Source organism: Trifolium pratense, linkage group LG5 (genome assembly GCF_020283565.1).
Source record: "Trifolium pratense cultivar HEN17-A07 linkage group LG5, ARS_RC_1.1, whole genome shotgun sequence".
NCBI lineage: Eukaryota > Viridiplantae > Streptophyta > Magnoliopsida > Fabales > Fabaceae > Trifolium > Trifolium pratense.
In genome coordinates this window covers 28,482,042-28,626,220 of record NC_060063.1, presented here as the reverse complement: position 1 = coordinate 28,626,220, position 144,179 = coordinate 28,482,042, and the positions used below count along the sequence as shown (strand labels likewise).

At 32.6% G+C, this 144,179-nt stretch overlaps 3 protein-coding genes and 5 long non-coding RNA genes across 22 annotated transcripts in view; 3 read left to right on the top strand and 5 right to left on the bottom strand.

Annotated features, from left to right (window-relative positions):
* The window catches only part of LOC123883480 (rho GTPase-activating protein 5-like), a 3,611-nt gene extending 1,164 nt beyond the window's left edge, over window positions 1-2,447 (bottom strand). The window contains exons 1-4 of the mRNA XM_045932295.1: window positions 1,657-2,447; window positions 635-755; window positions 424-543; window positions 113-343 (exon numbers count right to left, since the gene is read on the bottom strand). Of these exons, the coding sequence (XP_045788251.1) occupies window positions 113-343; window positions 424-543; window positions 635-755; window positions 1,657-2,084 (900 nt within the window). The 5' untranslated portion in view covers window positions 2,085-2,447. The remainder of the gene's footprint in view (window positions 1-112; window positions 344-423; window positions 544-634; window positions 756-1,656) is intronic.
* A 41,905-nt stretch (window positions 2,448-44,352) lies between these two features.
* Window positions 44,353-47,437, top strand: LOC123883479. Of its 4 annotated transcripts, XR_006800218.1 has the most exons (8): window positions 44,370-44,514; window positions 44,610-44,895; window positions 45,004-45,101; window positions 45,297-45,361; window positions 45,507-45,809; window positions 46,238-46,281; window positions 46,370-46,428; window positions 46,602-47,432. XR_006800218.1 is itself a non-coding variant. In XM_045932293.1 (7 exons), the coding sequence occupies exons 4-7, from the start codon at window positions 45,581-45,583 to the stop codon at window positions 46,636-46,638; spliced, it is 369 nt and encodes a 122-aa protein (XP_045788249.1). In that variant the 5' UTR covers window positions 44,353-44,514; window positions 44,610-44,895; window positions 45,004-45,101; window positions 45,297-45,580; the 3' UTR covers window positions 46,639-46,872. The 4 variants fall into 4 exon arrangements, 2 of the variants coding, with proteins under 2 accessions (XP_045788249.1, XP_045788248.1); XM_045932293.1 differs by having other exon boundaries at window positions 44,353-44,514; window positions 45,297-45,809; window positions 46,602-46,872; XR_006800219.1 differs by having other exon boundaries at window positions 44,370-44,895; window positions 45,204-45,361; window positions 46,602-47,437.
* Window positions 47,438-59,546: 12,109 nt separating this feature from the next.
* LOC123883478 lies at window positions 59,547-62,626 on the bottom strand. 11 transcript variants are annotated; one of them, XR_006800213.1, is made up of 6 exons: window positions 61,841-62,436; window positions 60,890-60,935; window positions 60,675-60,781; window positions 60,105-60,251; window positions 59,900-60,027; window positions 59,547-59,801 (listed from the first exon to the last, which is right to left on the bottom strand). It is a non-coding gene; the product is annotated as an uncharacterized LOC123883478 (long non-coding RNA). The 11 variants fall into 11 exon arrangements; XR_006800217.1 differs by having other exon boundaries at window positions 60,105-60,781; window positions 61,841-61,932; window positions 61,973-62,436; XR_006800207.1 differs by having other exon boundaries at window positions 60,105-60,781.
* A 2,108-nt stretch (window positions 62,627-64,734) lies between these two features.
* On the bottom strand, window positions 64,735-65,542 carry LOC123883477 (auxin-responsive protein SAUR32-like). Its single transcript, XM_045932291.1, has one exon. The coding sequence runs from the start codon at window positions 65,347-65,349 to the stop codon at window positions 64,999-65,001; it is 351 nt and encodes a 116-aa protein (XP_045788247.1). The 5' UTR covers window positions 65,350-65,542; the 3' UTR covers window positions 64,735-64,998.
* A 17,030-nt stretch (window positions 65,543-82,572) lies between these two features.
* On the bottom strand, window positions 82,573-84,614 carry LOC123883476. Of its 2 annotated transcripts, none has more exons than XR_006800205.1 (2): window positions 84,300-84,614; window positions 82,573-84,212 (listed from the first exon to the last, which is right to left on the bottom strand). It is a non-coding gene; the product is annotated as an uncharacterized LOC123883476 (long non-coding RNA). The 2 variants fall into 2 exon arrangements; XR_006800206.1 differs by having other exon boundaries at window positions 82,573-84,152.
* Window positions 84,615-88,758: 4,144 nt separating this feature from the next.
* LOC123883475 lies at window positions 88,759-89,695 on the top strand. Its single transcript, XR_006800204.1, has 2 exons — window positions 88,759-89,204; window positions 89,335-89,695. It is a non-coding gene; the product is annotated as an uncharacterized LOC123883475 (long non-coding RNA).
* An 11,233-nt stretch (window positions 89,696-100,928) lies between these two features.
* LOC123883474 lies at window positions 100,929-101,600 on the top strand. Its single transcript, XR_006800203.1, has 3 exons — window positions 100,929-100,965; window positions 101,061-101,153; window positions 101,542-101,600. It is a non-coding gene; the product is annotated as an uncharacterized LOC123883474 (long non-coding RNA).
* Window positions 101,601-132,354: 30,754 nt separating this feature from the next.
* Window positions 132,355-133,273, bottom strand: LOC123883473. The gene is made up of 2 exons (XR_006800202.1): window positions 132,754-133,273; window positions 132,355-132,651 (listed from the first exon to the last, which is right to left on the bottom strand). It is a non-coding gene; the product is annotated as an uncharacterized LOC123883473 (long non-coding RNA).
* Between the last annotated feature and the right edge of the window lie 10,906 nt (window positions 133,274-144,179).

The following is a 144,179-nucleotide window of genomic DNA, read 5'->3' as shown; positions in this document are numbered from 1 at the left end:
ATCCGAGATTTAGAAACCGCTTATTATTGTTCACTGTTATGCCATGCTAATTGTACAAAAAAATCAGATGTCAAAAAACAACTTGAATTTTCTTATGATATTGTCAACAAACCTGTGTCATGTTGGGCGCGAAAACCATAGCTACATTGCGCGCGTTCATTTTGTTAAATTGTTCATTTTCAACAACATCAGCCATCAAATTGATTGCCCAATCAAGAAGCGCAGCTTCTGTTGCAGGAAGTAATTTCACAAGGTTAGTGCAATCTTCTTCTGTGTTGCATTTCATCACTTGGTCTGGTGTGAGCGAATCAAGTACTCCAGTCGGAAGCTCTCTAAACCAAGCCTGCAAGAAAAGCACTTATACGATAAACACTTTTGCTATAAGTGCTTCATTAAGCTATTTATCTAAACAGTTTCAAATACCTTCATCAAGCCGGATAAACAATGAACATCGATTCCATTTGGCACAACACCTTTGTTTAACTGATCTCTAACAAACGTTTCTTGGCTATTCTCACCGGTAATACGGAATATTCCTTCTGCCTTCATCGATGGAATACATGAAATTAGACCTTAAAATTCACAAGTAATTAACATGAAATTTGACAAATAATTCAACATAAACTAAACATACTTTAAGGCCTCCCTCAGAATACAATTGCTTTTGCATCCTCAGCAGAATTGTCGGAACACTGTTCCCTCTATCATCATAAGAACACTGCATAGATTTTGCAGAAACGCCAAATACCTTCACACTGCACGATTTAAAGACGACATTAGAACAAAATCAAAGAAATACCGGAACATAGAAGAGTATAAATTAGTGAAGAGATTCACAACCAAAACAACATGATCAATCAAAGACTATCTGTTATTGCAGCCACAATTCGGACACATGAGTTTTTTTTTTTTCTTCTTTAATTGCAAACTTGAAAGTAACACAACTTTACAATGTCTTTTGGTAACCAGGTTACAGGTACGAAGTATCTACCACTGTTTAATAGTATCTGATTCCCATTTAATCGTGTTTTTCATACACAAGAGTCAGAATTCAAACCACTGACCACTTACTTAAGATGTCCGAGTTTCTTACGACTATTAATTGCACAAATATAACCCTGTTACTCTCCACATCAGTTTAACCACTCTAGCATTTCAAGTACAATAAAGTGTGGTAGATTCACAAGTTAATTAAAGTAACCTACTAGAACAAATCAGCATTTTGATAGTATCAATCAACTACAAATTGAGTTAACTTTTAACTCAAATCAACCTAATTCATAAAAAGCCAAAATTTTCTTAAGGGGAAAGTTTACATAATTTCAAGAGAATCTTTCAAGTTTCAATCACATCCTCATAAATTTTTTTGCTTTAACAACTACAACACTCAGAAAAGATAAATCATCCAAAATTTCTCTATAAAGCATAGACACAAACAAACACTAAACATATATGATTACTTTTTTTTCTCTATTTTAAAATCTTTTAAATTAAAAAAAAAAATTACAGAAAAATTTCTCTTGACAGGTAGAGAGATCTGCATTGCATCTAATTATACTAAAAAAATTGACACAAAACATAAATTAAAAAATCAACACAAAATTGAAACAAAACATAAATCCAAAAATCTAAACAAAATTGAACCAAATTACATACCTGGCACTAGGTACCCTTGTAGGAACTTCTGGCTGAAACTCAGAAGGCAAACCAAGAAAACCATTGAATCTATCAAAAGTAACATGTGACACGTGTCTCACTTCTGTTGGCCAGCTAATATCCAAAGAAGAAACATCTTCCCTTTCAACACTGCAAGTTACAATTGATTTCTTAAGAGCAGCAACAACAATATCCAATATTGCAAACTGGTTTTGAATCTTTTGATTATTATTGTTAGACCCTTTTGTGAATTCCCTGGAATATTTGTCATCATCATCATAATCTTCATCATCATTGTCATTGTCATCACTAACACTTTGAAATTCTTCTTCTTTGTCTTTGTTGTTGGTTTCTTGTGTAACAGTGTTGAATTCAGAGACATTGAAACCTGTTACACCACATGATTTTGATCGAAAAAGGCGAGTCATTTGAGTTAAGTAACTAAAAATCAATGATGGGTTGGTGCTAAATAAAGATGAAAGGTTCTGAATAATATTTTAAGGTGAAGTATAACACAAAAAGAGGTTGTTTTTTTATGGTTTGGTTTGGTTTGGTTTGTTACTTGAATGTGATGTGTGGTTTATGGTTAAGTAAAGATTGTGGTGAGAAATGGAAGGAGAGATGAGAAGAGGAATTGGAGAGAAAAAGATGAGTTTGGTTGAGAGGGAAATTATTATGAACAACAATTGGATTGGGATGGTAAGATTGATTGAGACATAAGACATGATGTTGGTTTTCTTTTTGTTTGTGTTAGGATCATTGTTGGTGGGAATGAATAAGAAAAGTAAAGTAAAGTAAAAGGTACTCCCTCCGTCCCAAAAAGAATGACCCATTTTGAATATATGCACTATTCATATATATTGTTTTGACCATATTTTTCTACTAATAAATAAAAATAAATATTAACATATAAGATGTTGTTAGATTCGTCTCGATGAGTATTTTCAAAATATCAATTTTTTATAATTTTTACTATTATACAATTAAAGATATTAGTCGCCAAAATTATGCATTGGCATGCGTGTTTCGGTCAACTGAGTCATTCTTTTTGGGACGGAGGGAGTAATTAAATAAATGACTAAGAAAAACAAAATCTAAGTAGTCCTAAAGAATTACAATTAAGACTCATAAATATTTTATAAATATGTGTGTATAATTCTAGTAGTCCTAAAGAATTATAATTTAATAGTCTTAATTTAAGACTCGTAAATATTTCATAAAAATGTGTGTATAATTCTAAATTAAAGTGAAGAAAGAAAAAAAAGAAATATTGATTTTTTTTTGGTTGATAGACGAATGATAAAGCCTTTGAAAACTCACATACACAAAGTGGAGTGATCAGGATTCGGACTCCGGTCCTGACATTCGACACTAGCAATTTTGACATTTCTGCCAATTGAGCTAGGATTTTACAGACAATTTTTTTTTTTTTTAAAACTTGGTATCCGGCCTTAGGACCGACTAATCCAAGGGGACCAATCCCACCGCCCACTTGCGGGGGCCCCATTTAAAGCCAGAGTTTTTTTTGCTCTGTATGGACTTAGCCTACCGAAATTGGCACCAGTGGGAATCGAACCTGAGACCTTGAGAGGAGCATACTCCAAGGGCCCAAACCAACACCACTCGACCAACCCCAAGTGAGGTATTTTACGGACAATATTGATTTTTTTTTTTGTCAAGGATATATATATTGATCTAATTAATAAGAATTTATACTCTTTTTAGTAAGTTTCATTTGCTCTAATTAGATATGAAGTTCATTTGATCTAATTCTAGTAAGTTTCGAGATCCATTTGACTAAAATTTTAATACAAGGAAAATTTTTGAAGTAAAATTATGCGGAAAGTTTTATTTTGCAATTTAATACGAGAAAAAAAATATTAAAATTGTAGTTGAAGAAACTATATGTTGATCTATTTGTTTATATAATTTGTAAAAACTTGAGCTTTAATAAATCTCATTTTCAATGTGATGATTTTGTTAGTAATTAACTAATTAGCCAATTAAAATAACAGGCCAAGTGCACTGTACACATGTGTAAGGTCTATATACTAGATCCAACTTTCATAAACATATTTTTTTCATATAAAAAACATTGGCAGGTAAGTGATAGAGTTTGCTGGCTCGTGACGAGAGAAATAGAGAAATGGACAAAAGAAACAATGAAGAAGACGTGAGAGTGCGTGTATTTTTGTGAGGTTTATTTATTTATAGTGACATGTTTTTTAAGGCTATTTAGATACGTGTACCCATCACACATGACACATACTTACATATTTAGGACTTAGAGTCAGATTTCTGTGTGTGCAGTATTATTGGGACTCTCTTGTTTGATTGTATCTTCTATTCCTATTTTTGTTGATCATGCAGTGAAAAAACAAAGGCCTAAAAGTATGATACTTTACTTTCCAAAGTGAAATGTTTGGAAATTGGAATCTTGAGTACTATAAGTTCTTATTTTCTAAAACTACCAAATGCTAGTATATTCATTTCACCCTTTACAATGTAATTATCGTGTTGTTGTATATGCCTTAAAATCTCTCATTTTTTTATTTTTTTATTATATTTGGTGTGATTATGTTAAAAATGCGAGCTAGGCGCCACGCAAGGCAACTAATGGGTCCTAGGATTTACTCAGCATTTTGCCAAAAGTGTGAGGCGCCGCGGTGTATCACTTAGATTTTTTATGCTTGGTGTGATTATGAGTGATAACAAACCGGAACCTCTTTTATGAGTGTTCCGGTGAAAGATTGGAAACTTTTGTATACCGAAAAAGATAAATTAAGTGTTTCAAAAATATTTTATCAGGTGTTTCAAAAAAATTATTTTTATTCGTAGGAGTGAAAGTATAAAAATTGTGAGGCGCCGCGGTTTGGTATCACTTATCACTCATAAAAGAGGAACTATATTAAATGCTAAGCAAAGGAATAAAGGTTGGCCTCACTTAAAAATCTTTACTAAGCCGATCAAATTTCTTTTATCACAATTTTTACTATACATTGAAATTTTTACTATCCATTGGAAGTGTTATTAAAGAAATGATGAATAACCAACGATAACTTGGTTAAAAAAAAAAAAGTGGTAATGGGTTCAATTTTCGGCTCTTAAATTTGAAATGAATTCGATTTGAAAGAAAGAATTTATCTTATGTATCTTACAAATTTTTCGACAGAGATTAGTAATCGCTAACAGAGATGAAAACTTCGTATTTATATCGAGATATAAAAATGTAATGTATACTAAGGACAGTATATAACCCTATATGGAATCATGGACCTTTTTTGTCTTGTAAATAATGGAAGTGTTGGAGTTGAAGGCACCTCATTTATCCTGTTTCGTAACGTTTTCATAAATTAATGATAAGAAAATCGTGTCATCTTATAATGCCACGAAATGATGAACAGTAATACACACAAATATAGTTTTGACATGATTAATCAAACACATGACCTGTTTGTCTTTCAATTGATACTATTATTATTGGTTTTGGATTTATTAAAGGAACCAATTGTACCTTTCGTAGCACTTCACATGCCAAAGAATGAAAGATACCCAACCTTCAAACAAAGGAAGAACAGGTTGTCAAAGAACAAAAGTTGAAGAGAACAAATTTCAAAAGTAGTATGATCAATTCATGTCAATTTTGTTATGCTTTATATCAATTTAGATTTCAATTTTCAATTATTGAACATCGGAGAAAAGGATAGCTTTTCAACATTATTATTGATTATGACTCATGATATTAGCTAATAAGTGGACACATTTCTAATAAGTGACAACATTTCTAATGTTGTAGTATGATGCATTCATCATAGTATTTAAACTATAAATATATTGATCCTTATTTATAGGGAGCTTTTTCAAATAGGTTCTTGATTTTGTAAATATTTTAAAAACGTCTCTCACTTTACTAAATTTTATGTATATTAGTCATTTTACAAATATATAGAGACTAAATTAATAACAATAATTAAAAAATAAGGACTAACTTGATATATTAATAAAATCAGAGATATTATTTTGAGATATTTACAAAATTAGAGACTTATTTGAAATTATCTTACAAAGAAGTTCTCGTGACTCTCTTATTTCACTCTGTTGTTCTCGTGACCCTCTATAAAAAAAGAAGTTCTCTTCTCAGAATTTTTATTCTAGAATTCCGCCATTTGAATTATTTTTGTTCTCTCTCTAGTCTCTTCATTTCAAAGATTTCTTTTCTTTGTTTCAGAAATTCAGGTGGTCTCAGTGCCATTATTGATTGATCGCAGTATCAATATGAGTGGTATTTATACTACTATCAAAAGTATATTCCTTGTCTGATTAATTTATAGAGTCCAGTAATCAATTGATATACAGTTGAACTGAACTATTTTATCCTGAGACTTCGTGGTTGATCGTCTGTCTTGCACAATTTTGGGTAGGCCCACCAAACTTCTTAAATAAAATGTACCGACCCGCGACTCAACCTAATAATTTCTTCAGTGGCATAATTTTCGAAAATTGTTTTTAAATATCAAAAACAAAGGTACGATGTGCCTTAATATGAATACGGTAGCCATCGTGGAGCATTGGATGTATTGGGCTTGTTTAGCACTGCGAACTTTAGTCCAGTCCAAAACACAGTGTCATAATGTCCCTACCAATTGAGTTGCGATTACATGTACTTGATTTTTTTAATTTTTTTTTTGGTACAAGATTTTTTTCTTTCTATAAGCAGCAATTATGATTAGGGTCATGTTAACTTGTGCCTAAGGACACATGTTAAGCTACCTAAAAATAGAAATATAGCATTTAATGATACAAATAATTTAATGTTTAGAGGGCACATGTATAGCTCGTAATGGAATGAAAGTGGAGCTTTACATTTATATTTACACACAAAAATAAAACCTTTGTTTTGGGGATTTTGCTTTGCTTGCAAGAGTCACATGAATACATGTTATTTTGTACCTTCCTTGGTCTGCGGTGATTGAGAAACTTTATATAATTTTTGACAGAAAAACTTTATGTCATGGTGATTAAAAAATTCAACAAAGTTTACCTAAGTCAGATGAATTACATAATGTCGTTTTCCTAACAGTAGGGCATGGGAATGGACCATATAAATATGTTTTACATTAATTAAAAATAAAATGTTTGAATGATTCAATGATATAGTGAGGGCACATGAACATGTCCTTGGACATCATATGCAAATACAACTACCTAATGTATTGTCATTGCCATGCCATCACCGCGTGATATTGATCTTAGTTGTGTGTTTCTACTTCTATATGGTCCCTTGCTTCATTTGGATGTATTATTCATCTACTTTTATAGCCATTAAAAAAAAAACGAAAAAAGAATTCATCTACTTTTATAGCTTATAATAACACCATGTATTGCAATTTCAATATTTATGCATAGACACCCCACATATTTTTTATGTATATGGGACACCATTTGACACCTACTATTGGTAGTGGTTGATGGTGGTCAGATGGAGATGGAGGTAGATCTCTGCCGGACCATGGTGGTTGGGGTAGAGCTCTGGTGGATCCATGACGGTTGATATTGAACTCCAACAATCGATCATTTTTCACTACCACCATAATTACTAATAAATAATAAAATAAATATATCTCTATTATATACATAGCGAGATTTCCACGGAGCTCTCTTGTGCATTCTCATAGAAATGCTTGGTTGTCATTTAATTAGAGAACTTGCTTAGGTGGGCAAAAGTTAATATGCATAAGCCTTTTCTTATGTATGGTGCATAAGTCATTCACAGCCATCAGATGATTTTACACATGTAATAATCATAATCGAAGAACTTTCTATTTTTGCTTGCTCAATTTCGGCCACATTTTACATGCGATTCGATCACCGATTTCGAAAACTAATACCGGAAACATTCATAAAATCGAACGACGATCAAAACGGTATAAAGAACGTCGAGTTTCGTTGATTATTAAGGGAGAACAAACCGGGTCGACGAACCGGGTCGTCGTGACCCGTTTCTGCAGAAAATGGGTAAGGAAGATGATGAACAGTGACGCACGTCCACACCCACTCTCACTGGCGGCGCGTGGGGGCGCGTGCGGTGCCAAGGAGACTCCAAATGTTTTTATTATTTTTACATAAAAATAGTAAATAATTTTCTGAGAATTTTGGGACCAGTTTGGTATTTTTCTGAGACCTGGAACTATTTTTAGTTAATTAAATGAGGTAAATATGCTTTTATAAATATAAGATATTAATAAAATTTTCCCAAAATTTTATTTAGGGTATTTTGAATTATTTGGAACGGTTGGGGATACCTCACTCTCTTCGGTTTTATATCGTCTTAAAAATTTAAATTTATTTCACAAATTTTATTAAGGGTTAAATATGTTTTTGGAGAACAACTCTTTGAAACCATTCCACAGCAAAAATGGTTTCATACAGTTATACACTGAAACCATTAGTTTAGTTAAATGGTTTCATGGCGTTATACACCGAAACCATTATTATAGTTAAATGGTTTTATATTAGCATTAGTGTCAAGATGTTATACACTGAAACAATTAGTCTTGTTAATTGGTTTCAAGATGTTATACACTGAAACCATTTGTCTAGTTAAATGGTTTGATATTGTTATACACCGAAACCATTATTATAGTTAAATGGTTTTATATGAGCATTAGTGTCAAGATGTTATACTTTGAAACCATTAGTCATTTTAATTGGTTTCAAGATGTTATACACTAAAACCATTTGTCTAGTTAAATGGTTTCATACTATTATACACTGAAACCATTATTCTAGTTAAATGGTTTCATAGCGTTATACACTGAAACCATTAGTCTTGTTATTTGGTTTCAAGATGTTATACACTGAAACCATTAGTCTAGTTAAATGGTTTCATAGCGTTATACTCTGAAACCATTATTTTAGTTAAATGGTTTCATATGGGCATTAGTGCCAAGATGTTATATATTGAAACCATTGTTATTAAGTAAAACATCACATAACCATTTTACAAAACCATGCTACATAAAGCAAAAAATCATATAAAGCAATTAGGGTTAGTTTAGTTGAAAAAAATTTGGATAGTATGCATGAGATATTGGATTCGATCATTTTTTTATTGTAAAGAAAAATCGATATATATATATATATATATATGTAATTAATGTATGAAATTTTATTTATATTGTGATTATGATTGATAAAACTTAAAATTAAATTGTATGTTTGACAAATATGCTTTATATATACATGAACCATTCGTTATTATGTTGGGCTTCGAGGGAGTGTATGACGAAAATTAATTAAAAATGGATTTTTATAATATATACTTCAAAAGAACAAAAATTATTATTTAATTGGAAACGGGGGGCGCGCTAGAAATTTGGGGGAGGGGTGCGCTAGAAGTTTGGAGGAGAGAAAAAAATTGGGGGCGCGCTAGAAATCTAGGGGAGGAAAAAAAAATTGGGGGCTCACAAGAAATCTAGGAGAAAAAGGAAAAAAAAACTGGGGGGTGCGCTAAGCAAAAGGGGGGGGCGCGCAAAAAGAAAAAAAACTGGGGGGTGCGCTAAGCAAAAGGGGGGTGCGCAAGTAATGGGGTAGTATATGGGGGGCGCGCGAGTAATGGATTGCCTAATTTTGGGCTTGGGCTGAACTTTGGTTGACTTTTGGTATAGGAAGCAAATATGGTGGGCGTAGGAAGCAAGTTTATGCATGGTGCATAAGTTTAGGCTTATGCACCATAACCACACCCGCTTTGGTGACATTCAATTGAAAATTCTGTAACTCATTATTTTATAAAAAAAAAAAATCTCAAAAAAGGATGTAAAACATAAAAAAAAAAAAATCTTCTCAAAAAAAGATTTTAAAAAAACAATTACAAAAAAATTTAAAGGTTTTTTTTTAAAACAATTGAATCTTCTCTAACGCATTATTAAAAAAAAAACTTCTCTGGCCCACTTTGTTGGCATTCAATTGGAGAGCTTGCTTACATAGGCATTCAATTGAATCTTCTTTAACACATTATTAAAAAAAAAAATTAAAAAAAATCTTCTCCAACCCACTTCGTTGGCATTCAATTAGAGGGCTTACTTACGTTGCATTCAATTTAATCTTATCAAACCCATTATTAAAAAAAAAAATATTCTCTAACCCACTTGGTTTCCCACTTACTTATTTGTTGGATGGTTGGATATATACAACTAAATTAATTGGATATATAAGTTATGTTCTATGTTTTATTAACAACTAAGCTTATACAAAGTTATAAGTTCTACGTAAATACATTTTATTTTAAAGAAAAAATTATGTTCATTAGGAACAAAAAATTGAAGATTTTGAGAGGATGAAAACTTCTCATTTTTATTATGCGAAAATAAATTCAAAATTCGCAATATTTTTAAGGACAACAAACTTATTTAATCCGTAATTAAATACATATATTTTCTATATAAAAATTAGGTGAACACTTCGGCTAAAATTTATTTAGACATGTATCCATTATCCAATAATTCAATTACATGACATATTTTCATTGCTGATTTATTGTAAAATAAATTCAAATAAAATTAAAATTATATTTAATATTTCATCACGGGAATTCAATTATTCAAAATTTTATCTAACACGAAGAAAATTGATCTCCATGATGAAAAGTGTCTGTAGATGATAATGAGAACTAAGCATGAGAATTTTATTGATATTCATTAAAAAAATAAAATAAAGAACTAACAACTATTTTTTGTTCATGGGTCGGAGCAGCTATAGAGTCCTATAACGAAGACGAAAAGGGAAGGAAATAGAGAGAGAGTCTCAGAGGTGTAAAATGAAAAACGGGGAGCACTTCCTCCCACCCACCTATTAAAAATACACACTAACTAAAGTGTACATGAATAACTTAAGTTTTTTTTATTAGGACTTCAATTTTAAAATTAGTGCAGGGCCTTCAAATTGTTTCGAACCCCCTGATTGTGACCGCAAAATTGTAGCATCATTTACATAGACTTAGGGGTGTATTCAATTAGGATTTCAATGGATTTTAAAAGACTTTTTTATGATGACAAAATCATGTGGTATTCAATTAGAATTTTAAAAGACTTTAAAAAAGTCTAGTGGTATTCAATCAAGACTCTTTACGACTTACAAAAAGTCTTGTGGTATTCAAAAGTTTTCTAATTTCAATGAATTGTTTAAAAAATAGGATTTTAATGGATTTTGATGGACTTTTTAGTGAATTTTGAGCTGCAAAAAGTTTTTCCTCATATCATGAGATTTCGATGGATTCTCATTTTTTTTTTATTTCTTTCACCTTCCCTCGTGTTTCTATTTCATGTTTTCTGATTATCTCATGTTTTTTATAATCGCTTATTTTCTCCCTACCTCTCTATCATGTTTCCTCCTCATGGTTGGCCCGCTACCATAGATAGTGTCACATTTATATTAGTATTCCCATCATCGATAAAAAAATCTATTAAATACCCATTGTGAATCATGTTTATGCCTTCTTCCACCGTCAAAACAGGGAGTACCGATAGTGAACCTCCATGACTTCATCTTTGATAAAAAAAAAATCATTACTGATAACAAAAAAGAGAAAAATTTGGGATTTTTTTAAACAAAATTGCTACATTTAATTTAAAATTCAATGTGTTTTAAAATCCAATAAATCCATAAAGTCTTCCAAATCCTATAAAATCTTACCATATAAATCCATTGAAAAATCTTAATAGTCTTTTAAAATCCTAAAAGTCATTAAAATCATGCACAATCTTTTAAAATCCACAAGACTTTTGTATGCAAAAATTGGATTAAGATTTGAATTCTAATAATCTTGATTTTTATTTTTTATTAAATAGGTCCACAATTCTAGCTCCAAAATTCCTATAATTGTGCATCCAATCACAGGATCTAACTTCATTGATAACTTATTGAATAATACTTTTTTCTTTGGTAGATAAAAATTTGGAAAAAACATTGATAACTTATTGAATAATACTTATTGAATAATACTAATAAATAGATAAAGATGTCATATTCCTCTCGTGCTTAATAAGAGTAAACTAGTTCCATTCTTTCATAATTAAATTTTAGAATCTTGCAACAATGTCATTATGATGACAAAGTAGTAATTCCTTTCTTTGTCCTTTCCCTTTGACCCAAATCTATTTTTGGTAAAGGAGTTTAGGGAATAGCCTAACATTGAATAACTCCAAAATGACATTATGATTTTTTTTACATGTATCAATAGAAATGACAAAATACAAGATATACGAAATAACTATACTTGTGTACACAGGGCCTGCATTGAACTTACATTTATATGCACCATTCCATCTTAGATGGAGGATCTAGAGAAAGCATTTTGTCAGTTTTATTGCATCTACTTTTTATAGCTTGGTTTTGTTAATTATGGTCCACATCAAAATCAAAACAAGAAAACAAATTAAGGTTCACAAGATGCAGAACAAATAATTAGCATTTTAAAAGTTAATTACTTAAAATAAAAGTACACTTACCAATATAATGTAACGCAAGTAATAAACACTTTAACTTCTAAATTATTTGGTTATAGGTTCGAATATCAGCTGTACATATATGGAAAAATATTTATTGGGAGAGATCAATTTTTTAAATGGATCACAGTTATTTTGAGAAAATCAATCTCTGCAATTGCACGTCAAGAAACATTTGTCCACCCAATTTAAATATTTGGTGTAGAGTTTTCTTTTACCGTGATATTGTGCATTATTTCCTTTAGCATAATTTTTTATATGCATATAAAAGAATCACTAATCAAATTTTGTGGTCACTTATTTATGAAGTTCAAGTCTTTCCTAAAGTGTACATGGTTCGAATTTCGACTCTTTTATATGTAATATGATATTCCTACCAATTGAGTTAAGTTTACGGAGATAAAATTTAAGTCTTTTATCACTTAAGCCACTAAGTTTGGTCTAGTAGTGAGGGGTTTGAGTAGTACGCTATAGGTCCTGGGTTCGATCCCCATACATTATAAATCGAAAAAGTCCTTTATCACTTGAATTAATACATTGTGCAGAATAAATATTATGAAAATGATTATTTAAATGTTACATATATCTTTATCGGGATTATAGTGGAGTTAATAATTCCAATTCATTAACCAGATTTCATTTTCTAATATTTTTCAATATACTTATATGATTGATACAATTTGTTTTTTCTTTTTTATATAGAAATTGATGGATGTAATCAGGGATTTGGATCGCAGGCAGTTAGAAAACATTTGGTTGTTTGATCTTAATCAAACAACACATATATGAAGCAGTTGTGCAGTTTGATTAAATTTTTTTTTTATATTTGGAATCATCTGATTTTAATCGGACAGAGAAATCTTCCTTAACTGCATGATTGCATGCAATTTTGATTGGATGCAATTTCGCCCGAAAATTAAGGATGCTAAGAAAAACCGGATAACCAAGTTATCGATCTATATCCACTATCCGACTAGAAATAAGAAGATGGAACATGAGAAAAAAAAAAGTTAAATAAAATTGAATTAATCAAAACTGTTGTTTGATTTGTCTATTGCATTTTTTGAGTGAAAGCAGTATAACAGATAATCGCGGTCATAGAAATTACTTGCACAACTTGATTAGTAAATATGCTTTCACAAATGATTACTTTTCCTGTAGTTAATTGAATTATTAGTCTATAAATTGTTTAATAATACAAAGAACATAATTAATATACTTTACGTGCCAATCTTTAATTTTTGTGGGGGCAATTTGCTGTCAAAGAAAAATTGTGGGACAATTATGTTATGTTTGTTAGTTTGGGGCTACAAAACGGGTCTACATCAATTTTCCCTATAAAGGTTTGCTGAGAGCCACCATCAATTTTCCTTATATAATTTGGTTTGATAATGTGATTTCAATATAAGCTATAATTAGTTATTGCTATGAACTATGAAGTTAGTTTTGGAGACATTCCATCATAAGTGCTATTAATAAATTATGATCATGAAGTCGCTTGGATTGGTCTTGTCATGTTGGCTTGGGTTCTTAGAGTATGATTATCTCAATGTCTTAGGTTCGATTTCTTTTGATGCAAATTTTAGTGGATTAGTCTATACAGAGTAAAAAAATAATCTGACTTTAAATGTGACCTCTGCAAGTGAACGGTAGAATTGATCCACTTGAATTAATCGGTCATAACTAAAGTCGGATAACTAGTTTAAAACAAATGATCATCCTAGCCTAACTACACCCACCATCATTTATTCTACACATTATCATATGGTTTGCCTTTGAAGCATTGAAGTGTATACATTACCAATTTTAACAAATAAAACTATATTGTCTTTGATGGATATGAATGAGTTACTTTCAAGATACTTATTAAGTCTACAAAGTACCCTTCAAAAATATGGGGGGCCGTTTACCTTGGAGGGTGTGGAAATGAATTAAATTGTAAGGTGAAAGTGATGACCTTCGTGTGCAAGTGCATATGTACAATAATAAATCAATTCTAACTGCCTAGAATAAAACTTGCTACTAACAAAGATATGAGCTGTAAGGCATTCATTGTAACCAGAATCAAGCGTGTAATATTGGGAATTTCTTTAAATGAAGATATATCTAACTTTTACAAGGGTCATAAATTATATATTTGATGTTATATATTTAGGTTCTAAAGGTATCAATACAGTTTTGAAAGAGTATGTAACATGACTCTCATTAAAGAGTATGTAACTTTGCATTGATTTGAGGAATAGTCTCACAGCAAATTTAAAGGATCTAAGTTATAGAAATACCATGAGCCTCAACTGAAAACAGACCCTAGATAAAATTTATTTGATATAAAAGTTTATTTTAAATTTTAAAATAAATTAATATAAAAATATGATATGACATTAAATTTTGCCAACAAATATATGTATGCAACTAAACTCTAAGTACTAGAGTGTTCTCCATATTTAATTTAAGACGTAATTAGAAATATTGCGGTTTAGGAGTGGAAAATTGGATTAAAATTGATTAATGAGAGAGTGGTGAAGGCGGTTGGTAATGGTGAAAGTACTTTTTTTTTTGTTTGATGGTGGTCCTCAGTGTCATAGGTTCAGAGGACTTCTTAACCATTTTGTTAACAAAAAATGTAGTGGTGGCTGAGATTTGTAGGTTAGGGTGGGGGATTGAGGGGGAGAGGTGGAGGTGGGCGGAGATTATTTGCTTGGAAGGAAGATCAAGTGGGGGTGTGTAGTGTTATTATGTCCTAACTTTCTTTTGCAGATTAATGCTTCTGACCAAATGTTGAAGAAGGCTTCACTGTCAAAGGAGCCTACAAGGCTACAATATTTTGGTTCAGAATGAATAGGTGGTTTCAGTAGAGATTAAGAAAATTATTTGGAACAAATTTGCTCCATTGAAAGTGTCTTTTATTTGTTTGGAGATTATTATCCAATAGAATTCCTACAAAAAATAATCTGGTTAAACATGAAGTTATAGATCCTGGTTCTTTGATGTCTTTGGTGCTTGTGGGAAAGACGAGAATGCTACTCATTTGATTTTTGAATGTAATTTTTTTGGTAAGCTTTGCATTGAAGTGTTAGGTATTTGTTCTGCTTTACCTATTAATTCTAAAGAACATGTTGTTTAGTTTTGGGTGTTCATATGTTCCGAAAGGATGTTAAACAGTGCATTCAATTGATTTGGCTGGCTTGCTATTGTATTATTTGGAAGAAAAAAATTCTCTTATTTTCCATAATCATATATATGCTATCTCTAGCCCAATTGCTTGATAAAGTTAAACTTTTACGGTTTGGTCGTAGCTCAAGACTAAGAAGCCGTGTTTTAATTATGATGGTAATATGTGGTGATCTCATATGATATTTTGTATTTGGTTTTGGACCTTGAAGCTTTAGTTGCCTGTTTTATTTGAAATCTTGTATCCTTGTCATTCTAGGCACACGATTGAATGTTTTAATTCAATTTTTTAGCATCATAAAAAAAAAAAAAATCATTTTTAGCTTCTTTATATAAGTTATTTTTATTTGGAATAAAAACACACATGATTAAAATTGAAACTGATTCAAATCTTGGGATAGCAAAGATACTATCTCGGGGGTGTATTAAGCCACACATAATTGGGCTTTGCCATTGCTAGTTTGGCAAGGAAAATGTGAATTTCTTTTCGTGATCCGGTCTTTGTCACGCACTCCTGCATTTTCATATTTACCCCTTATGCTATTTAATGAGCGGACATTATAAAAATGCAAAATTTAGAAGAAATAAACATTTTTTTGACGTAGAAGAAACAAACATTGTTTTCTATTTATCATGTGAATTATATATTCTTTACCTAACATGCGAACACCCTCTTTCAATTGAAATTTTATGTATAAATAGAGAATACAGTTCACATGTTAAGTAGAGAATATTGTAAAATCCTGAATTTTCATTTATACGGACAGAGTATTCGTATGTTAGGTAGAGAACACCATTCACAAGTAACGTAGTGGAGAGATACTTTAGTAATTTTAGGGGCGGACGAAAAAACTTAGCGGACAAGAAAATAAATAGTCAAGGAAAAGAGCTAATCTCAGCGCAGCCCATTGGATTTTTGTCATGTGTACAAAGGTTCGGTCCATACTTTCGTGTGTTGGCTCAAAATGGATAGGGATGACAATTTGACCCATACCCAGCGGGCACCCGCAAAAAATACTCATAATGGGTAGGGTAAAAACCCGCATTTTGGGTACGGGCACGGGTATGGGTAATTACCCGCAAAAATGAACGGGTATGGGTGCGGGTATGGGTACCTTAGTTCCCACCCCGCCCCATACCCGCATAATATATATTTATTTATTTTATATATATTATTGTATAAATTACATATGTATATCAATTTTAAAAAATACAATACTATTAAACTATTACACATTTTTAATAAAAAAGTTTATTTATAACATAATACAAACATCATGTGAATATGTCAACAAAGAAATTAACTTTAACATGAGGTTAGTAATTTTTTTTTTATAATTTTGATGAGTCAACATTAAAATCTTTTAAAAAAAATTAATTATATTAAAACGATATGATATTTTATAATTGATCAATTTATTTTTAGTAAAATTGCGGGTAACGGGTACGGGTATGGGTACCTAGGTACCCATAGGGTATGGGGACGGGTACAAAGGTTGTTACCCACGCGGGTATGGGGATGGGTACGAGTATTTTTTCAAACTGCGGGTATGGGGATGGGTACTATAGTACCCTACCCATACCCTACCCATTGTCATCCCTAAAAATGGATTCAAGAGGTTCGTCCACCAATAAAATATAATGAAAAATAGAAAATTTCTCATCCCACCCACTCACTTTCTAACCTACCCCCTGTTTTTCCATTTTTGCCCTTGGTCATAAAATTTGTAACGCGTTTTCCGAATTTTTTTTGCCTTTAAAAACAACTTCGGAATGTGTTTTCCGATTTTTTTCCAAATTTGAACTAAAAAAATTCAGAAAACGCGTTCCGAATTTTTCGACCAAGGGCAAATATGATAAAACAGGGGGTAGGTGAGAAAGTGAGTAGGTGGGATGAGAAATTTTCTGAAAAATACACTTCAACAGCCTTGAAAGTGATTCTTTTACTATTTTTGAGAAAATGCAATAATTTTTCGTTCATTAAAGTTTGTTCTGTTCTAACTTCATTAAAATATATAGCCTGATGTAACCAAAAAATATATATATAGCCTGTTCTGTTTTTTTTTTTTTTTTTTTGAAAAATGATTCTCAATTACTCCATAGAACAATTGTAAAAATTGTGTTTACTGCATGCATTTTCCGATTGCATGGACTGAACATTGTACTTCATTAAAATATATAGCATGTTCTGTTCTTTTTATCACACACAATGCACATAAGTATTCTATATGGAATCTATTTTTCAATTTCACTGCATTATATTTAATTTATGTGCAGGTATCTTGCATGGCATAAAATTTTGTTTATATCCTTAATTGTTGCTGCCATCTGATAGCACTATTTATGACTTGTTAAATTTTTTTTTTGAAGCTCACATGTAGTTTCAGATCAAATCAATTGAACTTCCCTGTCTTTGTCAGCAACCATGAAGTTGAATATGGTTCCTTTCCAAGCATTGACGGTTACAAATAATTAATGTATATCAATAGATTCATGCCAAATGTATCATTAGATGAGATCCATATGATATTTACTGTTAACAAAGGTTTTGAAAATGTTTGAAGTCTGTGAATGTGATGGATATTAGTAGTAATATTCAGGAGGCAGGCTAGATCAATGATCATAGTAACTTCTTTTTACAATATATATAAAATCCACCATTTTTAGATCAGAGGGCTCATATCAGTTACAGCAGGATACAGTAACCGTATAAAATCTTATGGTTTGAGAGTATTGGTTGGAGCCTATGTTGCCCGGGTGCGGGTATGGTACCGGTATCCGGTACGAGGTACGTCATTTTTTGAAAAACTAAGGTACGGGTATGTCCTTATAATTTTTTTAAAATATAATTATATATATTAAATAATAGAATTATATCGTTAAAACAAATAATTAAACATAAAAATATCACATCACACTTTAAAAGTAATTTAAATTGTTCGAAACATCAAAATATGAAATTAAAAAGCAATTAGCTCAAAAAAAGTTAATGATTTCCCTCTTCATCATCACTAAAAAGAGCGACCTCAAGTTAGGTTCACCGCGAGAAAGACTAGCAATTTCAAGAATATGAACTATATATTAAATAAATTTCATTCATCTCTACGAATATCCCACATTTTTGTTGCACTTTCATTATAGTATTACTATTTCTATTTCTCGAGAGAAGACGAAGATTGCTATGAATAAAAACTAGATAGTTGATACTTTGTTATTGTTTTTTAGTAGTAGTTACTACTTTTATATTATAAACAAATAAAAAACTTAAATCTTCCTATAAAAAATACTAATAAAAGAAAAAAAGGAGAAGAAAAAAAAATTGTGTTTTTTTTGGATTGGTGTACCACACGCGTACCACACGTGTACCCATTGGAGAAAAAAAAAACTAGGTACAGCGTCGGTGCGTACCAGGGGAGTACCATACGCGTACCGGTACCCGGTACCGGTACTCTGTCCAAAATGGAGTAACCATGCAACATAGGTTGGAGGATACTTTGAGATGAATAAATGAATGAGGATTTCAGTGTTACAAACATATTTTTAATAATAATAATTTATACTATATATAAAAAGAATACATAAGTTTTGGTGTGAACTTTTCATAATACCAACAATACCCTTGATTTTTTTAGTAGAAACAAAAAACTTTTATTAACAAATTAACTCACCATAATATAAGATACACCTTTTTTTTAGCGGCAAAAATATTTTATTAAGAAATTGAGCATAGCATAAAACACTTTTTTTTTTTTTACATAAGTTAGACTTAGGCTGGCGCGGGAACGCGCCTGCCTGGCCCGCTAGTAGTAATAATAATAATTTGGTTCAGATAACAACAAATACCCTCAGGACAAATAATTTGGTTCAGATAACACCAACAAATTCGCTCTGCTAGCTCTCAGCTCCTCGGCCACCTTGCCTCTTCCTGTATACATATCAGCCACACTTGTTGAGAAAGATGAATGTAACTGAATTCATAACTGAATTCTAGAGAGAAAAGGAGTAAAAGAAAGGGAAAAAATATTATTGAATGAATGAATCGTGAATATAGTGCTTTATGTCACTATATATACACTGTGTAGTACAATGTGTAGTACACATTCAGTTAGGAAGTACAAAAGTAAAGTACAAGTGAGGCCTAAGAGTAGGAGTTCTATTGTTTTAATTCTTCTTTTCTTAACAGCTTCCCACAAGCTTGAGCTTGGTATATATCCAACAAGCCAAGCTTGGATATGAAGGCATTGAACTTAGCAACTGGCAGTGCTTTTGTCAAACAATCAGCTAGTTGTTCTTGTGTTGAAATGGGCAAGAGTCTAAGTAGGCCTTGTTGAACTTTTTCACGCACCAAATGACAATCTATTTCTAGATGTTTAGTTCGTTCATGGAAGACATGATTGGAGGCTATATGCAGTGCACTTTGATTATCACAGTACAGGACAGGTGGTCTGGTGCAGGAAATATTGAGATCTTTGAGTAAAAATAGAATCCAAATGAGTTCACAAGTGGCAGTAGAGAGTGCTCTGTATTCAGCTTCAGAGGATGACCTAGACACAGTGATTTGTTTCTTAGCTTTCCAAGAGATAAGAGAATTGCCGAGAAAAAAACAATAACCTGAAATGGATCTTCTGCTATCAATACACCCAGCTCAGTCAGCATCTGAATAGCCCAAAATTTGAATTTCTGAAGTTCTAGGGAACATCAAACCTCTTCCAGGACTATGCTTAAGATACCTCACAATCCTACAAGCTGCATGATAATGAGTAACTGTAGGTTTTTGCAGAAACTGGCTGAGTTGTTGAACTGCAAAACTAATGTCAGGTCTCGTATGTGTAAGGTATAGAAGTCTTCCAACAAGCCTTCTGTAAGAAGATACATCTTCATACAGCTTCCCAGCATCTTGATGTAGCTTAATAGAAGGATCAAGAGGTGTAGCTGCAGGTTTAGAACCTAATAAACCAGAATCCTTTAGTAAATCCAAACAGTATTTTCTCTGTGATACACTGATTCCTTGCTTGGAATGGGCAACTTCTAAACCAAGAAAATATTTAAGCACACCAAGATCTTTGATTTTAAAATTGTCATCTAAAATGGTTTTAATTCTCTGAAACTCTGTAAGTGAAGTACCAGCTAGGATAATGTCATCAACATAGATAAGTAAAGCAATAAAATCATTATCCTTATGATAAGTAAAGAGAGAATAGTCTGCAGTAGATTGTGTGTACCCTTGTTGAAGCAATAAAGATGTTAATATTTCATACCACTTTCTGCTTGCCTGCTTAAGCCCATAGAGACTCTTGAGCAACTTGCATACTTGGTTGGGTTTTGGAGAATTAACACCTTCTGGAACAGTCATGTAAACATCCTCCTTTAATTCTCCATGTAGAAAAGCATTATTTACATCTAATTGATGTAAATGCCAATGCTTGATGGATGCTAAAGCAAGTAGGATTCTGACAGTAGACATCTTGGCCACCGGTGAAAAAGTATCAAAAAAATCCAAACCTTCTATTTGATTGTACCCTTTTGCTACTAATCTTGCCTTATATCTCTCAATGGATCCATCAGATTTATGCTTTACTTTGTAAATCCATTTACTGCCTATTGGCTTCACATGAGAGGGTAAATCCACAAATTTCCAAGTTCCATTCTTAGCTAATGCTTCTAGTTCAGCCCTCATAGCACTTTGCCAATGTTCAGACATGCAAGCCTCAGCATAAGTATTTGGTTCAGTGCAGTGTGTGATGGAATTTGTGTAAGAAGCATGTAAAGATGACAAATGTGTATAAGAATGAAAAGCTGAGATAGGATAGAGATTACCAGAAGAGAGAGGAGCTGATGAACTTGTAGATGTATTGCATACATAATCAGATAAGTAAGCAGGTTTTTGTTTCTGCCTGGAAGGTCTGATTTGGGTGGAAACTGTGTTGTCAGGATTAACAGTTGAAGAAGTTGTGTCTGAATCAGTAGGGTTAGCATGATCAACAGGTGATGGGGGGTCAACGACATTGTCAGTGTAAGGATTATTATATGGTAGTACATCATGAAGAACATTAGGAACAATTGGGGCATCATTATGGGAGATATTTGTGTGGTAATGCCAATTTTGTGGATTGGTAGATGTGTGATAAGGCAGTATGTGGTCATGATATGTAACATGTCTAGACAAAAAAATTTCTTTGGAATGTAGATCATAGAGTATAGTGCCTTTCACACCTTGCTTGTACCCCAAGAAAATACATTTTCTACCCCTATGTTCAAGTTTTGTTCTGTTTGCTTGTAAAGTAGAAGCATAAGCAAGAGAACCAAAGACTTTTAAAGTGTTCATATCAGGTGAATGATTATGCAAAAGTTCATAAGGTGATTTGTTTTGTAAAAGAGGAGAAGGTATTCTATTTATGATGTAAGTGGCATGAATGACAGCATAGGACCAAAAAATTTTAGGCAAATTGGAATGGTAGAGTAAGGCTCTACCAACATTGAGGATATGCTGGTGTTTCCTTTCTACCCTTCCATTTTGCTGAGGTGTCTCTACACAACTAGTTTGATGCATTATACCTTTTGATTGATAAAAATTTGGTATTAAAAATTCAGGACCATTATCAGTTCGAACAATCTTAACTTTGCATTCATTTTGAGTTTCAATCAAGTTTATGAAATTTATAACACTTTGTCTTGCTTCAGCTTTAGTTTTCATTAAAGTAACCCATGTAAATCTACTAAAATCATCTACTGCAGTTAAGAAATAAGCATAACCATGAACAGATTTAATAGAGAGAGGACCCCAAATGTCAAAATGAATCAATTCATAAGGTTTGGAAGCTTTATTAATACTTGAACTAAAAGGTAGTTTCTTGTGTCTAGCAAAGTGACACACATCACATATAGCTCCATGATCAACAACAATAAAGGGGAATTGGGAAACTAACAGATTCATCCTAGATTGGGACAAGTGGCCTAATCTAAAATGCCATAGGGCTTTATTAGGAATGTGGAAAATAGCAGGTTCATTGTTGGATATAGCAGAAACATAAACTGGCTTGAACTTGTGATTGAGGTAATACAATCCATCTACAACTTTAGCAGAACCAATCGTCTTCCAAGTTCCCTGCTCCTGAATTACACATTGCATACCATTGAAAATAACTGAGTAATTTGAAAATTGACTCAAACTAGAAACAGACAGCAAATTGACTGAAAATTCTGGTATGCATAACACATTGTGTAACACAAAATTATTAGTGAATTTCACTAGACCACTATGTTTAGCATAAACAGAAGTACCATTAGGTAACCTAACACTAATAGGATTGATTTCATTATATGAATGAAACCAAGTGAGTGATGTGCAAATATGGTGACTAGCACCTGAATCAATGATCCACGTACTTGGAGTAGTATGGTTAACGAAAGAAGTTGAGATTATACCATGATTCACTGATGTATGACCAGTGACATTGGATGAACCAACCTGATTTGAGGAAGCAGGAATGGAACCTTGACTCAGTGAAGAGTTTTGAATTAGAGCAATTAACCTCTCCCATTGATCCTGTGTCATAGGAGCAGAACTAGAACTAGCAGCTTGGGGCTCAGATGCAGCAATAGAATCACTATCACAATCGTTTCCCTCAGCTGCAGCATTATGAGCCTGATATTTCTTCTGAAGATGTGGCGGTAAGCCGTGCTTCTTATAGCAGTTGTCAATGATGTGGTTGTCCTTACCACAGAAGGTACAAACACGCTTACCAGTAGAAGAATTTGACCTAGAATTCTTAGAACTTGAAGTAGAACCAGGAGGCCTAAAATTCGCAGCATTAATCAAAGCCTTAGAATGTTCAGAAGGAGTGAAATTACCTTGGCGTTCATGCTGAATCACCATAGAGAAGATCTTATTCAAGGGAGGAAGAGGATCCATGAGAAGGATCTGAGACTTAACCATATATATCGAAGTGATCATTGAGACCAGTATGGAAGCGAATCACATACATCAATTGATGGTTAGTACGAGCACTGCGCATCGCATCGCAATTGCATTTCACGCGGCATGTGCACGTCGGAATTGGAAGATAAAGCTCAAGCTCTTCCCAGAGGATCTTCAAAGCAGAAAAGAATTCGGTAACAGAACGCGAATCTTGACGGAGGGAATAGATTTCTTGCTGCAATTCAGCAATTCGAACAAGATCACCTTGCGAAAAACGTTCCTTCAAGTCGTTCCACACATCGATCGCGTTTTCCATGAACACAATTGATTGAGCGATCGATTCGGATACAGAGTTGAGGATCCAAGAATGAACGAGCATATTGCATCGATTCCAAGCACGCAGAGACGGATCAAACGGATCAATCGGAACCGGAATGGAACCGTCGACAAAATCAAATTTCATCTTACCGCCGAGAGCTCGACGCATAGCACGCGCCCAAGAGTGATAGTTGGAACCGTTCAGAACTGGCGTGACGGTGACGGAGGAGGGACCGTCACTAGGATGAACATAGAAAGGGCTCGTCTGATCCAAAACAGGATCAACCGGAGCAGCCGGAGCAACGCGGGGAGGCATGACGGAGCAACCGGAGAAGAAAGATTAGAGTGCAGCGGAAATGGATCGAGAAGCGAATGATACCATGTTGAGAAAGATGAATGTAACTGAATTCATAACTGAATTCTAGAGAGAAAAGGAGTAAAAGAAAGGGAAAAAATATTATTGAATGAATGAATCGTGAATATAGTGCTTTATGTCACTATATATACACTGTGTAGTACAATGTGTAGTACACATTCAGTTAGGAAGTACAAAAGTAAAGTACAAGTGAGGCCTAAGAGTAGGAGTTCTATTGTTTCAATTCTTCTTTTCTTAACAACACTCAACAATTTTAGTTTTTGAAAACAAATCAATGGATATGGAGACAAATTCTCTTAACTCTTCATACCCCTAATACACACAATTTTTCCATTGCTACTGTCTTACAATCAATATCACCAAAAAACATTAGGAATATTGATGAACCAAAGTTGAAAATGAAAATAAGTGAAAATTACAGCTGCTCAAGAAATTCATGCATTCCTCCAGGCTCCACCATTGAACCAGACGCAATTTTTATGCTGGTCCCGTTGGTGAATAGCCCCACATTTGACTCTAAATCTCCTAAGCGATTCGAGATTACTGCAAGTGGTATGCTTAGTTTGAAATTGTGATCGGTAAATGCAATTATCGTTGAGATATATCAAGTATGAGTTAAGTCTCTCACTAGTTAAAAATGTTAATGTTGAACAACATATAAGTGAACGAATTCATAAACCTAATGTTAAAGATTTGAAGTTAAAATTTGATGTCAAAGTCATTTGTGTGGTTACTCTTAGTCGAATGTGTCGACCTAATCCAATGATACTCCCCCCACAGCACAACAATTATGGTTCACAACTATGATTGCAATGATCAAATTGCAGTTGTTTGAGCTACATTTTACAACAATATATCAGAGTTCCAACATAACCAACCGATCACAATTTAAAAACTTGGTGGCATTATGGCATGTATAAATATTTCGTGCTAAAATAAGTTAATATATTGTTGGTGTCTGTTATGACTATGAGTTAAGTGTATGAGAAGAGTCGCATGGCTTAATTACAACAGTAAACTTTCCTTTCTACTTAGGATTGTTTAGATTAATTTATTTGAATTTATCTATTGACATAAGTTTTGAGAGGCTGTTCTGTTGGCCCTACTTATTTTCTACTTTTTTTTCTTCTCTTAAATGTAGTAAACAAGTAAAAAATCGTGTTTGACACAACTTCTCCTTATTTTCTATTTCTTTACTTTATTTTACTAATTCTTTTAAGGAGAAATAAGATCAAATACAATTTTCTACTTCTCTATTTCTTTTAAAGAGAAGTAGAAAAATAGAAAATAAGTAGGGCCAAACATATGAAAGCAATTTTCTTAAGACAATTTTTATAATATGTTTTAAGCTAATTTGTATAAGTTCTCCGATATAACTTATGAAAACAACCGATAGCATTTATAAAATAAATAAAAAATGGTAGCATATATAAAATTTTAAAAAAAAGAAGATTATTTTGTTTTTATTTTTTCTCATAAAAATAGCTTATACAAGCTTATACATAAGTGTCCATTATGATCAACACTTGTGCTATAAGCTGCAAATAAGTTGTTTATTCAAAGATCTTTAGTGTGAGACTCATAATTATCTACGCGCAGGATAATATCTTTCTTTTTTTTTTTAATTTAGAAGTGAAGTCTCAGAATTGTAAAACCTAATAATATTGGACTTGGTGCGTGTATATAAATGGTAAATGAGCTGATAGTGGAAACCTGATAGCAGGTGATCCTACGGATCTTGAAGAAGGCTTTGATATCATTTTAAAATTGAGAAATTTGATGTAACTCAACTCTACAAAACCAATTTGTAAAATGAGAAATACTTTTACTTATATATGATATGAGATGAGAATTTGGCCTTGTTAAGAAGTAAATACAATCATCACTTTACAAGTCAGTTTTATAAAGTTGAGTTAAACCTAGCTATCAATTCTATCAAACCTACATTAAGATTTATAATTTGTCTTGTTCTGAATATTATCTAATTTGACTTAATTACATAACTATATATATCACAAAGAATATAAAATAATTTTCAGTCAATCTGAGAATCATTTTTCCGGATAATGTTAGTTTCTTTGTGACAATAGACGTACCAGTGCAGCACTTAAAATTTCAACACCGCACTAATGATAATTGCATCCAAAGTGATTGACTCTATATTTCATTTCAAACTTAAATACAAGGTACTTTCTGGTTTATGATATCATGTGATTGCATCATATGCATCATAGTTATCCATTTGATTTCATCATATAGTTATCCATATTCCTTGAATTCTAGAAAGAAATGTGATCTCATATTAATTCAATGAAGAGACATGTATTATAAGAACGTCCAAATTTCTTAATTTAGCAATTAAGTTGAAATATGGGTTCAATTTCATCTAAATTTACATGTCATATAATCAAGACATTATAGACTCAAATAATTCATGAGCAAACTTCTTTTAGGATGAGTTATTTAGAAGAATCTAAGTTCGATTTTTAGTAAAAATAATTTTTTTTATAAAATTTTACATATTTTGTGGCTGAATTTGAATTATTCCGTCCCTTTCTTCAAGAACTAGAGAATTAATAAAAGAAATTATCATGCAAGATAGGCCAGTAACTTAAAATAACAGGAAGAAATTATTTAGTAAAATTAGTTATCGAATTAACTACTAACAAATAACAAATAACAAATAACTTAAAGTAAATTTAATTAAGATTTAAAGTTATGCAATTAAAATATAGAGAGTAAATAAATGTAGTAAAAACAAAATATTGAAAGTAAAATGAAGACAAAATAAATAATATGTTGCAAGTTATTGTGAATTCAAAGAACTGAACAGGACAAAGTAGAATAAATAATAACTAGTATGTTAACCAGTGCTATGCAGGGGATAATTTTGTTTTTTAATATTACTTATCTATATATATAAATCCTAGATAGTTGTGGAATTGTCTATCTAAACCCTAATCCACAAACCAATGAAAATCTTTCATTTAGCCACATCATCCACTTACATTCATTTAATGTGGGGTACTAATTGTAATTATTATTATTATTATTATTTTGGGTTATTATTCATTTTAAATTTTTTTGTTCATTTTATTATTTTGTGTATTTTATTGTTTTTTTTTTCAAAAAAGTTAATGTTTTTGCTAATAATCTTTTGTCCAATCTTTGTAAATATAAGGAGTTGGTCGATTATCATGACTACTTTCTAATGTTAGTAAAAAAAATATATAAAATAAAATTTACTAATGGTTGTTATGCCCTGTATGATTTTTATCATATTCGATATTTGAGTATGAGTTAAGTTGATTTATTTTTGCTCCAATAAGTTTCAAATTAATATAAATGTCAAATTCGATAATACAGTAATTTTTTGGTAAGAGATAATGAAGTAGTTTATCCAACTCAGAATCCTCCAATGAGATTTATAATATAAATAAAAACTTATGTTTCAACATCGATTGTTTTCCATGGTCAATTATATGTTGTCATTTCCATAGTTATTTTGAAGAATGAGTTAAAGATATTGCTAATCAATGTTAATGAAGAAGATACCAAAGTAACTTCAAATCTGATGTATAAATAAGTTTTTTAAATGTATAAGCATCTATATATATAATTCTTAGATAGTTGTGCAACCACTAATCTAACCACAGTGTATGAGTATGACCAACCGTTTTCATAGTGACATGACAATTTATGGATTACCAACTTATTTTGGTAGATGCAATAGGATCCATCGTAATCTTTTCGAAATGTATAAACACATCTTTAATATCTATCTTATATTTACATCACTTTATTTTTTTTTTTTTAAAGGAACATCACTTTATTATTATTATTATTATTATTATTATTATTATTATTATTATTATTATTATTATTATTATTATTATTTTGTTTTTGTTGATGTTATCATTATAATTTTCATAATACTTATTGTTTCAATTTATACGAATGATTTTTTAACATTATAATATAAAATACCGCATAACACCCGTGCATCGCACGGGTGTGGGACTAGTTTATTGTTTGTTTTGAAATATTATTTGAGTAACTTGATTTAATATTTTATGATAAAATTGACATAGTTTCTGCATTATATAGGTTTAAGGATGTTATAAGATAGAGCGAGATGAAAAATATTTATTCGCTTCGCGTTTTACACTATTAGGAGATTTTTTCTCCCATCTTCATCTCGGGGACTATATAGGGGCTCTATAAATATAAAATATTTATAAACTTCATGGCCTTAAGATTTTTTAGGAGCATAGTTTTCTATAAAATTAAAATATACGAAGATTCTATGGTTGCGATAAATTCCCCAAGGATGATTATCTACTAACTCATCTTCAACCGACTCTTTTTTTTTTTGAAGGTTGTCTATTTCCTTTTACATTTTATATTATTTAGAATGTTGTCTATATTTTTTTGCAATTGTCTATGAGATTAATTTTATTTAGTTTATTTGAGTATAAAAATCCAATACATGTTTAAGATGTTAGATGAGCATAATTCTCTCTCTCTCTCTCTCTCTCTCCATCTTCCAAGACTCCGTAGGGACTCCATAAACAAAAAATAATTGTAAATTCTATATTAATTTTTAGATGAATATTAAGATACTTTGACCCTGATCTTATTCTTAGACTTTTCTTGTCACCGTAACACAAAGAAGTAATCTTCACACGTGAGCGTAAAATTGGAAAAAATCTATGTATAATTCTCCACTCACCCTGATAAATAAACATCACTGAAAAGGCTTAAACGTATGTTTATGGAAAGTTTAACATTAGAATTATATTTGTCAAAAAAAATAAAAATTAGAATTATAAATTATTTTAGGTTTTCCATAGATTCATCAGCCAAAGGTCATTCTAATGAAAGTGTGACAATATGGATAATTCCCGTAGTCGGGATTCAAATTTAATTATTCAAGATGCATTTTTAATAGTGGGATGAAAAGTGCTATGCATTTTTCATTCTATACCGGTGATAGACTCTATCTCTCCTCTATTTCTATATGGATCCCACATGATACTTTTTATTTTTTTAATAATATTTATTTACTTATGTTTCTTTTTCTTTTGAAGGTTGTATATTTCATTTTATACTATTTTGAATGTTTTTCTTTCAATTGTTCATGAAATTGATTTTATTTAATTTATTACTTGAGTATTAAAATACGATATATGTTTAAAGATGTTATAGGGGTTTTCTCTAGGGGTGATCGTATCCGAACCAATACAAAAGTAAAATCGCAAACCGAACCAATTCAAACCGAAACCGCAAAAAACCGCATTTAGTTTAAACCGCACGGATGATTTTTCTTCTAAACTGCACGGTTTGGTTTGGTTTGCGGTTTTCATTTAAGAAAACCGAACCAAACCGCAATACTTAACTTAACTCTATCAACTAGTATCAATCAACTTATTACATAGTCCAACTTAGCAAGCTAAACCCAAATTAAGTCCATAAAACAATAGGCTGTCAAAACATATCATTTAACGCGATCCAGAACTATACTGTTAGTATTAAAAATAAGTTCTTATGTATATGCAATTTCTGTATATGCATATAATATCATGTAAACAATAAAATAAATTAAAATTTTCTAAGATTATTTTGTGACAAGTTGATAATATCGTCATATTTTTTATATTGCGATAAACCGCACAAACCGAACCAAACCTAACCGCATTGGTTTGGTTTGGATTACTTTTTAAAAACCAACCGAACCAAACTGAACCGCACGCAATTTTATCTCGTGATTAGGATGACTTTTATGCTCAAAACACCGAACCAAACTGCACTGCAAACACCCCTAGTTTTCTCTCTTGTAATAAAAAAAAGGATGTTACAGGGACATAGCGGGGTGGGAAATATTCCTCTATTCCTCATTCCTCATTTAACAACATTAAGAAATCTCTCTCTCTCTCTCTCTCCCCGTCTCCCAAGACTCTGTAGCGACTTCATCAACAAATACTAATTGTAAATTCTTTTTTATTTTTCAAATGAATATTAATATACTTTGATCATGTTCCTCTTCTCAAACTCTTTTTTGTCATTATGCCACAAAGAAGCAATTTTCACGCGTGAGCGTCAAATGAGAAAATCTATGCGTGAATTTCTACTCACATTAATAAATTAACTTCCCTAAAACGGTTTGAATGAAGGTTTATAGAATGTTTAAAGTTGAAATTATAAAAATATTCCATAGATTATATAAAATAACAAAAATTATATTAATTTATTTATTTTAGGGTTTCTACAGTTTTCATCAATTAGAGGTAATTATAATAATGAAAGCATGATGAACAAAAAAATTACGATAACTCTTGCAGTCGGAATTCAAATTTTAATTAATCGAGGTGTATTTTTAATAGTGGGTGGTGGAAAATATTTTCCATTTTTCATTCTACACCAGTGATAGACGCCCCCTCTCTCTATTTATATATCTCTCCTATATGATAATTTTCATTTTTATAATAATATTTATTTGCTTGTGTTTCTTTTTCTTTTGAAGGTTGTTGATGACAGTCAATTATATGATGTTTTTAGTAGTAATTTAGGGTAGTTTTAATAGCAATTGAAGCCCAAAAGCAAGTAAATACCTGGAAAAGTGAAATTACTTGCCCAGAAGCAAGAAAAGTGGGAAAAGCAGCAAAAAAGGACAAAAACGTAATAAACCGCACGCACCATACCCACGATGAGATCCGGCGTGGAGCGATGAGAAGGCGGTTTAAATTGAAGAAAATCTGCAACAAATCTTTCTTATCGTACCACGATGACTTGTCATCGTGGCCACGATGGGTGCGATGGACGCGTAGAAAAGCCCAAAACCCAGCTGAAAAACTATAAATAGAGCCTTCCTTCTCCACTATTATTCATTCAGAAATCACTCAACAATAGTGATATTCACTCTAGAGTTAGGAGAACTCTAAGGAGGAGGCAAGGAGGGTCAAGGAACTCCAAGGCCAACAAGGTTCTTTTCTTTCTGTCTTTGATACCAACATTTGTAACAAAAAAAGTGGAACCTTGGGCAAGGATACTTAAACAAAGTAAGGGTAACCTAAACTAGGGTCTGAACAATTTGTAATAGAAATAGGGAACGAGTGCTTCCGAACCTATTTTAGAAAACTAATCCTAATAGAGGGAAACAAGGGAATTAACCACCAAGCAGGAGTAAGAGAGGGATTCGACCACACTTAACCACCTCGTGTGGTCACACACACAACATTTATTTTTCTTTCATTTACTTTCTGTTCTTTAATTTCCCGTCATTTACTATTACCCGCAAAGATACATTTCAAACAAACAAAGCAAAGGCAACTATCTATATTCTTAAGCGAGACTAGTAATTTTGGCACAATCCCCGTGGAGCACTAGAAAAAAGACTTTTGGATAAGAGATTCCACTACTGATATGTGAATACCAGCAGTGAAACACATTTGACCAAAGGATTCCACTACGGATATTTAAATACCAGTAGTGAAAAGTTCATAGACAAGAGATTTCACTACTGGTTTTCTTAAATCAGTAGTGAAAAGTTGACACGGTGGCAATGTTGTAATTACATTGAAATTTGTTTTAATTGGATTTCACTACTGTTTTTGTTTACACGGTAGTTAAATCCCTTACCTTGAAAATTTAGAAAGGTTTTCTTTAATTCAATATTGCTGAAACGCGTACCCTTTCCTTCTCATTCTCTCGTACGCGAAATCTTTCTCACTCAAAACCCTAAAACGATTTCCCTTCCTCTTTCTCACTCAAAAATCCTTCAAATCCGCTGCACGTCATAAATCTTCTATGCTGAACAGAGGCATCACTGAATCTAGGTCCAATCAACCTCTTAGCATCGAAGACGGTGTTGATAGGGTTTCATTATTTTAATTATTTGCATTTAAAAAATAACCCTTTTACCATGCCACGTGGCATGAAATGATTTGGCCACATGACACTCCGTTACTGTTCATATTTTTTTAACAGTTGACTAACGACAGAGACCTAAAGCAAATCTTTTATAAAGTGTAAGGACCAAAACCAAACAAAAAAAAGTGCAGGGACCAATATCAAAATATGATACAAGTGCAGGGACTAATGACATATTTAAGCCTTTTTTTTTCTTCTCGTTCCACAAAGAAACAATCTCCACGCGTGAGCGTCAAATGAGAAAATTTGGGGATTTTGCAATTTATATTATATAGACTAGCGTGTCAGGCAGTGTCTAACTTATGTCCAAAAGATATATATATATATATGTCTTATGTTACAGTGAGTTTGATAATAAAATATTTTTGCTGCAAAACTCAAGTATTATCTTTATTTATAGTATAGAAGAAAGGAAATAAAACCACTAAATATTTTGTGCACCGAAATTAGTTTTAATTATGATATTTGAGAGCAGTTTTTTTTTGGACTATTGATCAATGAATGTTTTTGAAGCGTAAAATTGGCAATAAAAAAAGTCCAGCCCAAACTCATATATCATTTTTATATATTAGTATAGATATCCTCTTTATATTATGAATTTAAACCAATAGAAATGAAATTAAGGGTAAAATGGTAATAAAAAAAAGTCCATACCAAAATGAGGTATCCTCTTTATATTATGTATAGATATAGATATAGAGATAAAGAAGAGATATAGATAGAGATGTTTGTCCTTTTGTCGTTTATTTTATAGAAATAAAAAAGATATATAGATAGAGATTTTTGTCACTGATAATAAGGTAGTTTTTTTTAGGTAGAGATATATTAATAATAAAGTAGTTTTTTATTATAAAAAAAAAAGGTTGTTTATTCTAAACTAGCGGGCCAACGCGCCTGCCTGTGTCTAACTTATGTCCAAAAGAAATATATATATATATATATATATATATATATATATATATATATATATATATATATATATATATATATATATATATATATATATATATATATATATATATATGTGTGTCTTATGTTACGGTGGGTTTGATAATAAAATATTTTTGCTGCAAAACTCATGTATTATCTTTATTTATAGTATAGAAGGAAGGAAATAAAACCACTAAATACTTTGTGCACCAAAATTAGTTTTAATTATGATATTTGAGAGCAGTTTTTTTTTTACTATTGATCAATGAAAGTTTTTGAAGCGTAAAATTGGCAATAAAAAAAAGTCCAGCCCAAACTCATATATCATTTTTATATATTAGTATAGATATCCTCTTTATATTATGAATTTAAACCAATAGAAATAAAATTGCTTGGGGTAAAATGGTAATAAAAAAAGTCCATACCAAAATGAGGTATCCTCTTTATATTATGTGTATAGAGAGCAGTTTTTTTTGGACTATTGATCAATGAAAGTTTTTGAAGCGTAAAATTGGCAATAAAAAAAGTCCAGCCCAAACTCATATATCATTTTTATATATAGATATCCTCTTTATATTATGAATTTAAACCAATAGAAATGAAATTAGGGGTAAAATGGTAATAAAAAAAAGTCCATACCAAAATGAGGTATCCTCTTTATATTATGTATAGATATAGAGATAAAGAAGAGATATAGATAGAGATGTTTGTCCTTTTCTCGTGTATTTTATAGAAATAAAAAAGATATATAGAGATTTTTGTCACTGATAATAAGGTAGTTTTTGTAAGGTAGAGATATATTAATAATAAAGTAGTTTTTTATTATAAGAAAAAATAAGGTTGTTTATTCTAAACTAGCGGGCCAACGCGCCTGCCTGTGTCTAACTTATGTCCAAAAGAAATATATATATATATATATATATATATATATATATATATATATATATATATATGTCTTATGTTACGGTGAGTTTTCTTCAAAAAAAAAAATGTTATGGTGGGTTTGATAATAAAATATTTATGCTGCAAAACTCATGTATTATCTTTATTTATAGTATAGAAGAAAGGAAATAAAACCACTAAATACTTTGTGCACCGAAATTAGTTTTAATTATGATATTTGAGAGCAGTTTTTTTTTTGGACTATTGATCAATGAAAGTTTTTGAAGCGTAAAATTGGCAATAAAAAAAAAGTCCAGCCCAAACTCATATATCATTTTTATATATTAGTATAGATATCCTCTTTATATTATGAATTTAAACCAATAGAAATGAAATTGCTAGGGGTAAAATGGTAATAAAAAAGTCCATACCAAAATGAGGTATCCTCTTTATATTATGTATAGAGAGCAGGTTTTTTTTGGACTATTGATCAATGAAAGTTTTTGAAGCGTAAAATTGGCAATAAAAAAAGTCCAGTCCAAACTCATATATCATTTTTATATATTAGTATAGATATCCTCTTTATATTATGAATTTAAACCAATAGAAATGAAATTAGGGGTAAAATGGTAATAAAAAAAAGTCCATACCAAAATGAGGTATCCTCTTTATATTATGTATAGAAGTATAGATATCCTCTTTATATTATGAATTTAAACCAATAGAAATGAAATTGCTAGGGGTAAAATGGTAATAAAAAAAGTTCATACCAAAATGAGGTATCCTCTTCATATTATGTATAGAGAGCAGGTTTTTTTTGGACTATTGATCAATGAAAGTTTTTGAAGCGTAAAATTGGCAAAAAAAAAAGTCCTGCCCAAACTCATATATCATTTTTATATATTAGTATAGATATCCTCGTTATATTATGAATTTAAACCAATAGAAATGAAATTGCTAGGGGTAAAATGGTAATAAAAAAAAAGTCCATACCAAAATTAGGTATCCTCTTTATATTATGTATAGATATAGAAGAGAGCAGGTTTTTTTTGGACTATTGATCAATGAAAGTTTTTGAAGCGTAAAATTGGCAAAAAAAAAAGTCCATCCCAAACTCATATATCATTTTTATATATTAGTATAGATATCCTCGTTATATTATGAATTTAAACCAATAGAAATGAAATTAGGGGTAAAATGGTAATAAAAAAAAGTCCATACCAAAATGAGGTATCCTCTTTATATTATGTATAGATATAGATGTATAGATATAGATAAAATAGAGTAGCTTTCCATAAATTAAAATATTATAAAAATTAGATTTTTTTTTTTTTGATAAGCAAAAAATGAATTATAAGGAGTACAAGGGGTACTCAACCCTTACAATTCAGAATAGATCACTTTAGATGCGTTGAAAACAATCTAAAGGATTATTACGCCATTCAGAAAAAACTAAATAACATTGTTCCCTGTTCGGCCTATAAACCAAAACCAAGAAAAATAAACAATTTGCTCCACTAAAGATGATATGTTGACACAATCTCCTCTAAAAATAATGTTATTACGCGTACGCCAAATACTCCATGTCGTCGCCAGCCAAATTACATGACGAATTCGCTTGCTATGATTGCCTTTTGCTAATTCACCAAACAAAGTGAAATGGCTTGTGACGTCCTCAAAAGGGATCACATTAGTGCCCAACCAAACAAATATTTTCTGTCAAATTTGTGAAGTAATGCAGCAAGTGAAAAAGATGTGTTGTATGTCCTCTACCTCTTTGAAGCAAAATACGCAACTTCTCTCATGATTATTCGTGATAATACCTTTGCAAAATAAAGCCTCCCGGGTTGGTAATTTTTCAAGTAACAACCGCCAACCGAAAACGCTAACTTTTGATGGAACATTGTTCTTCCATAATCTTTTCAATGCTGCCACTGTATTTGTATCAAGTGTAGTACCTACACGTTTGTCCTGCAAAACCATGTATGTTGATCGAACCGAAAAAGAACCATCAGAATTTGATGACCATCTTCGCCTGTCGCTAGAAGCTCTGTTAGGCCGAACTTGTTCAAGCAATTGATGCAATTCATTGAGGGATTCAATATCTGCATCATCAAGTGCTTCCATCCAATTAAGTTTCCAAGACCACATGTTGTTATTCCATATCCCCATATTTGAAATGCAAGCATCTTTATGAGTTGATTTTTGGAACAAAGATGGATACAGTTCACATAACGGTTCCATTCCTAACCATTTTTCCTTCCAAAAAGCTATATTGTTACCGTCGCCGAGAATGCTACTAATATTATTAACAAACCAACCCCCTTCCTCCGCTCCTCCTGTTTTCCACATATCCCGCCACCAAATTGAAGCATGTTTGAGACTCTCCCTCCCTTCCCCATATAAGAAATTAGCGGCAAAAGAACCATAACGAAAATGCAAAAGATTGAACCAAGAAGCAGACAAATCAATCAGACACCGCCACTTCCATTTACATAAGAGTGAATCATTAAATGACTCCAAATTTTTTATGCCTAACCCTCCTTTATCCTTTGGTTGGCAAATATTATCCCAACTAACCCAACATATTTTTGATCTATCCATTCCTCCACCCCATAAAAAATTCCTTTGAATGCTCACCATTTCCTTCAACACACAAACCGGTGCTTTAAAAAAAGAGAAGAAATAGAGAGGTAAACTAGAAAGAACTGAATTTATGAGAGTGACTCTCCCTCCAATAGATAAAAGACGACTATTCCAAACACCAAGTCTCTTTTTCATGGAATCAATAATAGGTAGCCAAGTAGCCTTTCTTCTCGGATTAGCACCTACCGGTATGCCAAGAAAGCGAAAAGGGATAGAATCCATACCACAATGCAAAAAAGACGAAGATGCGCGCAAAAAACTATCATCCAAATTAATACCATAAAGCTTATTTTTGAAAAAATTTACCTTTAATCCAGATACTAATTCGAAGCTTCTCAACACCGTTTTAATAGTCCAAAGGTTGTCCCAATTGCCTTCGCCTACTATAATGGTATCATCCGCGAATTGCAGACTATGAAACATTAAATTATTGTTTACCTTGTAACCATGAAAAGAGCCGCTTCCAACCGCTTTATTCATAAGTCCCGAAAGACCTTCAGCAACAATCAAGAAGAGGAACGGTGACATTGGGTCACCCTGCCTCAATCCTTTACCAACACTGAACTCCTCCGTAGGACTGCCATTGACCAGTACGGACATAGAATTCTGACAAACACAAGCACGTATCCATCGCCTCCAACCTTCTGCAAAACCCATTCTAACCATCATATAATCCAAAAAATGTCAGTTCACCGTATCATAGGCTCTTTCAAAGTCTACTTTAAACATCAAGCATTTATCTTTCTTTCTTTTTGCCAAATCTATCAATTCATTCACAACCAACACACCATCTAATATCTGCCTATTGGGCAGAAAAGCCGATTGGACGGTCGAGATTACCTTTCCCAAAACTTTCTTCAATCTGGCTGCTAAGACCTTTGACAAAATCTTGTACAAACTAGAAACCAAACAAATAGGTCGATAATCCGATAAAGTTTGCGGATGATCCTTCTTGGGAATGAGAGACAGAAAAGATGCAGTAATGGCTTTAGGAAGTATTGCACTATTATAAAATTCATGAAGAAAGTCTATAATATCACCTTTAATAATATCCCAACAAGCCTTCAAGAAAGTGAAATTGAAACCGTCTGGTCCTGGACATTTGTTACCGTCACTACTCCAAATCGCCTCTTTAACTTCTTCGCTTGAAAAAAGTGGCATTAGAAGAAGATTGTCTTCATCGGAAAGAGTTTGAAACTGTAAACCATTAAGATTCGGTCGGTTTAGCCATTTCTCTTGAAAATAATCCGCATAAAAATTCTTTACACAACCCTTCACCTCATCCACTCCCTCAACCCATTGATCACCATCTTTTAAGGCCACCAATTGGTTCTTCCTTCGTCTACTTTTGATAGATTCATGAAAAAATCTAGAATTTGAGTCACCCTCTCTTACCCACCGTAATCTAGATTTTTGTTTTAAAAGACTCTCTTTTAGATGAAGTTGTTTCCAAAAATCTTTATTTAACCCTTCTCTTCTTGTTAACTCTACATCCCTAACATCTCCATCCATCATGTTTTCGATATCCCTAAAAATTAGATTATTGTTGTCAATGAGATTCGAACAACAAACCTTATGCTAATAATAAGGTAGTTTTCTCTGCAAACAAAAAAAATAAGTTAGAATTATTATCAAAAAAATAAATAAAATAAGGTACAATTCTATATAATATTATAAAAATTGAATTATTGTTATCAATGGGATTCGAACAACAGACCTCGCACTAAAAGCTCCGCATAATTAGAAGCTCTATAAATGACACGTAGGATTTTTTCAATTTTTTTCTTGAGAATGCACGAGTGAGCTCGGTGAGAATCTCACTATGTATATAATAGAGATGATAATTAAACCTAAACGGTTCAAGAAAGATTCAATCTATATAAATCTAAATCCGGCCGATGGGTATGGAACAACATTTGATGGGAAATGCCAAATGTCAACCTCTTAAATGAATTTCAGTTATTTCGAGAAAATTAGTCTCTGCAGTTGTGTGTGAAGGATAATTTTACTTTACAAAAAAAAAAAAAATCTAAATTCTGTGTGCATAGATAATCCAAACAATCAATATAAAGACAACTATACTTTAGTCACAAACTTATACTACCTCCGTCCCTAATTATAAGACCCTGTTTGATAAAAATGTACTATTTATTTAACTTGTTTTGACCGTATTTTTTTAATAATATATAATTGTAAATATTAGCATATAAGATTTTGTTTCATTTGTTTTGATATGAGTATTTTCAAAATATTAAGTTTTTATAAGTTTTACTAATAGACAATTAAAGATATTAGTGATCAAAATTGTGCATTACCGTACGTGCTGTAACACCCAAACCCATTATTTAATAAAATTCTACCATGATAAATCTTTTTCAAAATACGCGGCGGAAAATCAAAGTTTATTATTATAAAAGTCATGGTTCGAGCATTACACTCTTCAATCAAAATAACACTAATGTAGTTAATTAGTAAAATGCTTGTTTATACAAATCTTTGAATCAAATAATATATTTATTGATTATACAAAACAACCTAGATAAGGAGACTCTATATACAATATAAAACCCTTTTTCCCGAGAGCAGAGCTTCACCGACGACTCGACATCGATAACCACAAAACCTGTGAATCTGGACCCCCAACGGTCCAGCACATAACACATAAAAGAGAGTTAGACAACATACTCAAAATATAAGTGTAAGTAAATGGTACTTAAACACTTCTCAATATTCATGCATATATCATACATCTATACATATTCACCAACATCTATCATTCCATTATAATCTACCAGACAAATTATAATTCAAACATCACTTATACGTCAACAATTATCACATAATCAATCATCCACAAAATACACCAAACATATAGTTTCACGTCGTCTCGGACAATACCAAAACATCAACAAATATCACATAACTCAATTACAAATAGGGATATACATAAAGTTCCTAATGTAATCTAACACCACAAATACATTGTTCAGATTATGGTCATGACGGACCCTGCGTTGTTCATTTTATAGTCATGACGGACTCTGCTCCTCACATACGGATTAACAATCAACATTTACCAAGTATGTGTCACACATCATTTATCATAAAATGCACACATAATCCCTAATGCAATCTAATGCTTCACATTCATGTTATGTCCTCTAGACACCTCTAATGCATGTGGTACCATCGTCTTTATCAGAGTATCTCACCTCCGATATCCGTCTTTATCAAACAAATATAGTTCGATATCCGTCTTTATTGGACAAGCCAATATCCCTAAATATTCATGATGCATGCACTCAAAACTCATGAATATATCCATCAACAATTTTGGCATATAGTCCATCAACAATAACGTGGAACACTATCCAACGTCCGTCTTTATTAAGATAATCAATACCTTAATATTCGTCTTTATCGAATAACATAATTCGATATACTTCTTTATTAGAATAACATAATCCTAATATCCATCTTTATTAAGTTGATTAACACCTTAATATACTTCTTTGACATTTAAATAAACATCATCAACACAATCATATTCCACAAATATAATCAACAACTATCATCACAATACAATTAATCATGGTTATAAACACCTAATTGCATGTTAGGATACCTTAAATCCATGTTACAAGTGCCTAATTGCACTTAAGACAATTATCAAAAAGTTGCTGTCACAGAGGCCTTCGCTGAGCGAAGGCTCAGCGAGACATGGCGAACCTCACCAGGAAGTCACCTGCTCATGGCGAGCATTGGCGAGCTTCAGCGAACTATTCGCTGAGCGAAGGCTTAGCGAGCCTAAGCGAACCTCACCAGGGGATCACCTGCTCATGGCGAGCTGCAGCGAGCTGTGGCGAGCTGTTCGCCACACGTTCGCTGAGCGAAGGCCTAGCGAGTGTCTCCTGTCAAGACAGTTCAAAACTTGCGTTTTCTACACCAAATCACCCAAAAATCCTATTTTTCATGTTATAAATCCCAAAAGAGTTTGTATTCCCACATAACAAACATAGATAAACACAAAAGGACAGTCCATTTCTCAGATCTACACCATAAACATCGAAAAAGTAAAGATTGACACTTTTTCATCAAAACTCTCAAGAACACAAAGTTCTTGAGTTTAATCTGTTATAAAACTCATTTTTAACCATTATTTTCGTTCATTAATCATGTTAAAAGCATGTTAAACATATTAAGAACCTTAGGAACGATTTCCATCAAGAAAATCCATTCCAAGCTAAAACGAAAATGGGGTGGAGGAAGTTCGGGTGAGGAGAAATCGACATTCTCCCCTTCCTCGAGTCACCCACGAATATGAAATCTACTCTCTTACCTTGGATCGACGAAAGCTCAACGATTGCTCCTCGAATCCCTCTTCCAAGCTTTTGCCCTAGCTCTCCTCTTGCTCTCCCTTCTCTCTTCCTCCTTCACAAATGTTGAGAAAATGAGTTTCTCTCTCTCTCAAGGCCATAAGTAGCGCCCCCCACACATGAGACAAGGCCCATTGGGCCTCAAGCCCAATTGCTTGGCCCAACTCGCGTTAACTCTCACTAACTCGCGCGTTAACTAAAGCTCTCGATAAATAACTTAAAGTTACTATCTTACTTAAAAACCACGTCACCAAATAATTAAACACTTAAATAGTGAATAATAAATTTGGGTCGTTACACGTGCAGTGGTTAAACAATGTCTTATAATTAGGGACGGAGGTAATATATGTTAACTATAAACTATCTAGTTTTTTTTTAAAGCCTAATTATATCAAAATAAAGAAAGCACAAGGAGTGCCTTCAAAGCAAACGTATCATACAAAAGTAAAAAAAATAAAAAATCCTAAACCAAAACCAGCGCATAAACATATCAAAGGCGAAAACCACAAAATAATAAATAGAATAACAAAAATTCTTTTACTTAGCCTTTAGCCACCATTAAGATGTTACTTTTTTTTTTTATTGAATGAATTAAGATGTTACTTTGTTTTTTTTATAAATACCATTAAGATGTTACTTTGACTATATCAAAATGTTACACTATATACCGCTCCACATTATTGTACAAATGATCATTTCTTTCCTTCCAAATAAGCTGAAAGCTATGTCAAGTATTCTAATTGCGAAATAAAAAAAAGATCAGCATGAGAGTTTATAACATTAGGAAGAACACCATATAAACTCCCAACCAGTTCGTCGTCACCCTATACCAAATAGCCCCAAATATTATGTTACAATGTAAAATCAAATGAGCCACATCCTCCTGGACATGATGAAAGATCAATAGTAATAACCCCAAGCCTGAGTAAGTTCTCCTTTGTTGGCAACCTGTTGTTGAGGAGATGCCAAATAAATACTGAAACCATCAAAGGTAGAAAACAAAGAGAGATCACATCTCTGCCATCGTATAAATATCTTTAACTAAAGAGAGATCATATAACTTTCTAAATCTATCCTTCAATGCCCCTCCCTCCCTCCAACCAATTATCTTTCCAAAACAAAGAATTTTGCCCATTCCCCACCTCTTCACTAGTTATTATCAAACCAACCACCAGTAGCTCCTCCATCCCTGTCTCTAATATACTCCACAAATCCTCCCAGCTCCTCCATCCCTGTCTCTAATATATTCCATAAATCCTTCCACCACGTCGAAGCATGGCCACAACCCCCTTAACTACACCGGTACACCCTCCTCTACCCCACACTTACTGTACAGCTAGTAGGCAGAAAAATTTACTCGTGAAAAAAAAGAGAGAGCGTAATATCGAGGGAATGACCAGTCCAGGGACGGATCCAGAAATTTTAGTAAGTGGGGTCAAAATTATTACTTAAAAAATATAAATTGTTATTTATATAATTTTAACATTTTCTTATACAAAATTACTTATTTTGGTTTATTAGTCAATACTCTTAAGATACTCATTAGTATTATAAATTAGTCTTATTAATTTTATATTTGTTATAATGTAATAAATTGACTATATAAAAACGATAATACCAGATATATGGAGTCGCATTGCATAAATAATACTAGTATTAACTAAAAATATAATAGGCAAGTGGGGTCGGCTAACCCCACTACCCCCACACTAAATCCGTCCTTGGACCAGTCCCCGACTAACTAATAGGGATTGAGGCAAGGGAAGTGTAGCTGTTACGAACCCTTTAGTCTATACCAGCACCTTATACCAAAATCTCATCCTAAGTATAAACATCCTCCAACACCATTTTTCAATAAAGATATATTAAATTCCTTCACTCTCCGGATTTCCAAAGCACATTTATCACGATCTAAACACACTTTATCCCAATGAACCCAATAAATCTTTCTACTCTTCCAACATGAAAGTTTCCTCCAAAAAAATTCAATTAGAGGGTTCCAAAAAGAAAGGCGACGGTGGATTACCCCCAATGAGCAACCCCAGATATAAGAAAGGATCTTTCCCTATTTTACAATTCAGAGTAAAAACAATATCTCTCGACCAAGACTCTGCCACATTAATCCCAACCAACATACTTTTATGAAAATTCACCCTCAATCCTGAAATGAATCTATTTTTAAGTTATTCTTATCATTAAATTTTATTTGTAAATTAATTTATTAAACCTAGTTTTTAAATTTTATTTGGTTGAAATAAAATCAAATTATCAACAATGAATTAGTTTAAGTGGTAAAATATTTTAACCTCTTAAGCAAGTAGACACAAATATATATTCGATCTCTATTTCTTTCATATATGAAATGAACTTGGTTGAAAAAGGAAAATTAATTTTATGTGGTTCCTAGATTTTCAACGAACATTCATCTTCATTAAACCGTGGTAAAAATTTTGTATCTATAATATTGTAAAAATAAAATTAGACCAAATTATTTGATCGTTATTGCTTTCAAAAGGACAAAAAGTATACTTTGTTTTTGTAATTGAGTTTATCGATCCCTCTATGTATCTAAATCAACGAGAAGAATATTTGCGGTTCAAAACTTGCAATAAGTCTACATTATAACCTAAAACAAAAGAGAGAGTGTCCATAAACATCAGCTCAATTGTCAATATTGAAATTCTTAAGCTATATTGTGGTTACTCAAATTCAAATCTAAAATATTATTTCATTTGTGTTTGAATCTGTCTATAGATAATAACAAAAAAAAAATTAGAGATTGAGAATTATAGTGAAAACAAGAAAGAATCAATTCAAGAGTGTAGACAAGGCAAGCTTCCCTAGTATAGTATGATAAGTTGGACCGATAAAGTTTTAGATAAAAAATCATTACTGGACTGTGATGTTTCTGCGGCATTTTTTTCCCACTTGTATCCTTATGCTCATTAATATTTTATAGAGTATGATTTTTTTGGATTCTTTATCTAGTCAACCTAATAGACTTTTTCTTTTTTAAAACTCTAGTGTTTGTCTATGATGTGTCGATTCAAGCTTGAATTTATGAGAGACATCTCCTTATTCTATTATTGTAAAATGAATATCAATGTCACTTTTAGAACGAAGAATTGAGTCCTATTAATTTTTTTAGCAGCAAACATAATCAATTCATTTCATTAATAATAAAATGTTCAATACAACGAGGGATATTGTTAAAGTAAGTGTGACTATACCATGAAATGACCACCCTATAGCTAAAGTGTGAGCCGTCATATTCGCTTGTCGTTTAGTGAATATTATCTCACAGTTCATATTACATTGTAACAGTAATTTAATCGAAGAAATAATATAACTCAATTGTAACAGCCACTACAACAAATATGGTCTCTGGCAACACTTTTTTATGCAACACGTAAGAATTGTTGCCTAAAAAACATTTAGGCAACAATTTCCGCAAGTTGCCAACGATGTTTTCGCAACACCTGATAAGTGTCCCCTAAAATATCTCTAGGGACGATTTTATAGCGTCACGTCTTATGGTTTTGGCAATATGCGATAAGCGTCCCTTTAAACACTCCTGGGTACACTTTTGAAGTGTTGCTATATTTCTAGCGAAATATTATATTTTTAAATAAACCAGAAAAAGGACAAAAAACGGAATCTTACATACTATCGTGAAAACACGAAATTTCCCTTTTCCTCCTTACATCTTCTCACCCATTCACCACCTCTTTCAATCGCAAATCACCAATTCTATTCTATAGGTTTCTCTGCTTCAACATGTGAATCACGATTCAGCTTCATCTTCATCGGGTGAGTCACTACTTTCTTTTTATGAGTTTAGTCTTTGAACAGTCAAACCCTACTCCCAAATATCTAATCTGACATTCGGCTTCCAATTGCAATAGAACCAGACCATGACGAACCCTAATCTCACGATTCAACTTCCAAATAGCAGTAGAACCAACCCATGACGAACCCTAATTTCATGATTCAACTTCCAAAATAACAGTAGATCGAGACCACGACGGACACTATTCTCACGATTCAGCTTCCAATCGTAGAAAAACGTGACTATGACGAACCCTAATATAGTGTTTCAGCTTCATATTTCGCAGATGCATTAAAAAAAAAAAACCTTCATATCGCAGACTCATGTTATTCTCTCAATTCCGGCTCTCTCAGCTTTCTTCTGTGAGTGAAGTTACTAAAACTCAAATCTAAATTGTTCATCATAGTTTTTTGTGTTTTCTTGTTATTGTTGTTTTATGGGTTGAACTTCATGTTTTGCTATTTTTTTAGGATTATGAATATTTGTCATGATTATTATCATCGAAGTTGGATAAGGCTAATTCACCAACACTGTTGCTTTCACTGTTTCTACTACCATTAGGCTACAGGTTCTTCCTTCTTTTTCATTTTTTTTTAAGATTGTTTGTTTTAGTTTTAATTTATGATTTTGTTCTTTGCCATGTTTTTTTATAATGACATTGAATGGTTAGTTGAGGCGATTGAGTTGGCACACATAGATTGGGACAACCTCAAGTTTGATTTTCAACCTACTGATTATATTTATTTCATGAAATGTGATCAAGGTGGAACCTTGTCTAAGGGTGAACTAAAGTATTTTGGGAACATTGAATGGAATCCTTATAAAATTGTGAGTAGATATTATATTCTAATTGCAATAGAATTAGTTTTCATTTTAATTTGAGTGGTTTATAACATTTGAAGAGTTATAAATTTTTTAATTAGAATTTAAATTTTTTCATTTTAATTTAAATTCGCATTAACATTGAGAGAAGCTTAGAGATGAGACCACGAGAGGCGGTGTGGTGAGAACCCTTCGTCGAGACTGAGATCGTCATTGAGACTGAGAATGATATCAAGTTGTGATTTCACAAACGCTTCTGATTCCCCTACCATTGTGAACACTTCTCAGCTCCGTCGAGATTGTGAGCATCGTCAAGGACTCTCCACTGCGGATTCGAATTTGCAACAGCCTTGCAACAACGTCACTAATCGTTCTGCTCTGATTGCCTTAGATGATTTGAGACGACCACGCTTGCAACAACTCAGTTTCGCATGTGACTCTTCTATATTCAAAGGTCAGTTGAGTTTCCCTCTACCCACTCTATTTTGCTTCTTTTAATATTGATGTTTTGCTTCTGTTTATTTTGAGGTTTTGCTTCTGGTGATAGAAATAATTGTCATATAAAAGATTATGTATGATGTATATTGTAGTTGAAGGTTTATCATTATGTTAGTAAGAACAAGCTATTATGATTTGTTTGTAGGTAAAAAAATGGGTATTATGATTTGTCCAAATGATGAGCTTTATATTGAATGAGAGTTGATGTTACTCATGTTGTTGAAACAACTCAGACACCCTTAGGCTAGGATTTGAAAGCTAAAAAAGTTCCTTCTACATGTAAAGAATGCTGATTATAGGAAACAAGAACAAAGTAATGACAAAGAGAATGAATTTATGATGCTTAAATTTAATTGATGCTCTATTCTTTTAAATTTACTTCAGGTTCTTTGATGGCACTAATTGGTTCTATGATGTCAATGCTAATTGTAAGTTTTTTCTTCAAGTTTGCTTTTCTTATTATGTAAACAAAATCATGAAAGTGGATTCATTACCATATGCTTCATGTTTCATCAGAGGCATATATCCTTGTGCATGTTACTCAAGCTAGAGTGGAAAATTATCAAAAAATACAGGTATTTCAATCAGGACTTTTTTGTCATGATTTAATGCTTTCATGAGTAAATATCCAAATTGGGTCAGCCAGGAAACATGGATTTTATATCAGGCAACATTTTTTATGTTTTTTATGGAGTAAAGATAGTATACTAAATTAATGGGTTCTTTACTTCTTTATTCACAATTTCAGTTTTCTTTTTGGAGGTGCACATGCCAGGAATGTTTGATTGTTTTGGTTGGGCACTTGGGATGCTTTTTTATTGTGGAAGAGCATGGGCTTGTGAGGTTACAATTTAGCTATTGTACTAATGTTGATAAAGAAAGTATGATCAATTTAAGATTGCCATTATATATGTATTTTGTTGTTAAGAGTTATTTTGTAACTAATACTTGGTGGTGTACTGATATATACTATTACTTGAATATATATTATGAAGTGGACCCTATATGTTTTGAAAATATATTTACTTGTTTGCATCACCATCTCATTTGGTGGATTGGGAACCATTTCTAAGATAAAGAAAGTGTGTAAGGTTATACTAAATTTTACTATGATTCTTCATATCAAGGTCTGAAATTTTACTTTGGATGATAGGTCTGAAAAATTGTATCCGACTCCATGGGGAGGCCACAACTGACATTTTTTAAAATAAATAAAAATAAAAAATGTGTTAGGCAACGATTAAAACGTGTTGCTAAATATTTTAAAATGTTGCCTATAAGCTCAGGGGACGCTTTATAAATGTATTCAGTGTATTAGTTATAGGTAACGATCACAACTTGTTGCCAAATACTGCAACAGTTAAAAAGCGTCCCCTCAGGTGTGCTGGGCAAAACGTCCCCTATTCCTATAGTTTAGGCAACGCTTATGAATAGTGTGCCCAAAGAGCAAGACAAAACGTCCCCATAGACAAAAGGCAACGCTCGAATACAAGACACTTGAAAAACGTCCCCTATTCTTTTAGGCAACGATTTTCATGGTTCTGGCAACAATTTCCAGATGTTGCCAGAGACCATATTTGTTGTAGTGAGCTCAGTCCCCTTCTCTTATATAGTAGGCGCTTGACACTGTACCCCGTGATCTTCACTACTTCCCTCTTTGTAGAGTTTTTGCCTTCCGTGACAATCGAACCACGTACCATAGGGTTCAATACATGTTCAATCCATAGTGATAGTGGGAATGAATTAAACATGTATTGAACCCCAAGGTACGTTAATTAAGAGAAGGGGGTCTAGACTCTTACATCAATTCTGATATTCCTTGAGGATTAGCTTGTATGGCTTCTATTACAATTTTGGAATCACTTTCAAAAATAATATTGGACAACCCTCTAGATATGGCTTCCCGAATAGCCTTCAAAAAAACCATCGGCATTTCGCATACACCATCCCCAACGCACATAACTTGAATGATGTGTTTATTTTGATAAGAGATTGATAATTGGTATACTTATAGATTATGCTTGATGACAGTCAATTATATGATATTTTTAGTAGTAATTTAGGGTAGTTTTAATAGCCGTTGAAGCCCAAAAGCAAGCAAATACCTGGAAAAGTGAAGTTACTTGGCCCAGAAGCAAGAAAAGTGGAAAAAGCAGCAAAAAAGGGTAGAAATGTAATAAACAGCGTGCACCATCGAACCCACGATGAGATCCGGCGTGGCGCGATTAAAAGGCGATTTAAATTGAAGAAAATCTGCAACAAATCTTTCCCATCGTACCACGATGACTTATCATCGTGGCACGATGATGAAGGCAAAAGCACGCAGAAAATCTTGAGGAAATCTTCCATCGTACCACGATATGATCTATCGTGGCCACGATATGACAAAATTACACGCCGATGACTTTACGTCACTACTAGTTCTTTTGAGCAAATGCAAGCAAACAAGTTGGTTTTTATCATGTTTTTAGCACTTAAATAAGAAGAAATTTCATGAAATATGAGATAACATGGATCACAAGAAAAGATGAAAAAAGAGCCTGATTTTTGTCATTTGCGCCCAGCTCAGAAAGTGTTGAGTTTGGCGCAGGAAATTGAATGAAAAGAGTGAAGTTTCTGCCATACGAGCCCAGCTCCCGCGCCCAGCTCAAGCACGAAATTCCTGCACTATATATTCAAAACAATTTCTAATATTTAGGTCACGAAATTCTGGATCAAGAACTGCTTTTTAACGGCGATTTCAGAGGATCAAAGAGGTATTCAAGCAATGATTCAAGGGTGGAAACACATCTAATCCCTTCTTGTAATGATGATTTCTTTCAATCATGTTAATGTAATTTTTTGTTTGAACATATTTGGCTAAATCTTTATGATTGATCCGTAGGGGATTCTAATTACTTTTAATCTTGAACAATGTGATTGTCATTTGATATGATGAATGAATTACGAAGTTAGTTTCTATTGATTATTCCTCATGCTTAATGTTTTATATGATTTGGCCAATTGTATGATGATTTCAATTATTTGTTTTACTATGAAAATAGGAATGAATCATCGATTTAGGAATAATTGATCAGTTGACTTTCACTTAACGGTAATAGTGAAAAATTTGGCGGGAGAGACCAACTTGAAATCTGCAAAAAAGATAAGGGACCAACTTGACACTTTTAAAAGATAAGAGACCAACTTAAAACCTAAAATATAGATAAGAGACTAAAAGTGTAATTAAACCAATTTTTAAATATGGGTTGGCCATAACTTTGACTTTAATATTTTTTCTTTTCTAAAGTGCAGCAGTGTTTAAGAATATTGACCATTCCTAAAACAAAGGTCTTGAAGAATCAGAAATCCCAAATTTAATTTAGAAAAACATGTGTCATAGAGCAATAATAGAAACAAGTATACATATCCGAAGTAGTGGGTTGGTAGATATATAATAAAAAAGTAATCTAAATAAAAGTCAACTAGTTGACTTATTAAAAATAAATAGAAATAATGGAAATGGTAGGTGCATTATTTTAAAAAATATTTTGCAAATTAATTTTTAAAACAAAAATCTATATATTTGATAATAGGACAAAAGTTAGGGGCATTATTTTAGTTCTTTTTCATATATGGTTCTTACGTAATCATGATTTCCATAAATTCATAATTTTTAAATGTATGGAATTCGAATCCATCAAGTGTGTTTGATTTGAAAGAAAAAAAATAAAAAGAAAGAAAAACACGAATTTTAATAAATTTATTTATACAACATCATACAATTTCTTCTAGAGAGTTTGATCTCATCCTTCATCTTTAACTTACGTAGTTCAATAAATATATTAAGCTGTGATATTTTGTCCCAATGTGAGATTTTTTAGTCTCAATAATATTGAGTATGTAATTTAGCTCTATATGGGGTTGTGGTATTTTTTTCTTTATTATGATACCATTCGACTTAAACATACTTTTAGACTCGTGCTTTAGCTCAACTTTATAGATGATAATTTAAATTTTAACTTCAACCTAATACTCTCTTCGATCTTATATATAAGAAAGGTTTTGTTTTTTAGGTTTATTGTAAAATAAATATATCAAGACTGTAATCTAGATACACTCATTTTACAATGAACCTAAAAAGTAAAATTTCACTTATATATAAGGCCGGAGGAAGAACTATAAAATTGGATTTGAATTATTAGAAAAGAAATAACAATAACGGTTGATGTTATTCATTTTTTATACTTTAAGATTCGGCTTATTAAAATAAACAAATCTCTTTAAAAAGTAAATTGAGTAATTTTAGACAATTTTTCAATTTGTCTCTATATATTTAAATTTGTACAAATACACTCTTAAAAGTATGCTCATAATCTCTTTGCGATTTTTAAGAGTAGATTATCAAGGGAAAAAGGTATAATTTCTATTCCTATTATATAAATTACGAGATTCCCACGGAGCTCACTCGTGCATTCTCAATAGAAATTGTTTAGGTGATAGTATTCAATTAAGAGTTTGTTTACGTGACATTCAATTGAATCTTCTCTAACCCACTATTAAAAAAACAAAAGAGATCTTCTCTAACACACTTCGATGACATTCAATTAGAGAGCTTGCTGATGGTGGCTCTGCAAGTGCACAGAATCGCAACCAAGTAATAAAGTGATAAGTTATCGATCTCCACAAGGATTGTGCCAAAATTACTAGTTTCGCTTAGGAATTTAGATAGTTTGCATTCTCTTTGGTGTTTGGAGATAGTTGTGCTGATTAGATAAAGTGCAGGAAAATAAATGACTGAATAAATAAATAACAGGAAAATAAAAGTGCATGTGTGTCCACGCGGGGTGGTTAATTGTGGTCGAATTCCTCCCTCACTCATGTTTGGTGGTTATTCCCTTGTTTCCCTCTATCAGAATTAGACTATTAAAAATAGGTTCAGAGCACACATTCCCTATTTCTATTACAAACTATTCAGAGCCTAGTTAGGGTTGACTTTACTCTGCTTAAATATCTTTGCCCCAGCCGGTTCCACTTTTTCGTTACAAACTTTGGTATCATTACCTTTAAGGCTCAATGTGTCACAAGTTGTCACGTGTGCCTCTAACTAGTCCTAACTCTGCCTCAGGTAGAAATTATCGTTCATTCTAATCCTATACTAAGACCACAGATACTGAATTTAATGGTCTCACCATGACCATAACACACCGTCCTTCGTTCGGGATTACTAGTTTTGTTTCCTATCTGATATCCACTAGCTCCTTAGATTTTATTCTAATGTGATCAGTATTAAAATAAATATAAAACCAGACAATAAAAGCGTTTGAAAGTAGAAACAATTGAATTTATACCCAAATTATACAAAACCAAACATTCGTAAGGGAGTTCCTCAACTCCACCTAACCTAGGAAAAATAAATTACAAAGACAGAAAGAAAAGAACCTTATTGACCTTGGAGTTCCTTGGCCTCCTTGCCTCCTCCTTAGAGTTCTCCTGACTCTAGAGTGAATATTGAATAGCTCTATTAATTTTTGAATGAATAATAGTGGAGGATGAATGCTCTATTTATAGTTTTTCAGCTGGGTTTTGGGCTTTTCTGCGCGTCTATCGCACCCATCGTGGTCACGATGGAGTGTAATTTTGCCTAATCGTGGCCACGATGGATCATATCGTGGTACGTTGGAAGATCTTCTCCAGATTTTCTGTTTTCTTCAACCGCCTTTCATCGTGCCACGATGACAAGTCATCGTGGTACGATGGGAATGATTTGTTGCATATTTTCTTCAATTTAAACCGCCTTATCATCGCGCCACGCTGGATCTCATCATAGGTACGATGGTGCACGCTGTTTATTATATTTTTGCCCTTTTTTGCTGCTTTTTCCACTTTTCTTGCTTCTGGGCCAAGTAACTTCACTTTTTCAGGTATTTGCTTGCTTTTGGTCTTCAACTGCTATTAAAACTACCAAAAATTACTACTAAAAATATCATATAATTGACTGTCATCACTTGCTTACGTGACATTCAAATTAATTTTCACTAACCCATTATTAAAAAATAACTTATCTAACCCAGTTTGTTTCCCACTTATTTGTTGAATGGTTGGATATATATACAACTAAATTAAGCGTATATATATATATATATATATATATATATATATATATATATATATATATATATATATAAAAATTTATACAACGGATATATATGTTTTATGTTCTATTAACAACAAAATTAACCGGATATACATATAATGCTTATACAACGGATATATGTTTTATGTTCTATTATATAGAGAATTCTATTATATATAAGGTATGTCCTATAGTTTTATTATACATAAACTTATACAAAGTTATATGTTCTACGTAAAAATATTTATTTTATTTTGAAGAAAAATTATGTTTATTAGAGACTAAAAATAGAAGATTTTGAGAGGACGAAAACATCTCATTTTTATTATGAGGGAATATATTCAAAATTTGCAATATTTTTAAGGGCACAAACTTATTTAACCCGTAATTAAATATTATTATTTTTCTATACAAAAACTAGGTGAACACTTCCACTAAAATTTGTTTGGACATGTATCCATTATCCAATAATTCAATTACATGTGCTGATTTATTGTAAAATAAATTCAAATCATATTAAAATCATATTAATTTAATATTTTATCACGTGGATTCACTTATTCAAAATTTTATCTAACACGATGAAAAGTGATCCCCATTGTTGGGTTTTTGTATGTTGGCTACATTTTGCAAAAACATATTTTAGCCAAGTGTTGAGACATATGTGCTGACCCCAAGTGTTGTGACAAATGTTGGTACACTTTGGAACAACACCTGTCTCTGTATCTGTGTGTGCCAGCTAGCGGGTTTTAATTTCTACTCAATCTTTTGAAGATTTGTTTGAAGAATTGTTTCAAGGTTTCTTACAGAGGAAGGCGCACGTGTTTAATGTGTTTCAGGAGGCGGCCAAACCCTAGTATTATTTTCCAAAGGAATTATATTTTTGGAAAATATATTTTTGCGTTTCAAAAATATAACTATTATGTTCAGAAATATATCACTGCTGCCGCAATTCTAGAAGCCCTAATTTTGTCTTGAAGCCCAAGTCGTTCTACTACTATAAATACGAAGGCAAGCATATGGTTTCAAGCATCTAAAATCGTGTCTTACAAAGCGTGTGTTTTTAGGGATTTTAGAGTGTTAATTGTGAGCCTTTCTTGTGTCTCATTGATGCAAGCTTAGGACCTGAGTTTATTGAGTTGTAAGTGTGAACTTCTCCTAAGCTTTGAAGTACGGAGATTGTTCTATTGTGTTGTGTGGTTTGCTCGCAAGCTTTTAAGCAAGAGTGAATCCTAGTTTCTTAGGAGTGTGTCTCCACCGTTTGTAATCGTTGAAGTTTATAACAACGCTGTCTGTGTTGTTAAGGTGGGAATTGGGACGGGGTCTCATATCTAGGAGTTCCTAGGTAGAAGTGTCATTGGGTAGTGATTAAGTGAGAAGTTGTAAACGGGTGAGTTTAGCTTCGAAGTAATACTGCTGATAGTGGACTTCATTCCTGGATTGGTATCCCCCAGAGTAGGCTTTAGGCTGAACTGGGTTAACAACTCTTGTGTGTTATTTACTTTACTGTTTGTATTGTTTTATGTTATTTGCTCTGTTTATAGACAAGTGTTGGCGCACCGGTAATAACATCTGTCTACAACAGACAAGTGTTGATACACCTTGATCAACACCTGTCCACTGTGTGCCAGGAATTTCACCCATGATGAAAAGTGTTTGTATTTGATAGTGAGAACTGAACACGAGAATTTTATTAATATTCATTAAAAAATAATATATAATGAGAAACGAGAAACACTTCTCACTCCTCTATTATAAATACACATTGACTAATTAAAATTTTAATTGCGACTACTGAAATTTTTTCATATTTTGTGTCCATCGCACATTCACTAGATTACATCCAGCTAATGAAATCTACGGGAAACTTAAAATAAATTAATATAATTTTAATTTTTTATAATTTATGGAATTTTTTTTATAATCCAATTTAAAGCTTTCCATAAACCTTCGTTCAAACCTTTTTAGGAATGTTAATTTATTAATGTAAGTGGACATCTATACATAGATTTTTTCATTTGACGTTTTTTTTTAACAAGCCAAAATGATATATATATATATATATATATATATATATATATATATATATATATATATATCAAAAATCTTCCCAACACAAGACGTGCCAAGAGAGACTGAGTAAGCTTACAATAGAGTTAAACTACAATAACCAAAAGAAACTATACAAGACCCAAACAAAGCATAGGACTAGACCGCCAACTATGACAGTTCAAAGTTAAAGTACTACTCATCGCTTTCAATCACCTGTAAGAAAAAGTCTTGATCTTGTCCAACATAGACTGTAATGAGTTTGCCGAGCCTTTGAACAACCTGTAGTTTCTTTCGGTCCACACAACCCACACACAAGCAAGCCATATGAGTTGCATGAAGGAACGTCGAGCTCGAAGACCACCTACTGAAATAGTAAACTGAACAAAATGCTCTGAAGGAGCCTGAGCAGTCACCAATGAAGAGCCAATCCAAGAGCCGACAAGAGATCAAAGGGCACCAAAAATGCTGCAAGAGAAGAACAAGTTCTGAGCCGACTCAACCTCTCCACAGCCAGAAACACAATGATGGGCCGTCGGAGATAAAATCCCTCAAGAAACCAGATTTCCTTTGGTAGGTAACCTATCCTGCAGGAGTCGCCAAGCGAAAATAGACACCTTCAAAGGAACCTGAGGATGCCAAATAAGACACGCCGCAACATCCAAAGTAATCGTATCCTGTGTCGTCAACAGCTGATATGCACCACGAATAGTATAACCTCCGTCCTGGTCAGGCTGCCAATGTCACCTGTCTGAAACATGATCATGCAAGGAGATGGTAAGAAGTAAAGACTGACAATCCCCCAACATCTCCTCCTCCCACGCCTCCCCTCCAAACCCCCACCCCTGCATAAACATCTCAGCCACGAAAGCCGATATGTTTTCTGCCAGGTCAAACAGCCGCTCAAACCACTCACACAACGGTCTCCCATCCACCCAGGGATCAGTCCAGATTGATTTTTTCATTTGACGTTCACGCGTGAAGATTGCTTCTTTGTGTTACAATGGTCAAAGTATGTTAATATTCATTTGAAAAATAGTATAAAACTTACAATTTTTTTTTTATTGATGGAGTCCCTAGAGAGTCATGAGAGATAGAGATGTGAAAGAGAAAGGGACGGAGAGAAATCTGTTAGTTTTGTTGAACGGGGAACAAGGAATGGGGGAGTACTTTCCATCCCACTATGCCCCTGTAACATCCTTAAACATATATCGTATTTTCATACTCGTGTAAATTAAATAAAATCAAGTTCATAAACAATTGAAAGAAAAATATATATACATCATTCGAAATAATATAAAATGAAAAATGACATAGACAACCTTCAAAATAAAAAAAGAACATAAGAAAATAAGTATTATTATAAAAATGAAAATTATCTTTTAGGAGAGATATAAAAATAGAGAGAGAAAGAAGGAGAAATTTGATATTTAACACGACTGAAATGATATCCAATTAAAAATTGGTCTTTAAATTGCATGCTATCATTTCCAGTTTATAACAACAAAAATTAACCGTCAAGACGTTAATTTTTGACTGGGGTTGATTGGAGTTTCCCCGCTTGTAGGACTATGGGTTGAAGATTTTACTGTAGGACAGACAACCTTCAAAGCTGCTTCAAGCAAAATGACCAAACATGAGAAAGTTTGTTCTTACAATCAACACGTTTTTATACCGTTTGCATTTGACACTTTTGGATTTCTAGCACCGGAGACTAACCTTTTAAATAGAATTCAAAAGGTCATGCATAGTAATGTTGTGTCGCCTAGGTCGATGAATGTAGTTTTTCAAAGATTAGATTTTGCCAGTGGCGCAGTTTGTTACTCGTCTACCTTTTGTTCATATGTAATTACTCCCTCCGATCCTTTTTATAAGGAACACTTAGGGCAAAAAATTTGGTCCTTTTTATAAGAAACTTTGACCAATTTTCAAATGTTTTAAATGTTCAATTTCACTTATGCCCTTATTTATTATGAGAGAGAATTTAAAAATGAGTAAATTAGTTGAATAAAGAGTAATTAAATAAGGGTATATATGGAATAAATTTAAATTTATAAGAGTATTAAATGAAAATAATTATGTTAAATGTGATTCCTTGGTCTGTGTGATTTTTTCAAATTATTCCTTATAAAAAAGACCGGAGGGAGTATTATAATTATAATATATATATATATATATATATATATATATATATATATATATATATATATATATATGGGGTTTTCTAACTTAGACCCTAGTTAGGTCTAAGTTAGCAAGGTGCACCTTTTGAGTTGGACAAAAATACCCATTTTTTTTTTTTTGAAACAATAGAGCAACTGGGCATGTATGTAATTTGCATCATAAAAATACCCTTTTTTTTTTTTTTGAAACAATAGAACAACTGTTACATTTTTTAAATTTCTTCCAAATTTCGACCTCATTTTACGTGCGAATCGAACGCCGATTTCAAAAACTAATACCGGAAACCTTTGTAAAATTGAAAAACGATCAAAATCCATATAAGGAACGTCGAGTTTCGTTGAGTATTGAGGGAGATCGAACCGGGTCAAAAACCGGGTCGCACGACCCGTTTCTGCATAAAACGGGTGGGAGGGACGATGAACAGTGCGCGTCGCCCACGCCCACTCTCACCGGCGGCGCGTGGGGGCGCGTGCGGCCTCAGGGAGGCTCTATGTTTTTTTTATTTTTTCATAATAAAATAGTAGATAATATTCTGGAAATTTTGGTATATTGTATGAAATTTTTGGAGACTTGAAACTATTTTTAGTTAATTAAATGAGTAAAAAGGTAATTAAAAATATTATAATTCCATAAAAAATTTCCAAAATTTTATGTAAAGTACTATGAATTATTTAGAACCCTCTTGTGTACCTCACTCTCCCTAGTTCAAGTCATGAAATTATTTTCACAAATTCCGCTGATTATTTAAAACCATTTAACAAATAATAATAATAATTTCATAGATTTGTACTCTGAAACCAATTGTTTTTTTATTTGTTTCTAATAAAATATTAGATAATATTCTGGAACTTTTGGTATATTTTATGAAATTTTTTGAGACCTGAAACTATTTTTCGTTAATTAAATGAGATAAAACGGTAATTAAAAACTATTGTTTGCTTCTGAAACCATTTAGCTGGAAGAATGGTTTCAGAGAGTTATACTGTGAAACCATTCTAGCAGTAAAATGGTTTCAGAAGCAAACAATTAAAAATCAACTCCCCTGAAACCATTCTATCAGTGAAATGGTTTCAAAGTACAACGCTCTGAAACCATTGTACCAGCTAAATGGTTTCAGAATGGTTTCAGAAGCAAACAATTAAGAAATTACTCACTGAAACCATTCTACCAGTAAAATGGTTTCAGAGAGTTATACTGTGAAACCATTCTACCAGCTAAATGGTTTCACAGTATTATATAAAGATAATTAAAGGTAGTGAAAAATTGAGTTTTTTTTTTTGTGTCCAAATCAAACGAACCAAGTCTCTATTTGTAGACAAAAAAAAATTATGAATTTTGGTATAAAAATAAAAAAATAAAAAATTAATTTACAACGAAATAATTGAGTTTAAAGTATTAAATGAAAAAAAAAACACGCCAACCACCCAGCAGTTGACACGTGTCCTGCTTTTTTAAAATGAAATTTTCTCTCTCCAGGCGCAGATCTAGTGTGGTGCACGCGCTGGATTATCATGGAGATGGATGATCTGGACTGTCTGATTGATCCGACAGCCATGATGAGATCATCTCTTGGCCGTCTGATGGAAATCAACGGTCTGTAACGGTGGTCCTGCGGTAGGCGCGCGACACTGGATCAGCGCCAATATGTTTTTTTTTTTTTTTTTTTAAAAAGAAAGGGTATTTTTGTCCAACTCAAAAGGTGCACCTTGCTAATTTAGACCCAACTGGGTCTAAATTAGCAGCCCCCTATATATATATATATATATATATATATATATATATATATATATATATATATATTGCTAGAGAAAAAAAGAGAGTTAGTATCGCTTTTTTTTTTTATCAATTTTAATTTTGCCTCTATTAACATTATTGTATTGGATTTCGCAAAAAAAAAAAAAAAATTATTGTATTGGAAAAAATGTTGATATTCCTCAACAATAACCTCAAGTGAATTAAGATCAAATCCAAAGGGGTCCAAAATCCAAATATTGTTCCCTAATTAGATCTTTTGGTTCAATTTTCAACCATCAAGAGTACAAAAAAAACAAGGGATTGATATAGCCTTGACTTGAGGTTATACTCCCTCCGGTCCTTTTTATAAGGAACAATTTGAAGAAAAAAAATTGGTCCTTTTTATAAGAAACAATCATTAAATTTATTCTTACAATTTCATTTTTACCCTTATTAAATTGTATCCATTCCAAAGTTATGCATTAATTAGAGTGATATATTCCCTAAGGATAAATTAATACACCAAGGTTAGTTTTGGAATAGATTGTAAAATTTTAGAATTTTTATTAAGAAAGATAAGGTTTCTTGGTATGTGTGTTTTTTCCAAATTGTTTCTTATAATAAGGACCGGAGGGAGTATTATTTGATCAATTTAATTAAATTTGTGCCCTTGGATGCATAACACCATGACCCTCACCAAACGTGGATGTCATGCAACATGACCATCGACACCTTATAATCTGTATGGTTGTTTGTCTTTTTCCATCACCTAACCAAATAAATGCATTCCAAATACCAACAACCCTTATTTTCTGTGAAAATGGAAATTAAAACACTCTAAGATTCTGCCTCTTAATTACTCATTCCTAAGAGACCCCATTGCAACGGTTAAGTCTTGATTTTTGAAGCAGATTAATGGTCCACATACACTATTTCTTGTCTTTGTCTCACGATTATTCTAACATGCAAACCCTTTTATGGTCCATATGCTTCTTCATACATGTACAAACAAGCTTCACAAGATAAGGTTCTTCTAAATAAATTGAAAGGCACATAATTGAGATTGAGAATGAAAATTGAGTGCTTACTTAGTACTATGCAAAAGAAACAAAATCATTTTTATTTTATTAACTCTCTTGAGAGGCACTACAAGAAATTTGCTATTTAGCGACGGTTTTTGCGGCGATTTTGCGGCGGTTCTGAACCGTCGCAAACGTATATGACGACGGTTAGTGAAAAGTCGCGAATCCAGGCGTCGTAAGTACTATATTACGACGGTTATATGAACTGCCGTACAACCCGTCGCATGATGTTAGCGTCCGTTATAAATCGTCGCAATATCAATTTAAACCGTCGCGAAATCGAAGGCTTTTGCGAACTTATTTCACCATTTTGCGGCAGTTTAGAACCGTCGCCAGTGTGTTTAATATTGAGTTACCGACGGTTTTAAACCGTCGCAACTCCCTTTTTTATAGAAAAAAAAATTTATGGTCTTTTTTTTAGCTTATAGCGTTCCTTTTTTTTTTGGTTGGTTTATAGCTTTTCCTGAATTTTTAATTCTTCTTTTTTCATACTCAAAACTACAAAATTAATTTAAAACAAATCCAAAACTATAATCAACAAAGAAAACATAATATTTTATGGAAAGTAGAACACTTCAAATGACAGCAAAGTGATTAAAATACTTCTAAATTTCTACTATAGTAGATTTACATGGAGGAACATTTTTTATAGGTAGCTGCAACTCAGAATATCGATTGAGCTTCAATCACCGGCGAATAACATCCTTCTTCTCCGACGTTGCCCCTTTCAAAAACCTGCTTCAGAATTCCAGCTTAATGGACTGTTTGAGTTTTTATTCCAGTTCTGCACAATTTCATAAGACAATCACACACTAAATTCAGAATTAATTTGTATGCAAGTTTTCAACTGACTAAAAATACCAGGAAACTACAATTTTATACCTCAATGAATTAAGTGCTCCAACATTTTCAGCGATAACAGAGGAAGACCCTAAAGCATCATGAAATCGATCTGCCATGGTCTGCATTTTCTTTCCTGGAAAAGTGATTTTCATGTGTTGATAGCTTTCCTGTACAAGTAGACAGATTTGAAGCAAGATATGACAATAAACTAATAAGTATATGAGCAACCATAGAGAAGTAATACCTCATTGTCACTTGATGATCCGTTATCCAAAGGTTAAGGGGAGTCTTCACTGTCAACAACTGTCTCTGGCGAGTGAGATCTATTATTCTTATGAAACAATTATGTCCAAACTCCACATAGAGCAAGATGCATCTGCAACTCTAGATACTAAGAAAGCATTTCCCTATATCTATCAAAAGGTGGGAAACTGACAATATTTGCAAAATGGTATCTTAATCCAACATTAAAAATGTGACATACTCCATATTCATAACATACTTTTTTAAAACACAAGCCAATTAATAAGCATAGAAATACAGATTATGTTGATTCTTTATCTATATGTTTGCAGTTGCAGATATCCTTCAGAATTTAACAGCCAATGGCCTAGACTTCAGTCATGTCATCAGTTACAGATTATGAGTTAGAAGTAGAGCTCATAAATTTGACTTCTAATTAAACATAATTCTAAAAAAGATCTTACTATATTTCAAAGCATAAATTATTTACACCAGAATCAGGAATAACAAGCTGACATAGAAATTGAACAAACTCAAATCTAACACATAAAGTATGTCAGGGGAATCTTACCTTATCTCTTACATATCGTGGTAGTGCAATTGGTTACCAATACTTTGAGGAATGTGGCCACTAAATTGGTTATGACTAAGAGAAATCTCTCTAAGTTCCCATCGAGCCTGCAAAAACACGGTAAAATAAATAGAACTGAGAATGCAACCACAAAATCTTCAATGATATTAAAAAGAAATAAGAGATGGAAGAGATGGAAGTCCTAATGAATGTACAGGAATTTTTCCAGTTCGTGTAAAACCGCAGGCCCAAGATTAGATCCTGTTACACTAGAGCAGTAAGTACTAGATTAAGGATATAAATATCAAGGAATACCTAATTGGATTAATCAAAACATATACATAATTCTGGCCACACTATTGAAAATCAGTATATGATAGTCCTGTCTTCTAACCATTACATTGTGACTCCTAAATGTATTGTAGTAAAGTTCCCATTAAATTCTCTTCTAAGGAACCATTTAGTGGTGTAAAGTCATGGCAAGTTCCAGGGAATGATTAACAAAACCTTTAATCAGTACTTATCAGTCAATTAAATGATTGCAGTGACTAGGCAGAGATTCAATCACATTAAGAGAACAGTCACAAAATTGAAACTTCATCCACGTCAATTTTTTAATCTAAACATTATTCATAAAAGCATATCATCATTATCATCATCAACTCTTGCCAAAGGGTATATGTGTTATCATCTAAACAATTCATTAACATTTTTAGTAAAAAAAAAAAATCATTAACATAAAAGAGTCCTACAAATTCATTATGATATTGTCAAGAGTATAACTAAATAAAATTTTAGCAGTACATACTAGTTCTGCATAATTTAACAGAACCAAAACCAATCCACAAGATTAGAAACAATCTACAAAGTTAAAAAACAACAAATTTCTTAAGTTCACACCATATGAATATATACTAGATTGAAATTTTTAACAATAACTCACATATATGCTCACTATGTGAACCAAAATACAGACTCTAAATAGTGCATTTATTGACAATCACTAAAGTACTTAGGTTAAATTTCTATCCATTTTGCATCTATTATATATCCATTTGTATATATACCTTTTAACTAAGATCAATAATTGAATATGAACTAAATAACAAGGTTCGATTTGCATAAAATTTCAAAGTAAAATTGAAAATAAAATTAACCAAATGAACCTGGATTTTGAAGTTTGAATGAATGAACAAAGCTGTAGGACGAATCTGAAGCAGAAGCTGAATATTTGAACGAACACTGAAATGTCAAAAACCTAATTACCAAATTTCAAAATCATACTAAATTAAGTGAACCTAATTACCAAATTTAACCGATGAACCCGGATTATGAAGATTGAAGCTAAAGTTGAACAATTGATGGAGTTAGAGTTTGATTTTGAGCTTGAGTTTGATCGAACAAGAAGGAATCAGTGAGCTTGATACGGATTTTGTGGGTTAGTTGAAGGAATCGGTGAAATCTGTGATGGATTGAACAAATCTGTGAAGAACGAAGGTTTGAGAAAAAATATGTGAAGAACGAAGGGATTGAAGGAATCAACTTTGAACGAATATGTGAAGAAGGAAGGGTTTGAGAAAAAATTCAAATTCTGAAGAGAAAAATAGAGCGAACGTGAACGTGAGTGTGTGAAGCCGCGCGGAAAGTAGAAAACGTCACGACGGTTGATTGAACGGCCACAAAGTATCTTGAAAATATGATAGCGGCGACGGTTCCAAAGAACAGCCGCTATATATCAGTCGCAAGAGACAAATTTTTTTGTAGTGAGGAGAGCCCAATAATTCAGAGTTCGACTGCGTGATAAGTAAACTCTGACTTAGAATTATTTTTTTAGAAATCAAATTCAGGTTTTCCTAAATGACTCATCCTCGGGAGAGTTCATTAATCACTAGAACTTAATTACTCTTTCATCCCAAAATATAAGTGAGAAAAAAAACTCATTTTTTTGTCACAAATTATAAAAGAAAGAAACAAACATTTATCTTTTTCAATAGAAAGGTTTTTGTTTATTCTAATGAAATAAATGCAAATTGTATTTAATTCTCTCTCTCTCCCTCTCTTATTTTTTTCCATAGTCGGTAATAAAAAAAATTGTTTTTACATCTTCCTATATATAACTTATTTCAAGACATATTTACCATATTTAATTTCTTAGCTAGTGCCCTAGGAGCACTAGCATTTTCCCTAAAATAGTATGTTTTACATATTGTTTTTGATTAATAAATATAGGATAATTACACATGCACGAAAGCCAAAACCACTAATAAGCTGCGCTGCTAATCTTTTTTGAATGACAAAATCAATGCTCTTAAAAATTACATTCATAGCTCTAGAAGATATAACATTGTTATGCATGACTTTTTTGAACTTTTTGCAAAAGACTAATGACCTCTGGTGCTAGGAAAACAATTTATTTTATTTTTTTGAAAAAGCAAAACAAATCTAGAAAAGTGCAAAAAAGTGTAAAATTTGATTTTAAACATCATTAAGAGGTAAGAAAGCATAGGCGTGCCTTTGATGTGGTTTGATTTAAGTTGGTGCTTGACTTTAATTTGCAAATGGAAATCGCTGTTTATCACAATTTGGATCATATTTGACCTTAATTACATGGGATCAAAATCATTTGCAATAGTGTACCGACAACAAGTTTATTGCACCACTTTTTTTTAGGTATTTTCTACTTTAAGTTTTACTCCATCCGGATACAAATATAAGTAAATAAACACTTTAAATTTTGGTCACTATTATAAGTAAAAGTTAACTACTTTTAAACTAATTAATACTACTATTTCTAATATATCCTTATTTAATTCTATTTTATTTTAGACATTTATTTCACTTTTACACTTTTCAAAATTGGTAATATAGTAAACTTAACTCATGTTTTGCATTAAATCAAGAAAATTAACTACGCTTAACTAAATTTCTTAAACACTGCGTAAACAGTTTTTTTTTTTTTTTGCTTAAATTTGTGTCCGGAGGGAGTATGTAAGTAAGATTAGATAGTATGTTATTTGTGTTCGTTTTATATTCTTGCGAGTATCTGCTAAATAAATATAGATATTTATAGATAATATTTTTAAATAGAAGGATTTTAGAAGAATTTTTTTTCTTTAATTACTTGAATTCAAGAGGCAATATTTGGTTGAATTTTGAGTATCCAGAATATTTAAGAATGTAACCACATTTTTATTTTTATTTTCTACAATGTAACCACAATTCTAATCCATCGGTTACTGGCTCACTCTGCTTTGTGATACTTCAATTTAATTGATAATGACAAATTCCAATAACTCACCATAAAGGAAAAGATACAAAATTTTAGCCCTACTTACGGTCAATTCATTCTTTCCAATTATCTTATCTTTTCCAAAAGAGTGGTGGTAATATATCAAAGAGAAAAGTGGAGTACCAATTATTCTAATGTAGGGAATGATAATTCAAGTTATTTGAACTAATCATAAAAGAAGTAAAAGTATATGGATTCATATTTGATAAAGTATAAAATATTAATGGTAACAACAGATTAATTGGTTTAACCGGAAAGGATGTTGAGTTTCTCTTACACCAAGTAATTAGCGGTTTAATATCCGACTCTTGCATATAGATTTTGTTTTGTTGGAATGAGACAACACATTTTATATACCCCATAAATTATCCGACGAAACTTTGTATAATAATAAAAAATCAACTGATTATTAATATTGACTGTTTAAAACAGTGGGGTGCTTAGGCATAACGCTTTCTTCGACAGAAATATAAACTTAGTGTTGGTGTTAGCTAGTTGTATTTACATTCATCGTATTTGTAGGAGTATGTTGTGTTTTATGTTTTGTCCAAACTTTCTAGCGCATGATTTGGTGGGTCTTTTGCAACCCTTCATAAAAGGTGGGTAGGTGTTTCCACTATGATGTTAGTATGGATCTCTCTGGTTGGTTCGAGTACACATTATATTCCCGTTAATAAAATTTTGATTATCGAAAAAAAACATGAATATTTAAAATAAATAAATTATTCTAATTGTGAAACTGAGAAAAGAATCTTCAAGAAAAACAAAATATAGAAAATCCTGGTTACTTTTCATTAAATTTCCTATCAAATTAAAAGGAAAAGTAACTACAATCATAAAACCAACATTCTGTGGTCTTCACCCTAAAATAGAAAAAACTAACTAAAAGTTTATACTTTTTAAAATCAAAACAAAAAAGAAATCTAAAAACTAGAAATTTACATGACCAAATCATTAGAAACATGAACCCATGATTTTAGGGTCAAGACTCAACATAAAGATAATTTTTTTTGTGGTTTTTGATAACATAAAAAATCATAAACCAAAACATCCAACATGTTGATGAAGATTCTTGTCTCTATCAATCAAACCACGAACTTTTGTGAATTCTTCAACATGACAAGGAATAGTAATTGTTCCTTTTTGATCAAATCCATATTCTTCTTCAGCCTCTTTCAATAGTTGAATGAAAAGAGGGTGATTGAAGTACAAAACAGGAACAACAAACCTTTGTTGTTCTTCTCCTAAACCAACTTTTATTGCCATAAAACCTTTTGGAACACCTTTGAACTCATGCTTATGTTGAAGATGATGTCTATGCAAATGAAGATTAATCTTTGGACTCTTTTCAACCAAACCCATTATTGCTAAACCAAAAAAGAACATAAAGAGAACAAAAAGATACAAACTTTGAAGTGAAGAGTGAAGTTATAGAAAAGAGTAGGAAGAAAATAAACAAGGTTTTGAGAATTTTATTGCTTTGTTGATGAAGATAAGGAAAGGTTTTCCCATAGAGTTTGAAAAGTTAGTCATGGTTTTTTTTTTTTATAATTATAAACGCATAAATAACATGAAGAGATAGAGAATATATATAAGGATGGGAGTAGGGGCAATTTTTCAAAGAATAAGCCCACTAGGTTGTAGACTTTAGTAGGATTTTACACCGTTTGATCTTGGTTGGTGATGATAATAATCACCATATTTTGTGCATCAATAAGATAACTCCAACAAATTTTATTTTAATAAAAAAAAACAAATTTAGAGAAGTAATAGGAAAAGTTAGTTGGAATGCCATTTATTATTTTTTTTTATAACAACAAAAAAAACCCATGATATTCAAAAAATAAAAAGGATCCCGTTTAGTAGATAAGTGTCTAACCAATATTTTATACTTATTTTTTTAAAAAAGAAAATAACTTACATATTTTTTTGATTATCCGAAGTTTTCTCCGCCGTTAACGATTCTAATATCTATCATAATTTGTAGGCACGCATTTTTTTCATGTAATTTTTATATCGATCTACATAACAAATACAAACTAATCCCTTCGAAAAAAACAAAACAAACTAATCCTAATTTAATTATAAAATGAATATATATTAGCTAAAACGAAAATATAACAATTATCTCAAAACAAAAAAATAGTAAATAAATGATAGAATCTCTCTAAAGCTCTTGACCTAAAAAAAAAGAGTCTCTCTAAATCAAACTTTTGTAGAGACCAGTTTTCAAAAAAAAAAAAAAACTTTTGTAGAGACCAATTATGCTATTTATTGATATGGAGTTTATATTAGTGATAAGTGGAATGAATAATTTTGTAAGTGAAATGCTGAGTTTTTATTGATTGAAATAAGTGGATACAAAGATACAAGAACAAAGCACCATTAAGAGTGATTTTAGTTAAATTTTAAAGAAACTTATACATATGTTGAATTTTTCTCACATGCCCTCTACCATCACAGAAGGCCAAAGGCCTCTTTCTACTAGGTTCCTAAACTGTTATTACATTATTACATTTGCTTCTTTTTGCATGAAACACAGTTCACTGCATTTGGTTCTCTTTACATGAATAACTATTCGTCACTAATCATGTTATATATATACTTAGATAGTTGTATCATGGCAACTCTAATTCTTTTTTCAAAATCATGGCAACTCCAATTCTTGGAATGACATGTCACAGCTAGTTTACTGAATAAAATCGGGCGAATTGCATATGACGCATAGAATGATTGGTTTGTTGTTTATCATCAGAAGCATGATGAAAACTATAATTTTGTGCCTCCTATTTCTTGTAAATTGGAAAAACCTCGCATTGGTTGGATAAAATGTAATGTTGATGCTACATTTTTTGTTGAAATCAGGGTAACAACAATGGAAGTATGCTTTTGGAATCATGTTAATAATTTTGTGGCTGATTTCACGTAGAGAGCAGGCCACCCCGTCAATGGTGGAAGGTGAAGCATGGGCTTTCTTGCATGCCATGAAGTAAGCCAACCATAGAGGTTTGGATGGGGTCCATTTGAAAGTGACTCGCATGTGTTGACTAAAGCTATTTGAATTAGGCGTAGTGGTAACTCGATCGGAAATTTGTTTAATTGTTGCTAACATTATCTAAATTATGTTATCTTGTGTAAACGTTGAAGTAATAAGTTTGTTATGAGACAAGTGAGTATGATTGCTCATAGTCTTGCTCAGGCGGTCAATTCATTATTAGCTAAGTTTCCCTAGATTTGAGATTATTTCCCTTATGTATTAAACACATACCAGTTAATGAAATGCATTAAGTTTGTTTGATTTAAATTTATATATATATATATATATATATATATATATATATATATATATATATATATATATATATATATATATATATATATATATATATATATATATATATATATATATATATATAATTTCTAAAAAAAAAACTAAAATAGAAAAATAAGGACACTTAGTGAATTCCACAAATGTTGCTTATAGGTCTTGCATTCTGCCAACTAAACTAATAGATAGCTTTATAATATTTTTGTTGGAGACTTTTTTTCTACTCCATTCGTCCCTAAATATAAGACATAGTTTGACCACTGCACGTACGCCAATGTATAATTTTGATCACCAATAACTTTAATTGTCTATTAGTTAAAATTATAAAAACTTAATATTTTGAAAATACTCATCAAAACAAATTAAACAAGATCTTATATTCTAATATTTACATTTATATATTATTAAAAATATACGATCAAAACACGATAAATTGATAGTACATTTTAGTCAAAGTAGCTCTTATAAAAAGGAACGGAGGGAGTACTACATATACTAGTAATATTTTTTTTATGCTCATGGTTATACATTAGTTTTCAATTTGACACTTAGACTGAGTATGTTTTGAAAATGGATCTTGATCATACCTGATCAGAATGTGCGATCGCACCGGCGTTTAGCTCTTGAAAGCCCCTGTTGAAGCGAAGGGGGGTTGTGTATCTGCAGGTGCTCCGACGCTCAAGTCAGTGAGAGTGAAGCAAAGGTTTTCTGTGCTAGATAGTACGTACCTTGTGAATGGTATGAATCACGTATATATAGCCCCCAGCGCTGGGCCAAGGCCTTGATGGCATTAATGGTCATCAAGTGGCTGCCGAAAAAACGGCTAAAAAGCCTTGATGAGCAGTTAATACTCATCATTCTGATGAATTTTGGCGTTACAAGAAGCCTAGGAATATGACCGTTGAAATGTCGAGCAACTATCATATGTCCTCACATTAAGGCCTGCTCGGTTCCATTTACTCATGGTGTTTGGATGTCCGGGCTTGTAAGCTCTGTCCAGAACGGATCTCACATAAAATAACAAAATTCTTATTGTTAAAGAATAATAGTTAACCAATGACATTATGAAACAATTTAAAGTATTTATTTCTTTGAAAAACATAATAAAACTAGTAAACAAATTATAAAAGAACAATATATTTTTATATTTTATTGACTAATTTTACTAATGAAATCCGGGCATGAAATCCGACTTATATTTAAACAAAGTCTTATGAAGCAAAATCTATTTACAACTTCTCTAATAACCCATTATTTTATTTTTCTTGTTCCAAAGTTCGTCATGCTGAACGCAGGATATGTTTTGTATTGTGAGGCCCATAATGGTATATATCGTGAATAAACTATTTTACGAAAAGCACAGTCAACCTAAAAATTGCCATTTTGTTTTTGGAACCAAGTTGGTATTGTATATTCACTTATCCATAATGATTCGTTTCCCTCTCACACAAAAATGAAAAAATAATTTCATAAAATTCTTCCTTACCATGGAAAGAAAAAAAAATATGAAAAATAGTTAAATAACGAAGAAAGAAAATCAAAAAATAATTATCCATTGTTGTTTCTGTTCCCTCAGTTTCGTTAGTCTCCGCCTCATCGCCGGCGGTTTATTCGTTTTGTGTTCTTGTTACCGTGTTTTTGTGTTTTGGGTCTTGTGTGTCTCTATCAAATAACTGATTATCTAAAAAGTTTAAGCTGTTAGGATAGAGTCATCTCAATGGTTTTTATATTATTTCTTAAAGGAAAATGTTAAACAGTGCCCCCGAGCACTAGTTAAGGATACAAATATAGAAGTTTTATCTCGTAAATTGTGCATTCAATGTTTTAATGATGTTAAAAGTTATTCTCTCTCATCATTAACTTTATCATTTGTTTCCTTTTTTAGTATACTTAACTAGTATCCCAGGGGCATTGTTTAGCATGACCCTTTCTTAAATCCCATCTACCATATGCTTAAATTCCACTTTTTAATTACAAAGTGAGAGGAGCGGGGATCGAACTCTAGACCACTTAGTCATAGAGGCTCTGATACCATGCCAAATAACCGATTATCCCAAAAGCTTAAGTTGTTAGGATAGATCCATATCAATGGTTTTTATATTATTTCTAACAGTCTCCGAAGGATTTTATCCATTGTTTTTGTTCCTATGTTTGTTTTGGATCTGAGGATGAGCGGGTTTTAGTTCTTGGCCTCTTTGTTGTTTTTCTTCGTGGTGGTGCCTCTAGGAAGTTGTGTTTCGGTTGCTGTCGCATTTGTGTTGGTTTGCCGAATACATGAATTGTTGACTGTTTTTCAAATCTGTTGAGATTTGCAGGATTTATGATCTATGGTTGAACTTCTACCATGCCTGTGTCGACTGATTTGTAATCCTCGAGGCATTGTTTTGTTTCTGGGTGCTTGGTTGTGGTGGGTTTCGGTTGCTACCGCGTGTGGTTGGTTCTCTTGGTATCTGATTCTTTGATTGTTTTCAAATCTGTTGAGATTTGCAGGATTCTTTTTTGTCTCTAGTTGACCTACCGCCTCGGTGGCGACTGATCTTCCTTGGTTCGTGTCTGTTTCTTATGTGTTCGGTTGTTGTTGTTTCGGCACTTAGAGGTTGGAATAGGTCAGACCGGCCAACGGGGGTCTATGGCCTAGCCTACATAGGTCACGCCAGTCAGCCTATTTCTTAAATAGAGTAGACCAAGAATTTTTTATAAGCCTATTTAAGTTAATATGAATAATATTTTTACTACGATTATTATTTATATATTAAAATTTGTATTTTGATAAAATTATAAATCTAATAACTTTTTTTTTTAGATAAATTAAGAGCGTCTAGATATCAAGTTATAAGTGGACATCCCAACTATGTTGGCACCCCCACCCATCCCCTTCCTTTATCTATTAGCTCATATGTATTAATAGAAATAGAAAAAAAAAAAGATATATACATGGGAGGACTAGGCCTTATCCCAGAGAAAAAAGAAAATGAAATTAAATAGTACGATACTGAGGGATTCCAAGCATATCCCGCAAGAAGTCATCACGTAGCAAAGATGGTAATGACTCCCACCATTCCAAGTTGTTATAAGCATGCCCCAAGTTGGCAATTTTATCGGCGCGCGAATTACCCTCACGATAAGGAACTTGTGCAAAAGAAATCATAGGCTCTGCTAAAAAAAACAATATCCGGCTTATGAGAAAAATAGTAATTTTTCAAAGCTATTCTAGTATCCGGGTTTCCAATCCCGCGAAGATTCCAAAAAAAATCTTCATAAGGACTTGTGAGAAGGAGCACCCTTAGAACGGGTGTTATAAGGTTGTCCTGCGCTTCTCGCTTTGTTCCTTTTTTTTCTGACGTCGAGAGACAACCGGTGTAAAACCATTCTCTGCTGCATTATCTGCCCAAAGTTGCTTTACCACTTGCAAATCATTTTGCACCACTTCATCAAACTCATGATCATCGACAACCCTTGTAAGTTGAGTTTCCGGCGCAATAAATTCTGCATCATCAACATTTCCATCCACAACTTCGTCAATTGGCTTAACAACATTCTCAGTCGCGCCGTACGTCAACATTGTTATTGTTTTGTAGGTCCTGGCCATCGTGAACAGTATCAGAAATTACTTCAGCCGCCGTTATTTCTTGTTGTGCAGGTACAGTAACAATGAATTTTTTGTTATTATTCTGCAGGTCTTGAACAGTATAATGAATTGTTGATTCAGCCGGTATTTCTTGGTGTGCAGTTTTAGTGTGCGACTGTGTAATAATTGGCTTAACCACATTCTCAGTCGTGCCATCAACAGTGTTATTGTTTTGTAGGTCTTGGCCATTATGAACAGAAGCAGAAATTGCTTCAGCCGAGATTTCCTGTTGTGCTGCAATGGATTTGTTGTTATTATTATGCCGGTCCTGAATAGTAGCATGAATTGTTGCTTCAGCCGGGATTTCTTGTGGTGCAGTTTTAGTGTGAGGCTGTGTAACAATTGGCTTAACAACATTCTCAGTCGCGCCATCAACAATGTTATTGTTTTGCAGGTCTTGGCCATTGTGAACAGTAATAGAAGTTACTTCAGCCGAAATAACTTTTTAAGTAGTTTAAGTTTATTAATTAATCTGCATTCGTTTTTAACATATATAAATGTATTATTATAAACTAGAATTGAAATATGATGACGTATGATGGTGGCTCTACAAGTGCACAGAATCGCAACCAAGTAATAAAGTGATAAGTTTATCGTTCTCCACATGGATTGTGCCAAAATTATTAGTTTCGCTTAGGAATGATTTTGCATTCACTTTGGTGTTTGGAGATAGTTGTGCTGATAAAATAAATTGTAATAATTAAATGACTGAATAAATAAATAACAGGAAAATAAAAGTGTGTGTGTGTCCACGCGGGGTGGTTAAGTGTGGTCGAATCCCTCTCTTACTCCTGCTTGGTGGTTATTCCCTTGTTTCCTTCTATCAGAATTAGATTATTAAAAATAGGTTCAGAAGCACTCGTTCCCTACTTGTATTACAAACTGTTCAGAGCCTAGTTAGGGTTACCTTTACTCTGCTTAAATATCCTTGCCGCCGGTTCCACTTTTTTGTTACAAACGTTGGTATCATTACCTTTAAGGCTCCATGTGTCACAAGTTGTCACGTGTGCCTCTAACTAGTCCTAACTCTACCTCAGGTAGAAATTATCATTCATTCTAATCCTATACTAAGACCTCATATACTGAATTTAATGGTCTTGTCTTGGCCATAGCACACTGTTCTTCGTTCGGGTTTACTAGCTTCGTTTCCTATGCGATATCCACTAGCTCCTTAGATTTTATTCTAATGTTATCACTATTAAAATAAATATAAAACCAGACGATAAAAGAATTTGAAAGTAGAAACAATTGAATTTATACCCAAATTATACAAAACCAAGCATTCGTAAGGGAGTTCCTCGACTCCACCTAACCTAGGAAAAATAAATTACAAAGACAGAAAGAAAAGAACCTTATTGGCCTTGGAGTTCCTTGGCCTACTTGCCTACTCCTTAGAGTTCTCCTAACTCTAGAGTGAATATTCAATGTCTCTGAATATTTCCGAATGAATAATAGTGGAGGAGGAAGACTCTATTTATAGTTTTTCAGCTGGATTTTGGGCTTTTCTGCGCGTTCATCGCACCCATCGTGGCCACGATGGTGTGTAATTTTGCCTCATCGTGGTCACGATGGATCATATTGTGGTACGATGAAAGATTTTCTCCAGATTTTCTGCTTTCTTCAACCGTCATCGTGCCACGATGACAAGTCATCGTGGTACGATGGGAAAGATTTGATGCAGATTTTCTTCAATTTAAACCGTCTTCTCATCGTGCCACGCTGGGATCTCATCGTAGGTACGATGGCTGCGCTGTTTATTATGTTTTTGCCCTTTTTTGCTGCTTTTTCAACTTTTCTTGCTTCTGAGCCAAGTAACTTCACTTTTTCAGGTATTTGCTTGCTTTTGGGCTTCAACTGCTATTAAAACTACCTAAATTACTACTAAAATCATCATATAATTGACTGTCATCAACGTATATAGTTGAATTCTCTAAAATATCATGTTAAATATCAAAAGGAATATTGGTTTATTAGTTCATAAGTATATTTAAAAATAAATATAATTATTTATTTAAATAAGTTCATATGAAATAGACTTTTAAACCGGCTAACATGACCACATCAGGCTTTCAAAAGGCCAGACTCAGGCCTAAAAATTAAGCCTATGGTAGGAAGCAGGCCAGATTCGGACATTCAATTTTTTGACATGCCAGGCTCAGGCTTGGCAAAGCCTAGCTCGGCCTAGCTTATTCCCACCTCTATGACGACACTACGCCCATGTGGTGGTGCCTAATCTGTTTGCTTGGTTTTGGAGGGTTTTGGAGTGTACGCTAGCTTCGAGCTAGGACTTGTCTGTCTAGGTTCTGTTTCTACCATTGTCCACTGGCATATTGCCTCACAGGCAGCTATTTGGATTCTAATGGGCCGATCACTTTTGCTTCAAGATCGGGAATTCGTGTTTAGTGACAACCTTTGGTCTGAGTTGGTTGTCTTCTCTCGTGGTTTGGAACCTGAGGGTGTCTTCCTGATTATGGGATTAGGAGGAAGACCTTGATTAGGCGGGGTTTTGTTCTTGATTATGGGATTAGGAGGTGTCAAAAATTCGAGATAACAGGAGTAAGACTTCGTTTAGACGGGGTTTTGTTTTTTGGTGTTTATTTTCGGTGTCCGCATATATATGGTGCCGCTATTATGTACTTCCTTATTTATCAGTTTTTGTTCATTTTGTGCATGGATCGGATTATTAATATATTTGCCGTTAAAAAAACGAAGAAAGATAGGAACAAGAGATGATTTTTTTTCTTCAAGAAAATGTGTTCAACAATATAATAATAATAATAATAATAATAATAATAATAATAATTATTATTATTATTATTATTATTATTATTATTAATATAATTGTTTTTTTTGAACGACCAACAATATAATTGTTGTTTCCGCAAAATTGTAAAAATTAATACCTCAAATCAAGTATCTAACCAAAATAAATGACGAAGCACTCTCAAGAATTTGCATTTACAAATTCAGTATTAAAAAATAAAATAAAACTATACATTATATTTTTTTTGACAAAAATAAAACTATACTGTACATTATTGTTTGCAAGAAAATAGTATTTGTTGTCATCATTCCTTTATTTTATTTTGACGCAATTTGTCATCATTCTAATCATTGCTTTAGTAAAAGAAAGTCAACCCTAATCATTGCTCATTTTATTTTATTTTTCTAATTATATTATTGTCATTATTGCTAGAGAGAACCGGAGAGAAAGAGTAGTATAGAGTGTGTTTGGAGGATAGAGAAAGTGAAACGATATCTACTATAAATATAAGAAAGGAAGATGATACAAAAAAATCGATTTTGCCTTTTAGGTTTTTTTTTCGTTTTTTTTTTCTCTTTATTTAAGGGCATATTTGGAATATTTGGTCTAAAGTTCTCTAATTCATTCTAACACCACTTTTTTGAGTCTTGACTTATTTTCCCTTCACTAATTACACTAACATTTTTTTGGTTCAAGGGCAAGACTTTGAGCAATCTTGGAATTTCACATGATATCTACACACTGTTCAAAGCACTTTAATTTGAATTTTAACTCAAATCTCTCTCTTCGTCAAAGAAAAAAAAACTCATCTGATGATCTGTACTCTATGAGGCTAGATGTGTTATGTTCCGCTGTTGCATGTCTCTGATGTTTACTTGCTAGCTATCTATCATCTGATGATCTTTTTAGGCTTAACTATACATTTGGTCCCTTATGTTTATTTTAGGTTTCAATTTGGTCTCTTACGTTTAAAAAGTATCAATTTGGTCCCTTACGTTTATTTTAGGTTTCAAGTTATAGTCCTTTCCGTCAATTTTGTCACATGTGGCAGCCAATTTGCATATGTGGACTGACACGTGACACTTGGACACGCTGACACGTGTACTGTTCAAACGGTGTTAGTGACAAAACTAACGGAAATGACTAAATTGAAACCTAAAGTAAACGTAAGGGACCAAATTGATACTTTTTAAACGTAAGAGACCAAATTGAAACCTAAAATAAACACAAGGGGCCAAATTCCGTCAATTTTGTCACATGTGGCAGCCAATTTGTCATATGATGTTTTTGTCAAATGCTAAAACTTTGTTATTTTTGTAAATTATTATCCAATTTAATTGATAAATTATTGGAGTTTTATGTTGACTTCATTTTGCTAAAACAAATGTCCAGTACAAGCAAGATGTTGCATATAATACTTCAACATTGGATACCACATCCAGTGGGCCAGGCCTGTTGCGTTGTTATCTCATGTCTTTTATATTTATGGAATCCACGTGATTTTTACTTGTGCGCCAAGTAGCGTCGTTCCTTGTGTTTCAGAAGGCGGCCATGACCTAGTTTTGTTTCTTATCAAATCATCTATTTAAGGAAACAAAACATTTATTCGAACAATATTCCTTGAAGGAACTTTTGGTCCAACTGAGTTTTCGAAGCCCAATTCAAGACCTAGCCCATGCAAGCTCAGGTTACTTAAAGGAAGCTGACACCCTTGTGCAAATCACTGAAGCCGTAATTGAGTTTCACATAGCGTGTGTTTAGGGTTTTTGTGTTGTATCTTTGTGTTCCTATTCTTGTGTTATCTTGATGCAAGATTAAGAATTGTGTGTTATTGTGTTGTAATATCTCTGGAGCTTGTAAGCAAGGAGATAGTGTGTGTGTGTGAACCATTCCTAAGCTTTGAAGTACGAAATTGGTGAGTGTTTTGTGAAGTGTGTCTTCATCTGTAAACAGTAAAAGTGTACGATCATAGTGGCTGTGGTCAATAGGAGGTGAGCGGAGGTTCTCATACTTAGGTGTGTCTTAGGTAGAATATATCACGGGTGGTGATTAGGTGAGAAGTCATAAACGGGTCATTTATTGAGGGCTTTGAACTAATACTATCTTAGTGGATTCACTCCTGGATTGGTATCCCACAGAGCAGGCTTATGCTGAACTGGGTTAACAAATAACTGTGTTATTTAGTTTCCTGTCTGTTACGTTTTCTTATTGTTCATCTAGTATTGTGTCTTTTGATGTTGGATCACCGGATCAAGCATTGAAATTGTATTACAGTGTTGAAGCATTAGGTTCAACATCGAAATACTAGTGTGCTAGAATTTAATAAATAAAACTTGTTTTTATTTGTAAACCAAAAAATTATTATTAACTTTATGAGGGACTGATGTGCAATAAGTAAAACTTTCATTAAAAGACTCGCCATAAACTTTCATTACACACTAAAGTTGATGTAGAATCGGCTAACATTCTATTGGATAGTTGACCAGATTCTTCTAAGAAGTCACTTTTGTGACTTCACCCTAGAACTTCCAATTTTATTTTTTTCTATATAGCATATGTTGACATTTGATTAGGCCCACATCTCTCTCATCCAATAGAATCTTGGTATTAGTTCAAAAGTTTCAGTTACTTTGACTACACTCACTCTTTCTTTCTCACTAAAAGAAACAAACACACCAACCTAGTTTTCATTATTTTCTAATCTTCTACCTTTATTTTTCACTCTGGTTGTTGGTGTTGGTTAGTTGTTGGGTTGTGGTACTGTTGGTGTTGGTGTGGTACTGTTGTTGCTGCTGTAGTTTTTTCAACATGGTTTTATAGTACGTTGTTGTTGTTGGTTTTTTTTTAAGAAGCAAAAATAATAAAATTTGTTGTTAATTGGTTTTTATTTTTGTTTTTTAGTTTCGATGGGCTTTTAGTTTTGTGTACTGTATTAGCATTTCCACAATTTTATTTTCCCTCAATTTCTTTGATATTATTGAATATTTTATTGTGGTTTTTTTTATTTATACCAAAAAGCAATAGAGATTATATTCAAATTAAAGTCAAATTCATAGTAGTCATCAACCCATAATCATTATACATTTGATGAATATATAAAAATATAAAATTGGGTTCATCTAAAAAAAACATTTTTGAAATTCGATTTAGAAAAGCTTCCTAATGATCCTGGGAAAAGCTTCCCAATGATCCTGGGTTAAGGCAAAGAATAAGACAAGTCACAGAGAACAATTGTGATATATTTATACTAAAAAATAAGTGGGTGTATTCTTGTATGTCAGCAAATTTCTATATATATTCTATGTAAAATGGTAGAAATTTATATATATGATGCCCCCAGTATCCTAGGTTGGATCAACACATGAGCAATGTTGATATTTATCAAGTGTGAATAAAATGTCATATTCTGGTTGAAAGAGTTGAGATTAAACAACATAGAAGTGAGAGATTCATAAACCCAATATCTTAAGGTTTAGAGTGAAAGTGTGGTGTCAGCCACTTGTATGGTTACTCGATGCTTAATATGTTGATTCAACCCAATGAGTCTCCCCCCTCTCTACCAACGGTAGTTTAAGAAAAAACAATTTATGATGATACAATATTCGCTAGTGAGAACTTATGAATTAATATAAAAGTCGATTTATTTATGGAAATTGTTTTACACAAGCACAAAAATAAGTCAATCGAATCAAAAACATGCTTTATTTTATTTTTCAATTTAAAAAACTGTCATGTTGTTTTAGCTTTATTATTTCATAAATTTAATATAATTAAAAAGTTGGGGGAGCTCCTCACATGAATTTTCACATGAGAGTCTACTATCATTAATAATATAAAATAATTAAACTTTAATGAAATGCAAATAGGCAGCTGTGCCAATGTAGTTTTTCTCATATATGTTTTCTATTTTTACAGTTCTTATGTGCTTAAATAGCCAAAAAAATTTAATAAATGAAATTAAATTACTCAACCCTTACAATTCAAAGGAACATTAAGATGTGTTATGTATACAAGTTATAAGATCATTACACCAATTAGAAAAAGCTAAAGATGTTGATTTCATAGTATAACCGATAAACCAAAACCAGGAAATGAATTTTATTTGATACACAATGTAGAAATAACCTCTCCTCTAAATATAATTTTATTTCTTGGTTTACATTTAAAAAAATCCTCTCCACCTCTTACAATTTATTCCAACATTGAACTGTAAACATCAATGTCATATATATGTCAGCAAAAATAGCTGACCCGGATCTTTTATTATGTATATGTATGTGCACAGGTAATTAGGCCCAGTCTTAGCAAGTTCAGTTCAGGGCAGGCCACCATGTTAGCAGTAGTAGAAAAGACAGAACCTTTTTGGTATTTAGCATAACTTTATTCACAACAATAAAAAAAAAAAAAAAAACTTTATGGGCCTAATAACTTAGCTAAATAGAAATTGGACATATTTCTATAAGTAATGGCATAATGAAATTGAACCTCAATTTTTCATTTCATTGAATTTTGTTTTGAATAAATTGATTGATTATGGAGTTCAAAAATTATTGTTAGTTGGGCCTTTGTTTGCTTTTATACCAAAAAAACATTGTTAATATTTAAGCCTTTTTTTTCTTCGTAAAAATTGCTTATTTTTATCATGCTAATTTGTTAAATGATTTTAACAAGAAAGTTTTAGATTTAAAAGAGAATATTTTAGACTTTTTAAAAGTTGATTATATAAATTTAACCCAACATTGACATCGCAAGTGGAGCCTATATAATATCATGTCATCTTAAAACAACTCATTTATTTTTTACTTCAATAGTGCACTTCTTAATTTTATTTACATTTATTTCAACTCAAGCAAGTTACTTTATTCCCATTTTATCCCACAAAGTAACGTTACGACATCACCATTCTCACGGACTACAACCAAAGAATAGGCAAAAACTTGGACGTGATGAAATAACAACCACGAATTTACTCTAGAGTTCCTAAACAAGTGTACGTCCAACATTTGTTAGTGTTTTCCTTTTAATTTTTCATTAACTGGGGTTTTATATTTATAGTTAGAGGTTTTATGAATAAAAATTTCAAGGGTTTGGTCTATGATAAAAAGATGGATCTTGGATATGAGAAAATTTGAATTCGATCTACGTAATGTTCTTAAAGAGAGATAAATAAAAATGGGTCATGCTAAACAGTGTCCCTGAGGCACTAGTTAAGCATACTAAAAAAAGAAACAAATGATAAAGTTAATGATGAGAGAGAATAACTTTTCACATTATTAAAACATTGAATGCACAATTTACGAGATAAAACTTCTATATTTGTATCCTTAACTAGTGCCCCGGGGGCACTGTTTAGCATTTTCCAATAAAAATATATTTATAAGTTCTCTTTAAACACTAAGATCTTCTCTATCTTAAATTGGAACATCATCTAATGATATTAATGAATCCTCTAAAGTTACTCCCTCTCTTCATATTATTTTAATATTTTCTTGTTAGCTTTGTTGTCCTTTAATATAAGTTTTATTAAACAATTTCACATGAATTTTTTTCCCGTCTTCTACCTATACCCCATAATAAAATTCATTTTTTTCTCTTTAATAATATCAATAAATGTGAGAATAATTACAAAAGAATAATATAAGTGTTTAAGAAATTTTTTAATACAACTATTTTTTTAATATCTACTATATGTGTATAAAAAAAAATGGTAACAAAAGTTCTTTTAAGACAATTTTGTTCAATAAGAAAATACATTAGTAATTTATGAAAATGTGTGTAGTGAATTCTTTAAAAATCTATACTACTAGAAAAATCTTAAATACCGACGGCGAAACTGTCTCTAAAATGCAAATATTTCGTGATTAAGCATGTTAGAGACAGAATTGGAGACGGATTTAATTCGGTCATTAATTTCCTCGTCTCTAAACTATTGGAGACAGATTTTATATTCCGTCTCTGATTGGAGACAGAATTTATCCGTCACTAAAAAATAAAAATCCATCTCTATATGTTGAATTCATAAAACAATAAATCCGTCTCTGTTGGAGACAGATCTATCCGTCTCTAAATTCAAATAATTATGTCTCTGAAATTTCGTCTCTAAACATAGAATTCCGTCTCCACAAAGACAAAACACATTTTCCGTCTCTAAGAAGTTATTATTTTTGTCTATTTAGCAATTAAATGCTTATACAATTTTTCAAATATTAATTTTTATTTAGTATATGTAATTTATATAATTGTGTATGGAAATTAAACTTCAATTGACACCAAATTTGTAACATTAACATAAAAATTTATTTCATTCTTACAAAGTATCAACTGCAACACACTATAGCACTTAGATAGTAATATCAAATTTAAAGTTGTCCAACACATAAAAATACATATAATTGTTTTGAAAAAACTACATAACAGAAGGAAACTAACTAAAGCTAAATTTCATCACCCATCACATTATTTTCATTAGCGTCCAACTCTTTAGCATCGAATTAATCGCAGTAGCGGATTAGGGGTAGCAACACCAAAAGCTTATATTTTCAACATAAAAGTTTTTTTTTTTTAATTTCTTAATAAGTGTTCTTAAAACACTTCTTAACTTGTCTTATAATTATTGATCAAAAGAAGTATGGAAAAAGGTAGCAATTCCAAAGTCTCCTCTTGTATCCCACTACCATATGTCAAAGGGACCTAATTCTACTAGTACTGATTAATCTATGCATGGAAGAAAACATTGAGGTCCTGAATTTCTATTCAAATAGTACAAAGTACAAAGACTTGAAAAAGATTTTGGAGTTAAGTCACCAATTATTCATGAAAAAGTTAGATGTGAACATAAAAGCTGTATGGGAATTCAACTAGCATGACCCAGCAGTTTCTCTTTTTCTATCTCAATTAAATTTTTACATATCTTGCATGGGAAAACACAAAGTAAACTTCAGGGGTCCAACTAACTTTATGCTTTACAAAAGGTCAAAAAGATGCAATTTTCAAAAAGCAAGCAAGCATTCACGTATTTTGATCTTAATAACATCACTAAAGAAAATAGTGAAAACTAAAATGAAATTAAAATTTAATATGCATTATATGGAATTGGATTTTCCGCCATAATTATGTCACGCAGTTACAGTTCTCAACCGTCCGATTTAAATTAACGATTGAGATTATTTTACTATGTAATTTGACTCTATAATTTAAATTGTCCGATCTTAAATTAACAAGTGAGATTCATTACTGCATTGAAATATCTTAATGTTCAACAGCACAACAGCCAATCTTGATCGGGATCATACACATTTTAAACCCAATAAATTTGAACACAAGAAAAATCAAAGTACATGGAACAAAATTTATGTTCAAAATTAAGTTTTACCCAAGTATACTCTTTGTAAGAATTTGCCACATCTAAATTGATTAATCAATGGTTTTTTTTATAGTAATTCTCGCATTTGCGAATCTAGATCCGTGTGGGTTTTTATCTCCGTCGAGGAACATGCTATGTTAGGCACATATGTTGGATTGAATGGATTCTTCCCTCCAACCAAACCATTTGGTTGAAGTTCCTAAATCTTTTATCACTTAAAGCAAGTCATTGTTCGTCACATGATTTTTCTTTCTTATAATTAAGTCCAATAAACTAATTATTTAGGTCTTGTTGAGTCATTTCAATGATTCTCTAAACAGTTTTGGTTGCTTTAATCAGCACTATTATGAGTTTGAGTACCCTTGTTCTCAACTAATTTTATTTTATGAAGGAAATGTAATTAAGGTCTTTTTGCTAATATGTATTTAAATCGAAAAGAAATTGGTATCCATATATATATATGCGCACCACAATTGAGTATGATCTTCAATCACCTTTAGGTTCATAACATATTCCCCGCTTTAGGAACTGCATCAGACGAATTTGACCATGTTCATTTAAATCTACACTCATCTAAAATTACAATCAGTATTTATACTACTAAGTAACCCAAGACACTCCTATGATGAGTAAATAATGTAGTGAAAACGTTGGTGTATAATTTGTAAAAATTTAAAACTATTTCACACCACAACTGTCTCAATATGCATCGCAACAACAACAATGACTGCAATCACACCAAATGCATCCGGAACCGCAATTTAAAATCATGATATCAATCAATTGCATTATATAACGTATAGAAAGTGAGTGATGGTATATATAGAGATACAAGCATACACAAAGCATCTTACTGTTTTTTGTGGTGGAAGAATATGCAAGCATCTGCCAAAATGAGTAGTTCTGTTTGTTTGCAATACTTTACTATCTTAAGAACATGCTTGTGATTATGATTATTGTAATCAAACTCAATTTTAAACCTTAACTTATTCATAACAATTGATAAGGCCGTAGTTTTATACCAGTAATAAAATTCAACCAAAGAAAAAAAAATCATACAATTATAAATAAGAATTTTTTTTTGCTACTATGATATATAATAAGTACAATATTTTAACTACTAACGATGACTAATCTCTACCAAATAATTTGTAGGCACACAAAATTTTCATAGTAAGAGTCATAAATCGAACATTTGATCTCTCATTTCTATATATCAAATACATGGCTCAACTTTCACAGGTCATACATTTAGAAATTTTTTTGTTTTCCAAATAAGCATTGACATTTTTTATACGAAGCGGTAGTAGAACACGTTACAATACATAGCATTGACATTTTTTAATTTACGAAAGGGTACTCCAACACGTTACAATACAAAAGATCGACATTCATGTACTACTTCCACGATTAGAGGTAGTGTGTGCGCGTGGACAAACACGTGTGCTTGCGCGCATTTGTGTGTGATGTAAACCACAATTGTAGTAATTGACTAAATTCATTTAAAGTTTTCTTTACACAAATTATTAAAGAATGATTATTCCTTTATATAGTTTGATTTTGATACATGAGCTGCGTTGATATTCGAAAACTATACATTTGCGTGCAAGTATAAATGACTATGTAATTATCAACAATGGTGATGACTGATGATAAAGAAATGCAGTGTTGGATAAGCACTGAGGACTGTGTTTATGTCATTCTTGTTCCCCTATGTCACTAGCTATGCTATATGCTGACCCCTTTTGCTACCATTCTCAATCTAATTTTTCATTGACATTGCTGTCACTTCCAAATCTCTCTGCTTATGAAGAAAACAAGGTAAATTTAAAAATATTACAAATAAAAGAGCCTTGAATAATTCCTTTCTGATTTAATCATTGATCCCATAAATGCACAATAATAATAATAATAATAATAATAATAATAATAATAATAATAATAATTTATTCGTAATTAGTCCTACCTTTGAAGTGATTTCGCCTTGAACAGTGCAAAGTTTATGTTTGGTACGTAGTTTTTGGAAAATTACGGTGAATCATCGTAATTCTAACATACCACCATGATAAACAGGTCTTATATTTAGAGATTTTTTTTGTTTTCCAACTAAGCATTGACATTTTTTATATACGAAGCGGTAGTACAACACGTTACATACATAGCATTGACATTTTTTTATATACGGAAGGGTACTCGAACACGTTACAATACAAAACATCGACATTTATGTACTACTTCCACGATTAGAGGTAGTGTGTGCGCGTGGACAAACACGTGTGCTTGCGCGCATTTGTGTGTGATGTAAACCACAATTGTAGTAATTGACTAAATTCATGGACAATATATTTAAGATCCTTGATGAACATATTACCTTATCCTTTGAAGAAAACTTCTTCACTAATTAAAAGCTTAATCAACATTCAAAGTTCATTTCACAAAAGAAAATTATGCATCTTTTTGAATGTGTATGAAATTAGGGTTTAAACTATAAATAAAATAAGATACTGTAAAAAAAAAAACTATAAATAAAATAAGATATGAAAATCATACATAAAGATGCCCATTTAGAAAAATAAAAACTACATACATAAGGAAACAAAAAATAGTAAAACTTTATTCTATTTTATTTTTTAATCTCAATCTCAGATCTAAATACTTTTTAATCACAAAATTTATATAATTGAGAGCAACTAAAACAGTGAAAAGTATAGATCTAAGTAACATTATACTCATTGAACTCAGAGAAGCTTGGAATCAAAATGCATGTCATGAAACCCTAGAGAGAGAGAGAGAGAGATGTAAATTGAAAAGGGATTAGTGATGAAAGAGTTGAAAAATTAGAGAATGTTGAAGTGAGTTCAAAGAGTTGCTAGATCTGAATAAAACATGGCAGAAACAGACAGATCCGAAAGAAAAGAACATAATTGTTCAAAGATCTATATTAGCTAATGATGAACAACAAAGAAAAAGGTGTTAACATCTGACAACAAAAACATCATCATAACATGATCAGAGAAAAAAGAGAGAATGAAAAACTAAAAAGGAGGTAATGATGAAAACCTTTTGTGAGTTAAAATTGGTCAAAATGCTTCATCATTACACCAATCTGCAAATTACAAACATCTTTAATTCAACCAAAAAAACAAAACCCATGTTTCAGATCTACCTATAAATAAGAAAAAAACAAAACTTTCATAAATTAAAAAAAAAAATTAACAAAAATATTTATAGAGAGAGAATATGAAAACCAAACCTATGTGAAAGTGTATAGTCTTTGAATGGAAGCATATAATTGTGGGGAATGAAGCCTGGTCCGAGAACACTAAACATTTCTTGACCGATATTTCTATAGATCAAATAGAAAAAGTCCTCGAGCCAGACAACATTCCCCGCAAAATAAAGCTTCTCAGATAGTCTTTGTTTGATCAATTTTGTTTATGTTTTTACAAAGTTAATCTCACACAAACACAAACACACTCTGTGCTCTCTTTTAACTCTTGATTTCAACCCCCAAAAGTCTCGGCTACCTTCAAGGGGGAGAGAGAGAGTCAGAGATAGATGAGTGGTTGTGGTGAATGAGAATGAGATATGAGAGAAGGGGGTTATAAGAAGAGTGAAAAATAAAGGAGAAATGGGGAAAAGGAAAAATGAGAAAAAGACAAAAAGATTGGGGCAGAGTGAGTGAGTAGACCCTACCAGCTGGGTTACTCACTTCCAGAAATGACCACGACCCCATGCACCCATTTTCAACCCAATCTATGCCCTTTTTTACTCTCCCTATTTATTGTACTCAAATTATTTTATCAAATTAAAATTTTCAAATTGAAAATAATTCTTAGTCTTATTTAAAATGTTTAATGAGTTGTATCTATCAACTTAACTCACTTGGTAGGACATCAACATTTTATATACAGAGTTGACGTTCGAATCCCAAACACTTCACTTATACACAGGGACGTAGGCACGTATAAGACTATGGGGGCACATGCCTACACAAATGTCTTGGGAATTTTTTTATACTATAGTATATGTTGTTATATAATAGAAAGTTGTTAGGAATCAGGATCAGAGAGGCACATAGTTGAGATAGTAGAGAGGCACATCCATCACACACAACAAAACGTGATCACATCCCACGTATATTAAAATAATGAAAATTTTAACTAGTGCTCAAGATTTGTTAAGGAGACTAAAAATGAAAATGGTGAGCTTAGCTCAGTTGTAGAGATCTCTCATGTATTATGCCAAGCTAAAGTTTAAACTTGGAGGCTCTACTTATTTATTTTTAAGGTAAAATTTTTAGCCATTAAGCTACTAAACAAAAAATAAATAAAAAGTTATGTTAAATTTGTATAGTCAGTATTTTTAAAATATATGTAAAATAATTTGTATTGTCAGTCAGTTAGCATGTCATTTAAAATAAATTAAAAGAATTTGTTATTACAACAAACAATAATTAACAAATTCACTCATTTGTAAAGTTGCAACATAAAAAACTCACTCTCACTAAATATTATCAATAATGAGTTGCAAAATCAATGGTTAAATAATTATTTAATTACTTATGAAAAAATCATTCGATAAAATACATCAAGTTGTAGGAAACATTTGTGATGTATGGTGAACACTCCGGTACACATATTATGTGGATATGTACCTGTACAGGCTGAAGTTGATGATTGTGATTGGTCTACAAATAGTATTTGATATAGAAAAATCAATAAACACTATTTATAAACCAATAAGAATCATTCACCTCAACAAATGTACCGGTACATATCCACATAATATGTGTACCGAATAATTCACCTATATATAATGCTACAAAGTTATATACACTAGTACAAATATGACATATTACTTAAGCATTTTACATCTGACGAACATATGTCAGATGTAAAATGCTATATGGAGTAGTCTTTTCATCTGGTCTCAATATCCACAGATGTAAAAAATATATAGACAAGACTTTTTACATCTGCCATCAATATACCAGAAGCATAACTAAACGCGGTGGCAATCTTGTAATTATGGCGACAATTATCTAAAATATATATATATCTGGCCATATTTAGGCTCAGATGTAACAAGTCAAGTTGAATAAAAAAAAAATAATAATATTTTTTGGAACCAATCAGCTGATGGAGTATCTCTCTCACAAGACTAAAAAAAAAAACAAAAAAACGCTAAGTGTAAAAAAACACAATCAGATATCCCTAAACGCTAAGACTACCAAAAGAACCAAAACGCTAAGAACGACCCATCTCTCTCGCGATGCAACCCTAGCGCCGTCGACCTCTACCTCTACCGGCGCCGTCGACCTTTATCTCATTCGTCTTCTCTCTCTCACTCGCTCGCAGTCGTCCTAAGCGCCGTCGTCCTCTCTCTCACTCGTCAAATCGAACTCCAAATCGAAGCTTTCTCCAAATCGAACCCCAAATCGAACTCCAAATCGAAGCTTTCTCCGGTCTCTACTCTCACGAACGGAACCTTGTCTTTCCCTCTCACATCGATTCAGGTACTCTTCTTTCTTTTTTAATCGTTTTTAAATTTTTTCCTTTTCGTGATTCCTTTCCCTGATTTCTTTGTGTTCTACTTGGTTTTAGCTCTTTGTGTTTCGTGATTTCCTTTTCTGCTTGTATTATTTTTTGTTACTGTTATTTTCACATTTTTTAAATTTCATTTAAAGTTTCAATGATTTTTTGTCTGGTATATATGGTGGAAATCTGTTGTTTATAATTTATCTGGTATAATGTTTATTTCATTTGAAGTTTCAGTGATTTTAATTTGAAATATGATTCATTTGAAATATGATTTCATTTGAAATAAGTTTCAGTGATTTATCTGATTTTAATTTGAAGTTTTTTGTCTGGTATATAGTGGTAAAGTTTAAGTGATTAATTTGAAATATGATTCATTTAAAGTTTCAGTGAATTCATAATGTTGGTATATAGTAATTTATTTCATTTAAAGTTTAGTGGTAAAGTTTAAGTGATTCATTTAAGTGATTGGTTTCCCATCGGGTACGAAACCAATACTTTAATTGGTGTTACAATGTTTTAACTTAATTTCACAACATAGATATTTTGAGGTTTATGAAACTGTGTATGACTGATTTACAGTTTTAATAATGTTCATTTTGATGCTAACGCGTTTGTTTGCTTGACTTTATACATTGAAGTTCCGGGAGAAGACAGTGGATGGTCAAGAACCTACTGATTTGCTGGTTCATACAGCCGAGGCCTCTGTTGTGCCAGAACTGCTTAGTAAGAAGACTACTTTGAAAAGGGTGACTTGATTTCATCTCAATTTTTATGTATTTGAAACATAATTTATCTTTGTGTTTGATGGTTAACACTTAACAAGGGTCCTCTTTATGGTTGATTTTTATGCCTTTATTATGATTATTAGAATTTAATTTGTTGTTCTGAATTATGAACAATGGCCATGATCCTTAGCTTAGCTATTAAGTAGAAGGTTTAGGATAAATTGGAAACTCACTCATCTTTCTTCCTTGGCCGAACCACACACTCCACCATTTTCATCCTTTGGAAGCTTGTTTGAAAGCTAGGAGTTGTGAGCTTCCTCTTCTAAGATAACTAGAATTTCTTTTCTTCTCCATAGCAGGTCAAGCTCTTAGAGCTTGAAGAATGGTTTTATGTCTTTTTCATATATTTATGATTTAGTTAACTCCTAATGGAAGTCTTGTAGTAGCTATTATGAAACTAGTGTGTTAAGGGTAGTTAGATGGATTTTCATGGTTGAAACCATGGCTTTCACAATAGTCAGTAGCTAGGGATTTGAGAAAATTCCAATTGATCAAGAACTTGAAGTTTGTCATGGTTTTATTTAAATTAAAACTATTCTATGACTTGTGGTACTTGCACTTTTCTTGTGTTTAACTTAAAGAGAAAAGCCCTAATTTATTTGTGTAAGTCATGTCTTCTTTAAAAGAAAATTTACAATTTATCAAAAACATGAGAGTTGCCTCTGCTGCTTTGAAATTAAGACCCTCTGCTGCTTTGAAATTAGACCCTCTGCAGCTTTTGAAAACAATTATTTAGTAACTCAATTAAATTTGCTTTGTTTGGAGATGAAACTAGAAACTTTTTATTTAGTAACCAAGCTAAAACTCTTGAGTTAGAATGTTATTGCATAGTGTTTTACAGTAGGCTTGGAGTTATCCAATGTTACAACAATGAATAATGTTCCTTTGGGATATTGAATATTGAGATATTCTCATGACTTTTCACTTTTCAGGTACTAAAATGAGGTGGTGAAGGAAGATACTCATTGGATTGGCAAAGTGAAAATATGGATTAGATATAGCACACTCTTTAATTTCAAATATTATAGGGTTATGGAAGAAGGAAACGGTAAGTATCCCTAACCTAGTACTCCTATTAGGGTTGATAGTTGTAACTTATATAATAAAAACAGTGAGGGTTTAGAAGAGTGAGGGTTTAGACCCTCTGCAGCTTTTGAAAACATGTATTGATGTGGTCTAATTTTGAAGAATAAAAACAGTGAGGGTTTAAATCTACTTAGCTTAAAATTTTGAGTTACTTTGGAAAAGAAATTTTTAAGTTAAGATAAGCTTTTGATGATTGTTTTATACAAGTAGATTATTGGTTTTGGGAATGAAATGTTTGAACTAGCCATGTTTTATTGAGAGGCTGAGGCATGTATAGTATATCTATTATGCTTCTTTTCAAAATTTTCATGCTATTTTAAAAAGAGAATGATCATGGTTTAGAAGAAAACAATTATTTAGTAACTCAATTAAATTTGCTTTGTTTGGAGATGAAACTAGAAACTTTTTATTTAGTAACCAAGCTAAAACTCTTGAGTTAGAATGTTATTGCATAGTGTTTTACAGTAGGCTTGGAGTTATCCAATGTTACAACAATGAATAAAGTTCCTTTGGGATATTGAATATTGAGATATTCTCATGAGTTTTGACACAATTTACAAAGTTATTTTGACATTATAAATTTTGGTGCTAGCCTTTTGACAATCTAGTAATAAGTGTTGGAATTTGTTTTTTGTTATAATAGGTGGAAAAAAAAATTTATGCAAAGGACAAGCATGATTTGTCTAGTTTTGGTTGGAGAAAGGCAAGCTCCATGAGTATCTTGTGTGCACACATTATTTTGATGTAAGTTGAACATCTTATTTAGAATTTTTATTGTTACTGGCCAACATGAACATCTTATGTAGATTGAAAATTATGTACTTGTTTGCTTGCACTTGCGCAATATTGCCCTGAACTTTCACAAACTTCACAGGTTGACGAGGGGAAAGAAGACAATCAAGTATCACATGACTCATTGAAGGGAGATAAGCCAGCTCAATTTGAATCCTCGATTAGAAAGGTAAGATGGGCATGCCACTGCAGTCAAGGTTGCAACACTATAGGTTAGGCTTGAATCATTATTGCTGTCTAGAGCTACTTTATATTGTTTTTCCAAACATATTGTAATACTGTTTTGATTTATCTTCCTCTTTGCCAAGAATATTGTAATGCTGTTTTGATATGCATATCAGAATATGTTTTAATTTGTATTTTGGATGGATTAGTATTAATTATTATGATGTTTTGTATTTTGGATTACAATGTGGTTGTACTTTAATGACATTATTACTATATATATCTTGAATGTTGAATTTGGCTATTGATGTTGAATGTTGAATTTTAGTATTATGTTCTTGATGCAAGTTATGTTATATTGTTAGCATTGTGGGTTAGATTTTTTTAATAAAAAAAAAAGATTTAAAATATATAAAAAAACCGCAGGTTTTTCAAAAAAAATAAAATTAAGATTTCACATCTGGTGGACTTAGTCAGATGTAAAAGGTCCAATTTAAATTTCAAAAAATAATATTTGATTTTCGCCTTGGTCAGAGGTAAAAAGTGCTTTTTTACATCTGACTACGCCAGATGTAAAACGTGTATACTTACTAAGTCTCGTGCGCCTACATCTGAAATTTTTCAGATGTAAAAAGTGTTTTTCGCCAGATGTAAAAAAGCTTTTTTCTACTAGTGATATGTAGTGCCCCCACAGTTGAAAATTTCTGGCTCCGTCACTGCTTATACATCATTAAATTACGTGACAAAAATAAAAGGTTAATGAGTTCTTTTAAGGATGAATTAAGAGAACTAGAGTTTATACTTGGTTAGAATAATTTTTGGCCCACACTTTATTTTTCGCATGGTTAAACTTTGAATTATCAGACTTCGTTTCCTTGAAAATCGAAGGATTAATATAAAAAAAAAACTAAATTATTTGTTTGACCATTTCATATATATATTTAGAAAAATGCAGTATAACCTTTCAAGAATAAATGAATGTGTATAAACAAAAGAAAAAAATGGAATATGCATCTAATTTTACACTGTCGTCAATTATTAACAACTATGTATTTTGTCACGTCTTGATATTAAATTATTTTTATTAAATGTCAGTGTAAAAATTAATTTACTTGTACTGTTGTACATACGATATGTATTCCAAAAAAAATAATATGTATTCTTTAAACTCGAGAACAAATAGTAGTATAAACTAAAAGAGAATTGAAAATCAATCATTAGTTGGTTCAGTGGTGATTGACGTTGAACTTGGTAGGAAGGACCATAGTTCGATATTTGGCAACTGCGATTAGAATGGGCTATGTTGGGTTTTTGTATGTTGGCTACATTTTGCAAAAACATCTTTTAGCCAGATGTTGTAGCATGTTTGTACAGCATTAATGTTGACCTGAAGCGCGCCGAATTTTTATATTACATCTTTGAAGATTTGTTTCAGTTATATGTTCGTGCTTATTCATCAAGCCAAGTCTCGCCTTGTTCCCTAAGTTTCTGAAGGCGGTTTGTGTATTTTATTTAATCCAAAAATATAACTCAATATATTTTTGAAGTGAATCAAATCTTTTATTTATTTGAAGAAAATCTTTGGGCTGGCTGCACTTTTCTAGCTGTGTGTCTGAAGACCTAACTTGCGCAGCAAGGCCATCTCAAGCTATAAATACATAAAGAATCAGACCTATTTAATTTGTACACCGAAACCGAATCATAAACGAATATCAAAGATGTAGTCTTTTAGGGTTTCGTGTCTCTGAGCCACTCTCTAGGTGAGTTGGTGTAAGTGAACCACTCGGGTTGTGAGATGGTCACTATGTCCTCACTCAGAAACCTGTAGGTAATGAGTTGAGTATTGTACTTGGAGGAAGCTTGTAAGCAACTCCAAATTGTGAACTTAGTCAAGGGTGTTGGCTAGGTATTTGTCATTGAACGGTATCTTCATCGTTGTCTAGGAGAGTGTCTTCATTCTGTTGTTATTGAAATCCTTACTGGTTGTAAGGTTGAGAGGAAGTGAGCAGATGTTCTCATATCTAGGAGTTCATATGTAGAAATTAGCACGAGTAGTGATTAGGCGCGAAGTCGTAAACCGGGGCGTTTGCTGAGGGCTTCAAACTAATATTACCATAGTGGATTTGCTTCCTAGATTGATATCCTCAAATTAGGTGACGTTGCACCGAACTGGGTTAACAAATAACATGTGTTATTTATCTTCCTGCACTTAATTTAATTTTAACTTGTCTATTGTATTATGTACTGGTACGAGATGCTGTAGCATCTTTCGCAGCATCTTTTCACTAGCTTGTCAGAATTTCAGGCTGGAACCACTTGATGCTAATCTCCGAACTAGATTAAACTGGTGGTGAAATTCAAATAAAAATAAAATAAAAGAGAATCGAAAAAGTAAAAATAAATAAAGTAACTAGTGATGTATAGAAAATTTAAACAATCGACTATTTTTTGTAAAAATTCTTTTTAAAAAAGAGCATTGCTATACATAGCGAAGGAATGTATCCCGAAAGCATCCCGAATGGAAATTGACCAATGAAAAATAAGCATAGTGCAGAATTCATGGGAATTAACTAAATAGATGGAAAAGTCAAAAAAAGTGGCTTGACAGAATGCAGTTCGGGAGGCATTCGGGTGAATTTCTTTCGTGATAACTAGCATTCTCCTTTAAAAAAATATGATTCATTTTGGAGTGGATGGAGTAAGTGCAATTGTAAAAGAACACAATATCTTTAGTGTATTATTGATATGTTTGAATTACACTTGTTGCTGTCTATTTGTACACGAGAGAGTGATGAAACTATGCCTAAAACAAAGGAAACTTAACTATTATGCTAATCAGAAGTAGCTATACAAGGCAATAATTAAATATTGACAGTAAACTAAATCAGACAAAACAAAGAGAGAATCAAGGATCATTTATGTAGGATCATGATTCTTAACACTCCCCCTCAAGTTGGAATAGATGTTGATCATTCCTAACTTGTTGATGAGGTTGGAAAACTGTGGAACGCTCAATGCTTTAGTGAATACATCTGCTGGTTGTTCTGATGTTGAGATGTGGTAAGTTTTGACAACCCCAGCTTGAACCTTTTCCCGAACAAGGTGACAATCAATCTCTATGTGTTTTGTCCGTTCATGAAATACCGGATTGGAGGCTATGTGCAGAGCGGCTTGGTTATCACAAAATAGCTTAACCGGTTGTTGATGCTCTATTCCAAGGTCATGTAGAACACTTAGCAACCAAGTGACCTCACAGCAAACAGATGCCATGGAACGATATTCCGCCTCTGCACTTGAGCGGGATACAGTGACTTGCTTCTTGGTTTTCCAAGATATCAAGGAATTTCCAATAAAAACACAATAACCTGATGTTGACCTGCGTGTGTCTTGACATCGAGCCCAATCCGCGTCACAGAAAGCGTTCAACTGTAATGTACTTGTGGAAGGGAAAAGAATACCTTGTCCAGGTGTTTTCTTGATGTAGCGCAGTACCCTTTGTGCAGCTTCCAAGTGTGGAATGCGAGGCTTGTCCATGAATTGACTGAGGATGTGAACTGCGTACACCAAATCTGGCCTTGTAATGGTTAAGTAGATCAATCTCCCAACAAGTCTTCGATAAGAAGATGGCTCATCGATGCAATCACCATCAGTTTTGTTAAGAGACAAATTTTGCTCCATTGGAGAATTGGCTGGCTTTACAGCCAAGTAACCCATGTCCTCTAATATTTCAAGTGCATATTTTCTTTGCGAAAGAGTGATTCCCTGTTTGGATCGAGATACCTCTATGCCCAAAAAATATTTTAAGTTACCCAAATCCTTGAGCTTGAATTGCTCCATGAGATGAGCTTTAATTCTCTCAATTTCTTGGAGATTATTTCCTGCCAAGATGATGTCATCGACGTAAATAAGGAGGGCAGTAAAACTAGTGTCACGGTGTCTAACAAATAAGGAGTGATCTGATTTTGATTGAGTGTAATCAGCAAGGATGAGGACTTTGGATAATTTGATAAACCATTGACGAGAGGCTTGCTTTAGCCCATACAAAGATTTATGAAGCTTGCAAACGCGTGTCTCTCCCTTTCTTCCATAACCGGGAGGTAAGGACATGTATACCTCTTCCTCAAGATCACCATGGAGAAAGGCATTGTTGACATCTAGTTGTCTAAGATGCCAATTCATGGAAGATGCAACAGCAAGCAATAACCGAACAGTAACAAGTTTAGCAACGGGTGCAAATGTCTCACGATAATCAAAACCTTCAATCTGGTTGTACCCTTTTGCACCAAACGAGCTTTGTAGCGCTCAATGGTTCCATCCGGGTTAAATTTGATTTTATAAACCCATTTGCAACCCACTTGATTCTTGTTAGGAGGCAAATGTTGGAGAGACCAAGTGCCGTTATCATGGAGAGCACGAAGTTCTTCATCCATGGCAAAACGCCACTTAGGATCCTTGACTGCTTGGTGAAAGGAGGTAGGTTCTTTGATAGCTGAAATAGAAGTGGTAAAAGCACGATGTGCAGGAGAAAGTCTATCGTAATTAAGAACACTAGATAAGGGATGAGGAATACCTTTAGGAGCAGTCAACACCGAGTGAGACGACGGTGAAGAACGAGTAGGCAAGGACACTTCCACATGGTACTGTCGAAGATAGCTGGGTGGTCGTATGAGTCGCTTAGCCATAAGAGCGGGAGGAGGAATGTCATGAGGTGCTTCTGGTGGTGTTATTGTTGTAGAATCTGAAGTTGAGGCTTCTATAGTGGAGACAATGGTAGGAATAATTGTATCTTGAGACTCTATAGTTGGTGTCACAATAGGTGGTGTTGGTTGTTGGTCATCAAAAGCAGTTGGTGTGTGTGTAGGAAAGGATGGCGTAGTTTCATGGGAGCTTGAATCAAAAGGCTCAATATTTGGAAGGGGAATTTGGTGTGTTGAAGGAGTGGACATGGTGGCAGCGGAAGAATAAGGAAAGATGTGCTCATGAAAAATGACATCTCGAGAAGTAAAAGTTTTACCGGTGGCTAGATCATATACTCGATAACCTTTGGTACCGTAAGGGTAACCGAGAAAAATGCAGCGAATTGAACGAGTGTCAAACTTTGTTGGTTTATGATGGTGGTTGGAGGCAAAGCATAGACAACCAAAAACTCGTAAGTGGTGGTAAGTCGGTGGTTTGTGGAATAGTATCTCAAAAGGTGTTTTTCCATGTAGAATGGGTGTTGATGTGCGGTTGATTAAGTAGGCGGCAGTAAGGATAGAGTCACCCCAGAAGGTTTTGGGAAGGTTTGCTTGAAAAAGTAAGGCACGGGCTACATTGAGAAGGTGACGATGATTTCGTTCTACAACACCATTCTGTTGTGGGGTTGAGACACAACTCGTTTGGTGAATAATTCCCTTGTCATGATATGTGTTTGGAATGGAGAATTCTAGACCATTGTCACTACGAATGATTTTAATGCGCGATTCAAATTGGGTTTCTACTAGATTTATAAACGTAAGTAGATAATTTCTAGCTTCAGATTTTGTATGTAAAAGGTAAACCCATGTGCATCGAGAAAAATCATCTACTATAGTGAGGAAATATTTTGCCCCTTGTAAAGTTGGAACATGATAACCGCCCCAAATATCAACATGAATCAATTCAAAACAAGATTTTGTATTAATATAACTAGCAGAAAATGGTTGTCTAGTTTGTTTAGCAAGTGGACAAATGGAACAATCATTAACAGAATGAAATTTTACAAAATCAGAACATAAAGAGATGGCGTGCAGGCTTTTATTTGAGGGGTGACCAAGTCGTTGGTGCCAAAGAAGAGGATTTCTTGAAGTGACCGTGGCAGCGAAAATACTACACCCAGAAAACTTCGACGTATCCAAGTAGTAAAGTCCAGCTTCCTCAATTCCCGTCCCAATCGTCTTCCCCGAATGTTGGTCCTGCACATAACAAAGGTTGTTGGTAAAAGTTGCATAACAAAAAGAGGTTTGATTTAATTTTGCCACAGATATTAAATTCAATTCAAAGGAAGGTACACAAAGCACATCGTAAAGTATCAGGCTTTTAGAAAAATGTATTGTCCCTATATGTGTGACTTGAGCAAGGGCATGGTTAGGTAAATGGACATAACGATTTGTAACTGGGCTACCAGTAGTGAAAAATTGAGACGAACAAACCATGTGATCAGTGGCTCCTGTATCGAATATCCATCTAACACTCTTACCATATGTGGGAGATGTAGGGGATATACCTGAAAGGTTGTTCATTGTCGACACTTGATTGGCAACACTAACCGATTTTGTCCGATCAATAAGTTCAAGTAAATCACGATATTGCTCTGCAGTCAGGCTGTAGGAGGGTGTTGTTTCGACCTTGTCAAGTTTGGAACTCACATGATGAGCTTTAGAGAGTGAGTTTGAAGGATCTTTCTTATCCCCTTGAACATTTACTCGCTTCAGCTTGCGACAAATGTCGATGGTATGACCCTTGTAGCCACAATGATCACATTTTAGATGTTGACGACAATGTTCAGCAATGTGTCCAACAAGATTGCAGCGGTCACATTTGAGATGTGGATTCCTCGGTTGATGATTCCCTTTCAAATTTGGTGGCTCGTTTCTGACAGCAAATGCCATTGCATCTGCCGTTGTTTGTGGAGAAATGTTTCTCTGTTTTTCATCTTGGATGATGAGGGAAAATACTTTATTCACGGGTGGTAATGGATCCATGAGTAAAATTTGTCCTCGAGCTCCAGCATAAACTGGGTTGAGTTTCATTAGAAACTGAATGGTGCGTTGAGATTGTTGATACTCCTTCAATTTTTTAGCCATGTCACCATTAATTTGTGGAAGAGGACTAAGGGCATCACGTGCATCCCACAGACCCTTTAACTTGGTGTAGTAGTCACCAATGCTCATATCTCCTTGAATGCACTCATGAATCTCTTTTTCAATGTGGAAGAGATGCACACTATTTGTATGAGAGAAACGCTCTTTCAATTCCATCCAGATCTTAGAGGCATCATCAGTGTACATTACACTTTGAGCAATGTTGGGTGAAATAGTGTTGAGAATCCAGCCTTTGACAAGAAGGTTGCAGCGGATCCATTGCCTGTATTCCTTGGAGGATGTTGTTGATGGCTTCTTGATGGATCCATCCACAAAGCCATCCTTGTTTTTAGTGGTGAGAGCCATGAGCATGGCATGACTCCAAAGAGGATAATTGCTTTGTGACAATTGTTGAGTCACAAGAACCAAACCTGGTTGGTCAGAGTGATGCAGATATAGCGGATCGCTTGGATCATCGTACACATTGATAATGGGTTTCTTTGTGTCGTTCGATGCTTTGGGCGTTGATAAGGTTTCATCATGTTTTTCCATGGAAAATATGATTAAAAGGGTATTTGAGCTATAGAGGTTTGGTTGCTCTGATACCATGTAAAAGAACACAATATCTTTAGTGTATTATTGATATGTTTGAATTACACTTGTTGCTGTCTATTTGTACACGAGAGAGTGATGAAACTATGCCTAAAACAAAGGAAACTTAACTATTATGCTAATCAGAAGTAGCTATACAAGGCAATAATTAAATATTGACAGTAAACTAAATCAGACAAAACAAAGAGAGAATCAAGGATCATTTATGTAGGATCATGATTCTTAACAGCAATAAAATGCATGTAGTTATGAGAATTGAGAATCCTTCACTCATGACTTATCAAATCAAAATCAGTAACACTAAAAAGAAAATATTTTATAATTAAAAATTTAAATAATCCGATTTTAATCAAACTACCACTTATATATCTCCAATGGATATATACCAAAAAAAATTGATTCCACAAAAGTCAGATCCTTGATACAACGGTTCTATATTTTAATATTCAAATAACACTAGTACAATTTTTATTTTTCGTGACTTTGCAAGAACATGAATTGTGGTGGATTTTATAATATCCACAGGTAGATTTAGAATAAGTGGTTGATGTTAAGTTCTCGTGTACAACAATTGACTGTTGTTGGTAGTAGCCACAAATTCCAAAAAACGAAGACCGACCATTTGATTATTGTTGGATTGAATATGATGTAGGCTGATGGTGTCATTCAAGTGGGGATCTATGTGCAGACTCACCTTACATAGATCATAGATTAGCATTCAATGTTTGAGATTGAAAATAAAAGAGGGTGACAGAGATATAGGAGAGGCATTAATGGTCAACCGTAGGATTATATGAAAACTAGGAACTCACTCGTCTCAATATTTAGAAATGACTTCTTTCTTGTTTAAGGCAAATGTTAACATGTGCACCTAAGGCACATGTTAAGAATATAAATATAGAAATATTTTCTCGAAACATGTGTATTATATCTTTTAAGCATTAAATTCGTTTATAATATTAAATGCAAATTTCTAATTATAGAAACCTTAACATGTGTCCTATATGCACATGTTAACAGCACCCTTAAAATATAAGAAAAATCTAAACATTGTCTATGGGGCATATTTGTACATTTAACACATAAAAAATATAAAAAATTCATGTTTCTAGCATTAATTTTATCATTTAATTTCTTTTTTTAGCATGCCCTAAATATAATTATAAAAAATAAAATTTATTAAATAATTAGTGTATTTAATTTAAAGGCTTAAATGCAATTTTGATCCCCCTATTTTTAATTTTTTGAAGTTTTGGTCCCCTATTTTAAAAACTAATATTTTGGTCCCTCTATTTCAATTTTTCTTGAGTTTTGGTCCCCCACTCAATTTATAGTCAATTTTAACGATGTGTCAATGTTATTAATGACGTGACACTACACACTTGGCCAAAATATTATCCACGTCATTAAACTTTTCTTCAATTTCACTAATATTTATTTTAAAATAAAATAATTATTAAACATAATATTTCAATAATATTTATTTTAATCTAATATATTATTCTAATAAGGAAAATATTTTTTTTTTTAAAAAAGTATTATTGAAATAGAAGAAAATTTCGTTGACACTTGGTGTCAACGGATCCTGACTCTTAACATAAATAACATTCATAATTGTTTATGGAAATACTAATACATTCAATACATCACAAATAGATAAATGCACTAAGTTGCAATTTTGACTTTGAAAAGCAACATCATGTTTGTCTCATATAAATATATGGTCTTCGCTCAAAAAAAAAAGAAAGAAAAATTAATAATCAAATATCTTAATAACTCAAGAGTATTTAGATTTCCCATCAAAAAAATTAACAGAATATAAATTTAAAGAATAATGCTAGCAACACACTCTTTAACAAACACACTTCAACACACTCTCTTTTATTGGTTGAAATTCACATGGGTCCCATAAAAAAATGTGGACCCATATAAATTTTAACCAATAGAAGAGAGTGTGTTAGAGTGTGTTTATTATTGGAGTGTGTTGCTAGCACTCCTCAAATTTAAATTTTTTAAAATATAACTTACATGATACTTTTTACCACATGGTGGAATGACGTGGAGGAGCGTTACTTGTACTTTCACTCTGGTTATCATCTTGTGTAGCTCCTTGCCCAAAGACGTAACCAAAAAATCCACCACTTTATTGTTCATAATAAGGATCTTGGTAATTCAATGTTTGTTGGTAGTTGGAAGGAGCTTGATCACTTGCATATTGGTTATATGAGTTGAAATAAGGATATTGATAAATAGGCGGATAAGATTGTTGACTATTTTGAGAAGAATCACCAATCCCAAAGTCACTAAAACTTTGAGCAATACTAGAAGAAGAAAAATCTTCAAGTGGAACATTTTGTTTCCTTTTACCTCTTCTTGATCTAGAATGTGACACATCTCCTCCTCTATTAAGTAGTGAACCATCAGAATGATCCATATCAGTCAAATTTCTATAACGCCTATAAATAGGTGTTGTTTCACCGTATGGATCATGGTCTACTTGTGCATCTTCTTCATCATCACCACCACCACCACTACCATCACCTTCGCCAACTTCTTCATTACCACCCCCATTACCACTGTTACCGCTTGGTGGACTTAAACCACCACCATCACCATAATTTGATTCATTGTTATCATCATTAACTTCCACAATCTCATCATCTGTATCTTCTATATGCAACCATTCTGCATTTTAACTCCAACCAATAATGGATTTTCTCTCTCTTCTATCCATTCAGATAAAGGATCTTCTTGAAATATATAGTTAAGATTTATAGGATCAAAACTTGTTTCTATTTCTTCTTGACTTCTCCTCATTTCTTGTCTCATTTTCAGCTTCATGTTGTAATGTGTGAAGACAAGTTTATGCAACTTTCTATACTTCAATCTATTCCTCGTCTTTGTGTGAATATAACTAAATGTACTCCAATTTCTCTCGCAATTTGTAGCAGAAGTTGTTTGACTAACAACTTTTATAACTACAAGTTGAAGTTCAGGAGCACATGTATCGTAATACCCCCACCAAGAATCTATGTAAATAAACAATAAAAAAAAAGCAATTATTGGTTATAATTACATATTAAAAAACAAAGTTAATTTTGCGAAACTTATAAAAAATGGATTAGTATTTTACCTGCCCTCATCTTTGACCAAGAATCTTGAGCCATACGTGTACCAAATGAATCACTCTTTTCTCTGTAAACAGTCAACTAAATAACATAACAAAATACATTAATATGTAAACATATTTTTTATAACAAATAATTTATCAGATTAAAATATTTCATTTATTACTAACCTGATTCAGAGCTTTGATTTGATCATCTATACTTCTTACTAATTTCGTTATCACTCTAGCCGTCCCTTCAAATGTTTCCTTATAGACATCATCTCCATGTTCAACTCCATATTGAAATTATGGATTAAGAAAATAACCTAATTAAAAAAATATAATCACAATGCATGAAAAAATTACATGACATGAAGAAACGTATTTTAAAATTATATGAAGAAATTAAAATTAAAATATAGACATACCAGCAGAATGAAGGACCGCGGTTCGATCCCACGCAACTGCGATCGGGAGGGGGCTGGAACCACTACAAGAAAACATAATATTACTGACCAAACTTATTGAGGGCTTTTAGCCCTCAGTAATGCATTTGTGGGTTATTGAAGGCTGGGAGCCGTCAGTAATGCTTCTTGAGGAACGAAAAAATTTAAAACGGTAATATTAAGCATTAGTGACGGTGTCAGGCCGTCAGTAATGCATGCTCAATTAAGACGGTTCCAGGCTGTCAGTAATGACAAAGCCGTTGAGCAATTATGACGGTCCTGGGCCGTCAGTAATGCAGAGGGCAATTACGACGGTGCCAGGCCGTCAATAATGACAAAGACGTTAGGCATTTATGACGGTCCAAGGCCGCCAGTAATGCACATTTGAATTTGAAATTCAAATTCCAACGGTCTTGTACGTATATTACTCCTATATATTTTCCTCTTCAACAAATCTATTACACCTTCACTTCATTTTTACATTTCCATTCTCTCTCTAAATTTTCTCTAACTTCTCTCTTAAATTTCATACTTTCAACTTAATCTCCATACAAAAAGTGGTAAGTGTTTGTGTTTTACTTTTACGAATTTAAAATTTTTGCTTTGTTATTTAAATGTATATGTTCTAATATTTGTTGTTTACCATTTTTAATAGCAAGTCTTATTCTCGTGGTCGTCGGAGGTTGTGGGTTAGGAGCGGAGTTCGTGGGCTAGGAGCGCGCCAAGTAAGAATCTACTCGGCACCCAAGTAAGTAACGTAATTTTAATTTATAATACTTAGTGATAATTTTTTTTTACCGTATGCTTAGTAATAGTTATTAATTAGTATTTTGTAATTTGTTACTAATATTTTCTTATCACTATGTATAAAAATTATTGTTTTTGAAAAAAAAATAAAACAAATATATTTAAATTTGATTTTTTCGAAAAAAGTAAAAATAAAATTAAAAAAAGTTTTTTTTTAAAAAAACAGTATATTAATATTCTTTTTTCTAAAACCGAAATTTTTAAAAAATTCTTTTTTAAAAAGATAAATTTTAACAGTTTGTGTATTTTTAAAAAGAAAAAGTTAAAATTTTTACTTTGTTATTTAAATGTATATGTTGTAATATTTTGTTGTTTACCATTTTTATTAGCAAATTCTCGTGGTCATCGGAGGTCGTGGGTTAGGAGCGGAGTTTGTGGTTAGGAGCGCGCCAAGTAAGACTCTACCCGGCACCCAAGTAAGTAATATATGTAATTTTAATTTATAATATTTAGTGATAGTTTTTTTTTACGGTACACTTAGAAATAGTTACTAACATTTTATTATTACTATGTATTTAAAAAAAGAAAAAAATTATATTTTAAAAAATTATAATATATATGTTAAAAAGTCGGTAGTTTTGTCAACTAAAAAACTTAGTATTTTTTAGATTTAATAAACCATAAACTTTAAAAATAAAATGTTAAAAGTTTATATGTTATTGTTGAGTAGACATATATATATGTCCAAAATACTTTTGAAAAATAAAGTAATAAATTTAATACATTGATATAATTATATATTAATTAAACTACGCAGATATGGATTTTACCAATCGTAATTGGATGTACGATAGACATAATCCTGGAAAGAGGGGCCGGGTTAAAGAGGAATTTAAAATAGGGGTCGAAATGTTTATCAATACAGTAAAATATAATGACATTGTGATACGTGAAGGGGGAATTAGATGTCCGTGTGTACTTTGTCGATGTACAAGAATACGGAGCGAAGATGAAATTAGGTCTCATTTATATAAAAAGGGATTCCAACCTAATTATTGGGTTTGGTCAAGTCATGGCGAGGGATGTTCCACGACTGTTCCCGTGAATCAAAATCGTGCTTCAAGCAGTGTTTTTCAGCCCGTTGTTGTTCCCGAATATTATCATCAGCATTATGATCCGTTTAATGAGATGGACAATATGATAACTAATGCCCTTGGGTTTAATACGCCGATTTATGTGCCAAATGATGTCGACGACCCTGCTGATGATGAATATGACGCTGATGTTAACGTCGAGAGACCAAATGAGGAAGCCTAGCGATTTTTTGATCTTTTGAAAGAGACAAATACACCGTTGTGTGAAGGCTCTCGAGACTCAAAGTTAACGGTGTGTATTAGACTTTTGGGTATCAAGTCTGAATGTCTTGTTTCAGAATACACCATGGACTTGATAACGAAACTGATGTTGGATATAACAATAGACCGTCCTCTTGATTTGCCAAAAAATTATTACGAAGCAAGACAAATGGTTGCAAAGTTAGGACTCGGAGCGAAGAGAATTGACTGTTGTGTTAACGGGTGTATGTTGTACTATAGCAACGAATGTGGTGTAGATGACGGTGCATTACTTGAATGTAAATTTTGTCAAGAACCAAGATATCGTGTAACAAGAAATTCACGGTCAGTCAGAAGGAAGCCAATCCCAAGAAAGGCGATGTTCTATTTACCCATAATACCAAGGTTGCAAAGGTTGTATGCATCGATGCAAACTGCCAGTAAAATGACATGGCATCGTGAAAACTATGAAAGGAGAAAAATGTCAGGTGAGTTGCGACATCCTTCTGATGGAATGGCTTGGAAGCATTTTGATCAAGTTTATCCCGAATTTCCTTCGGAGCCACGGAATGTCCGACTTGGGTTATGCTCAGATGGATTTACACCATATACTCAAGTATCAGCCACTCCATATTCATGTTGGCCTGTTCTGGTTACCCCGTACAATCTTCCTCCTGATATGTGCATGTCAAAACCTTACATGTTTTTAGCCGCTGTAATACCAGGGCCATCTAGTCCAACTGTTGGTATTGATATCTATTTACAACCTTTGATTGATGATTTGAAGAGATTGTGGAACGGTGTTGCGACGTATGATATCAACCAAAAACGAAATTTCAATATGAGAGGAGCTTTGATGTGGACCATTAATGATTTTCCTGCATATGGGATGTTGTCTGGATGGGGGACACATGGTAAACTAGGATGTCCTATTTGCATGATGGACACCAAAGCGTTTTGGTTACACAACGGTGGGAAGGCTAATTGGTTTGACTGACATCGTCGGTTCTTGCCTACTGATCATCCGTTTAGAAGAAATAAAAATGCTTTTGTTCATGGTGAGACCGAGACTCGTGATCCACCAGATTATTTGACATCCCGACAAGTCTGGAACAAAGTGAAAGATATTCCAAAGGTTGAGGTTGTAGGTGGTGTTGCCTCTAAACCGCGTGGTTATGGACAAACGCACAACTGGACAAAAAGAAGTATCTTTTGGGATCTGCCGTATTGGAAAGACAACCTTTTACGTCACAACCTTGATGTTATGCATATTGAGAAAAATGTGTTTGAAAATATATTTAACACTGTCATGAATGTCAAAGGAAAAACGAAAGATAATGACAACGCGAGGAGAGACATAGGGTTGTATTGCGAACGTAACGAACTGTTGTTGGTGGAGATATCTAACGGCAAACTTCTTAAACCTCGTGCAAACTATACTTTATCTCCTGACGAAGCAAAATCTGTTTGTCGATGGGTAAAAGAAGTGAAGATGCCAGACGGTTATTCGTCGAATTTGGCGAGATGCGCTGATGTTGACCACGGAAGGATGCGTGGGATGAAAAGTCATGATTGTCATGTTTTTTTCCAGACTTTACTTCCGATTGCATTTAGTTCTTTACCCCAACATGTATTGAATCCGCTTATTGAAATCAGTCAATTTTTCAAGAATTTGTGTTCGACAACGCTAAGAGAGGCTGATCTCATCAAGATGGAAAATGAAATCCAAATTCCAGGCTCCATATCTCAACTGGACGGAGGTCAGGGCAGATGAGCGTGGATATCAACAATTTTGGAATGGCTTCAGGGTACGTTTTTATTTATAATTACTTTTTTATCCAATCAATTTTGTTACTAAACATATATTTACTAATTTATTAACAATTTTTCTTTATTTTTCGTAGTCGCAAGTAACTTGGCTAAATCACCACACAGCAGCTATTGAGGCTATATTCAACAAAAAAGCCACCAAGCGTCTGTCGACCTTACTTTTTGAAGCGCGGAAAAAGATTAAAAAGGATCCTTCAAAACCGTCAGTAATGCATGCATTTTAGACGAAATTTGTGCATTACTGAGGGCTTTTGGCCGCCAGTAAATGCTTGTTTTCTTGTAGTGAACCACTTGATGCCAGAACTGACCCCCGAACCAGATTAAACTGGTGGTGAAATACCAGCAGAATGAAGATCATAATGCAAGAATTTCCAAAGCTTGTCAATTATATCATTATAGGTGGAATGATAATGAGAATTTTGTTGAATTGCCTGTTTTTCATGAGACTCACAATATACGTATGGTTGTAGATGAATGTTGTCACCAACTTTGCTTCACTTAATAACTTTTGTATATTTTTTTTCCCTATATCCTCTAAGCAAAGATCTAAACAATGAGCCGCACAAGAAGACCAATACAAATGTGGCCTCTTTTCCATTAGTTTGTGACCGGCTGCTTTTAGTGCAGCTTCATTGTCTGTAACCACCTGAACAACACATTCTTCGCCAATTTCGTCCACAACTTTATCCAATAATTAAAATTAGTACTATGTGTTTCTACTATCAACATCGGAAGCATAAAATGTTTTCCAAAACACTGTTCCTTTTTCACAATACACTAAAAAATTCATAATATGAGAATGGTTAATACCATCTGTCCAACCATCACACATTATTGTTGCCCCTTTTTGTTTCCAAATTTTTTTCATACCAATTATCCATTGCTTCATTTCTTCATATTCAGTATCTAAATACACATTTGAGATTTCATAAGGAGTTGGAAATTTAGCTTTTCCCACCTCAGAGGCTATATAAATCAAATTATGCAACCAGGGAGAATTAGATAAATTCATAGGCAAACGCTCATAAATTATAAATTTGCTTACGGCCGCTCCAAACTTCTTCCTCCATGTGTTTAGCATGCCCTTAATGACTTTAGGTTGCTTCATGCTTTTGGTCCTCACAAGATCAACGTTGGTAGACCTCAAAGAGAAAGTTAGATCTTCTGGTCTTTCACCTCCGCTAACACTTGCACGAGAACTTCCACCTTGGTCATAAACATTTTTATATCCTCCTGTTTCATGTCTGAATTTTTGCCTATTTTCCCATTCATGATGTGATCTGAGACTCTCTTGTGTAGCAAACCTTAATTGATCATCGCTAGAATGATCCACATTATCTACTTCAACAACATCTCCCCTTAAATGTTCTTCAAATTCTTTTTTCCTTCTTTTAGAATCGTTTCTCTTCGCTTTTGCATCAACTAGAAGTTTCATCATACTTTCCCTAACTATTTTGTTCACTCTAGGACAAGGTTTGACCTGTCCTGCCATATGTGCTATATGTTGCATCAATCTCATAATGCCACCTCTTATTATTTCTCTACAAAGTTCACAACGAACGTTGTTTCTATTTCCAGGCACCGGTGTTCCAAAGTGCCATCCAATATCATCACTTGGAGCACCCTCTAATATTTTTTGTAGGAAATGCTTCTCTTGGTGGCATTGTGTATATTTAATCGTACCTATATTAAATTAAATATAATAATAAATAAATGTCAATCAATAACATAAACTAACTAATAATTATCTACGAATTAAAAATATAAACTAACACAATTTTTTTGTATTTTTTTTTTTACATCTAACACAATAGTTTTTTTTTTCCACCAACGGTGTATCAAAATTAATTTCATTTATCTAAATAGTAAATAAAACAAGTTAACATAAATATCAATTACTATATAAAAAATAAATTGCCTAAAAAAAATATAAAAAATAAATCTATTATAAAATTAGAAAGAAATACAAAAAATAGCCATATCAGATAAACAAGGATTGATCCAATGAAAAGGTTGTTTAACCACGATCTAAAAACAAGGATGGTAGATACAAATAAATTTTTTTTGACAAACAAAATAAATAAATCTATTTTAAAATTATTAAGAAATAAAAAAAAGGCTTAATTGCATATTTGATCCCTTATGTTTATTTTAGGTTTCAATTTGGTCCCTTATGTTTAAAAAGTTTCAATTTGGTTCTTTTCGTCAAATTTTTGTTTAAATCGTCGACTTGTCTAATGAATTTGCGTACGTGGACCACATAGGAGAGTAATATGTGAAAGTTTTAGAATAAATTACAGAAATGCTAAATGGTACGAGTAGTCAAAGGCAAGAATTGCAAGAAACATGACGTGTCAATTTTTAATTAGTGAAGAAGCTTTTGTGTTCATGAAAATAAGCCTTCTTATGTTTCTTGCTTTGACTAATTCGTACATTTTATCATTTTCCAATAAATTAACTTAAAATTTAACAAAAAGTTAGAAAAACTTAACTCAAAATTTAACAAAAAGGATCAACTTATGTTGAGATCAATAACATAAGGGACCAAATTGAAACATTTTAAACATAAAGGACCAAATTGAAACCTAAAATAAATAAGAAATTAAATATGCAATTAAGCCTAAAAAAAATAGCCCACTACCAATTTTTACTCCACTTCCATTCTTCCCCCCACTACATTTTCGTTTTCCCCCCCAATTTTTTCTTCACTTCCATTCTTCCCCCCAGCCCCACTAAAATAAAATAATTATAATTATAATTATTATAATAATTAAACACTACTATTTATTATAAAAATAAAAACTCACTCTCTCTCTGTTCTTGAATTCTCAGATTTTCTCTTCCCTATCTCCGTTCCGCACTCTCTTATAACCAAATCTCATATTTTCTCTTCTCTATCTCGTTCCTCACTCTCTCAGAACCAACTCAAATATGCTATTTCTCTCTACAAAGAATCATCTTATTTTCACCCACTCACACAAACACCCAAAGAAACACAAACCTAGAATTAGAAATCAAACTTCCAAATAAAACCCAAAAAGCTAGAAAAGAGGAAAGAACAAAACTTGAATGAGTAGTTAACAATAAAAATAACATACCTTGAGAGATAGCACATACCAGATCAGACCGATTGGAAAGAGGAAATGAAGGGAGGAGACATTGAATCAGAGGAAACAATAAATTGAACTCGCTCACTGCAACTGCAACTCTTCACAGCACTAACTCTATGATTTAGAGGAAAAAGAGATTCTAAAATGAATTGAATGGACGTAAAGGAAAAAAAAGTAAGTTTCTTTCAACTCTTCCTAAGATTCTGATTCTCTGTGAAAAGTATTTGCTTTTTGTTTGTTTTTTTCTGTTTTCTGAAATTGAATCTTAGATTCTCTGATTTTTATTTTACCTTTTCTCCTTGATTTAGGGCATAAATGATTGTTGCGGTCAATGCGGTCAAAACGCCGTTGCGTTGCGGAAAAACGTCGTTGCGTTGCGGCATCACGTGTGATTTGAGTTCACACCGCAATTGCGGTCCGATGCGGTTGCAGTGCCTACCGCATCCGCAATATTGTGGCCGCATCAGGTGATGCGGTCCGCAATTTAAAACCTTTTCAGCACACTATATCAATTTACTCCTGACCTACTAACTTGACTAAAACATTAGACAAATATCTTAGCAATTTTGTCCGTAGCAGAGTTGTGAACAAAAGGAAATTGATTACAGTAGCTTGGAATGCTCAAGCATGCTCAAGTCCACTAACAAGAGACTTCCAAAGTTCAAGCACACATACAAAAGACTTCTAATTGCTCGAGTCCTCTAACAAGAGACTTCTAGTTGCTCAAGCACACAAACAAGAGACTTCTCACAGCTAACTTAATCAAATAAAGATAGATGTGTTCTACAATTGATATACAATAAGAGTTGTAGTCAATACAATACAATGAGCTTGACAGTAACCTATAAGAGACTTCAGATGATGACGTGTCCTTCAGAGTCTAAGTTCTTCAGAAGCTGTACTTCAGATTCTGACCCATCATAATCTGATTTTCTAGCTTATGACATTTATTCAGATTCTAAAGTTCACAACCTAAGTCTAACTTTTTGATTTTAACTTGGTGCATATTCTAGTACTCTAATCTACAATCTGTGTGAGTGAAAGATCCGTTAGAGAGACTTGAGCTCAAATTTAGAATCGTTGTGAAACTTGATTCAAAGATGTTGATATCTTCCTTGATATAGATAAGGTCATTGAAAGACATTTGAAGATTCTTTGCTCAAAAAGGAATTTGCCGTTTCATTTAAATTGTCTTTGAAGATACACATGAACACAAGAAAACAAAGCTGACTCTGAGCTTGACATTAACCTATCAGAAACTTCAGATGCTGACGTGTCCTTCAGAGTCTAAGTTCTTCAGAAGCATTACTTCAGATTCTAACCCATCATAATCTGATCTTCTAAAAGTTATTTTTTAAGTTTGTTAGATAATATCATTCAATATATAATTTTTTTGATTTCATATCATTCAATATACTTGAAAATAATTTTTTTTAATCGCTTATATTTGAAAATGGAAGAGCGTATAATTATAAGTAAAAGTTATTTTTTAAATTTTTTATGGCGAATTTTAAATTCAAAATTATTTCCAAAATCTTAGTTGACAGACTAGCTTCTATTATGGCTAACGTCATCTCTAAAGAGCAAAGAGGTTTTATCTTTGGTAGACAAATTTCGTGATTTATCTGTTTAACTTCTAAAGCTGGTCGTGGATGTTTTTAGTAGAGGTATATCTAGACTTGTGTCTAAAGGCAAACTGAAGCATATTAAGGGTCCATTTGATTTGCAAAATATAAGTACTTGACAGAATAGTACATGATAATACAAGACAAAAGTTTAAGGTGTTGGACTAAAGGTTATTTTGGAATTTTAGACAACTCCTGCAGAGGACAAAAAGTTGTCTCGTGGTTCTGTGGGGGACAAGAATTTCAATTTTTGTTTTGTCCCTTGACCTCCAGTTTGTCCAATACCATGAACAGTTTTAAAATCAAACACAGTACAATAGAAGTTGTCATGTGTAACGCCCAGGTCAAACGAGGGCGGGGAGGGTTGTCGGTGCATGAGACATGACAATTAGCGGCTCCTGGCAGCTTTTAGGCAAAAACGAATCACATCGAAATGAGAGGGATCCTGAGGTCGTGCAGGTATGGGATTGCATGGTTGAAGGAAGGCATATAAGAATTGTTTGGTACTACCTATATCAACAAGATGCATCTTCTTTTCGGTAGCTCATTCGAAAAGAACTCTACAGTTAAGCGTGTTTCACTTGGAGTAGTCTTTGGATGGGTGACCTTCTGGGAAGTTTCCCGGAAAGCGTGCGAGTGAGGACAAGGTATGCTGAAAAGACTCGTGTTGGTTTGTAGGGTCAGTCGACAATGCTTAAAGTCTTACGGGATGTTACAATTGGTATCAGAGCAGACCTCTCCCAATACGATGTGGTTCGGGGACGAACCAAACGGAAGCTGGTGGGCATGTAACGCCCGGGTCAAACAAGGGCGTGGAGTGGTTGTCGATGCATGAGGCATGACAATTAGCGGCTCCTGGCAGCTTCTAGGCAAAAACGAATCACATCGGAATGAGAGAGATCTTGAGGCCGTGCAGGTATGGGACATGGTTGAAGGAAGGAATATAAGAATTGTTTGGTACTACCTATATCAACAAGATGAATCTTCTTTTCGGTAGCTCTTTTGATAAGAACTCTACAGTGAAGCGTACTTGACTTGGAGTAGTCTTTGGATGGGTGACCTTCCGGGAAGTTTCCTGGAAAGCGTGCTAGTGAGGACAAGATACGCTGAAAAGACTCGTGTTGGTTTGTAGGGTCAGTCAACAATGCGTAAAGTCTTCTGGAATGTTACATTATGTCCAGTCCTTTATTTTTTAGCAGATCAAACACACCCTTTGCTTATTAGGAATATGGATATGATAATTCTATTATATCATATCACAATCCAATGTTTGGTGAAGCAACATGATATGATAAGTTAATCATGAAACTTATCATATTTTATCTTGTCTTTAGGTTTGGTTTAGTGGTAAGAGATTTCTGTATATGCATAATGACAATATTGTAACGAACAAAAAGAAGTTTCTTTTGAGCAATTAGTCTGTCATTCTCGTGTGAGTGTGACATACGAGAGAGAGATAGTATATTTTATACTTACATTTTTTACTTTTGTTTCTATGTTTATTTTCTTAACCATTATATCGAGTGCTTTGTCTAACATGCACCATTTGATTAAGTGATGCATGATGCACAAGTCTTCGATATTTTTATAACGAATTCAAGGTTAGATTGAAAGTTTATATCGATTAGATCATCCATAAATTTTTTAAAATTTTTTAAAAATCATTTGATAGGATTATTGAGACTCATCAAGATTAACGGTCTTCATTCGATAGGAAAATATATTCTTGAAAATGATTTTTTTCTTATAGTGTGAGACAATAAAAATGAGATTTTTTCCCTTAAAATTTGGAGTGGACGGAGTTGTATATCACATGTGATTCATATTAGTTGTGTATTGGTATATTCAATAAAAAAAACCAATACATTTATGTATATTCATTAGGAGTAGGTATATTAGTTATTTTTCATAAAAAAATTCTAAACTTTTTACATAAATGAGTGTAGTAGTCCGTATAAATGAATGGGAGTTAGGTGATGATATAAGTTGTTTGTTGATTCACATGCATAGTCAATGCAATGTCCTTTTTCCAAGTCAACATATGTTGTTTGTAAAACAGTAAAAGTTTTAAGAATTTTGCTGTTATTTGATTTGTAGCCTGGTCGGCTAAATTACGTGTCTTTGGTCTCCTTTTTTGATTGTTTATGTTTCTCAAAAAACCATTTCATTGTTGATATTTAGAAAACTCAGGTTTGCCTGATTAACCAGTAGGATAATCTTAATCTCAAAAATGTCAAAACAAGATTATTAGATCAAATAAAGAACATGGTTTTATCATGGTCTCTCAACACAAGATTATTAATTTTTACACTATTTTCTGGACCATTCTTAATCCTCCAAGCATACTCCACTCTCCCACCAAATATTTGAAACTTTTCTGGACCATGCTTCCCTTGTCTTTGTTTCATATCGGAAATTTTTTTCCCGCAAATATTTGAAACTTTTCTTTGAATAAAATATTGAGAGTTTTTTTCCAAAAAGAAAATCGGAAGTTTTTTCCTTAAAAAAAAATATTTCAGGAAAAACTCGGAATTATTTTTATCTGAAATCGAAAATTTTTTTTCGAAAAATATCAAAAAAAAATTTCCCGGAAAATATGTATTCTAAAAAAAATATTTTTTTGAAATAAAAACCAGTTCATAAATTCTTTTTCCAGAAAATATAGGGAATTTTTTCTCCAAATAAAATATCGGAACTATCAGAAACTTTTATTCCAGAAAAAACTCAGATTTGTTTTTATCTGAAATCGAAACTTTTTTCCAGAAAAAATCAGGAACTTTTTTTTTCCGAAAAATATTGATGTATTCTAAGAAAAATTATTTTTTTTTAAAAAAATAAAAACCAGTTCAGAAATTCAAACTGGTTCTGAACCAGTTATACATTGAATTGTAACTGTTTTTTAAGAGTGGTTCAATTCAAAACTGAATTAAATGATTCCGTTTAAAATATGGTTCAGTGCAGTTCGAATTACAATTTCGTTCAGTTAACTGAATTTTTGAACACCCCTAAATTGAACCAGAGAATGACAATGAAGATAGTGTAAGAGAAAAAAATCTAGTGGTGAATGACTATGTTAAGATTGTGTTCTTGATTTGATCAAATGGTCAAAAACAACTTTCCCATGATTGGAAAATTACTTGATGTTCCCACCATAACCTGCACCTTCACACGGTACATTTGAAACAGTTCTTGTAAAGATTAGATTATCTCAAGTATTCTCTTTAATAATAATAAAAATATCATTCTAACATTTTGTTCTTAATATACATTTTAAAGCATCTTAATAAAAAAAATTGGCTTAAATGCAGTTTTACCCCTTTGTTTTTAAAAAATCGGAATTTTATCCCCCAATTTTAATTTTTTTGGGATTTTGCCCCATAAATTTCTGTACAAAATCTGCTTTCGAGTCTTAACTTCAAAGCTTCATACAAAACTCAATTTGGATCAATAATTCATCAAACTGATATCGAAATGACCGTAATCGAGTTAGCTTTCCACATAATCAAACCGCACTAAATTTGGAGTTACAGAGAGAGATTAATTACCATTTTAGTGAAGGTCTGTCCAATTACTAATTCTGCAGAAATCTACTTTTGACCTTCAAATTCAACATCGTCTACCGAACGCATCGTAACTCCAAATTCGACGAAATTGAAATACCAACAAGAGTAATTTTGTAAGCTTTCCAGACAAGTTAATATTATTCAAAAATGAGCTACAGGGTGAGAGACATGACGAAAATACTAATAGTAGTTTCATACGATAATTTATTTGGACACACCTTCACTAAAACGGTAATTAATCTCTCTCTGTAACTCCAAATTTAGTACAGTTTGATTATGTGGAAAACTAACTCGATTGCGGTCATTTAGGTACCATCTTGGTGAATATTTGATCCAAATTGAGTTCTGTGCGAAACTTTGAACTTGAGGCTCAGAAGCAGATTGTGTGCAGAATTTTGGTGGCGGGCAAAATCCAAAATATTATAAAATAGGGGGGGTAAAATTCCGATTTATTCAAAACAACGGGTAAAACTGCATTTAAGTACTCTCTGTCCCTTAATATAAACCTCCATTGAAATTGTTCACGCATATTAAGAAAAGTTGGTAGTGTAATAAACGTGTACTTTTTGTGTATATCTTTATATTTTTTTCGTCAAGTAGTCTAGTGCCTAGAAATTTCATCTTAAATGTGAATAAGTTGAGTTTTCGGGATTCGAACCCTCTGCACATGAAATGCGATGAACCTACCAACTAAACTAAGCTCATGGGTACATCGTATCTATATATTTATCTCCTTAATTAACACGTGTCATAAGAGACTCTAAAAACATATGTTAGTATTTTCATAAAGTTTATACTAACATCATATAATTTAAAATATATTAAACTCTTAGTTTTAAGTACAAAAATAAGGACCAAAATTATGTGATTCTAAAATAAAAGAATTAATTTCATAAGTAAATAAAAATAGAAGATCAAAATTATAATTAAACCTTAAAATATACTTTCATCGGTCGAATTATATATGTTGAATAATTTTTTTTTTCTAATACCTATTTGGTGTAATATGTCACAAGGAAAATAAAAACGAGGGTAATTATTCTATGAAGTTTGATTTGATCTAGAAAAGTAACAAAGCTTACATATTTTATAATTTTTATTTCTTCAAATTTAGATATTTTTGTTTTTAATCTTTTCTAAAAAAAAAATTATTCTATTAGTCCTTTATGTTTAAAGTGAATTTTAAATAGAAATTACTTAAAGCTTTGATGTTAAAAATGTGGTTTCTGAATAAGTTGGAGGAAATAGATTATGAAATGTATCAGTTCTGCTTCAACGTCGTTGTTGGTTGATGATAGTTCTACAAATGAGTTTTATTTTGGGAGAGGGTTGAGATAGAGTGATCCTTGTTGCCATACTTTTTCTTGATAGCGGAAGAGGACCTGAACGTGATTCTGTCGGTGACAGTTAAGGGTGGAATGTATAAAGGATGTTACTCCCTCCGTGATACTTTATAAACAAAAATGTACTTTTTAAATTCATTGTATATTTAATGTATCTGGTCTATATTATGGACCAGATACATAAAATATACGATGAACCTAGAAAATGCAATTTTGCTTATAAAGTATTACAGATGGAGTATTTAATAGGTGATGATGTTGATCAACTGGTTGGTATTTCTCATTTGCATGTTGATGATAGTTTGTTTGTTGGTGAGAAGAGTTGGGCTAATATCATGGTAAATTCTAATATGAATCACTTCATCAAGTGATTTATGGTGGAGCAGTTATGAATAACATTATAACGAATACGAATTTTATAAAATTCACAGTTGGATTGAAAGTTTAGATAATATAGATCATCCATAGAAAATTTAGAAAAATTGAAAATCATTTGATACGTTATTGAGACACATCAAGATTAACGGTTTATTAAATAATGTAAATCTTGATGGGTCTTAATAATATATCAAATGATTTTCAAAAAAGTTTATAAAATTTATGGATAATTTATACGATATAAATTTTTAATCAAACGTTAAATTTTGTATAATTCATATTCGGTATATCACTTATCCACGGTGGACGACTTACCGTAGCATTAGCCATCATATCATAATGTACGTTCAAGGCTATTCTTATTCTGTTTGCATTGATCTCCGAGCTTAAGTTTAATTTTCATTCAAAGTCTTTTGACCGGGGTTAATATTTTGAATAATTAGGTGGTGCATGCGGCTTTTACTTTAAAATGTAAGATTGAGAGGACTCCTTTATATACTTGGTTCTCCCAATTTGAGGTAATCCCTATTGGTTAGATTTTTTATCTCCTCTAATTGATCGAATTCATAAAAAGCTTTCTTGTTGTAGGAGTAGATATTTGTCGATGGACAATCGTTTCGTGATGATAAAATTTGTCCTGTCTTCGATTTTGATTTATTTTATTTCCTTCCTCTCAATGCCTCAACAAATATAAGAATGAAAAGAATTTAAGTGTGCGTCAGGAATTTAACCTTTTATTTTTAATTGGCTTAATTGTACTTTTGGTCCTTTATCTTTATTTTAGATTTTAAGTTTGTCCCTTATCTTTTAAAAATTTCAAGTTGTTCTCATAGATGAGATGTTTAAGCAGGGGTGAGGGTGATGTAGCTGGTTGTTTGCATGGGAGAAATACCTTATTGTGAAGTGTTGTGCTGTTTTGGAAGATTATGTTTTGCAGGTAAAATGTTAATGATTTCATTAAGTGGCAGTTAAATCCTTTCGAAGGCTATTCTGTTAAAGAAGCCTACCACTTTCTTTTCAAAGAGGATCCGATGGAAGGATTGGAACACATAGATGATTTGAAATAGTATAATTTCTTTGAAAGTCTTGATATTTGTGTGGAGGCTGGTTCAAATAAGTTGTTAACACAACTGATGAAAAATATTTATTTAGGCAAGATGACACTACACTAAAACCATACATCACAAATTTCATGGGACAATTCAATCCTTAATATATATAAAAATAAAACCGAAATTACTCCCTAACATTTTTATATTGAAAATAAATTAATCTTTATGTTATAACGAATCAGAGAGTAATTTATCCTCATTATAAAATACTCAAGAATTAATTTGAAGTTTTATATATGTCATAAACTGAATTATTCCATTAAAAATTTGTGAATGATTAAAATAAAGCTTTGGCTAATATCAACAAGTTGATCAAACGAATATAAATTTTATAAAATCTACCATTGGATTGAAAGTTTATATTATATAGATCATCCATACAAATTTTTAGAAAAATTGAAAATCTTTTGATATGTTATTGAGTTGAGACCCATCAAAACTAACGGTATTTAATAAGAACTCATAAACCGTTAATTTTGATGGGTCTCAATACCACATCAAATGATTTTCAATTTTTCTAAAAATTTATATGAATGATCTATGTAATGTAAACTTTCAATTTAACAGTGAATTTTGTAAAATTTATATTCGTCGTAGAGTTATTGAGAAGTGGTGCACCACACACCACTTAATGAACTTGTTCATGAGTGGCCATAAAATAAATCGTCACTCTTTTTTTAGAAATTTATGAAATTCAGCTATATGACTATAGAACTAGGCTAGCTACCGGAAATTTAAATTATTTTAGACTACTATATAGAACTTTTCTTTAACACTAAATCCAAATTAGTTAGTGAAATCATCTAAAGCATTTATCTACTTTAAACAAAGTAAATTACGAAAATGGTTTTTAATTAGTACCCCCACACTTTAACCACCCCCACCATGCACCCCTAAAAAACAAACAACCAAGAAATGAAAATATATTGCATTAAATAAATTAATATTCATTTCATGCATAAGAATTATTCATTGCTCATCTAATTTTGTCTTCCTTGATCTTCAAGCATTTGTCCTACTTTCTTATAAAGCTTTGTAGGGCCGTCCCGACTATTTGAAGGCCCGGTAGGAATATTAAAAATGGACTTTAATAAAAAAAAATGTTAAACAATTAAAAGAACCATCCTCTATTTAAATGATAAGGAACATAAGAAAAACTAACAAAGAATTCGTCAAAGTGGTAAAAATTTTGATCCCCTTATGGATTCAATTTCATGGTTCATGCGTATGAAGAAAATTCGGTTAGGAGAGGAGAAAATTCCTAATCAAAAAACGTGTAATTATTATTTATTTTTTTACTTGATTACGATATTTTTTACTAAACATATAATATTTTATGAACATTGTTAATATATAACTATTATCATATGGCTTCAAAATTAATCTATTAAGTACATCTGATATTTTATAAATACCGACAATATATAACTGTTATTATAGTACCTCAAAATTTTGAGCTGAACCCCCAAAATTTAGAGGCCCGATGCCGTTGCTCACCCTGCACTCCTATGCGGGTTAGGTGCCATCCTTAAACATGATTCAACAAAAACGCACAAAACAAAGAAAAATCTTGGTTACGAGAAACACACAGATAATTTGTAGCGCATGCTCCATACTTAATTAGTTAATTAAAATACTTATAAAGATAAAATAAACTTAAGTGCGATGGATTCTAAGGTGAGGGCTCAATTAAGTCTCTCACTGGTGTACCACTTATCTTGGCCATTAAATTAAACAATCGCATCAGATTTTATTAATTGTTACCACATTCGATTCACCTTCCTTTTTCTTTTTATTTTCGTAGCACTCTCTTTCTCTTTTTCATCGCCTGCCAAGTCTAACATCCATGAATGCTTCAAATGGTTCAATAAAAACACTCTTTAAAATAAATGGATGTTTCCGATTGATTCTTTTGTGGATAATTTTGTAGGAAGAAAGAAATTGTTTTTCTCTCAGAGGAAAAAAATGGATTTTGATAGCCATCAACCACGAAACTCCACATCTCAAAAGTGTAAGAAAATGACGATAAGTGTATACTTGGAAAATTCTTAAGTTATACTTATAGATAGTTTTTTTTTTTTTTTACGCTAATAATAACATGAATATTATATAAAACTTTGCAACTGTATTTTTTCCATTCTCAACTTTGATTTTATTAACAAGTGCTTAGATGGTGAAATGTTTTTGGGACCCTTTTAGATTATGGCATGTGAATTGAAACACAATTGATAAAATGATATTCTATTTGGTACTACCCATGAGATGAAGATGGTGAAAAGGTAAGGCGTTAAAATATGAGTGTTTTGGCTCTCAAAACCCATTTCATTCTTCCCAATCACAAATTTACAACAATACAGTTATGCTTTAGATGATAGAAAAATATCAATTGATGGGTAATTATTTGCAAATGGTGACAAAAGATCATGGAGAATGCAGTCGATTGAGGGAGGGAGATCGGTTGAGGCCTTGAGGGAGAGAGAAAAAAAAGATGAATCCAGTGTGATAAGGAACATATAGATCATGTATGTTTTTTTTAATCCAATAGTCAAGTTAAGTGATACACCGGTGAAGGACTTAATATAACCCTCACCCCAGAATCCAAGCAACTAAGTTTAATTAAAACAATATTTGTCCCCCCATTTCATTACAACTTAAACAAAACAAAGTAAGAATTGGATGCATTTCATGTCCCTTCTTCATCCACATCTCCAAACCGTGGAGAGCTTTTAATTTTGATAGAAATGATATATATTCAAACTTAGCTTTCTACCAAAATAAAAAGCTCTTATCAATTAATAAAAATAATTTGATAAAAGGTATTCATTCTTTCTATTTTTTTACGCAAGGGTTTTGTTTTTCTATCATAAAGGTTTTCAATTTTTTTAATTTATAATAATAATAATAATAATAATAATAATAATAATAATAATAATAATAATAATAATAATAATAGCCATGTGTACATGCCAAATAATCATCTAAACTAGCCACATGTACCTGCCATATGTCAGATTCTGTTAATAGGAGTTAACAACAAGGACGATTTTTGTAAACAAGAAATTTTAGAGGGGCCATTATTAGAAGAAAATTTTTAGAGGGACTAAAAATAAAATTTTGAATATTTATGGGGACCAATCCAATAACATATTTAACCCTTTAATCTATATATAAAAATCTTTAACGGTGTTTATTTTAAATTCATTTTAATATGAAGAAAATAGTTGCAAACAATAATTGTTCTGATCGTATTAGAACGAGATAACTTCGATGGCAAGGATTGTGGTAGTTGTATTAGTGATAGATTTCAAGTAAGGTAAATGATTGTATATTTTGATACAAAAACTTGTCTTTATATAGGAGAAAAAAACATATATAATCGTCTATGATAATTGTCAACAACTAACATAGAGTAATAAGAGTCGTTAAAAAGGATCTAACGATTCTAGACATGTCAAGATATAGGAGGTGGACAAAACTATGATAGTCCGTTACCCCTAACTTGTATGCAAAGCGATAAAAAAAGATTGAATCTAGGTTAGACCTTGAAACACTTAAGCCGCATGTATTACGCATTGGCCCAATCCGAAACAATTGTCATTTTATAATATCAAGCAAACTTTAAAAAAACTACATTAATATATGGCTTTTTCTAACATGAACAAGTGGTTCATGTGGTGTACCATGCACAAGTCTCGAATAACATTATAACGAATACGAATTTTTCAAAATCGACCGTTAGATTGAAAGATTATATCATATAGATCATCCATAGAAATTTTTAGAAAAATTAAAAATCATTTGATATGTTATTGAGATTCATCAAAATTAACGGTTTATGAGTTTTATTAAATACCGTTAATTTTGAAGGGTCTCAATAACATATCAAATAATTTTCAATTTTTCTAAAAATTTCTATGAATGATCTATATCATATATTCTTTCAATCCAACGGTCGATTTTATAAAATTCATATTCGTTATAATGTTATTCGAAATTTGTGTATGGTGCACCAAATGAACCACTTGTTCGTGTTAAACTTAGCCCATTAATATTGTACTAGTGGAGGAATAAGATGTAGAATTGGAATTACTTTGTTTGGTTGCATTCAAATTAACCTATTCACATGTCCTATGTATATCTCTATAACGGGAGATGTTGCCCGTAATACATGCTGCCATATATGCCATTTTTTTCTTCTTTCCTCTTTCTATGGTATGGTATGGTACACATCAATGAAAGTGTGACAAACAGAGAAGACGATACTTGCTACAGATTTCAACGCTTTATACAGCCTTGAACATTGTGTTATGTTATGTTGTGTATCAGATTCAGATTCACACATCGATAGAAAGCGAAAGTGCTCATCAGAAAGATACAACACGTAAATGTCAAATCTTTTTTTTTTTTTTTTGACTAAATAAAAGATATTCATTCATTCAAATTGATAAGAGTACATCGATGCAATACAAATCAAAATCGCTAAAAACAAAAAGGATGAATCTGCGAACAAACTCACATCATCCGTGTTAATAGCATCAAACGGCATATTGCAAAAGCCTACATATTTGACTATATTGAAGTTTCCGGAACATTCATGTCGCCAGATCTGTAGCGTTGATGGTACAAAAGTCATTGATTGGATCTGCACTGGATCAACCTTAATCTTCAAACCTGAAACAAATGAACACCGCACAAAGACGGGACAACAATACTCCGCACTAAGACGGGACAACAATACTCCGCACTAAGACGGGACAACAATACTGAAAATCAAAACAAAGGATAAAATCCCAAAGATGAAAACAAAACTATAAGACTTAAACTATGTGAAAATCACTTATTTGTATTAAAAAGCAAGAAGAAAAAAATGTAAAGGGGTGATTTTAGGCCAAAAATTGACCTAAAACCACCCCTCTATGGGTGAAAGAAGAAGAAGAAAATCAAAAAGAGTTTTAGGGCCGGCGGTGGTTCTTAGGAATCGTATTAATTGGCTTACTATGTTGTAAATGTCAAATCTTTAACACAGCCTGTTCACTTTTTTTTAAAATTTTATTATTTTTCTTTTGCATGTCCCCATTTAATATATGGCCATATGCCATGTCACTGTTATATATTAATTGCTGTCCATTTTTATTCAGTGAAAATTGATTTTAGTCTTTTTACAATTTTTTATGATTTAATTTAGAATCTGTTAAAAATAAAACTTAAATTAGTTTTTGAAATTTTTTGTTAGAAATAAGTTAGTCTTTTTATTATAATGAATTATAGACTAATTTGTCCACCGTGTAAAAATAATAAATTTTAAATAACAAATGAAAAAAATATTAATAGAACTTACACGATACAAAAAAATTTGAGGCTCGAAATTTTTAGCCTATGTGCAAAGGGCCGCGTTGCACTTGTTAAGAGCGTACTTTGATAAATATCTCCTTCAAATGAAATAAAAATATTAGATTATCACCCTACTTTTTTTGCTGGCAACTCTTGTTCTTTTTATGAGTGAGATATATTTACCCTATTTTTTGTTGGAATCACAGTAGAGTTTATTGAGGTGTAGATTTAGGTCTCGACCGGGCTGGTAGATTGGAGGTCCTCTGGTTGGTTTATCCTACTTTATGGTTCATCATTACCTTATCTCTCTCTTGTGAGAGGTTTACACCTTGTGGTTTTTTTGAGGCACTTTAATTGGTTGTTTGTGTGCTTTTTTGTTTTTTTTTTAGGTCTTTGTCTATTTCTTCTTGTTTTATTATCTTAAAGTTCATTTTTTTAACACTTTAATTTTATTAAAAAGCTCTCCAACCAAATACAAGAAGTATTTGAGATATCTTAAAGTTCGTTTGAATTCCTAGTAGAGTGTATTTGTATTTGTATTAAAAAAAAAAAAGAGTGCATTTGTATTTTTCGGTACCTCTTATTTTTCTGACCTAATTCTAATTGTATTGTGTTTATTATACATTTGCCATTAAAAAAAACAAAAACATTATAAAAACCTAGCTCATTTAAATAAAAAGTTCAAAACCCGTTGGTTCAATCCATTTTGAATTATTTCTTATTTGTATTTTTATTTGTATTCACCCTTCCCAATTAAAATGTGTATCGTTTTCTATTGTCCTTAGATTTGGCTGTTTTTTTTTTGTTTCAAAATTCACCTCGGAATCCATTCATTCTCATCCACATGCTTTGTTTTGTAGTTCACGTGCTTTGTAGGGTTTGTGTTTTTTGTTTGGTAATTATTGATATCATTTTTTAAAAGTAACCATTGTAAATTATAAAAATTAAAAAGTGTCAAACAATTGATGAAAAGGGGAGTTTTTTTTTTTTTTGATAAGCAAAAGATTGTATTAATAATAAGTACAAGGAGTACTCAATCCTTACAATACATAAAAGAAACTAAAAAGTTTCAAAAGCTTTGTAAGCAACATAGTGGATTAATACACCAATTGGAATACGAATATCCTGCTTTGCGCCCCGCTCTACCACTAAACCAGAGCCAAGAAATTAAATAAAAGAGTTAAATAAGTAATTAAAAGAAAAAGAGATTCCAATGCCTCTACATTCTTATTATGTGACCCCAAAAAAAGTCACTCTATTCTAAATTCTACTAACAGTCTGCCAAAAGAACAAATGTACAAAGGTTAAAAAGGTTAAAAGCTAAGTTTTCTTACGTGGTCCTATTGAGAACTTTTTGTTTTGGTGGTATAGATATACTATTCAATGTTTTGAGTAAAGATGTATTGACAAATTTTATTTATTTATGTGGTTATTTTTATCTTAATGTAGATGATAGAACTCTAGGCATTCTTCTTGATTATATTTGATGGTTATTAAAAGGAATGTCTTTTTTTGTACCAAAAAAAAAAAAAAGGAATGTCTTTTTGTGTTAAAGTTTTTTTTAGCAAGGTGATTAGACGAAGTGTCTCGTTGATGCAAATGGTAATGAAGCTTATGATTCAGTTCTTAAATTTCGATTGTTGATTCGGTTACTAAGAGCTACCTATTATAGTGGATTATGAACTAGAAAAAAGTGGATTATGTGGAATGTGGGGGGTGGGGGGCAAATTTAATAGTTAGAGCATTTCGAATATGATCCCTCTTTTATCATAAAATCATCACATATATTTTGTTTTTTAAGAACATGCATTAGTGTAATGCTATGAGTCTCATGCAGTCGTGCAAAGCGTATATAATGTGAAGAATGTCCATAGCATAGACGTGTAAGGTGTTAATTCTCCTCCAACATCGAACAGTTCAATAACTTTCAAACGTCAATCGCTCTGGCAAACAATATTATTGAAACATTTTTTGCAACCAAATTCAAGTCAAATCTAGTGGATAGCATGCAGCTCAGCCAGCTCTTCATCATCCAACTTTATAGTGAGAAAAACCAACCCATACAATCTTCTTTGTGGTTGCGAACAACACCATCAATACTCAAACACAAATAGTTTTCTAAGAAAACTACCCTCCGCATTTAGTCTTTACATTACCTTTACCCACATGCAGGGAATACATTAGTTTACCAAACAAAAATATTGTTTTATATTTATATTAGTAGCTCTTTGGTTAGGTTTTTATTATGTTTTTTATTTTTGCACAATATAATGCTTATAAATACGAATTTTAGTGTTAACTTTAACCTTATAAATACTTTTTTTTTCCCATTCAAACCATCACATCAATAATGATGTGTTTTTTTTTTTGGTGAAAAAATCATTATATTTATTATCGGAAAAAAAAATTAAAAAGAATCATGATTGTACTCCTTTTGTTTTTTTTTGTTGGTACAAGATGAAAAGAAAAAGGAAAAAACAGGAAAATTATCTAGAGTAAAAAGTCTCACTAGCATCAGCTAGCAGGAGGAGACTCATTTCATCTGGTGGAACAACTATACGAGAGTAAGCTTCAGGGTTGCAAGCTCAAATCTTGGCTAAGAAGTCTGCACAAGTGTTCCCCTCCCGAAGAGTATGCACTAGTCTAACCCTCTAGTTTCTAGAGAGAAGATCCTTTATGTTGTAGATAATCGCTGCATAGTGGTGCTACTCATTTACATGATCTGATAGCAGCTTGATCATGGTTTTGGAGTTAGAATAGCATCACGGCTCCTTGATGTCCAGTTCCCACGGCAAAACTAAACCATGGTACACACTGCTAATAATTTTGCATGAAGGATATTTGAGAAACCTATATTTCCAGCAAAATCGTGGACTCACGCCCCGTCAGAGTTTCTAATCAAACCTCTGAAACCAGAGACACCTGGATTACCAATGCTACTCCCATCAACATTCATAATCATACCGACACCACCATGGGCATTCCAATGAACCATTGTAGTGGTTGGACTTATGTTGTGTTTGGTCTTAGTAGCTGAGCAAGGTTCTCGGTGTTCGTCCTGAGAGTAAAGTAAGAGATTGTCTCGTTTTTCATACACAGATAATTCCTCGCGCGCCAAATCCACCACACTGCAGTCAGAAACAGAAAGTTGGAAGGACCATCAATGCCATTACGCAACCAACCATATAAATTATCACCTTGAAAGAAGTTCTGATCCACAAAACCGATAGCTTTCCAAAAACACTTAATCAAGTCACAATTTCTTAAACAGTGTAAAGTTGTCTTTTCCTCAATGTTGTATCTAGGACACAAATTTACCTGAAATAAACCTCCATGAAAAAACATAGATTTAATTGGAAGAGCATTATGGCGACCACGTACTCCTTTTGTTTTATAATAGCTATCATATTTATAATTAAAAAACAATGTCCTAAAAGACCGTCACTTACAGTAAATATTAATTATTTTCTTAATTCTACTCGTTACATAATATTGTACAATTATAGAAAAAATAAATTAATGTACATAGTATTCTCTTTTATCTATTTTCATCTTAATTTGCTTGAAATAATAAGATTAGTGTTGATGGTTGGAGTAATCAATATGACTTTGAGTAAATAAATAGGATATCTCATTTTGTCACCTTTTCGGTTACTCGCACGACCTACGTCTTTCTCTTTTTACCTTTCCGTTACTTAAGTAGCGGACATTATAAAAATGAAAGCTTCTGAAAAATGTCGCCCACTACTTAAGTAACGGACGTTATAAAGGTATGGTATTTTTGGGGGTGTCAACTACTTAACTAGCGGATGAGGGTATTTTGATAAATTCATAAGGCACGCGACAAAATAAATAGATAGAGTGGTAAAAGTAACTCTCAATAAATAAACAAGGCATAGTAAGTTGGACAAGCCAGTTTGTATAAAAAAAAAATTCCGACAAACCAATCACCAAAAAGCCCAATTTAAAATGAAGTCAATTTTTTGTTGTTTCAGATCAACCCAAATTTAAGTGAAGTTCGGATAGCAAGAATATTTTGGGTAGGGTTTGGTAGCAAGGGATTTTTTGGATAGGGTAGGTACGGATAGCAAGGTTCATTTTTATATCTTAATTTTGGAGAATAAAATACGGACCATACTTTATTTGTCTCTGTCAAAATAAATATTTTATGTATGAGTAAACTAAGTAATTTAAAAGATAATATATTCAATAAAAAAGAAAGAAAAAAAAACATCAGATTCAGTCAAATTGTTGAACATGTTTCTAAATATTTTGATTACATAATAGCATATACAAAACTAACAAATATAGAATGTCACTACCCAAAATTGTTGGTATGACGTCAATTGAGGTTATATTTGTTGTTGGATTTGCTTATTATATGGAATATGAAAGGATGAAAAAAAATTCTGGTATTAGAGAACTGAAAGAATTATGTTTTAAGAAAGACTTATTTTCCCATATGATTTTGTCTGATAGAGATCTTGCTTTGATGGAAGCAATTGAAGTTGTATTTTCACCGACTGTTATTGTTTTGTCCGTTTTACATAGAAAAAATGATTGTGCAAAATGCAAGCAATGTGACTTGAAGATATGCAAGAGTCGATGATGACACTATGGGTAGATATTGTATGGTCGACCGACGAGGTGGAGTATAACAATGATTGGAGACGTTTGAGCAAGTATGTGTTAATTTGTAGCATGCTTGTTGGCTATGTGAAAGAGACTTAGTTGACTCTTCACAGGCAATGATTTATGGAGCATGGAGCAATCCAATGATGGATTTGAGGAATACAATGACTAATAGACATGATTTTGAGTTTTTAAAGATGCTTTTTTTTAATTTACTTTAATGTGATTTTTTTAATATTAGGGTTGAGTATGCTCATTGAAAACAAAAACCAATATTAGAACACAATAAATGTGGCTTATGCGGATGTTGTGAAGGTATTAATGCAACATAAAGTTACAAGTAGCCAATATTAGAGCTTCATTTTAGAAAAGTTTTTATGAAGTTGAACACGCACACAACAATCAATTTTATGAAAAATTGCAAGAATTTGTATCCAAATGTGTTTTGAATTAAATGTAGTTTAGATTATCTTCATATCGAATGAAGGATAATTAAGCATGAATGGCCAACAAGTAGAAAGACAAAGAAAATGGATTTGAGTTGGACATAAATATCCGAAGTAATATGATATGATATATATAAATGGAGTAGTGGACTTATTTGCACTAAGTCTTCTTGTTTTTAACACGTCGAAAATGGAGTGAGACGAGGAGGAACGAATTTATTTAGATAGTCGAGATTAAAATGTCATAAGAGGTTTGAGATGGTTGTGTATACAACCTCTTCACCGAGGGTGTGGTTATGGTGCATAAGCTTCTTCCTTATGCACCATGCATAAATAATAAAAAGTACTCAACGCACCCCTATTTACACCACGCACCCCCATATGCCACCCCGTTACTCGCGGGCCCCCATTTACTCTGAGCGCCCCCATATGCTACCACATTACTCGCGCGCCCCCATTTACTCGCGTGCCCCCCATTTGCTTAGCGCACCCCCCAAATTTTTTTCCTTTTTCTCCCCTAGATTTCTTACGAGCCCCCCAGTTTTTTTCCTCCCCCAGATTTCTAGCGCGCCCCCCAGTTTTTTTTCCTCCTCCAAATTTCTAGCGCATCCCCCAAATTTCTAACGCGCCCCCCATTTCCAATTAAATAATAATTTTGTTCCTTTGAAGTACATATTATAAGAATCTATTTCCAATTAATTGTGTTGGATGATTATATAAAATCATATTTTAATTTAAAATTACATACTAAAACATGTACTGTAATTATAGTTTAATTTATTACAATTAACATAAATCATTAGACGAAACCATTGGTTTTTTGTTTTATTACAAAACCATTAGACAATTATTTTGGTTTCACATATAAAACTATCAAAACCATTAAACCATACTTATGATTTCAGTAATAATCAGTATTTAAAATCATTAAACCATTTAGTGTAAAACCATTTTACAATACAAATGATGTCAGTGTATAACTATCTGAAACCATTTAACCAACATAATGGTTTACATGATTTTTAAAACCATAAAAACACAATATTGGTTTCAGTAAACACATAAAACCATTTTACAATACAAATAGTTTCACTGTTTAATACTCTGAAACCATTTAACCAGCATAATTGTTTCAAGAATAATATTGCAAATAGTATGTATATATATATATATATATATATATATATATATATATATATATATATATATTGATCGTGACTAATTACCAAAACCGTGACTAATTAACCGTGGTTAATGAGCAAATATTTTGTAATGCTATTACAAAAGATCTAACCATTTGAATTCAAATCAGTTGAACTACTCAAGTCATCCTAATTAATATAAAACCGTGTGTGTGTGTGTTTCTCTCACCTTAGTATTTATATAAAACCATTTAACAATACTAATGGTTTCATTGTATAATATCTTGAAACCATTTAACATACCAAATAGGATGAGATTGCGAAAATACCAACTAGGATTAATATTAGTTTGTCTAGCTTTATCGTTCGATTATTCGAGGGATGAGCGGATGTAAACCCGTCGGTCCCCTTTTTAATCCAATTTTATTTATTAATTTTTTTTGCGGAAGACAAACAACCGGTAGACAAAGCACATGACCAGCGTTCAGTCATTCGAGGGATGAGCGGATGTAAACCCGTCGGTCCTCTTTTAATCCACATTTTATTTATTACAATTTATTTTTTAAGTTTTTATTATTTTATACTTTTTGGTTTAAATTAAAAAAATTAAATAAATTATATGAATAAATAAAAAATAAAAAAAATAACATCGTAGGGGTGCAGAAAGTAATCAGGTGGGGTGCAGCTAGCAGTGAAAGAATACATGCCGACCCACATCGCAGTGGTGCAGAAAGTAAGCAAGCGGGGTGCAGTTAGCAGGAGGGGCGCAGCAGCAAACAAAAATCAGGGGGATGAAATGGGCCGTCTGATTGATCAGACAGTCTTGATGAGATCAGGATGCTGCAGAATCTTAGCCGTCTGTTGAAAATCAATGGCCTGTAACAAGAGTTCCGCGATATGCGCGCACGCACTGGATCCACGTCTGATTTAATTTTTTTTTTTGGCTTATGCACCATGCATAAGGCACCATAACTTTTGCCCTTCACCGAACCTTGAGAATTAGCAGGGGCGTCTCCGGGTTTTAGGAGGCCCTGTGCAAAATATAAAAGTGGTCTCTTAATATATATTTTTTTTTATAAAAAAAAACTGTCAATTTAAATTGCGTATAATATAAAAAAATTATTTTTATTCTTGTAAGCATATAGATTATCAATATTAAACCAATTGCATCAAATCAAATGGGATAAAAAATACAAAATAATTATCTTTGTATATAACGTCAAAAAGGAACCTCCTAATCTAAGTTTAAATTTTATGGAAAGATTAAAATGGACTAAAACTATTTACGGGTATAGATAACTAATCTATTGATACTCATATGATATTATATGAACATTAACAATATATAACTATTAGTTTAGAGCCTAAAAATTAATCTATTAATATACATCTGATATTTTTTAGATATAAATAATATATAAGTAATATTATAGGATCTCAAAATTTTGAGCTGAGGCCCTCAAAATTTTAAGGTCCGATGCCGTCACACACCTTGCACATGTGTGCAAGCCGCCACTGAGAATTAGAATATGCTATAGTAATTTGTCAACTGCTAAGTTTATATTTAAGATAAGAGATTGTTTTAATACTCCTCTTCTATGGGAAACATCTAAAAAGCAAAGCATTTTAAATGGATTCATAACAAAAGGCTGATATAGATGTTGAAACAAAATTCACGTTAGTGTATGAATTGAAAATAAAATTGAGTCTCACATCGGGTACTAAAGCATATACTAATGTGTGTAACATACCAGTATGTAAGTTGAAAAAATAAATAAATTAAGTCCTTCTTTATTTGATGAGATTGGACACATTATTTAATTATTTAATTTATTGTGATTTATTCTCCATTAATTTGTAACTGCTAAGTTTATGGGAGAATAAAAACCTTATTGATAACTACACAAATATAAGACATATACTCCTGTCCTTTCACATCGGACTGGCTGCCACTCAATTGAATGGAAAATATAAAAGATAAATTGATTCATGTTATTCATTTCCTTCAATGTCTCCAACATTACATATTTTTAAGAGCACGGTTAGATGGTACGAATGATTTGATACAAAAAAGGCAAGAATATGCAGTGGGATGATTTAATAATAATAATAATAATAAAAATTGTTATGTCCCCCTTTTAATGGAAATCATGGGGTGATGATGATTTAAATCTATAGACCACAACAATTCAATCATTTCGTTCGTTAAGTTTCCGTACCAAAAAAACATTTTCCTATTTATAATAGCTTTAATGGATAATAACTCAAAAGGGCTAAAAGCCCAACAACTAAGCATCAAATTAACAATATAAATGCTACTATTACTAATATGTAACGTTATACATATATTTATTCATTTTATAAAAATTAGAAAGACTTTCATTTCTATATGAAAAGTTTTTTTTTGATAAGCAAATAATTGAATTATAAGGAGTATAAGGTGTACTCAACCCTTACAATTCGGTGAACCTCCATTATATACTATGGAGGCAGGCTAATGGATCAATACACCAATCACAGAACTTATAACAAGAATTGTTCCCTATACGACCTATAAACCAAAACCACGTAATAAAAATAATCTGATCCACTATGACAGACACATTAGAACAACTCCTCTAAACATTTCTATATGAAAAGTTAAATGTTGTTTGGAATGTTCTGGGTAAATTTTCTCATAACTATTGGTATATACTGTATATGCTTTCTTCATTTTTCATTTTCATTTATTGAAGACTTTAGCGGATTTTAGACCTAGGATCATAGAGTCTTTCATTTTCATTTTTATTTGTCTATCGCAATCTCACCAACTTTAGTTAGTAACTGAGACTAAAATTTTATTCTATTTTTTCTCACAAGTTAGTGAAAGAGTTTGTTGAATCGTTAAAAAATAAAATTTTAAGAATTGTTAGTTAACACACTCTTCAATATTTTATTTTACTCTATATACATTCATAGTTCTTCTCAATGTTCGTGGTCTATGACTATGATCTAATTAAGTTCATAGTTCATGATTAAGATTATGGTAATTAATTTAGTAGATTATGTAGGATAATGGTCTCATTACTCAAACAATAGTAGGACAAAGTATAGCTTTCAATCCAACACGTATACGATCTCAACTTCTTGCACCAAAAACCTGTTAACTTGATAAGCAAGTGACTGACTCATGTTAACTATCTCCAATAGATTACATAGAGAAAATGTTAATTAACATGTATTATGGGCACATGTTAAGAAGTTCAATGTACAAAAATTATGCGTTCAATTTTTTAAATATTAAAAATTTATTTTCTTCAATATAAAAGTTTCACTTTTAGTTTTTTAAAAGTATTTTAAGGGCACATGTTAGTATGACCCTTATTATATTAATTCACAATTTGAAGAGTTTGTGGACAATGACAATATTGTTGGGAATAATGCCTAAATATCTTTTTTGGAAGATTTTATATTTAAATACATGTCAAAAACACAAAAAGCCATATCAGTGGTATCAGAGTCAACGTTCACAAGGACCTGTGAAGATGGAAAGAGAAGATGAAGATGATGATGAAGAAGACGACGAAAAAATAAACAAAAACCCATAACCAAAAATCATAGCCACAACTACATATTTATGTGTTACATGAAATTGCACATGTAATAACTCATAACCAAAATCAAAACCAATACATAAAAAGTATGATACCTACACATGTATTAATAACTCATAACCCATAACTAACACATGAAAAGTAGGATACATACACATATATTACAAAACTCAAAACCAATACATGAAAAATATGCTCATGTACCATATGAAGATGTAGACAACAACAATAACAAAAACAAAAATCAACATGAATCTCAGGCTGGATACAACAAAAAGATATTCAATCAGGGAGGAGTGTTAAACAAAAACAACAACAAAGAATGTGGATGAACAACAACAAAAATCAACATGAATCTCACGCTGGATACAACACAAAATATTCAGTCGAGGAGGAGTGTTTAAAAAAGGTTTTTTTCAACTCAAATCCTAGGTCGGATACAACACAAAGATATTCGGTCAAAGAGGAGGCTTGAGGAACAAATAAAATAAAATAAAATAAAATTTCAGCGCAAATCTTGGATTGGATACAACAAAAAAGATATTCAGTCAATGAGGAGTGTTGGGAATAATGCCTAGGTATCTTTTTTGGAAGATTTTATATTTAAATATAGTTTAGATTTATATTTGAAATAAAATAATATTAGGGTTTATGATTTATATTTCTGTTTAGAATATTTAAGATTTGTTTAGAATTTATTATATGATTAGTTTTTTTTTTATGCAGCTCTATATATAGAGTTATAAGCATGATGAATAAAATAACAATTTTAGTATATTCTTCATATAACCCTATATTTAAGGAGAGTTTTCTCCCTAAAATTATATCCCACCAAATTCCGCAATATCAAAAACACAAAAAATCATATCAAATATTTTCATGTGAGGCATAGGTAATAAAGTACTCCCTCCAATCTTTAATTAATATAGGAAGAAAAAAAAAGATTTCTTAAATTTGTTGGTCATAGATTAAATTTAGGGAGACCAAATTAAAAAGTACTCCTATAATTTAATAAAAATAAATAAATTGAGTCTTTCCATTAAGAACATCAAATGTCGTTTCACTAGTGCAGAAAGGGGATTCCACTACTGGCCAAACGGACTTTCCACTACTGGCCGTGGCCAGTACGGCCAGTAGTAAACGCTGGTGTCGTTGTAAGTCCATACTTTCCACGTCGGGTCTTTTAATACCCGTCGTGGTATCCTAATTTGTTCTGTAATTATTATTTAAAATTATAGGGATTCCACGTCGGGTTTTCCAATTACCCGTAGTGGTATGTATGGGATTCCACGTCGGGTATAATGAACACCAGTAGTGGTATGTATGGTTTCAAATTGTTTTAATATAAATCATGGGGATTCCACTACGGGTATTTACACATATCCGTAGTGGTATGTATGGTTTTCCAGTTTTTTTTTTAAAGAATTGGGGATTCCACTACGGGTATTTACGCATATCCGTAGTGAAATGTGTAGTTTTCACATCTGTTGAGTATAAATATCAGTAGTGGTATGTTAATTTTTTTTTTTTTGTTTTTTTGTTTTTTGCTTCCTGTACCTCTTTTTATGCTTCCTGTACTATTTTTTCCAGCATCACAACATACCAATTTGGTACATCTTTTTTTGCTTCCTGTGATATTTTTCAAGCATCACATAACATACCAATTTGGTACCTATAATTATACTACCAGTCCAACACAAGGAACACTATATTAAGGTGCCTAACCAATTGCATGAATTAGCAAAAAATCAACAAGGGACAAATGTAACCAAATTTAAGTACATCCACTAACTAAAATTTAACTATCGAATAACTAGACTTTGGCACTCAAAGTAACCAAATTGAGAAGATCTATTAACACTAAAAACATTATACACTAATATGATTCAAGCAGTACACTAATATGAAAGAACACCAACATATATCTACATTTTACACATACTCTACAAGCAGCAAAGTTTCATCATCCTCCTCCTCCTCTTAGTGTTCTACTCCTCTGTTGAAGTTGAAGCATCAGGACTCTGGTCAGCACTCCTAGCCTTTCCCATCAGAATATCAAGCTACACAAAGCAGTAATATCAAATAATCACTTACATGTTATTAGCAAATTGAACAATTAAGTGATAATCTATAGATCATAGGAAAGTGAAAGATGTACAAACCTTAGAATCAGGCAATGCAATAATACAATTTCTACTTCATGAACAAGAAAATCATTAACAAGAAAAGAATCAAAATCATGCAAATCGAAAACAAGGAAAACAAAAATTACATAATGCAAATGAGAGGAAATTGTTTACCCAATTTTGATTTTGAATGAAGGGTTAATGAAGTTATTTTTTGTGTCACTCTCTCCTAACACCTAACATGAATGTGAAAATGAGAGGAACAAGCTAGATATCATGACAAGCATGAATGTGTCACTCTCTCCTAGTGAAAGCATGATATCATGACAAGCTAGGATAACATCAAGAAGTATTTGTGCCAATTCATTTATAAACATTACTCGTGTATTCAAGTCAGCTAAAACAAAACTCCTTCATATTGTCACTAGAGGAACAATTCAGAAAGTGCATTTGCTAGTAGAGCAAAATCAATCAGGCAGCAGAATAAGCTGACATTCAACCAAACACTTAACCTAAATATGAAATGAAGTCTCTGGAACTGATAGATTGTGTTACAAATGGAACTGATGTTCAACCAAATGTAAACGAGAAGATTGCAAACTGATGAATGATAAATTGCCTATAACCTGCAAGTTTCCTTTATCAGGAACTACCTGATTTGCGGTAACCCCACCGAGATAATACTGCTTTATCCCTCCACTAGCTCCTCTGGATGCCACCCACCCCACAATTGCACTTGAACCTACCATGCTGCCGCTGGCCGAAAATCCAATAGCTATGTAAGAATTTGTGTCTGGAGTTGAGAGAATGAAGCTCCAAATGTTTGTAGAAGTGTGAACATACTGCAAAATAGTAAACATAATAATTGGTATGTGTAATACTATTGGAGTAAGGATATATATGTGATGAGATTTGAAAATGGTGTACCTACCCTGAGGATGAAACCTTGAGCATCCCATACAGAAAGACAGTGGAGGTTGGTTGTATCAAAAGGGGTTGGAGCTTTGAGGTTCAGATTGCTGGTACAAGAGTCGGTTTCTGGCCTTGCACGGAGGAATGAACCGAGAAAGGTGATTATGAAGAGGAGCTGCAGAGGTGCCTTCATCTGTTGTCTCTATATTTTTGGTGTGTTTGTGTTTGAAAAAATTGATATCATGAGGAAGGTTTATTTGGAAAGGTTTGTAAAAAGGGGGAAATAAAATTAAACGATGTAATGATTATCATATTGTAAGTTGTAACTAACATGGTGGAGAGGGTATTCTCAATTATGACTATATATATTAACATGAAGATTACGGTCCACAAGAAAAGAATAAATATATAATGATATTAAAGCAAAATGTGTATACAACATATTTCACTGTACAGATGTAAATTCTTTCAATGATAAAGAAAAAGATACGACCTGACCCCCAAAAAAAGCAGCTGACTGAGATAGACCAGAAATAATACTGCCATCCATCTCTTCGTTTTTCCGGCCAAGTTTAGCAGGCTTATGTCCGGTTCTTCACGAATCCAATTTGTCATCTCCAAATTGATAAATGATACAGCGTCCAAACAAAGTTATGTCCATGCCTTCGTTGTTTTCACATGGTACAGAAAATTACAAATAGAAGCACACTACCATAACTTTAAAAAGTAAAAACCTGCATCATTAGAGCAACTCCAACGCATGTTGCTTAGTCCATCACATGATACTCTCAAACTTGATCTATTTGAGACTCAAACAGAAGATAGCAAATTTCTACTTCATGAACAAGAAAATCATTAACAAGAAAAGAATCAAAATCAAGCAAATCGAAAACAAGGAAAACAAAAATTACATAATGCAAAAATCCAGAAAAAGGGAATTAGGGTTAAGAATTACCTTGACACAATCCTACCACAGAAACGGTTGTCAATCACCAAACTTAAATTAAAAATACTAATAAAAAAAATGAGAGAAAGAGGGTTTTATTTTCATAAACCCCAAAAAGAAAAAGGAAAACGAAATTACATAAACACTGAAAAGAAAAACGAAATTGCATGAACCCTATGTTTTAACATAAACCCAAATTGCATAAACCCTAAAAAGAGAAATTAGAACGAAGAATGAAATTACTAGAGAACAAAATTAGAACGAACAACGAAATTACCTGAGAACACGATTTGGGGAATGTGATTTGAGGTTGGCCGGTTTCAAGAAGAACGATTTGAGGAACGTTTTGAGGTTGGCCGCGCCGGTTTCAAGAAGAACGTATCTAAGAAGAAGAGGAACGTGATTTGGGGTTCGTTTCTCTGAAGAAAATTAGGGTTCGTTTTCTCTGAAGTGTTTCTAACATTCGTTTCTCTGAAGTGTTTCTAACATTCGCGTTTCTCTGTGTTTCTTTGTAATATTCATGAAGTGGAAACAGATTTAACTACTGTGGAAACAAAATCAGTAGTGAAATCCAATTAAAACAAATTTCAATGTAATTACAACACTGCCACCGTGTCTACGTTTCACTACTGCTTTAAGAAAACCAGTAGTGAAATCCTTTGTCTATGAACTTTTCACTACTGGTATGCAAATATCAGTAGTGAAATCCTTTGGTCAAATGGTTTTAACTACTGGTATTCACATACCAGTAGTGGAATCCCTTATCCAAAAGTCATTTTTCTACTAGTGTTTGTATTAATAACTTGAATGCATCAATATTGAAATTTAAATCTACACTAAATATAAAAAATTTCTTTTTATAGAGTAATTTAGTGGCTAAAACTTCCATATATTATAATGTAATTTTTATTTTTTTTGGGTACATAATGTAATATATTCTGCCAACCAATCGGGATAAAACTTGTTTATTCATTGTATTTACTATTCAACTTATTTACCTAATATGGAGAATGTTAACTTGTGCCCTTAAGGCACATGTTAAGAAGATAAATGTGGAAAATATTTATTGAACTTGTGTTGTATTCAACTCTCTAAGCATTAAATTCTTTGTATCATTAAATGCTATATATTTCTATTTTTAGGTAGCTTAACATGTGCCCTTAGGGCACAAGTTAACATGACCCTTTAAAATAGCATTAAATATGTTTACACGATAATGATCTTTAAATGTGAGATCCAATTTAAATCATATAATTTGGAGGACATCACAAGTCATTTCATTTTGTTTGGTGAATTAGCAAAAGGCAGTCATTGCAAGCGAATTCGTCATATAATTTGGCTGGCGACGACATGGAGTATTTGACGTACGCGTAATAACATTATTTTTAGAGGAGACTGTGTCAACATATCATCTTTAGTGGAGCAAATTGTTTATTTTTCTTGGTTTTGGTTTATAGGCCGAACAGGGAACAATGTTAATTTAATTTTTTCTGAATGGCGTAATAATCCTTTAGATTGTTTTCAACGTATCTAAAGTGATCTATTCTGAATTGTAAGGGTTGAGTACCCTTGTACTCCTTATAATTCATTTTTTGCTTATAAAAAAAAATATATATAATTAAGAGTTCAAGACTCAATATGAATATGAGAAAATGATATCATCTTTTTGTACCTTATTCGCAATTTTTCGTTGCTTGTAGTGATAAATCAGATCCAAACTTATATTTCACACAAAAATGGGCACATGAAATTTATTGACTAATGACTTAGCTTCTCCAAATTTTAGCAAAGAGAAAGAGACTTAAACTTAGAGGTAACGTAGAAACAATAATTAAAGAATAAAACGACAAAAGGACATTCTTCAAATTTGTACAATTATGCAAATAGTATCAAACATGTTCATTTTCATTGGTACTATTAAAATGTCCTTACCTTATTGGATGCACCTGCATGTTGATAATCCATCCAAACCAACCAATATATCTATATATACCAAGTGTATTGAACTTCAACTTTTGTATATAAATGATTAAATTAATTCAAAAATAAAAGGAGCAATAGTAAATCAAAGATCTAGAAGCTACTAATTCATTGTTTAGAAGCTACTAATTTATTGTTTAGTGATAGACTGATAATATTAATATGGTGATCACTGATCATCTTCACTACATGATGACCACGATATGTGAAATTGTTGATATTATAAAATATGTTTATTTGGTAAAGTGTTAATTGTTAGTTTTCATGTTAATAATATGTAACTAGAACAGCCCAATTAATGTCGTAAATATTAATTTCAGAGAATAAAATTATGAAAATTATCATTGAAAAGATTTGAACATAAAAGTCAGAGAATAACATATAAACATGTCTTATAGAATTTGAAAATAACCTAAGATATATGTGTCTAATAACCAAGTTGGGATATTGAATTATTATAATTATAAATAAAATTATACAACTTGATGGACTATTCGCAAGTGTACGAATTCGCCACGTAGTAATAAAAGAATATCGATCCATAGGGATTGTGCGACTAAACGAGTATAATAGTGTCTATAAACATCATGCAATAAGAAAACATAAATTGGGGGTTTGGTTGAGTAATTCGACGGTAAGAAAAATGTGCTAATTCAATAAGTGGAAAAGCGAGGTAGAATCATCAGAATCACCTAGTCTATAGCTTAATCACATGCAATCTACCATACAATATGAAATCACTCAAGTATTCGCAACTGGATCAACATTATGGTGAACCGCAATCTCTTGTCAAAATCCACCCTATTCGTTGTCGATACTCATCCGATCTCTCGGATGAAAGCTACCTACAACGAAGTATTTGAAAACGCGTTGATCGTTCGCTACACTCTATGTTTCAATCTCTCGACCGGAAACACTCAAGTGCTTAATGCAATTCAGTTCAGAAATTAAATCAATATTCTCATATGTGACTTAAATCTAGATCCATTACAACGCTAATGAAGAATCGTAAGGCATTAAGTATAGATTTGCATTAAACGAACACTATTACAAGAGAAAATTCATACAATATAGCAGATTACATTTAATTACTCTACATCCTAGATCCTACCTCCACGAGAAGTCTAGCTCCTCATGTTGCTTCGTTCGCCTCCTAACTTCAACTTCATGGCTTGAGAATCCATGCTGCTGAGGTGCTCGAAGCTATCCAATGAAATCCAGGATCCAACGGAGAGAATGCTCCGAAAATCAGAATGTAGATGAACAGTAGCAGAAAATTCGAACCCCTGCATCAGAAAATGAGGTTTCTATATATAATAAACGCAACCACGCCGCGCGCCAAACTTAAATCTTTCCTTGTCCTCAAGGAAACAACTTTTACCTCAAGCTTTTGTGTCAAGACTTTGGCATTTTCCTTACCTCAAGCTTTTAACCAAGTTGGGATATTGAATTATTATAATTATAAATAAAATTATACAACTCAACTAATTATTTTTTTATTTTAGTATACAAAACTCAACTATATTTTTTTATCTTGTAAAAGTTTAAATTAAAATCCCTATATATTGAAATTCTGGTATCACTAGAATGATGTTGCCTAAGATGTCCCAACAACTACTTTGTGAATAATGTTGTTTTCTATTGTTGGCACATCTTATATAACATATAAAAACTGACAGAGAATAAATAAATGACACAAGTAATTGTTAACCCAGTTCAGCCAACTGCCTACTCTGGGGGATACCAATCCAGGAAGGAAATCCACTAATAGCTCTAGTTACTAAGACCTCCAGCAAACCCTAGGATTTACGCCTTAAACTAAGACCTCCAGCAAACCCTTGGTTTACGCCTTATAACCTCGACACTACTCATGCAACTTCTGCCTAGGAACTCCTAGACATGAGATCCCATCTCACTTCCACTCACACAACACAACCTGTGTTGATTATACAATGTTGGGAAAGATGTGGCGACAACTTGCCAAGACAACACTTCACTTTTGCTTAAAAGCTTCAAGTGAATCACACACGGTAAACTCCGTACTTCAAAGCTTAGGAGTAACCTTAAACTAATAAACTTACTTCTTAGCTCGTGTTATAGAATCCACAAGCAAGAATTACAATCAAATAATAAAACACTCAACAAAGACTCAATATGTGAACTAATGTTTTTCCAATGAGATGCTTAGTCTTGAGCTTGGTCTTCGTATATATAATGATCTAGCACGCTCCTCTTTCTTCATTACTGATAGGACGCTCCTTGTAGCTCATAAAAGGTGATCTGATTTTCTTTTGATCTTCATCAAGAGTGTATAGAAACTTTCCAAAAGTGTTTAAGGACTTTATAGGATAATTGTGATCATACCGTTGTACCATTAAGTCTTATCTTATCCTTAAAGCTCCTGATCAGATCAAATCTCCATTGAGCGTGCTCTTTAAGTGGATTTCCATAAATAGCAGATGCTCTCATAAATGCGCGAGATTTCCTTGAATAAATATGATGTTGTAACATGTTTTCCATCATCTTGTTAGTATATTTGTTTTAGCAAAATTAAGCCAATTCAAATATCCAACAATCTCCCCCTTTGGCAATTTTTGGCTAAAACAATTTCAGGCCATTACCTTTGAGAGATATAAAGAGCGCAATCCTTCAAATCACCATGGTCACACAAAAGAAGGAATGTTAGAGCATCATTTAAACAAAATTTCACATAGGCGAAAATATATGCATCAGAGGCAGCAGCAGCGGAGTTATCATCAATTAGCCTCGAGCAAAATAAAACGTGGTATCAGAGCAAAACATATATCATATGTCATATGTCATCAAAAGGTGTTGTGACATATGGGAGCACATCTTCTAGCACATGTTCGTCCAATCAGGGCAGCATCCATTCAGTAGCAAACTCCCCCTGACTTCATCAGCTTGTGCATCATCTCAGGGTAAAAATTTTTACTCCCCCTGAATACTTGCTTACTGCTACTTAAAAACATGTCATAACAAAAGACACAACAACATGTAGCAGAAACACACAAAGCAAAGTACTACTCCCCCTTTTTAGCCACAAAATGTGCCAAAACAGGAAAGTTAAGTATCCAAAGTGCAGAATTAAAAATACAGACCATGCACTCAGAAGGTGCTAAAATCCAGGGCACAAAACACCCACAAACCAAATAACAAAGTACAGTAAAATATTAAACAGATTACAAAATCATTCATCATCACTACTGTCAGAGGCTTCATCCTCATCTGTAGCAGTAGCATAACCTTCATCCTCATCTGTATTGTTTTGATCACCTGTAGCAGCCACATTTGCACTAGCTTTCACAGGTACCTCATCAGCTTCCAATCCTTCAATCATCTTCAAGAACACATTCTTCCTTTCCTCAAGCTCAGCCTGCTGTTTATCAATGTCCTGACATTGAACCTTCAAACTAGCAATAATTTCCCTTTTGGTCATAACACCAGCTCCAGCAGCAGATGTCCCAACATGATCAGTAACATTGTGATTACCAAAGAGCTTATGATGAAAAGTAAAACCAGATTCCCTTTTCTTGGGAGTGTCAGTCACAGCCTTAATGTCTGGATACTGGGCCAAGATAATTCCACATAACAACGAGGGAAATGCTATTGGCATTTTCACAGCTGTTGATCTAATATGCTTAATGGTTTGATAAAAAATGAAGGTTCCATAGTCATAGTCAAACTTGGTTCCTACAGCATATATAAATCTACCCAGGTTTGTAGCAACATTGGTTGCATGCTTAGTTGGTACCCAATTTGTTGACCCTATCCTATTGAGGATGGCATATTTGACATTCAGTTTACTAGTGGGTATCAGCTTCTTCGTGGGCCAGACCTTAACCTTACCACCAGTTATCTCAGCACTCACAACATCATTAGCAACCTCTAATTCAGCCTTAGGTTCTATAGGTCTTCCTAAGTAGTTATTAATCACAATAGGAGAAAAATTGATACATTTACCTCTGACAAAAACTTTGTGGTAGTCCTTGCTCAGTGGGTTATCACATTCTTCAGGGATGTTCACCAGAAATTCTTTCACAAGCAGCTCATAACAGGGACTGAAGTCACAGACTGTCTTCATCAGACCAGCTTCCTTGATGTAGTCAAAGATGTCTTGACATTTGAGAGCATCTTTGGTCAGTTCCCTTTCAACAGCCAATCTCCTTTGGTAAATATAGTCCCATCTCAGTGCAAAGGCAGCACGATGGAAGGAAATGTTATCACAGGGGGCTTCTTCAACACCTTGTGGAGCCTTCTTCACAGTAGTCTTCTTAGGATTGGCAGAGGAGATGTTAACAACATCTTCAGCAACATCATAGTCTGAGTCACTAGATGACTCCTTCTTTCTCTTCAGAGTTTCCTTCTTCTTGGCAGGAGGGGAGAGAACCTTGCTCCAACCTTTGACTGGTCCAACACCTTTTGTTTTCACTCTTGGTGCAGGAGTCTTGCTTGCAGTGGCCACAGCCTTCCCTGTACAGCTTCTCAACCTTTTTGTTATACCACCAGTAGGTTTTACAGCAGTCTTGGTGGTGACATAATCATCAACATCTACTACATCCTTTTCTTTCTCAGCTTCTGCAGGCTTGTCAGCTTCAACCTCTTGCTCATCTGTAGGGATGGACTGGTTACTTTCTTCAGATTGAGTGTCCCCTTCATTATCAGAAGTACCCTCATCAGCAGTTCCAGTTTCTTCATCTGTGGACTCAGATGTTGTGGCAGTTGTCTCAACATCCTTTTCAGCAACAGTTTCCTTCACAGGTTCTTCCTCAGCAGTTGCAGTTTCAACTTCTTCATTCTCATTCAAGGATGTTTCAACATCCTTCATAACAACTTCTTCAGTAACAACAGGGGTTGATTTTTCAGCCACCATCTCAGCAATTGTTGGTGATTTTTCAGAAATATTAGGATCAACCTCTGTAGGAGTGTCTTCCATCTCAGTATCAACAGCCAAATTATTCAGATCTCTCTTCTCAGCATCAGATCCCAAATTATCTTGATTAGGGTTACCAGCAATTGAAATAAGTGTCTCAACAACTTCAGACACAGGTTTAGGGTTCTGAGACGCTACTTCAGTTGTTTTCTCGGATGTGTTAACATTCGATTCAAAAACCAAATCAGACATAGACAGAGCAAACTTAGATTTATAATCCCTTCTATTCCTTTTAGAAGTTCCTTTCTCAGATTTATTATCAGATGGAGAGATAGCATCACTTACTTTTGAAGTTTTCTTCTTTTCAACAGATTTTCCCTTTCCTTTCCTCTCAGCGACATTTGTTTGAGCTTTGGATTTGGAAGCACGAACAGTTATAACAGGTACAGCATCCTTGATGATTAGTGCCTTTGATCGAGTAGAACGACCGGACTTTGTAGTTTGGGAAGATTCAGACATGTTTGGATGATGATTTTTGAGGGTTGAGAAGATGGATAGATGGAGTTTGATGAGCAAAGTGAGAGAATAGGGTTTGCAGACAAAGGTTAGAATTTAATTGAATGCGTGTGATGATGTATTTAAGGGAAGTTTGTAATGATTTCCCTAAATTAGCGTGCATTGATTGATGGGAGAGAAAACGGTTTCCTTTTGCACGCCACAACTGCAGTAACTGCTATGCTTCTTCATGCAGGCAAATTCCTAATTTGCCCCTTAAAAATTCAAATTGATTAGCATCAAGCGCCTTTGTAAAAATGTCAGCTAGCTGTTCACTTGTACCAATGTGCTTGAGTTCTACACAATTTTCTTCAACAAGGTCTCTGATCAAATGATGCCTGATGTCTATGTGTTTGGTTCTTGAGTGTTGAACTGGATTCTTTGATATATTGATTGCACTCAAGTTGTCACAATATAATGTCATGACATCTTGGTCGACATTATATTCTTTCAGCATCTGTTTCATCCACATCAGCTGGGAACAACTGCTTCCTGCAGCTATGTATTCAGCCTCTGCAGTAGACAGAGACACACAATTCTGCTTCTTGCTGAACCATGAGATTAAATTATCACCCAAAAAGAAACATCCTCCTGAAGTGCTCTTTCTATCATCAGCACTTCCAGCCCAATCTGCATCACAATACCCTATCAAAGTTGAGTTCTTGGTCTGGGAATACAGAATCCCATAATCACTGGTGCCCTTTATATACTTCAGAATCCTCTTGACTTGCACAAGATGGCTCATCTTTGGCTTGGCTTGATATCTTGCACAAACACCAACAGCAAAGGTGATGTCTGGTCTACTAGCTGTAAGATACAAGAGACTGCCAATCATGCTCCTGTATAGGCTTTGGTCAACATCAATGCCATTCTCATCTTTAGTTAGCTTCAGATGAGTAGCAGCTGGTGTTCTCTTGTGTGCTGCAGTGTCCATTCCAAACTTTTTGATCATGTTCTTCGCATACTTGCTTTGAGAGACAAATATGGTGTCTTCCATTTGTTTTACTTGCAGACCAAGGAAATATGTCAGCTCACCTACCAAACTCATTTCAAACTCTGATTGCATTTGTTGTACAAAATGTTGCACCATCTTTTCAGACATTCCACCAAATACTATGTCATCAACATAAATCTGGGCAATCATCAGCTTCTCTTCTTGTTCTTTAACAAACAAGGTTTTGTCATGGCCTCCTTTTCTGTATCCTTGACTAACAAGAAAATTTGTCAGCCTTTCATACCAGGCCCTTGGAGCCTGTTTCAGTCCATAAAGAGCCTTCTTCAGCTTGTACACATGATCAGGATTAGCAGGATCTACAAAACCTTTTGGCTGCTCCACATAAACTTCTTCATGTAAGTACCCATTAAGGAAGGCACTCTTGACATCCATTTGGTACAGCTTAAATTTGAAGATGCATGCTATACCAAGAAGTAGCCTAATAGATTCCAGTCTTGCAACTGGCGCAAATGTTTCATCAAAGTCAAGTCCTTCAACCTGAGTGTACCCTTGAGCCACTAACATTGCCTTGTTTCTTGTTACAACACCATTTTCATCTGACTTGTTCTTGAACACCCATTTTGTGCCTATGACATTAACACCATTGGGTCTAGGAACAAGATCCCACACATCACTTCTCCTAAACTGAGTTAATTCATCTTGCATGGCTTCTATCCAGAACTCATCAGTGAGAGCCTCTTTTACATTTTTAGGCTCAACCTTTGATACAAAACATGAATTAGTAACCACTTCATTTGTCCTTCTTGTGGCAATTCCCTGGTTAGGATTTCCTATGATGAGATCTTTGGGATGGTTCTTCTGTATTCTTATTGAAGGAACTTTGCTCACAGGGCGAGGTGTAGGAATGGTTGATTCATCATCTGAATCTGATTCCTTTTCTGCTACAGCTTCTTCAGATGTTGGCAAAGTTGTTGCAACATCATCTTCAGTATCAGATGTTTTAGCAGATGTCAAATCATCTATCACAACATTGATAGATTCTACTATTACCTTAGTTCTCTGGTTGTAAACTCTGTAGGCCCTGCTGTTTGTTGAGTATCCAAGAAACAATCCTTCTTCACTTTTGGGATCCATTTTTCTTCTGTGCTCTCTATCAGATAGGATATAGCACTTACTTCCAAACACATGAAAGTGTTTGACAGTTGGTTTTCTGCCTTTCCACA

What these genes read in the sequence shown, in the direction of transcription:
- LOC123883479 (XM_045932293.1), top strand. Translation starts at nt 45,581, where the DNA reads ATGATATCAAGTTGTGATTTCACAAACGCTTCTGATTCCCCTACCATT. An exon ending in TGACTCTTCTATATTCAAAG is followed by an intron (nt 45,810 to 46,237) that starts GTCAGTTGAGTT and finishes AATTTACTTCAG; the next exon opens with GTTCTTTGATGGCACTAATT. An exon ending in CTATGATGTCAATGCTAATT is followed by an intron (nt 46,282 to 46,369) that starts GTAAGTTTTTTC and finishes ATGTTTCATCAG; the next exon opens with AGGCATATATCCTTGTGCAT.
- LOC123883477 (XM_045932291.1), bottom strand. Translation starts at nt 65,349, where the DNA reads ATGTTCTTTTTTGGTTTAGCAATAATGGGTTTGGTTGAAAAGAGTCCA.